Source organism: Netta rufina, assembly GCF_964035555.1.
Source record: "Netta rufina genome assembly, chromosome: 13".
NCBI lineage: Eukaryota > Metazoa > Chordata > Aves > Anseriformes > Anatidae > Netta > Netta rufina.
Genome location: NC_140136.1, coordinates 5073746 through 5217924, shown reverse-complemented (window position 1 = coordinate 5217924; position 144179 = coordinate 5073746). Strand labels below are relative to the sequence as shown.

Here is a 144179-nt window from a genome sequence, read left to right as displayed (position 1 = left end):
CAGAAGAGAACCCACAAGCACCAAGGAGTTCCACTGCAAAGGGACTGAAATGAAAAAATTAACGCACAGTGGCAGTGATGCCAGCAGCTCTTCTGCACAGTCATAATGAAAAACCCCCAAGGAAACAAGGAAGAGCTTGTCAGGAAGCCCGTGTGCTGAACAGGCAGCGGGTGACACAGCAGAAACCTGCTCCCAACACGACTCTGCAAAGGGTAAGGCATTCAAGGCAAGAGTGAACTTAGTAGCAGAGGCACCAAAACGCTTTGCTAAGGCTAGATACGGTTAGGAGGCAGAAGTCTGTGTGTAAGCAAAAAATGCAGTAAGGAAAAGAAATTCAGCACAGCCAGGATTAATTAGAACCACAAGAAATTGCTAATATTTAAAACTGAAAACTATGTTAATGAAGATAAAAGGGTCAGGGGAATAAAAAGTGTAAGTCGAAATGCAGTCCACAAAACTGCAATCGTAGCAGAAACGAAATAAAATCTACTGGAGTGAAAACTGTTGATAACGTACTTACATTATTATCTTTAGAAGATAACAACCCATGACACCAAGTACAGAGACATTTTGATTTTCTAACAGCTCCTGTTTCTGCTGACAGGAGTTCTTTATTTGTGGTATAAATGCAGTAACTACCTGACACCCTAACATGTCCCAGAGCTGCTCGCAGAACCTCAATACCCCACAGTAACAGCCCGTGGTGTCTTTAAGACTAATTAACAATAGGCTGCGGTGAACATGGGCCCAGAAAAGGTGCTGCTTGTTCTTAAATCTAAGCTTAAGTAACATTCATACATCACTGTGATGACAGATACTTTATACTTGCACACGGAAATTTGAATTTTTATTTTCAATCTGTGTTAAATGAAAGCTCGCCAGGCCACTGCAGCCTAAATTATTGTATGATTTGCAAACCAACACGGCACATTCCTGCACCATCAAAACCCTCAGATTTCTTGAGGCCACTGTTTCACATGTTTTTAAGACCACCGTTATGATTACATTGAGGGGCTCCTGCCAAGTCAAAGGAAATGAGGCCTCTCCTCATGGCATTTATTCAAAATTTGCATTATTGGAAATTACGTTCCAAATTCACACAACTGCTTTGGAGAACCCGTCTTCTGTGTCTGCACTGGCATTTTTTTCTGCGTGTTCAGGCAAACTCTGTTGATTTAGAATTATGCCAACCTTTTAAAAACCCAAACCGCCCGCTTTTCTGAGCTGAGGCAGCATTTTGAGCATGTGTGCGGTGACACAGCTACCAGCCAGTCATGTTTTTCTCATGTGTAACTTCTACATGTTTAAAAACACGAAATTAAGAACCTTTTGTTGAAATTAAGTCCTCAAATCACCTTACAAAACAGAGCCAGACTGAGATATTAGAGGTGAGGAGACTTGGATTAGTTTTGCCTCTGCTCTACCTGCATATGGTCTATGAGACATAACATCACGGATTGCTTCTGTTTGTAATGAAAGCAGCAGACCGCGGGTTATATGCATAGAAATAGCTACCTTTTTTAAAACAGGAGGAAGGTCTCTTTCACTTGACAAGAAGAATGGTACATTTTTTAGATTCAAATCTGACCTGAAACACTGCAAAAATAGGTCATCTTCAACTGCTATGAAAGGATTTATAACCAACAAAGTACAGAAAGCAAACCCCGCATGCTTGCAGTGAGGTTCTCAACCTGTAACTCAATTAATGCTCTGAAATCAGAACATTTTTATTCTGTGAGAATTCCCGGTTTTCACTCTGTAAAATCCACACTTTGAACATTAAGGAAGATGGCATTTATGTTATAGGAGGATGATTTGCAGCAGGTTCATGTTCTACCTTGTGAACAGATTACCAGGGAAGAGCCTCCCCGTGTCATCAAAGCGGCTTTTTTCCTTGGGATTCAGCAGGCTGATTTCACCGGGTAACTGAGTCAGCCAGGAGACCGCTGAGCAGCAGTGCCAGCCAAGAAATAAAGATTAGGTTGCATCTGCTGCTGCTCAGTTCTGTGCCTTGCTTTTCCCCAAATCCACCTCTAGTTAGTCACCACGCTGCCCAGGATTCACCTGCCCAATGTGCCCAGCAGCCTGTTTTCCAGCTGTGCTGATGCATAATGCCGTGCTGCTGGAGCAGAGCTGGAAGCTCACTCCCACTGTCCCAGGCAAATGCCCCAATCCCTCAGCCACAGCCATAGGATCCCTCTCTCCCTGGCCTACTGACCATCTACCAGCAATTTGCAGAGAAAAACTTTTTAACAGGAGGCTCAGAGAAAGCCTTTCATCACTGGTAAGTGTGCTGTTCACTGTCTGGGGTGTACCTTTGGATGTTGCAGGAGGTAGATTCATTCACCGAGCAGGTCAGGGCACTACAGCTACAGCTTCCACATTCTGTGTTCTAGGGAAAAAAAAAAAAGAAAAAAGAAAAAAAAAAAAAGAAAAAGCTATGATAATGAAGAGCTACTACCTACTGTTCTCCAGTGAGCTTTTCACAATTGTATCGAGTTTTCCTGCTTGGTTACAGATCCCCTGCTCAGCCATCTAACCTGTGCAGCCACCTCAGCACCTAACCTGCTGTGGGTCCTTAACCTCAAGGCATTGCAGCGCTGCCCAGTGTAAGACCTAAATTCCCTACATGGATTTAGCTCACAGACTCAGGTCTTCAAGTTTCCAACAGGAATTAGGGATTTTAAACCAGAGGCTACTGCAGCGCAAGAGGAGGGCTGCCCACTCACCTCTAGCCAACAGCTCCTTTTAAATATACTCAAAGCAATTTTAAAACCCCAAGGAATGATGGAGTTTAAATGATCTGTGAGAGTGGAAGACTGAGAGGCTTTTATACACAACCAGTCATTTACCAAACAAATATTAGATTCTCTATTATAATCTTTAATCATATTTATGACAAATTTTTCCCCAAATTAAACGCCAGCCAATAGAGCTGAACTCAGCCACATCCCAGCAGCTGCAATTTGCTCTCCCTTGTTTACAATATACATTAGTTACAATCTAGTATTTATTTTTCTTGTGGGCATAGGTGCATTTCTAAATGCATCAGTACCATTGTATTTGGAAGCCAGCTGACAGAGAGAAACCAAGTAAATGTGTTAAGGTGGTGGTATGCCTGCTGTACAAAATGCAGGTTCAATTCCCTGCTCCAGCAAAACCTGCAGTGTGACATCTGAACTGGCTCTGGTCTCAAACTGCAAAGATATTTAGGTATGGTCACTGAAACTGCCTACACCAGACTGGATCAATGAAGCACCTTCCTCCACCACCATTTTCCTCTTCCTGTGCTAAGCTCCAAAAAATAGTCAACTGGTTAAGGCAAAAGAGAGACAATAAAAAGATATATTTTTAAAAAACCCTCAGATACCAGAGGGGAATGAAGCTGTGTTTTTGTTCCATACAAGCATACCACTCCACATTTGCATGACTATATTTTTCTGAGGTATGAAGGTTCCTCTGAAAAAAAGAAAAACAAACATCTCACAGACTAACCATTCATCCACACGAGATAAGTTTGGACCTAGAAATTTAATAAAATGCAAAATAAAGTGACTGAGAAATTAGGCACTGAACAATTACATTTGCAAATAAATAATGCAGATTGTACAAATGGTGCCTACAAATCCCTCCTAGAGGCATACCCCTATCTGGATTGAGACCAGTGATAAAGCTTAGGCTGACTTCCACATGAGAAATGTCAGGATTAGAGCTTGGGATCTCCTGCTGAAAACCAAGACACTTTAACTTGCACTGGACAACACCTTCAGCAGGTATCAGTCATGTAATCTCTATGGAAAATCTACCAAGGATATATGGGAAGAAAAAAAAAAAAATGAAAAAAGTCCCCAAAGTCCTTCACTGTAAAGTCAGATACTGCCTGAGGATGGTGGGTGAACCTCAGCATTCAGCTCCAGCACAAGACAGATAGCTGCAAGGCAGTACATATTTCCATCTGGGCACAATTCCAATTTTATATTAATAAACTGGTTCTTTTTTTGTAAACAGAATCAATATCCTGTTAAAAGTGATTCTCAGAAGAGCAGGAGATTAGGAAACATTAGTATTAAATTAATCAAACTTCTCTTTATGAAAGATGGTTAGTTTTCTTTTTGGTTTTCAGCATAAGAACTACGAACTATGAGCTTATTTGAGATATACAAAAGCTACATAGATTTTCCTTATTAAATGGTGATTCCATGATTTCTAAAGGAGTGCAACTTCTATTACCAGGGATTATGAATTTAAAATATGATGCAATTTTTTTGGTTGAATCGCACATCAAAATAAGTTTCTTTTTGCTCTTTGGTATTTCTCAGAAATACTGGACATCTCTCTAACCTTAAGGAAAAAAACATACAGGGAAGCAGAGATTTCCTAAAACATTTTATTATAGGCATGCCAAGTCCTGATTTCCCTGTTTTTTTTCAGGAAACCTCAGAAAATCAAACAACATCAGTTGCATCACCGAAGTCTTTCTAGACCTTGGCTTTATTTTTAACACTGCTGTGGAATTTCTAAGCTCTCCATGTTTTTTCTTTTGCAGAAGAGCAAAACCAGTTCCCGGTTCAGAAGAAATGTATCCAAGGCAGAGAGAGGCCTCCCTGGGAAACAGCTACGAAAGCAGGGACAAGGAGGGAGGCCACAAGAATGAAAGGGGGTGAAGCTTTGGGGAACAAAATGTCCAAAGAGATCAGTAATGTGGTTTGGCTCGTGACCCTGATGAATATGAAAAACACTCACAAAATATTATTTGGGCTGAATGTAGATAAGAAGCTTGGACAGAATAGAGGAAAGATTTTGCAGTCTTGCTCGAAATCTAAAGTCATACAAAATCATCTCCTAGGAAGATAAAAAATGTCTGCTGAATAGAAATGAGTTTATAAAACAGGCTTACCATGCAAGTCTCAATTTAACTATAGCATTCATTACCAAACACGCTTTAAAATACATCACACCCAGGGAAAGTTACTTTTAGAAGAAATTACGTACTCCATCCAGCCTGTCATTGTAAACCTGAAAACTTTGCTTCTTTGCTGATTGAGCTATTTTAATGCTCGTACTGAAGAACTCCAGCTCTTTTGGTATGACCTATGATGGAAGTTACACTTGAGAGAAATACACCTGAAAATATCAACTGCATAAATCAACGGCTGAATATCTCTAGAACTACTTGCAGGACTCAAGTGCAGTTTTATTTACCGAGCCTTTTCCCTTTTGCGTTCGCAATTCACAAACTGTGACTTTTTATGAGGTCTACTGGAATCCTCGTGTGAGAGCTCACAGCGATGCCTTTGAAGCAAGGAGCAAACATTTTTAACTGTGAGTGTGCTAGATGAGCTGTGAACTTCACATCTACTGCCCCGCAGCTGAGATCACCGCTAACGGTCCCTAGCTGGATCCCACAAGCTGGTGAGTGGGAAGGAGATATGACAGTTCATTCAATTACTCATTCTTCCCAACATACACTTGGTCTTTTATTACAACATACATAATTCACATGGGGGAAGGAAAGTAAAGCTCTTAACAGCCTTCACCATTTCTCCCCTTCCAGTAACACGTTTCAGCAATGTCAAGTCACCCCTCTTCCTCCTGTTACCTGTCAGAGGTACCACGGGTGCTCAGACCACCAAAACTGCGTTACGTGTCTGTGCAACTGGGCACACGGATCTCTGGGCTTTCCTCTGCAGCTCCCAGCTTACACACACGAACAGGAACATCCACAAATTAAAACCTAAGGACTGCAGATGCTCAACTGTACTTGCACATTCTGCAAGCGCGCAAGTCGAGGCAATCTGCTCTGGAAAAGGGAAATACAAGCTACAGACTGTCTGCTGCGTGCACAGCAAATGAAACCACACAGCGTGGACACGTTTCTCTTCTACTGTGCTCTATCTTGCATAAGACTTTTAAAACAAACACCAAATATTTTGGGTTTAATGCGCCCTAAATATGCCTTTGGGATGCTCTGTGGACAACTGCAAAATTTCACTACAATATACTCGATGTGTTTGAAATATTGACCTCCATTAAAATATCATCATTTCCTATTGTCACCTCTGTCAGCAGGAATTGCCAAAGGGTATTTGTACAAAAAAAATTCCCTCCTCTGTGTCACCGAGTAAGGCTGCAGTACAGCTCCTAGACCAGAGGCCAGATACACCCAGCGTTTGTTTCTCCAGTTAAAATGTTGATCTAAATGACACAGTAAAATCTCTGAATAGGTGGAGAACTTGCTGCTAAAAAACAAAAAGACAGGATGCCTGGTTATTCTTATGCACTGAAGAAAATAGAGGGCTATAAATATAGCCAAAGCTCCCACTAAGCAGCCTTGTTTTACAGGCATATGCAGAGTCAACACGGTAGCATGTTTTATGTATGAGCCTATGTACAACATATAACCACACAGGCACAGCAGCAAGGATGAGGTTTTGCACATCTTGAGACAAAAAACCAAACATGTCTTCCACACTGTGAGCTAGGAGCAGCTTTGCTTAAGCAGTTAAATGTTCTTGTTGCAGGGCCAGCCGCTAGAACGAGGTATGAGCTCACGGAGCCTGTCTGCTACAGGGGTTTTATCACAGAAAGTACTAAGAGGTTACACAGGGTTACTCCGGTTCCATTTAGGAGCAGTACTCAGCCTGATTATTTGCTTTATGCTGTAAGTCAACAAATCATTACACAGGAAACCCAACAAAGCCTCTCACGAAAACACGCTCGGGTATTGCACGGCAGCAGCTCAGCTACAGCTCTGCTACAGAAATCCTCCCGGCTTTGCAGCCCTACCAAGGCAGGGCACAGCACTGCCACTCTGTTCTCGGGTGATAATGTCTTTGCCAGACTTAAAACGTTCGTGCCAGTAGTCTGTCTAGATGGGGGAGAACAGGAGATAAATAGGGAATGGAACTAAAACGCAATTTGGCAGGATAAGACTTTGCAGGGGAAAGGGAAAGCAAAGGACTTGGAAGTGCTGTGCAAGGCGCCAGCAGAACTGGTGCTTGCGGCAACATCCCATGGAGTGTGCAGCATATTATGGCCCTCGGTGGGGGATGTCCATACTGTTCTTTCCATACTCCCTGCTGCTCAGGACGGCTACACGCTGGGCTCGGTCCGTTAGGAGAAAAAGGCTGGTTCCCCCCACGTTGTCACTGAAGCCCACAAGCACATCTGAAACAACAGGGGTGGTCGTGGGAAGAGAAAGGCAAGAGAAAAGGGGACAGCCTCGTTTTAGGACACCTGAACATCACATCTAGGGAACTGATTTCATCCCCATCTCTGCTCTGCTTCCTCACAGCTGGAAAATCTTTTGCATCAGGCTGTCCCACAGTTGCAGAGCTTCTGACTGGAGGTCCTTGGGTAGGGCGGTTCTGCATGCTGCCTGCCTGCCATGGAAGCTGTTCCCTGATCACAACATGCACCATTCAGTGGCTGAAAAACATGACTTAGGTCCCCAATGTCCCTATATAGGCAACCAGTGTTAGTATAAACTGTCATTAGCTTTGTTTGCTTCAGCTTAGTACCTGTAGAAGGCGAATAGCACTCACACATTGCTCAGACTGTTTTGAAAAAAACTAATTACAAGACAAATATGTTAGAGCAGAAAGCCTCTGAAGGAATTAGTCAGCTTGTCTACATGGCTGAGTCTGAATGTTGTACACAAGCCACTGGGAAAAAAAAAAAACAAACAAACAACATAAAAGACCAAAATACCAAGCTGCCGGCCATTTAGTGTACAGGAAGTTCATTCTCAAATTTCAGTCCTGTAATTGCAACTTTTCTAGCAAATTTGGCAATATTTTTTTCAACATTTTATAGACTCATTCTGGTCGGAATGACTCTAAGGTCACCCAGTCCAACCTTTAACCTCGCACTAAGCCCGCCACTACCCCATGCTACAGCTCCTACATCTCCACATTTCCTGAAGCCCTCCAGGGACAGTGACACAGCCACCTGCCCGGGCAGCCTGTCCCAATGCCCCACAACCCTTTCCGTAAAGACATTTCTCCTAATATCCAACCTAAAATTTGCATAAAAGATCTACGGAAGGGATACCACGCTCAACATTCAACTCAGCCATACAACCCTACAGTAAACTGGAAAGCAGCAACCAAAGCTTCAGCTTTTTAATGGGGCAGGCGCAAACTCAGACTCATGCATCTACGGAGCACAGCAACACAGGTTGCAGAGTATTTTACCGAGCAGATCTTCCCTACGACACCACCTTTCTTAACAGAGCGTATCTTACTATCCTCCTCTTTCAGGTACACATGGAGCAAGAGCTTGGGATGAATTCTTGCTGTTACAGAAAAGGAATTAACCACAAAGCAACGCTGAGAACTCCCAAAATAACTTACTCTTTTTGAACTCTAAGTACTTCGGAAAACACACAGGCTACCGGATACGCGTGCCTTTATTGCTCAAAGCCCTGGCTTCCTTGCTTCAGTCTCCACACGTGGTTGTTGCCAGCATCTGCAGGAACAGTTTTCACTACTGCTGAGAGGAGGAGGAGGAAGCATAGTGCAGAATGGAAAAGTATGTGTAGTGCTTATGTACATCTAAAGGCGGCTGTGAATGCATGCATTCATGTGCAAGAATCACTGTAACAAATCCTATAACCACAAGAAAAAACTCAGCTTTTTTTTCTTTTTTTTTTAAGCCTCCTTAGTCCTCACGTACTATAGCCTTCCTTCTTTCTCCTTCTGACATGCCCTGAAGTTTCCTGTACTCTGATCTTGTGGTCTTTTCGGCAGCACTTTGAATCCAAAGCCTGATGACACAGCCAGTTGCCCATTGCTGGATCTGCTGGGAGGCACAAATATTCAGACAGGTACACTGAGAAGAAGCTGAGCTGTTTACAGCATTTATGAGATCACAAATGCAGCTCAGTTGACACATTTACTTACTTTTTCTTCAGAATTTGAGAGGCGGGGTAGATCAGAATGACACTACAGAGACAGTTTCCATGAGAGTCACTGCAGTATTCTCAACATTTTTATACAATTATAGGCAAAAGTACATCCTGTGAAAATTGCTCACCCAACTTCTTACTGATCTGTAAGAAACGATACCAGATTTTTATGTCTGTATCATCTGCCCAAAAGAACTGATGTACCCAAGCATATCGACGCTCAATATTCTGTTACAGGTGTGAGTGAACCCAGCAGGAGGCTGAGATCACATCAATTTCTCAAACTAGCTTTCTCTATTTTAAAACCGACACATGATCCAAGCTAAGGGTTCTGTTATGTTCACTGCAGTACAATGCAGAAGCTTCAATACAATACTTGGTTATTCCTCCTCTCACAAACTGCTCAAACAAAATCCTTCTGGTGGGATTTTTTTTTAACATAGATATTTGCTTTCTTTTTAGTTAAGCTGCAAGTAAAATAGACAGAAATACACATGGCATTAAATATTGTAAAGAACATTATTCTGAACCAGATCCCTCAATTGCATGTCACATAGCATGATCTGATAAAAGAAACAGAGCTGCAGTAATTTACATTGGTGGAGAATCTTGCTTATTATGTACTTATACTGAAATATATTTTCTCCCATGGGTACGACACAAATATCAAAACCAGGGTGTTTTCATTTCCAAGGTCCTCTAGTGTGCACTACTCTGTAGAAGGTGCTGAACCCTAAGAAAAATGAAACAGCCAGAAGAAATAACTTTGCTAATTTCAGAACGTGCAGCTGATTTTTACCATATTTCAATAATGCTTCTGATCTTCCATCACGCAGTATCACCAGGTCTCCAAAAGCTTAAATAACCAACTTCAGCTGCTGTGATCTGCCCAGAAGACCCCACTTCAGCAAAAAACCACTTGTTTCTGTAATATTTTAATGTCAGTTTCTGCTGCATTAGATAATCATTTATCCAAGTTTTACTTCCCACGTGCTGTGCTCTCGTCATTTTACAAACTTTTCAGAAAAAGAACATCATGAATGACAACAAAGAGGATGATGAAGATGAAGATCTAAGAAAATCTCCTTGGCAAATTTTTTACCTGTCATAAGTGTGTTTTCTTTTCTGTGTGTACTCATCTCTTGCAATGACAGTTTTGTAATAAGAACTTTCGTAGCAGACTGGGCTCCTGGCTGGCCTTCTAACAGGATGGAGAGCTCGAGGTGTAAGTACAAATCATACTCCCAGAGCCCATGCCCCATAAAGGAACCCACTCCATGTATTGCTGTTTAAGGACACTGTTCCCAACCTTTGAAAAGGAACAGGTTTTCTCTGCATCGAAATGGCCCAGACGGGTTGCCCAGACAGCACGGGGCAGCCGGGGATGTCCAACATCTCCCACGGCAGAGCGGAGGCGGAGGGCACCTTCACCCAGCTCCTGGCTGAACAGCTCGGCACTGCGGAGGGATTTAATAGTCATTCCTTATCCAGCTTTCCTCCAAAAATGAGAGGGGGGACTTGAGAAAAAGAATTTAGAGCTGATGGTTTGTTTTAATTTGAGTCCGCCCTTCTTGTTAAGACAATGCCACGCGTTCTCAGTCACTACTTAATTAGGAACTAAGGCCACGAGACTGGCAGTACCACCTCACACAGCCTCTGCTGCCAGCTCTCCTCTGCTCATCTTCCTGTGGATCCTCGGTGGCCTTGATGGTGAAATGGGAAGAGAAGGAAGATGTATCTATTAATTCCTGAAGAAATCAGTCATTCAGCCGATGGGAAAAAAGAAAATAAAGAGCAGTGTATTATCAAATTTGGCTTGCAACTATGAAATAAGATCTTTGCTAATCCTTTAACTGACAGTGCGCTCAAGAGCCAGTATATTTTCCTGAGACATATCATATTAACCCTTCCTCGTGCTTTCTATTCTGATAATCTAAGATTCTTACCTGCCAAACAGAAAAGAATGATAAATAATACAAGATAATAAAATATAAACATGTAAAGCTTTCAGCAGCACATATCTAAGGCCTTGTATGCAGGCATCTGTTTTATTAGATTCTTAGCTCAGCTCTGCAGAGGGAAGGACCCGGGGGTGTGGATAAACACCCACCTTGCACATCGCTGTGCTGGTGGAAGGCTTTCTCCCAGACACCGATCGACAGCTCAGCTGTGCAGGTTGCTGCCCCTTCGCTGCAGCTCCCAGCTGCTCGCTTCCAATGGCACCAAAACCACTTCAGCCAAACAGACCAGAGAAGCGCACAGAAAATTTTAGACTAATGAAAGTCGGAAATGTGGCCCCTGCCCTTCCCCCTCCGATCCACTCCTCCTCTCTGTCACGCACGGAGCAGCATTTCACTGACCCCCTTGGGCATCACAGGATGCTCAGCAGACAAATAATGACTTCGTATTGAACGAGGCAAAAACTGGGGAAGGGGAAAAGCAGGGGAAGGCCCTCTTCAGCTGGGGTCTTGCTGTATCCTGGAGGAAAGTCAGCAGGAAGCCATGGCTTCAGAGCTTCAGCGTATAAATGGCAGAGAGGAGAAGGGCTAATTTATCTCACTTGAGAAATATTATGCTTCCTCTCCAAAGGATAAAACACAGAAGTAATGGCTCAGGAAAGAGTAAACTAAGTATATTGCAAGACAGTTCTAAACCATCCCGGGTCTTCCTCTGTGTTAGGTTCATGATCTCCTATCCTTTTCCTTCTCATGCCAAGAAAATCTTTCACTGTGCAACAATTTAGAAAGACAATTCAGATTGTTTTACTTTACATCTTCCAACCCTAAAACACCAGAATGAGTAATTACAAGCATGTTCACCCTCGCTATTAGTTTTAAAGCCCTCTAGGGCAAGCTGTTCAATTCTTGCCTTTGAGGCTGAAAACTCTTTTTCCTTCTTGAGACGCAGTTCAGAGAATGGCATGGTTTTGATCAAGAAAGATTTGAAATACAGAATAAAAGAATCTGTCATTATGGGCAGATGCTGGGAATCTCTTCCCCCCACCTCTTCTCTCTGTCTTTAAGGAAGACAAATCACTAAAAGTTTAGACATATAAAAAATAACAGCAGCATCAATTCTGAGGCAATGTATATTTCAGCAGACAGCACATCAGTCAGTTTGGTTTATAGAACCTGAGAAATGATGTTTTAACTTTTCCTATTGCTTCTGTCAGGGCAGGAAAGATGTGACTTTTCTGCTTTGGAGCACAACAGATAATACTGTCATGTTCAAAATTACACTTACTGCTCATGCATATCATAATTATGATATTTGTCCTGCGTTTAGGTTTCATTGTTTGCTTGGTTTAAAAAAAAAAAAATCAAGTGTGAGAGTGCATGCATGTTAGTGTATGCGAGAGCTTTTTTTAATGCAGTGTCTTATTTGTGGACACAAAACAAAACAAAGAGGTAGAGCTGCTGCATATTTTCGGGAAGCTCATTCAAAAGCACTCTAATATTACCTTAAAAGCTAATTACACCTTAGCTATGGCAACTGCATTTCTGCAACACAATGGCAACAAGCTCAGCCGAAAACCTTCAGAGCTCTTCAATTTCCTCCTGCCCATTGCAGATACCAATCTCACCAAGTGACATTGTTCTTTAGTCAGAAAAACTAACTAAAGTTTTAATGCATTCTGGGGAAGTTTTCTGAGGACAAATTTAACTCATTCCCTCAAACTGCTCCATGCGAACCTGTCCAAGGTCAGCTTTTTTGTGCCACGCTCCCTGCACGTGCTCCTCAATGCTGAGAGCCCCACGGCACGCGGGCAGGTAGCAGGAGGTGGCCCAGGAGGTGTGGATCCTGCCAGCACGCAGGAGGGCACAAAGTGGAATCATTTCCTTCAGCAACACATAGACACACCCCAGCTAAATTCATGTTTAAATGCACAAGTCTCTCTCTTTTTTTTTAAGACCAGAAAATGAGGTTATTCCAGACAGCTCAGGTATCTTGTGTCTGCAGATGAAGCTGATGCTTCCGTGGGGTTTGCACTACCAATTAACTCGCCCAAATAATGAGGTATAATCCCCCCTGAGAAAGCCTGCTTCATCTGTGATATACTCCCCACAGAAATGCACCAATCTAGCTGCCTAAATTCAGATTCATGAGATTTTTTTTTTTTAAATAGTCTTTGAAAAGCTACAGGAATGAAAACTACATGGGAGCCCCTTCTGCTGTTTTCCTTTCTGGGACAAATACTATATAACCAGTGAAGAGTGTTTTAACACTAAGAAAAGTAACAAATTTTATAATCAGTGCTCATATAAATCCATGCGCATTAAAAACATTCAGCCAATCTTCGTAGAAAACAACGAAGATAAACGACTGTTGAGAATTAATTTGGGGCTGCTACTAGAAGATTTCTCAATTTCTCACCTATTATAGATAGTGAAATTTATGATTTACTCGGGCTTTTGTTCACTGCCACTGTAATGATAATAAATAAATAAAAAAGGGCTTGGCAGTAATGTAAATGGTTTCCCATCAACATGATTAGTGCCAGTCCACGGACCTGTATCTGCTTTCACTTGAGCTCACGTAAATCAGAAGTTAACCACTTTAGCCACTTACACATGAATTGCACTGATACAAGTTTCAGAATGAAGGAATCGGCCCCAGCCATTGATTCTGCGCGCCCTTTGCTAATGAAAGCAGCTCTGCTGTTGTTTATGCCCCAACTGAACGCTATCGCAATCATTTGGCTACAATGAATAGCTCTTGCAGATGGCTGACTGCTAAAGAGGAGAAAAAAAGAGGTGTATAATGGCCCCAGTAAGCAGCTTTGATAACAACACATTAACTTCATAAACTCGCGTCCTGCAGTAATACAAGCGAACATTCAGCAGACCACAAGCAACAAAGGAAAATGTGGATGACTTCACCAGCCATTAAGTCTGCTGTGCCTTGATCTAACAGCATGACTGAAAATTAAAATCAAGGAAATTTGTCAACAAGCATTTCCTCAGCTCAGAACAATCTTCAGTTGTTGCGGGTTTTCTCCGCACCCGTTTGGGAGTGTCAAACAGACCGCGAATGGGGAGAATACTGAGCAGGCTGGTTCTGTATTTTACCAAATCCAAATCAATAAAAACAGTCCTTCGAGGCAAAAGCTGTGCTCTTTGCTTTATGCTAGACTGGAACCGATACGTGCCATCACGCTCTAGGGTGGAAGGAAAATAAGTAGTTTCATCTTGTCCTGCACCAAGAACTTTCAGGTTCATAGAAAAGAGTAGGGCAAGGCCCCGAGGATCTGACTCACAGCGGTCCTGAAAAGGAGAGAAATCCAGCAAGCCTCTCTGTGGTGTCTGGTGGTGGGCATCACGTGGAGAACCAAGAACAGATTAGATGAATGTGCATTATGCAGAATTAGGATTCAGGACTGAATGATGGGTTGAGGATGTCCTTTAGGAGGCAGAATGACACGGTCCCATACCATTTACAGAGTGGCTTCTCCAGCTGCCCCCATACTTTCACACCCACTCTTTTTCCCTTCCTAAAACGTTAAAGAGCTGGGGAAGAGGCCTAGTGCACAGAAACTGTGTATGGTTACACACCCATTTTTCCATGGATTTGTGAAAACAATCTGAGCTCTTGAATACACAGAAAGAACCTGCACATGCAAAAACTTCAAGGCATATTCTACTTCTCTAGCCAGTAAGCATTTCTCAGTCATACACAAGACAACGTTTGACTTTTCTGATCTGGAGTTCTCATATAAATACAGTGCTATTTTTCAGTACTAGTAAGGGTAATTCACATACTGCTTTACTGGCTTCACGGTTTGCTTTGTCAACAAATTCAATCATTTTTCTATAATTTATCTGTGTTGAAGTGTTATTTTCAAAACTTCTGATTTTAATCTTACGAACTGCAACGTGTTCTGAGTTCTTTAGTCTACTTCCATCCGTACAAATCGACTCTCTGGCAGGTGTTCAAGGCAGCAAGTGTTTCTATAAAGCTGCAAGTGCAAAAATGTCTCATAAAACGGGTTGCAAACAGAGAATTGAGGAAACACTTAAGAAAACACAACTGAACAAAGCAGTAACATGGATTATAGGGGAGGTTTTTTTTGTGTTTTTTTTTTTTTTTTTTTTTTTTAACACACATCGGTATTTGAAAACACTCTGGCTCAAACATTTTTTCAGAGCTCTCTCATGAGCTGTCTAACAGGGAAGCATCTCTGTATTTCCAGTTTTCCGGATTAGGAGAGTCTCAGTTTAACACAAATTTTAAGGATTAAAATTAGCTATGTATCTACACACAAAGAAGGAAAGAAAGAAAGACACCAAAACAAGGTAAAGTAACTCAAAGCACTCTACCCATGGCTGGTAATAAACACTATGAAGAGATGGGAAAAGATGCAAAGAAATGGAGTCCACCTGCCTAAACTCACATCCGAAGTCAGTAGGTGTCAGAAACAGAACTTCATTTTTACCTCCTTGTCTAAGCACTGAGGTACAGTTCTTAGAAATGTAAAAAATATATATTCACAGTGACCATGGCTCCCTCAGAAAGAGGGTAAGAGAGAGCGGTCTCACTGAGGTAAATACTCGTTTGCAGGGATCGCTGCCTGTCTCACCAACACCCTGGTGAGCACCCTGTCTGCACTCATAATTAGGGCAAGCCCCTCTGTAACTGCATGAGGTCATGTTTTCCTTTCAAGCAGCAGTATATTACCATGCTTGTTATCACTCTTCTCCACAGATTCCCTCAAAAATTAGATTATCTCCAGGGCATCCTTTGCTATTCCATCATTTTCGGTATCACTCTCACCATAGCAGAAAAAAAAAGGCCAAAAAAAAAAAAACAACCAAACAGCATTTAGGGTTTGAGAAACAAAGATGCTCATGTATTAGGAAGGGAAAAAGGAGTGAAAGAAGTAGATCATCCTGGAACTGCCAATTTTCTGTATCCTTTGAGGATTAGATCCAAGCTTATAATTTCAGTGAGCAATTATCTAAATAGAAATGCTCTAATTGCACAAGGATTGTGTTTTCTCTGGAGTGTTATTTCTTTCAAGTATCCTGCTGTTTATTTATATTCAGCTAAATAAAAGGTATGCGAAGCTACCCAGCGATTTGCACTGCAGTAGGGATGCTGCCATTGGTACACAGGAGATTGCTGGTATAGCACCGAAAACCCTCCCGGCTCTTCTACCTTACTTGAACTAAGCCCACCCCAGTCTCTGTCTTATAAACTCAGTTTAATAAAGAAAACAACACAATTCTGCCAGGATGACTGTCAATGAGCTGCTTTGTTGCCTCTGGAATCACCACCAGCTCGAGCAAAAGTAGAGAAAAATCACACACAAGCACCCAAGGAAAACTGCTTGCCCCGCTCAGGGCCCCTCATGTCTGGAAGCAGCAGATGGGATGAGGACAGAGGTGAGCATGGCCACGTGCACTGCTCCTGCAGCAGCCACAGGGGTTTTGCTGACCGTACCAGCACGGCTCAGCACTGCTACGAGCTGCAGTACGCTGGGAGAGAGAGCAGCACCGAGACAAACAGCCAGGGCACAGAAGACCTAACACTTGTTAAAGTTTTGTACCTAATAAGAGCAGAGACATTATAAGGGTTGGCCTCTGTGGTTACGCACCATTGCACGAGAAAAGCTCTCTCTTACAGGTCAATAAGGCTGTGAGATGAGCACGCTTGGAGGGCAAGGCAGAAACTCCTTCATGGAAGTTGAGCTGATTGTCCGAAAAGGGCCCCTTTGTCCAGCACTTAGGAAAATGTCAAAAGGAAAAGCAGCAAGGAGGACCTCAAAGATCGTTAAATCTCCCTGAAAATCAAAAGAGATCGGACTAGTGTGGAAAGTCTTAGTTGTAACAGCATTAGGTGGCACTTACTGCTCAAACAGTCAGGCAACAGAGGGTTCCTATTGCAAATACTGGTATCAAAATCTAATTAATATCTTAATTTGTGTTTGATTATGTTTATATACAGTAATGGAGACACAGGAAAAAGGGGAAAAGGACACAACTAAGAGTTTAGAAAAGGATAAAATTCATGAGAACGCATACAAATTAGGCACTCAAGGTAGTAAATATCAAGTCATGAATAATTTCCTAGGAAAGTCACTGCTTTAAATACTAATCAAGAGTAACAGCTTCATGTTAGCAGTAAAGAAACAACAAATAAAGTGTTCGTTCTCTTCTTAGTGTGCCACCATTAACAGAGAATTTGACAGCAGTAGTGAAGAGGACCTTTATCTGCTTTAATTTTATTTCTCTGTAAAATAAATTGTATAAATTCAGTCTAACTGTTTTCAAACAGGGCAGCAACTGTTGGAATCAGTGCTCAGTTCTCACTTCAAACCAAAAGCATGACAAATAGGAGTTTGTGCACAGGTCTAACGCTCGTATTAATCTTTACCATGGAAAGCATACACAGAGCACTCGATGAGCCACAGGCATCTGTGACACAGGACTCAGGAATAAAAAGATCCCCAAATACGTTAACTAGCAACTAACACCATAACAGCCAACAAATTCCAACTCCTGACAAGGACTGAAAAACATACATTTCTACAACACACCTCCTTAATGCTAATTTTCTATGCTGTCATGAACACTAGCAGCAGAGAAACAGTATCTACTCACCTGTCCTTCAACAATGAGCAAGATTACTGGGAGGAAAATAAACATGAGAATTTCCTGTCCAAAGCTGTCACTCAAATTGATGGAGCAATTGGATTTTGCCACAGCTGAAGTACAGGAGGCACACACTTGTTAATTTTATCGCTTTTCTCTACTTATCCAGCTGAAGCAAAAACCTGCAGGGCTTGGGACATCCAGCATCAGAGCAGATAAATCCTCCTGACACAAATGCAAAACAGGAATTAGTGGCAAATGAAGGGTCCACGGAAAGACCAGAACTACTTTTGAGGGAAAAAGCCTGCTTACCCAACTAGAAGTTTTTCTGGAGCAGTGTTTTTTGACCCTATCAGCTCATGCTGAACTTCAATCACTTCAGAAATATTATTGTCCCAAAATATTACAAAAAATTCACATAGAGCTTGCTAAGCCTGCTGCATTTTAATGATTAATCATTTGGGACAAGAGAGACAAATACATCTGTGTTGCTGTCTCCTTCAAGTTTACTTCTCGAGAGAAATGAGCTCAGGGATGGAAAATCTTCATGCAGAAGCAGAAATCCACAATATGGATTAGACTTTTTTTTTTTCTCCCTAAGAGGGTTTAGAGATAGGGTGAGGGAATGCCATCCAGATGATGAAAACCAAGACTTAAAAAGTGTCCTGGACAGCAGAAAGCTCAGGAAGCCCAGGCCAGTCACCTATTTCATGCTCCATTTCAAGTGAAAGGGCAGCAGCATGCCAGAGAAGTCAGTGCTTAGAACATCACAGGGAAATTTGGGAGCAGTCTTTTGTAAGTCCTGCCTGTTCACCTCTGGTTTTGCCTCTTGGTTACAAAGGAGGTCCAAAACGGTGTTCAAAAACAAAGATCTTATGGCATTTTAATGACCTTAGGGTGCCCAGTCCTTTGAAGAAAAACAGATTCTGTACATGCTCAGAGGTCCGTGCAGGCCTTTCTTCACATGGTCCTCATGCTTTGTTTTTTATACACAGGTACAATGATGCTCAGTGGTGCCAAGAATGGCTGTCTGAAACATGTAAGCTCATACCTTGCTCTACCTTCCATGAAATTTTCTCAGCTAGTTCACAAAACACAATTGCACAATTGTTCTTGCAGATTACAATAATCATTCCCATTTCCAGAACCCAAGTCTCCTCAGGAAAACCAGATTTACAGTTGAAAACATAGGGGATACATAATAATAAAGCAGCACCCTCAATTCTACACATAGCTTTTAGCAAACCATAAAACTGTAGCATACATTTTTCATCAATCATTCCCAGTACACAATGAAGACAAAGGATCACTTGTACCTGATCCTAAAGGTGCCAGTACTTATTACTTATTTCCCACTGAGTTCAGTTATGTTGCTGTCCCTGCCAATAAGCCTTTCTTTGGCTTCTTTTCTATAGCTAGACCAACACAGGGCAGTATTTCAGCAATTGTTTCCCTGACCGTCTTCTACCAGACACTCAATTCGCTGCTGCTGCCCTTTGTCAGATTGCTTTGACGGGTCACTCTTCAACAGCCTTTGAAGGAAAAGTGACAGGGGAAGAGAGAGATCAAAGCAGGGATTGACCAGCTCCAAAAATTACTGGGTTCTGCATCACCACCAGGTTCGTTAGTACCTTCCTGGTGGAACTTCACCCGGAGTTTCATTTGATGTGCTGGTTAATACAACCCAACAGATGTGCACAAAACCAGTCTACTCCGTTAGCGTGCAAGAAACAGACAAGCTTGAGCACCACCATAAACAATTATTCACCATCTATTTTTGTAAATATTCTGCTTACGGACAAATATTTGAACCAAGCTCAGTGCACTGAGTGCCTTAAATCAAGGACACAGGGACACAAACTGTTTTCACACGTGGGTTTCATTGTCAGCCATGACCTCTCATTCACAGCAGGCAGAACACATGTGCAAAAGCAAGTCGTGTATTCCCATTTCATTGTCATAATTTGTGCTCTAGAACAGTACCTGTTTTTCACACAGTTCAAATCAAAGTTTGAAGCCACCACTGGCTCCACAGTGTCCTTCTCTAACATGAACGAAGGGCGTTAACTCATTACTCCTCCCCTGTCTTCAACCAGCCTCTAAATGCAGATGTTTAATCACAAATGCAGATGTAGCTATGCTAAGGTGGCTTTCATGGTGCCAGAAAGAAGTAATGCACCATGTCTACAAAATTCACCAGTTTGGAAATGTTTGCAAAGTTTATGAAAATAAAAAGATACTGAAATTAAGCACGCAGAAATTACTGAAAGGCTACACTGCATTTACACAGTGTACCACAAAGCCAAGAAGACAGCATCAAGTGGGTTTGCATTAGACAAAGGAAAAAAAACTTCAGGAAAAACGGAACAATGGCGTAATTTAACATATTTGTACTTGGGTCAGGTCCAACCAAATGCTTTGGAAAGGATTCTGCTCAAAGTGAAAGGTGAGGGGAGGATGGGAAATCAGGAAGGAGGCGGGTGTTTGTCTCTAAGAAATAACAATTTGGGAAAATGTTGGAGTAAACACTCCAAGTATTTGAAAAAATACCGTAGCAGTATCTTCGTTCCTTTCATTGTTACTAAGTAGAAAGCAAACAAATGTTTATTTGCAGAAACCCAGTTTGGAGCTCTGCCAGGAACGGTCACATCTAACACACATTATTTATGACTGTATAAAGTGCAAGAATATTAGTCATTTAATAAATAACTTGGATGTTTGCTACAAGACATGAAGTTATCAGAACTGATTAGAGGTAAAGAAGGTTAAAAATGGGAATTTCATCACCCAGGAAGCCGCTGTAAGCTCAGCACAGCCTCCACCTCAGGTCTGTAATACCAAATCTGACAACAGAATGACACGTTTATCTCACCTAACCTCCTCCCAGCCACCGTCCTTCTTTCCAAAAGGAGTCTTTTGCCCAACTACTGATGGAGATTTTGAGACAGGGCAGCAGTATGTACTTTTTCCTGTATTTGTACCTCTGTTATTTTCCATTAATCGGTGCTTCTGATATAAAAACATGCATATTAAAGAAGGAAAAAAAACTACTGAGCTCTCCGAGAAAGAGAAATTCCCTTTGGATCTGTCTTCGAATAAGGAGATGAAATGGGGAACACAGAAACAACAGCTTTGCTGTTGTTGTTCTGAAGATACCTGGAATTTCATGGCAATATGGAGCTATTTATAAAAGGAACTTACTTATAAAAAGTATTCTGTACCTCTAACACTGAATTTTGTGAAGGAGCATGGGCTACAGGGTTTGTAGCCCAATCTTTGAAGCTGTGGGCTTAAGTTGCTTTTGTCGTTTGAAAGTAGCCCCCATTTTCCCCAAGAACAGCCGTTTTGGCCATCAGGCTTTGCTCCCCGTTATAACAAGCCAGCCGTGCCTGGCAAAATGCTTGCTCCATCTATTCCAGCACAGTACATCTGGCATCACGTCTCATACATATTGTGCAAAGATTGCTCTCAAGCATAATGATGGCTCTTAAAACTCACACTTGGCCACACAATGACAAGGTCTTCACATTACCAGAATTGCATTCCCTCCTCCGCCGCCCCCGGCCAACTCCTCATCAGTCTCTAGCATGACTCAACCCGGCTGAAAAGCAGTAGGTTTACGAGTCATTTCCTTTCCTCCAATCAAGATACATCAGACAGAGGAAATAAATAAAATGGTTCTTAAAAGTTATTTTTGGTGCCTGGTCTCTGGTGATATAGGGTCTAACTAGGAGTTTTTCTGGATTAGCCTTGGCTTAACCCGAGCGATATTCCCATTTGCAGCCCACTCTGATGGCAGCAGAACAATGCCCAGTGGCACATCAACATTTCCTTGCAGCTCCCCAAGCTGACAAATGTATGTTGGAGCTATTCTTGTTGTTACAGCGGCTGCCTTATCTCCAAGATCATGGTCAGGGCAACGACTGCTTTTGCAAATGCATTTTTTCTCAGGTTGTGTGCTGAGAGCCATCTTTTACCTGCCAAAACACCAGCCTTCAGCTAGACTCCGAGGTTTTTAACACATTTTTACCAATTTCTCTTCCAAACAGTAGCCAGTTTGCTGGCTAACCATGAGATGTTTGTGTGCACGTTCCTCCTTCTCTCCCTCTCGCTGGTCTCTTGTTAATACGGTGAGCTGTGTAAGAGTTATACAAAACAAATGGGAAAAGAAGAAAATGACTGGCATGTATCATCCTGTGGAAAATGAAGTTAAAGGACCTTGTTTTCAGTAGTCATGAGGGATTGAAACCAGAAGGAAAAATTTATCTGGATGTTGCAGAGACTGATAACATCATTATGATTACAGCTTTTTTTTTTTTTTTTTCAAAATAAAATTCCACCGTGTTAAATTTTGAGGATCAATTATGCCAAATTTTGCGTATTGCCTGCTAGCTGCTACTTGCCCTTCCTTGGAGCTGAATCACTTGAATTGATAGCTGTCAGCACAGAGCCCTGCCGGAAAAGCATCCCCAAAAGGACAAAAATAGCTGCAAAAGAATCAAGTGGGGCAGGTATGAGAAAAAGAGCGATGAGGGCTAATGGAGGAGAGATGTTTCATTGAACCGAAAGGGGCCAGGTACTAGCTGAAATTTCAGCAATATAAATAGGACATTATGTAGCTGAACTAAAAATAGGAGTTTTATTTTTACTTAATGTTCCTCACTGCTGGCTGCTGACCTAGGGAAAGAGGACTCAGAATGGAGAATTAAACAATTCCCCACAACCATGCAAATTAAAACTACTAGCCAGGCTCCACTGTCTATTTGCAAACCAAAAAGAACAAAGAACACTTTTTAAAAACAATTTCAAAAGATACCTAATGGAAAGAACTCTTGAATGTTGCTGTGAAAATAATGTAATAGAATACAAGTTTCTGCAGAAAATCAGCTGCAATTTCAAATTCCATCTCCATACTTGCTTATAGCAGACAATCTCTGGTGTATCTAATCTGAGTCCTTCACGCGCTTTCTTTGTATCTGTTGTCCTGTGCTGTAAGCGGTCTCTGCCCAACAGGAATAATTTGTTATCATTCCAGTACCAGGCTTCAAGTCAAGATCAAGGAGTTAAGTTTTCAGGAAAATGCTACGTGAACTGCCACCTGCCAACTGTCTCAGGGCCGCATCTTGTGTTCTTCCCCTTCCTACGGACCAATTTTACATTTAGATTGAGAATCCTAATTTAGCTACGGTAAAACACTAAACAGCCAGCTGCTAAGGTGGCTTTCATATTTTGTTCCATTAAAAACATAAACAATTTATATATATATAAAATAAGAGTAGCAAATGTGTAAAACGCCAAATTTGGATTCCATTTCAAGCCCATAAATCTCATCCTCAGGAGGAGAAAGACTTGAAACCACGGTTTTGGTTCTGCTTACAGAGATAAGGGGAAGCTGTAAAATAAAAACAGATCTGAATCTGAAGTTAAGTTCACAGATGTTTAAGTCCATGTCATTGTTTTAGACCCATCACTCGCTAAAATCGAGGAGTCCTGATGGACTTGAGGTTTCCCTAGGCTATTTTTATCTGTATCTGCTAGATGCTGTCTCTCTGTAATACACCACAGACCCCAAGGGGCTATGTAGAAGCATTTATTCATCACCACTTTGATAGGAAGCTGAAAAGAAGATGATAACAACGTGATTTAACTTTGGACAGTGGGCTATAATTACTCACAGGAGTTTATGGCAACATCAAAAATAAGTTGCATTACTTGTCTTCGCTGGTCAAGTCAAAATACTGGTATTTTTTATAATAAATTGTTATTGGTTTAGGAAAATACTGAAATGGTTAAATTTGCCATTTCCTTTCTTTCGCTCTCGTACTTATTTTTATATATTTATGCATAAACATAGTAGCCATAAATATGCTTACACACACAACCCAACTTCAAATGTAGCTTTGGACCACTGCTACTAATTTCAATAAACCTACACTGCTGCCTTTAATTCTTCCTCTTCTCCCTTCCTAATAACTCACATAAAACCAGAATTGCTGTGTAGTCTCTGGAACCCTCTTGGCTACAAACAGACGGCAACACAACAACCAAGGAAAGGACACAGCAGGGACCAAGGTTTATATGACCTACACTTGCCAGGCACGACTTACATCACTAAGCACCATTTTTGGTGTTAGGGCTTAAGGAAACTTCAGCTGAAAAGCACAACAATATGCTAAAACTGCCCCCTGTTGATCTACAGCCACAAACAATGCCAGCCCCACCAAGCCATAAATAAAAGTAAAATAAAGATCCTCCCCAAGTTCTACCCCAGATACTCAACCCACTGCAACTGAGATATTTTCATAGCCGAGGCTCCCCGTCTGCTACTCTTCTTAGCGCAAATTCTCACATCACTTGCAGGTATGGACTCTCCTGTTTCCCAGTACAACGTGCAATGCACAACTCCTCTATGCAGTATCTTTTAACATGTGGTAAGACCCCAAAAGCAGACGCAGCATTAGAACACCTCCAGTGAGTACTGGCCATGTAAGTGTTTCCACTTGAATGCTTTGCTCTTGGTGGAGCTGGGAGATGATTTAAGAGTTTCCATTTGGAATACCAAGAAGCTCCAGAGGAGAGTTGGAGGTTTCTTTCTGTTGTTGGCCATCCTGCAAAACAGAACCCACAGCAACACAGCAGCATCACAGTTACAGCAAAGTTAAAATATGAGAACCCTCTTACCATGAAAATGTCTTGGATCTGAAAATCCATCCTCCAAGGGTGCTTCCTGCTAGCTGTGTGATAGCGAACAGCAGCCAGGTTCAGGACCGTTTGCTGTTGCATCCCACACACCTGTATACTCCCCTAAATGAAGACACTTTGGACCAATTACAAAAAATCTGTTATTCCATTTGGAATTACTAATTTGGGTATTTGATTTTTGATTTGTTTCACTCTGAGGTGTTTTGGAAGCACTAATGGGGTGAAGTTTAAATTAAATTGGGACCGTCAGCATCCCAAAGACAACTATTCAGGAGCACGCATTTAACATTGGCTGATTACATGGGCTGCTTGGAACCACAGCTGCCTAACCCCACGTACACCTGAAGTACTGTAAATGTTCATTACTAGCAACGTGAGAATATGAAGCAAACCAAAATACAGCAGAATAGCCTACACAGATATTTAGCTGTGAAAGCTGCAGAAAAATAAGAGAATTAAAAGGTAGAATCTTCACACAGACAGCTCTGCTGGATTACTTCATGAATCACACTTAAAGTCTTCGGTGCTATTCGATAAAACACTGTAGTACTACAGTACACAAAGCGAGTGACAAACTAACAGCTAGGCCATGATGCTACCCAAAATGAATCACGAATAAAATAAACGGCAGCACTGCCAGCTGTCTTTGAGAACGACCTTACGCTTCTGGCTGCTTTCGGAGCTGGGCGTGTCAGCCACTTCAAATACCGGGCGGAATTTTGGAAAAGAGGAGCACCTGCACCAGGCACCTCGGTGCTCTTTCCAAAATACCTGTTATAGCTCTAACTACAAATCTGAGGGTTGGGAGGGGACAAGGTGTAGTCTTCTAAAGCTACCAAACCAACCAGTGAGGATTATTTACATGGCTGGTGTGGTTCTCAGGGCTGTGCCAGGGCCCTGTGCAACACTGAAAACAACAAAGACCAACCAAGGCTGCTTATTTCAACAGTGATGTTCTGGGAGAAACATAATTAAAAAAAAAAAAAAAAAGTACTCTGAGAACTTGGGTGACCCCATGGTGGGCAAACCTCAATGTGGAGGACTGGGTGGCTTATCCATGTTCCTCTAACAGCAATATAACTTAGTCACATCTCTATTCTTTAAGATTTGACACTTTTGCCCAAGCCAAAACAAATCATCAGATTCTAGATGGCTGAGTGCTGCTCTGGGGATAAGTTTTGTAAATCCATTGGTGAGATCTTTTACAGGTAATGAATCCCCCAAAAGATCCTCCTGCATGCTTTTGTTTGAAAAAAAAGGGGAAAAAAAAAAAAAAACCAACAACACACAGACACAAAAAGGTCCCGTTGGTTCACATGACAGATCCATATTGAAACTCCCAGGCTCTGAAATGTCACCAATAGACCAAAGGAATAAAGCATGAGAGTTCCCAAGAACCATTTTTAGGCTAAAGATACTGTGATTGTAGTAATCACTTAAAAGTTTTTCTTAGTAGACCTTAATTTCCACAAGCAAGCTGTGCTGCTTAGCAAGCATGGCTACCATGGAGCGCCGTTAGACCAAATGCTTGTTTATCCTGAGTGACACAAACACCTCCAGCAAAGATGTTTCCTCCTACTTGTATCAGGCAAAGTAGAATTCACATCAGTGAATTACAAGTGCAAGTTTCTATAAAATAAGCAGAAGTTGTCATGGGACAATTAAGATTTGCCATGATATTTCACTCCAGTGAAAGTTACTAACATTGAATGTGTAAATCTACACTTCTAAAATCCATTGCTTTGTCCAAGTAGAGAATCCCTTTGCTTAAGCATAAGTATTAATAATTAATTTTCAATTAAATTGTCAGATTCTGAAATACTTTTCACGTTGTTTACATCATTTTAGGTATCATACCGTGTTTTCATTTATATCAAACAAATTTTACATTAGATGTCACACAACCTTTTAAAACATGGGCGTTGCCAGCACTAGGAAACCCCTGACTGTTTAAGTCACCATTCATGGGTAAAGCTTTAGCAAAGTGTATAAATAACATTAAAAATACTCATTACAATGATTCAGAATATACATAATTCTAACTTTTCAGCTGCATACTTCAGTTTTATAGTTACTCATACTAATCATTCCTGCGCAGTGAGTATCAAGACTACATTTCCTACAGGATTTTGAGTACACCCTCATTTTCAGGAAGTTATGCATAGCTATAAAATTCACTATCAACTTATCACTGTTTGTGAGCAATTACCCTAACTGCTTGACTAGCCAGTGGATCAGTTGGGAAAACGACAAGGGCTGGAACACTGGCAGGACTACAGTCCTCACCCAAACTGTAAAAATGGTCAGCTCAACTCAGTCTAGGTTTTCATGCAACATCTATAAACTTCAGATAGCCTTTATCTGCAACAAGTGGCTCTGCCATAATTACCTGAGGGTGTTGCCAACCAGAGTGAAACAAGGAAAAGACAAACACCATATTCATAATATATTAACGTGCACATAATGCTGCAGCTTAACAGTAAAACCAGGTTCAAATCCTGTTGTATATACAGGATATTTGAATATCTTGTCCTTTATACAAGAACCATGCAGGTACGGCACATTTTGGCCCTTCAATTTAAAAATCTAGAAGTCCAAAAAACTAGGCAAAAAGGACGGAGGTCATACATGGGATGAGGTTTAAAACAGTATAAATAATCACCTACATGAAAGCCAATATTACAGCTTACCAACTTAATTACTGAATTAGCTACAGGAAAGCACAGATCAAGGCTAAATTGGATAAACAGTGGTGTACCAAATTCTTAGCTCCGTATCAGCATGGAGCTCAGGAACACACATGCAATAGGTGCTACTTATGCTCCAGCATTGTTTGTGGGGCAAAACAAGTTGTGCTGCACAAGGGCAGTCGCTGCAGATCGTGTCCTAAGTTCATTTACAGCAAGCTGGCCGCTGAGCACTCACTGAAATATAACTCTCTTTAATTTCCCCTGACAGACAACTAATGTTTTAAACTATTCCCAGTAGAAATGATCGCCAGTACAGTGCTCTTTGCAGGCAGTTTAACACCAGAGCAGGAACCAGCCCTGCTGCACATACATTGTGCTGGTGCTGGTGAGCACACTTTCCTTCTGCTGAAAGAAAAGATGCCAGCATTTGATTTCCCAGCAAGACAAAGTCCACCCAGTTTGAGGAATTGACACACCAGTGCAATAGCATACTCTAAAAACATCTTTACCACTCTGCTGCTAGTGTCTTCTTTTACGGCTTCACACTAACTTCTTTTCTGGAGTAGTTGGAAACAAAGGTGAGAAATAGAGCAGCAGATTTTCACCGCTGGTAGCACAGTTACCAGGTGTCTCTGGTAGAGCTGAAAGGATTTTACTGGGTAGTGCCATCACTGTCTTGCTCTGTACTCCTCCCATCCTTGAATTCTGCAGACTTGTGCTGGCTCTTGGATCTGAAAACCTCCCTGCTCTGGCCAGGTCCGTATCATAGCTGCTGTTTGCCTTTTCTGCTTTTATTTCCCCCTTCTCCATTTTCCTACGTGAAGTGCCAAAGAGCTTCTCACACGACGCAACAGAAAGCTCCATCAAATTTCTTTTCTTCTCTCTTAAAAGTTACTCTTTCAGGAAGAACAACGGGGAGAAAACATCTCTATGGCACAACAGACATCACAAGTTGGCTTCAAAGTCCTTACAAATAAGGTTTATTTCACCTGACATGTCCCCTAATCACTACTCAGTTCACTTCAGGAAGCAAACAAAAACAACCACATTTACCATTTCACCCTTACTCTCCTTCTCCAGCAGATAAACTGTAACTATTACTACACTAGTACTTCTCAGCCTCATATTCAACTTTGCAATATAACCCCCCTCAAAAAAAGGCGGAAAACCACAGGAGTGTGGGGTGGTCCCAAATCACACTATTCACACAGAATTAGCAAAGAAAACCAGAAAGATGAATGTGATCATACTTTCATTAGACAAAGCTTATCTGTAAAATACATTTATTTTTAAGTGTAGTTTAAAGCATCGATATAAATTGTGCAAGAAACCTGGGCGTCCATTTGTTAAGCAGCCTGATCTTTGGCAATATGATTGTGACTAATGAGCTACATTATGCGGTTTACATTATTTTATTGCTATTTAGTGAAAGATTTGGACTCACAGAAGCTGATGTAAAAAGAAAGCTTCAGTGCTTTTGCACTTAGATACCAGCTTCTCAACCTAATCTTTAGGACAATTCCCTATTTATTTATAAATTACAGGCAACACCAAATCCAATTTAAGAATTTGCCTGAAGCAGATTTTTGTCATCACAAATGGAAGAAGGATCAAAAGATTCAGCGTTCCCAGTTTGGGAGCTTCACCATGAAGTCTTCAAGAGCAATCTTAGAACACCAACAAAAAGACTACATCACTTCCAACCACTCAAGTGTTTAATTCACATAATGCACATGTACTCGTTCTAACAGAGAGCACACCAAAACACACAGCAATAGTTGTTTCTGTTTTACTTGGAATTCTCACTCACATTCTACAAAGATACATTTGTGGTCAAGTTTTTACCAATTTAACCAGATCCATCCAGGTACTGAAAAATAAGTAAAATTCTTCTAATAAATCTTTCAAAGTAGAACACAAAATATAGCTTTGTTCCCCCCCCCAAAAAAAAAAAATAGATGCACGAATAACTTTGTGTATCAACAACAGTTCTTATAACAAACTGTAGAATTCATTGGAGAACAGGCACTCTTTCTTCAAAAGGGTTCAAGACACTTATATTTAGCTCAATAAAACTAATTTTTTTTTTTTTTTACAAGCCTTTTTTTTTTTTTTTTTGCTAGGTGAAAGAAGTGTCATTTAAAATAAATGAGACACCCAGAAAAGCAGCTCTATGACTGCAATGGCTGAGGTTGGAAGGGACCTCTGAAGATCATCTAGCCCAACCCTCCTGCCAAGCAGGATCACCTAGAGCACACTGCATAGAACTTGACTTCCCCTTTAGTACCAGCATATGTGGAAGAACAACATAGCTTGTATTTTTGGCAGCGTTCCTCTTCAAAATTACTCAGCATACACTGATTACACTCAGCATAAAATCAAGGCAAGGCTCTGTAAACCTTTGAAAAATGTTCGTTCTGAGTTTCTAAACACTTTTTAATGTTCTCAACAGAAGGTGGTCACTTCATGATTTGGGTTCCAATAAAAACACCAGAACTCCAATTATTGTTTGATAGGCCACTCCCAATTTCAAGCCATGTCCCTTTAAAATTTATTTGTAATAATTCATTTAAGCAGTGTTATCACAACATCCCAAAGAGTGAATGAAAAGTCATTCAGTGTTTTGTAGGAAAAAAAATGAAAGAAACTCCTAAACATGAAAGAATAAACGCAACTCAACACGAGGCTGGGAATACAGCAGCTCTGAATGCATAATACTCTACACACTGACTCATCATTACTTAACAGCTGCAACAAAATTACACCAGAACAAAGAATTGCCACAAAATATTTCTTTTCGAGGTCAAAAATTAAGCTATGGGTGATCATTTATTATTTTCACTTTTTTCCACATTCAGTTTGACTTCGTAGGAATAAGTACGTTTTAAGTACATTTATTTTTCCATCATGTCACAAACAATAGGTTGAATTGAACAGTGGTGATCTGAAAGATATTCTGTCAGCTTTCATGCGAGTGTCACTGTCAAGATGCAGCTGTCCAGCTACAGTGCAGCTCACTTCTCAGAGTTTTTATGAGCATTAATTATTCTCCGTCGCGTCTCCTGGTTCTTGACCCTGTTTGCTTCATACTGGAAGAAAGATAAGGTAAATAATAGATCAGCTATTATCGTTAAACAGATAAGTCAAATTTAAAAGTGTAGACTTATTACTCATGAACAGAAACAGTATCTTTGATATATTAGAAATGCAGTTCATATTAGTATCTATATATTAGTTTATTTTTACTTTGAAATTAACATTTGATTAAAAAACTTATTTCTAAGTTAAAGTTTATTAAGCTAAATAGTATTAGAACGTTCTAATAAAGAAGACTCAGTTAATCTTATGGAGGAAGTTAATTACATACCCATCTTAAGTATGACTGCTACACTTCCCATATGAACTAGGAAAAAAGTTGCATTGGTGCTATTCTAAAGCACTGGTCAGGCTTTTGCTTTTAAAAGATATGCACTAATGCAAGTGTCTGCCTTCTGAAAAATGAATTTGTTGTCAGACTATTTTTTTTAGTCTATTTTTTCCACTAACTTTTTTTTTAAATGGAATGAGAACAATGGATCTTCAGAAATTTCATTTGTAGCTATTCTATGCTTGTGAACAACCTTTCAGGTTCTTTATAATAATACCATACTAATGTATATTTTAAGAAGGCAGACAAACATAGCCTTCAAGAAGGCTTTTTAATATAATGGCTTCAATGGAATAAAAAAACATAAGGTCACAAGGAAAGAAACTGTGTTTTTCAAATCCATGCTACAGTTTTTACATGGTAAAAAAATGGTATTTGGCACAAGTATGGATGAAATTAATTCCCACAGACCAATTGAGGGGGGAGCAGTAAGAGAGGGGCCCAAGCTGTTCTGGCTAGAAGGAACCTCTGAAGTGTCAGTTTCTATCTGCAGTATTTGCTTGGTTAAAATTGTGTATTTGGTTATTTTTGGATCTCCAAAAATAGTCCATGCCATTTGTTAAAGCCAGATACCCACTCAAACTGCACAACATGTAATGATGCATCTGAGACCCACCCAAGCTGCACTACGTGTTAATGATGTATCTGAGACTTCCACCCAGTTTCACAAAATACAAGAAGTGATTATTGCACAAAGTTTTGTGCAAGAAGCAATCATTCTGAACTGTACTCTGCAATTATTTCAAGATTTTTAATCTGACAAGAAAAACACTGAAATAGTAAAACATGTAAGGAAAACTCATCAGCACATATATTTATATCTTCACAGGAAAATACTGACTCTAACAGCATCCTCTGTGATCCCAATTGTTACTTCCAGTGTCTAATCTTGCTAAAAGTAGCAAGCAAAGACAGAGCTGCATCTCCTAACTCGCATGGATCTTAAAACCATTTTGGGGCTTGTTCATGCAATATTTTTTTTTTTTAAGGTAAATTTGTCAGGTCAAAGTATAATTGAGGTTTCAAGAGCTCACTCCAGAATGTGCTTACATATTAAGGCTTCTTTATTGCTCTGTACTACTTAGTAAAACACAATTTCTATTGAATGGACTTTTAATTTTCTTGTATTAAATATTTAGCTTTTATTAACTTGTTTATTTCTTACCTCTTTCTTTAGGCACTTCCGCATCTCACGGTCAATATCATTGCAATGGCCAAAAAATTTCAAAATGTTGTGCTAATAATTTAGGGAGAAGAAAAAAAAAATACAATTCAAAGGTTTCTTCCTCTGAAGCTCTAAACTTCTTAAAAGTCACTTGGGTTTTGCAACATATCCTGGCTGTCTTTTCCACCTCTCTTTTCCTGAAAAATGATGCTCTGTAATTTTTTTTTTACTGAGTAGCTAGATGTTTGTTAGTTCTAAACATCATTTGAAGCATCCCTATCTTGCTGAAAGTTTAAGGTACTCACCATGTTGTGTTATCAGACTGAAATGTGATACCTATGCTGGAGCCATTAAGTCTAAATGTAGAGCATACATTTTATTGATCTAGGAATCAGTCTTACAATTAGCACTGGCTTCATTAACATACAGAAACTTTGTGTTCTGAACTCATTTGTGATTTAGAAAGACGTAGGAAGATCTCCAGGCATCAGAGGCAAAGAACTCGGTGCTTCATTATCCCTACTATGTGAAGAATGTGTTGTGGGTCCAAAAGATGCAGCCACTAAACTTAAGTGACTGAAACATTAAAAGTAGTATAAAAACAGGATGGTTAATGTTTCCCCAAATATCAAAGTTGAAAAGGATGCATTTATCATCTTTATGACACAGCTCAACTATAGGCCTTGAGCATACTTAAGCGTTACCTAGTTTTCATTAGGGAAACTGATGCACATTTCTGCAGCTGATGAGAGGTTAGATGGATTTATAGAAACACGCCGAACACTATTAAGAGTTCAAATAGTGGGCAAAGATAGATGTCAGCCAATAGAACATGACTGAATTTAGGAGTGGGTTAATAAAGTTTATGACAGACACTTAACTATGGCAGTGCTATAATTAGCTTGTTTATACCTCTCTGCTTTATAAAGGGCATCAGATGACACCGAAGCAGTTGCATGTGATAAATGGTCACTTTACTTCAAGCTGATCTTGCTTTTAAAACATTTATATTTTATCCAATGCAGATTTAATATTTTATTCTATTCTCACACCAGTATGCCTAATTTCAAGGTGAGCACTCCACATTTCAACTCCAGTCTTACTAGTACACACACCGAGTGGAATCTACATTTATTTAGGCAGACTCCTAAACTGTCAACTCATTTTGGCTCAGATTATGAGGGGGGGAAATTGTTTTTCCAAAATAGTTATTACTCCCATTACAGCGATATGAGTGCAAGACAATATGCATTTCTTTCAGCTGCCATCTATAAAAATAAGTCTTTTTAAGGCACACATTTGGCATAAGAGCAGAGTTGTTAAAAAAATAATCAAAATAATGACATCGAATAGGAATGCCATTAACCTCTTCCCACTAGATCTAAGACTTGATATAATGGGGAGGTCCTAGATTAGGAATAAAATAAATCAAACTGACTTTTGTGAAAATGCAAATACAGTACATACAATTCCAGATAAGGCTTTTCACCCCTCAGGAACATTAATTTAAATTATATATGAAGGATCTTCATATATAATGAATGCCGAAGGCCATTTCAGCATTTTGACAAAACAGCAGGTAGTCACTGATAACTATAATTAAGATCACAGACTCTTCAGATTTCAGTGACTTCAATTTCAAAACACTATTTCAGTACATTTCCTTTCAATTTAAAACAAAAACTTATTGCTTCCTTTTAAATGGATGTGAAAGAAGCCATCTTCACTCTCTGTTTTGAGAGCCCTAGCACAAGTATGTTCTCATAGGCAAGAACAAGACTGACAAAAGCAATTCCTCTTCATGTAAAAAGATGAGCTTCAAACCAAAACAAGAGAATATAATCGTGTGCCTGACTGTATTATTGCTGTTCTTAATACCTTGCTAAGACAAATTGGCCACAGAATCCTTTGAATCACTTGCTGCCATTGAATTGAAGTACAACTTTCAGTTCCAGCTCTCTATTAAACCCAAGGTAGTCTAATAAGCTACATTATTTAAAATACATGTATATTAACACTCATTTTTTAAAAAAAAAGTCAGCCATTACTTTCAAATAGTAAATGATTATTTGTAGATTCAGGTCAATGTATAGGAAGCCCAGCTATGTACGTACCAAAAAGCAGGACAAATCTGAGTGTAGTTTCTTTCCTGATTGGCTGTGTTTTCACAATTATGAAAATTCAAGACATTTTAATTATATATTGCCTATCAGTTTTATTGTCCTCTTAACTGAGGGTGGCAGTCGTTCAAATTGGCAATCCTTTTGATACCATAATAGTTAATGTACAAAGAGTCTTCTAGCTTAATTCTAGCTACTAAGCACCTGTACAACATTCATGTTGCTTTAAAAAAAAAAATCAACTAAGAAAAGATTAATAAAGTCGCTACAATCTCTCAAGCTGCCTAAAACAACATTTTAGGAAGACAAACTATAGAACTCAAGAAAAACAAACCTTACACTTAATACACCTTTTGACTTTAAAGTCTGGAGATGTTCTACCCAAGAACTCTATCTTAGGTTTAAAATATCTACACAGAGCATAGGAACAGAAAGACAATTGTGTAAGAAATGTCATGTATGAGATGTCATTAACAGATTCAAGGTTGCTTACACCTCAAAATATTGCAGTAACAAAAAAATCAGCAAAATAAAATTGCTGAACAAACCCAGTACAGTATATTCACTAAAACTGAATTTTGCAATTAGAAGTCTGTTCTCTGTACTGTCTTCATGTAGAAATCATTAAAAAAAAAAAAAAAAAAGAATCAGGTACTACTACAGTTTTTTCTACATTATTTTAGCTACTTTAAAATCAGATCTTCAAAAATGTTATCCCTCTTTCACCCAAACTTTTTCACTCATATTTCATGTACTGTCAGCCTTGTTTTTCTTTCTGTAATGACTTTGGGAAAGATAAATTTAGAATTTTGATCAAAACAGTTAACCACATTATCAAAAAATCATAAACGTATCTGAACATGGAGGTGAAAATACTGTAGACTGCATGTGACCTCATAAGCCATTGTACATTGTCTTCGTATCCAACATTTAAATATACTTTTGTACACATGGAAACTAAAATTAGACTAACTTTTCATGTACGAATACATAAATATATCTGCACAGAACATCTATTTATAGTAACTCAGAGAACTGGGTATTATAAATAATAATGCAACAATGCTGCAGATAGCTTTCATTGCCGGGGCCGACTTCTACATCTGAAGTTTACTACTGATCAAATTTTTTAAATGGCTGCTAAATGAGAGAGAGGAGGTTTCCATCTTGAACCAGTGACGAAGCTGCAGTTGCCTCAAGACAACTTGGTATTTTACATCCTAGTAGGTGCCCACTAAGAAGGGAAGTACCCATTCACATTTAGCTTTCCAAGCATTGAACGTAAGGCATGCTGCATGCCCTGATCCCCGTCGACACATCTGCTTATAAATAGACTAACACATCTGGCCTGCGGACAGCTGGAATACAGAAATGCTGCAAGCATACAAAAAGACAGCATTTGAAGTTGCCTATTTTGAGAGAGAAACACGCATGCACAGAGTACTAAAAGGCACAGAAATTTAAATTTTTTAGATAGGTCCACAGTTGTCAAGCACTAGCACAGAAAATTTAAAGATTTCTTTTATTTCCTTAGGACATCACAACCAAAGTTTTACACACAGTTGTCAGATACCTCTTCAGTGAAAGTATACTAGTTACGTTTCCTGGCTGATCTGCCTAAAGGAGGTTTTTTCTCTCTATGATCATATGACACTAATTTATCTGACGCTCGTTTCCCATCCCACCCACTCTTTTCTCTGCTCAGAACTCCTTACCTCCTTGTGACATTTCTTGAGCAGACTGATAACTAGGTTACATTCTTCAGTGTGCAGATGAGGAGACAGGTCTGGATGCATCTTAGGTAGCAATGATGTTAGTAGTTCAAGGCCAAGAATCTGAGAAGATTAAACAATATTAAAATATATACATTAAAAGTATAAAAAAGTATAAATAAGAGTTCAAGTTGACCACTTAAAAAATTATCACATATTATACAAAAAAATAAAAAATGATGCTTAACATACAAAGTTCATATTATACAGGTAAGGCAAGTAAAACCAGCACACGCCTTTTGTTTATCTGCAGAGCCCAAACATTAAAGTTTAACTGAGAGTTTATATTCTTTGTGATCAAAAGAGGTGAACGCAGTATTTCAGATGTGGCCTCAAGAACGCCAAGAAGAAGGAAACAGTAACTACCCTTGATCTGCTAGGTACACATAATAATGCAGCCCAATATGCTGTTAGCTTTTATTGCCGCAAGGGTGCACTGCTAAATCATGTTTAACTTCGTGTCAGCCAGGACCCCCAGGCCCTCTTCTGAAGGGCTCTGTGAGGCAGGAGCCAATTTGAGATGCATTATTTTTTTAAATATTACTTTAAAATTATATATATTCCGTTTAAAAATATATATATTCCCAGAAGTAATTTTCAAGATCTTTTGTTGCAAGGGACGATAATGTGATATAACAACGGTTAAAATAATGACAACTTTGTTTCAGAAGATCACTGTACCAGGGAGGGAAGTAAAAATGTCCAGTTGTACTAGGACAAGTAGACATCTTCACAAAATTCTCCTTATATTAACCATACTGCCCCTGAGTTAAATAGATCTCTTGTGGCTTGTTTATTTAGTATTTTTTTGTTATCCTCCCTCCTCCCAAAGAGAGCAGCTTACTAGCTGCAAGCATCAGGCAAATACCACTACACCTTGTACTAAAGCTGTTGTCACCATCTTAACATTCCAGCTAAACAATCTAAACATGAGTAGTCAAAGGTCAGATTTTACAACTGCAAACTTTCAATGTTCAGCTGCAGTGCTGGCAGCTATGAGCTACTCTTCTATTCCTAGAATACTCAAGTAATAGCTCCTCAAGCCAAATATATCCACACTAATTTACCCAGTATTTCCCATCATGTGTTCTGCTTAACAAGAATTATATTCCCACAAGCAAACAAAATTTTTAAAATCCAAACAAGTTTACAAGGCTCTGGAGACCAACGAGAATACATTCGGCATCATGTCGCAGAGACTTCCAGTCATTTATTTCAAGACTCTCCCCCATGCTATCAGGAAGTCTAACATTACACTACACACACTCCTAGCACAGAAGCTGGAAACCACGCGAGTTGCTTAAGCATTCGATTCAATAAATTAACAAATGAGCCTTTAGAAATATGACAGCAAGCGCATGACTGTAACAGCAAAGTGATTAAGAACCCTGCTGTGTTATTGCTACCAGCTTTTGATTGCACACCACAAAGTCAATATGTTTTAAATTTATCAGTAGAATTTTTGAGAGCACCAAAGTTAGCATTCCCTTGAGAGGGTGACCTGCTCGATGTCTGCACATTACTTTAGCACACGGGAACCCGGTTGATTATTAAACCTCTTCATCATTCAGCCTCTGATCGCTCTTCCCGAAACTGTCAGCTGAGCTGGCTGTCTCAGAAGAAAGCAATGGTAACACTCTGGAGAAACAGGCAGCGTGCACATCACCGCGTGCCAGAAAGTCAAAGGGAGTATTTCAAGGAAAGAATCATTCTTTCGAAACTAACATTGGCAATCACTGCCATGTGCACAGTTTTCTCAGAAAAGCTATCAATGGCACAAAGAGGTAACAATTATCACAATTGTATTTCATCAATTAAAAGCCTTCTAATGACACCTGACTCAAAGGAATCCCCAATGGCACCTCTTGCAGGTCACAAGACCAAGAAGCCACACCAGTTCACACATAGGTCAGTGCTCCTTACATTAATTTTCATATAATATTCAAATATTAAAATATTTCTAGTTGTTACCAGATATAGCATGCAGTTCATGTAGGCTACAAGAGATTAAAATAACAAGACATCTTACAGAGGTCATGCAAGGCTTACCTGGAGCCTTCAAGTACTTTTGAAGTTCACGACTGAACAGCGTTATCAGAGCTAAATATTATATTTATGTTCAGGAGTGTCAGGTGAGCCAGAGATCTACAAATGATCACATAAGGCTAAAATATTTTTGCCAGAGGGGAATGACTAAAAGAGAAAGAGTTTCAAGGGTAACAAAAATACGTATGATAAAAGAGAGTATGAGCTGCTGGTTTCTTTAGCTGCTTTTTAATAATGCTGAAGGCAGCAAGTTGCCATCTTACTAAAATTTAAGTCCACATGGACAGAATTTTATATAATTGATAGCTCATAAGGACACTAAGCATGAAAAAGTACTAAAAAAAAAAATAAGCAGAAAGATTGGGAAAAAGCCATATAAACCACTCTGAGGAAACTATTAACCGAAATGCTGGATAAAGAATGTCAGCATAAACATGAAATTGCTGTAGAAGAAATATTAGCAGTAAAGTAGAGGAAAAATATTAGGAAAATACAGCAATTATATTAAGAAGAAAATGGACTGTAGAATGCTAAGCAAACATTAATATCTGAAGCAAATATTTGGAGAGAAGTATTTAGATGACTTTCTACACAAACACATAGACATACTTCATCATATCGTGAGAAAGTATTCTGCCCTTCAATGTGTTTTATACGAGATTCTGAATTCTGCAGTTTGTCCTTCCTTGTTAAAAATTACAGTGTAAGTTTAGCTAAATGATTTGGTTCAAGTGCCATAAAGAACTAAGAACTAACTGAAAATTCCTATAAACTATTAGCTTCTGAAGGTGGAAGACATGGATAAAGACAATTGTTTTTGTCAACTTCCTTAACCAGTTTCTAAATCTACACTATCCTTAAGGGAAAAAAAAAAAAAGAATTAAAAGTGCAGTTCATCTTAAAGTCAGGAAAATAAAGGATGTTCTAGCTTTATGGTTTCCAATATAAAACAGATTTTTAAAGAATCAAAAGCCTTAACATCTCTGACACCGATACTTAATTTCCAGCGATGACATTTTTTTCTTAGAAAAATAATACCTGGAAGATAATCCACACATAAGCCATCTTGAGCACTATGTATATCAAATTGCTAAAGACTTCCTAACAGGAACCAACATATAAATTGAGAATTGACACTCATCCCTAATCTTAAAACCTATCTACACACTTGTTCAATACAACAAATATTTATTTTTAATGCATAGAAGGAATATGCAAGTATTATAGAATTACAGATACCTAGCCAGTAGTCAGGAACCAAAAGGCTGTCCCAGAAGAGGCCAAGAACACTGCATGCACTTCACTCACACGCCTGTTAAGACAAGATCGAGGATGAAGTGCTTGTTGCTTTCCAGTCGCAAGCTTCTCCTCCTGATCTCCTTATGGGAAATATCTAGACCTGGGGAGAAGGAAGGGGCTTTGTACATTCCCTCTTCTTCCCCAAATGAAGCGTAAGACCAGCATGTCAGGAATCCAGGTAAAAAAAAAGAATATAGCTCCTTTCTCCTTTTTCCAGAATCTCCTATAAAAGAAGAACCAATCAGGTTCTTCTACCCCAAAGCAGAAAGGAAAGTAGATGAGGTTGCCTTTTTAGGCTCACTGATTAGCTTAATGCTTAATATTTCCATGTTTGGGAGAAATCTATTGAAGTTTCAATTTAGGTAAATGTTTTTCTCAGATTTTTTTCCATATTTTATTAGAATGTGTTAAAAGGCTATTTTTTAAACCAAATTTTGCAATTTTTTCCATTTAAAAAGTTGCACATGTAAGTCATTTATTTACTTTTTCCAAGTTTCCAAAGACAATAGTAAAGAAAAAAAGAAGAAGGAATTCACATAGTGATCAGAAAAAAAAAAAGACTATTTAGAGTAAAACACAAATCCTTGTTTGTCAACACTGAAGATGAAAAATTGCAGCTAACTGCATCCTCATTGTTATTCACTAAGATCCTTATCCCGAAGCACTGAGCTTTCTACAGCACCACAAAACGCTTACATTTGCTGCACACACTCAAATAACACCCACAGGGCAGCAGTGCAACCAAGAATATGCTAACAGAGGAGGGAAAGGCAGGCAGACCTACAAACCCCTAGAAAACCACTGTATCCCATGGGTAACATTCATTTTGCACTTTATTTCACTGTACAAGTTGAGTAAGGCCACACATTTTGGTCTGAAGTTCTCAGTTACACAGTATCGTCCAGTTTGACTTTGGACAAAAATACTTACACTCATCAGCTGTTTGTTTACTAAAATCATTGCCATTTTTCTGTAAGCTTATGTGAAGTTTCAGCATAAAAAAGGATTCAGCTGCAGACCTAGCCAGCCTAGGTTACCTGAAGATACTAGCCAAATCATTTGATCACAATTTCTGCATTCCTAGTATTATCAGTCTTTGACATTAACTTATGAATGTTTCTGATGATAGCTCAGAGTACTCTAAAAATTCAATGAAGAGAGAAATTACAATTGATTAACAGGAGTTCAAAAGCCTGGGAAACTGAACTAAGGACCCTGTTTTCAGCTTTCATTAACAGGGTTAACATCTTCCAGATCAGGATATTCTGGTGTCATTCTATGCTGCTGTTCTTCCATTGCCATTAAGCACGCTGAGAATGACCCTTAGCTTGCCCACTCTTCCAACAAATTAAATGGTGAATAAACACCTTCACTTTAATAAATAACATTTGGCTGAATCTTATTAAAAAGTAGTCACAATCTCTTAAACTTCAGTCTTCGTTTTCCAATATCACATATTAGAATGGAAGGGGATTAATAATTTAGATATGTGTTTTTGAAAACTTGTAAGCAGCAAGGAAACACAAGAAGCAGTGTGGGGGAATGATGCCACTTTAAAATTTTCTTTATAGATTCTATTTACTTTCTCTGAGCCTAAAGAATAAGAAAATAGCCCGGCAAATAAGATTCAAATTCATTTTAATTTTTTCATGACTGCTGTCTGCCCACAGTTCAACATCCTTCCCATTAGAATGACTGCTCACCTGTTACTCTCAGCAGTAAATACCCGTTAAAGTGAGATGGTAGCCAATTTCACACTTAACAAAGCAAGTAAAGAAGGCATTAGTCCTAATGAATGAAGCAAGCTGAACGCTAATTTGAATATTAAGTAATTTCCACAGTTTCATTTCTGACTAAAATAATAGACCAACTAAAGCACAATCAGGCATTTTCTCCTCTTATTGATTACTTAAGGACATATTCATACAACAAGCATCAGTGTAAAGGGACAACTAATGGTATATTTTTATTACAATTTGCAGTAAGTTACACTGTACAATACATCACAAGATATTATTGATGTAATCTCCTTCTACTCCTGCTGCCTTCCTACTATGACGGATCACATTTTACTCTTAGATACTCAAAAGCTACTGATTGCGATCAGCTTGGCTGTCCTGTATTCATAAACCCCATGTTCTCCCTATCCAATCCAAGCATCCTTAGAAAAAAGCGACCAAGTGGATAGTTACAGATCATGTTCCTTGGCAGACTAATGGCAGCACTATCTTAGTACTACAGCTCCAACCATGCAAATGCACATTTTCTTGGAAGAGGCGCATTCATCCATAGTTTTCAGGCATTTAGGTAAACTAGATTGCACGATTGTGCAATTAACAGACCTATTATATTAGATCACACAAGGAAAATGGAAAATAAGACTATTCAGTCAAGAATGACAAGACACAGTGAGTATAAAGTTAAAGCATGCCAAAGATGAGGTGCTGTAGACAAATTCCTGGTTTGTGCAAGCTGCTCTTGTGCTTCAGTTGCATCCACCAGGCCATGCTTCACTTCATTGCTATTTCATTTCTTGATTAAACAGGTAAGAAGACCAGAATTTAATAACTAGGAGAATTTCCTTGTCTACTGTACACGGATTTTCCTGCTTTTGAGAGAAACAGACACAGAGGACCACGCTCCCATCAGAGCACAACGCCTCACCCCTCGAGCACCAGGAGCTGCTCAAGGAAGCTGCACAGCACTTGGCAGGAGGCTGCCAGCGTTACACCTCCGCTGGAAGGAGATGGGCGCTGCTGCCCCCAATTATCAGAACTTACACAGAGGAGGCCACACCACACACTGCTCTCTGCCCCCAGCTCTCAGCACTTCCAATAGTCTTTAAAGCCCTGAGGGGACACGGGAGGAAGAGCTCGGGGAGCTGTAACGGGCAGTCCCCTGCTCCCTGACAGAACAAGGGGGCTGCGGGGAGCCCTCCTCGAGCCGGGACTGAAGGCGTGAGGCGAGCAGGGGCACCCAGAGGGCAGCCCCAGCACAGGCCAGGATAAGAACACGGCTCCTCAGGCCAGGCTGCACAAAGACGGCTCCCCTCAAGCCCTCCCTTTATAGCCCCTCTCTCCCTATAGAGGAGCCTCCCCTCGCAGCCTGTCCCCTCGGGGCCACCCCGCACTTACTCCGCTCCCCAAGGCCGAGCCCCCGCAGCACCGCCCTACGGCGCCGCCCCCGCCTCAGTCCCGGCCGGAAGCCGCCTCAGCGCGCCCGGCGGGAAGGGGCCGCGCGCGGAGCGGGGCTCGCTGCCATTGGCCCGCCCGAGCACGGCGCGGCGTCTGATTGGGCGCTTCGAAAGGCGGGCGGCGGTTGGCGGGGCGCGAGGCGGGCGCGCTGCTGCCGCCGCTGCTGCTGCTGAGGCGGGCGGCACCGCGCGCCCCCCTTGCGCCCCCCGCCTGAGGTGTTTTTGAGGTGTTTTTGAGGTGTTTTTGAGGTGTTTCTCGTCATGGATGAGGTCGTCGCCGAGTACATCCGCAGGACCGTGCTGAAAATCCCCCGCGATGAAATCTTGGCCGTGCTGCGACGGTGGGGCTTCCTGTCCGACACCCAGCTGGGCGCTATAAACCTCCGGCAGACCAAGGAAAGCATTTCGCAGGAGGTGGTGCAGCTCTGCGAGGTGAGCCTGCCCCTCGGGGCTGCCCGCCAGCGGCCGGCAGGGCACTTATTGGATCGCCAGTGGCTACAATGGATTTTATTTGGCCATAATCTAGCATTAAGTGATAGGTTGTAGGCTGGGAGATGTCAAGGCAGGCTAGTAACAGCCTTTGTTATGCACGGTTGGTAGGAGTGCAGGGTTAGTTCTTATTGAACATGGAAGTACCGTGTTTGGAGCCCTGAGGTGTTTGAGGCAGTTAAAGCTCAGGGTGTCAGCTCATTACAAAATGAGGGTGTTTCTAAACTACAAAATGAAGGCATTAATTGAGATGTCTACTCTTTATGTAGTGCTGGTGAAAAGCTCTTTCATGCAGGTAATGACAGCACTAGTTTGTCTGCTGAAGCCTCCTGTATAACATATGTAGTGCTGTAGGAATGATCAAGCATGCTATAACATCCTTATTTTGCTGTGTAAGCATATACTCACTGCTGGCTCACATAAATGTAAAATTTTGAGGATTTCCGCAGTTTTGTATATTCAGTGGTTCTGTCTAGAGCTCTCCGGGGCTATATATACCTGGGCTGACACCTGAGTGCTCTAAATTTCCATGCTGCTCCTTGTGAGTTAAACATAGATTTGTGGGATTTCTTCTGGTTTTTGCTTGTTTGTTGTTTGTTTTTGTTTTGATTTCCTTCCCATTTTAATATCACTTGCTTAGTTTTTGGAGGAGACTTTTCATAAGTTCAAGTTTTTGAAAAATTTCCTTGTCTAGAACTACTTCCATTCTGCGCACTGCAAGCAGAAAAGTTTTCTGATCTGCTACTTCTGTTGTACTCTGCCTCTGGTGTATCAGGACTATATATAGTATCATAACCCAGATGTGACAAATACAGTTAGTATTGATACATCTTATGTTCTGTAGCTTTTGTAGTTCTCTTTGAATTTCATACTCAGAGATAATTTGCCACAAAAGGACCAAATTAATTACTAAGTTATTCTTAGGATCAGAATTTTAAAATTGTATGTTTTTGAAATACTTGTCTATAACATGAAGTGTCATGGTTTCTTATATCTTTTTATGTAAACATAATATGTTTATGTAATGTTTATGTAAACATTAAATAAAGAACCAAACATGTTAAAGTTCCCAACAGTGAAATACTAGTCAACATTGCATATTGTCACTAATACCCCTTAATTTTACTTTCTAATTGCTTTTACATCACACTACGTTCTTGCTATTGCTGCAGAAGGAACTTAACCCTGCTGAAATAGCTTTCATTACTGATATCTCTAAACCATATTGTATGTATTGGGACCATTTTTGGTTTCTTAGAGGAGAGCATGGATGCTGTGGACCTGAGTGCAATGTGATTTAAACTACCTGTCCTGAGATTTTTCCCATCAAATAGCACAATAGAGCATTCTGGAAATGCAGGTCAGTCACCATGCTCTGTCATTTTTCATTCCAGGAAAATTCTGCAGACCTAAAGCAAGCAGCCATTCTGGACATAATTTGTAAGTAAAAATAACTTCCTTTTTTCTTTTTTTTCTGAGTAACTTGCTAAGTCCTTTAATTACATAGCAAGTGCCTTAATAAGGCATGGATGCATTTGTTGGAAAAAGATTACATTTTAGATTAATCCTATTGAATCTGGCCTTTTTTTTTAATTTCCAAAGTTCTAAATCACCAATAGCATGTTTGTTTCTCCTAAATTCTAAAGAGATGTCAACCCAGAACACAGCTGTAAATGTAGAGACTTCCCCAGCTTGCGCTGAACCTTAAACTTGTTTGTTTTTAGGTCAAGCACTTCTTTAAAACGTTAAATACCCTTTATTAGTTGCTTAACTAAATTACAAGTGATCTACCTATCTCTATTAATTAAAAAAGTGTTTGGCTATTAGGTTTGCTATTGATGGTAGTTAAGAATGCTGAATAAATTATATTGCCTTATCAGAAGTAATGACCTGGTCATTAAAGTATAAAATGATATAAAATGATTTGTTCTTTTAATTACTTTTGGATGATATGTTATTGAGCAGTTCCTATTTTTCCTAGACAACAACATCTATCCAAACAAAAGAATGTGGAGTGTTTACCAGATGAAAAAAACAGGTAAAGTACCTTTCCTTGCTGTTACTGTCCTTAGCAGCTTACTGCAGTGCTGCCTCATAGCATATATTTTAAATACAAAGTCTGTTAAGGATTTATCTTTAATGTTTTTCAAATACTTTTAATTTTAAATTTTCTAGCAATTATTGGAAATTATTGGAAAAAATATTGGAAAGTAATGACTAATCAAATAGTAACTTTCATATATATATATATAATTATATATCAATAATGAGGCTCATTTAATATACAGCTCTTCTTAGAAGGCTATGCAACATCAGCATTTTTCTCCTTAATATTTTTTCAGCAAAACTGTGAAAATCTCTCTTAACTAGTTCTTATAAACAGAATTCTGTTTATTTTTTTTTATAAACGGAATTTATTTTCTTGTTTAACAGGGGAAGAAACGGACTTGTTTGACTTTTCAAATTTCAAAAAGAAGTTTAAGGGACGACTTCAGTCAGCTTTGAAAAATGTAAGAAAAAAATCCATTCTAAATTTGTTGCACAGGTTGGGTGTCAGTGGATTGTTTCCATAAGATTAGCAAGATACTTTTTTTTTCTTACAATCTGCATCAAAATGAAATGGAATTATTCACGGTAAGAATGATAATAAGTGTATGAAAAATAGGAAAAATTTATTGCATATTTGTTCTATTAACTTTACAGTTATGCTGGAGTTAAATAAAATATGAGCTTGACTTGAAATATGGCATTAAAAATAGTTTCTGGTTTTAAAGTGACATTTTTTGATGGTTGTGAGAACTTAGCCGTAACTTTTTACATTACAATGACTGAAACATCTCTGTCAATAGCAAGAAGTAGTTTCTAGTCTACAAAAAGGAGCATGGTAAGAAAAGTCTTGGAAGGAGGTGCTGTCATCTTATTGCTTTTACTGAGCAATTTGTAGAAGTCTTTCCTTTAGCTTAATTGCTTTGTTAAAGCCAGGGAGCAGAAAAATGCCTCTGAATAATTAGTTATCGCTTCTTGACACAAAGTATTCCCACTGACAAACAGTAGAGGGCAACAAATACAAATCAGACTAACAAGTAATCATATTTCATTCATAAAGCTCAAATAGATTTGCAGTAACTTCATTTAAAGAAAGGGGGGGAAAAGGCTTATAAAAACTTTGAGAGGTGATATTGGTCCACATATTCAAACAGTTTCCAACCTACTTGTACGAAGAGCTTGACTGTGTGCCTCAGTCAAAGCAATTTTTTTGTCAAGGGAGTTTTCCCACTCTTGTCTCCCAGACTGAGTCAATGTAGAAAGCAGCTGAACATAACAGTAACTGAGGTGCAGTTCTACAAGAACAGAAAAGGGAATATTCTGCAAAATTCTGACTGTGCATTCTTGAACAGTGTTAAGTAATATGTTCAGGTCTAAAATAGCTAAGTTGATCAAAAGTTTAGTTTTTCAAATGTCTGATTTTTGAAATATTATCACTTGTCCTCCATTTAAATAGACACGTTTTTGTTGTGTTGGTCTTTTCCCAAAAGAGAGAATTGGGATTTTTGTAATAAATTATTTCAGTTCCCACTGATATACGTGTTCTTCTGAACAAGGAAAATAAAAATCATACTACAGTTTGAAAAGTGACTTTTTTCTCTTTGTGAGATTATCATTTTCCTGTGAAAATTTGATTTAAATACAATCCTTACCATGCTAGTGAGATTTGTTTCTTATTCAAGCAGTGGTATAGTATATTGTAGTGGGTCTTGTGATTGCGGGTTTAATACCTTAATTTTTCTGGACACCTGAATGTCGATTTTGCATTTCAAGTAAAACTTTTCTTTTTTTTATACAGGTCACCATCAGTTTTCGAGAATATGAGGACAATGCAATCTGGATTAGAATTGCCTGGGGAACACCATATACAAAACCAAACCAGTACAAAACCAGCTATGTTGTATACCATTCACAGACTCCCTACGTCTTCATTTCTGTCTCTGTGCTTAAGAGCAACTTACCTCTGCTATGTCAGGTATAGAACAAAACTGTGTATACCCTGACTCCACCACAGTCTTGTGGATCTATAATTCTGTTAGCTTCTAAGAGGAAGGGTAAAGATTGGTCACTTAATGAAATATTTTAATTTGCGTGAGTTTTTTTCCCCCTTAGGTCTTGATTTAAAAAAAAAAAAAAGAAGGTGGGGGGACACAACTCTCATCTTTGTGACTTTGTGACCTTTAGAATATGCATCATGAATAAACTCAATTTATTGTGATTTGCTGACCTTAAATTATTCTACTTTAACCAAATGTTAGGCAATATTGAGTTAAATTATCTTACAGAAGTTGAAGTTAAATCGACGTACTTAACGGTTCTTAAAGTTAACAATGTCAAGAATTAAATGCACAAGCTCATCAGGCAATGTTATCTTTTTCCATAAAATCGTCATGTTCAGTGTTTGTATTCTTCTTTATCTGTTCATCAGATGTTCATACTAGTGATTTAATTATTTTATTAATCTGCTTTATTTATGTATTTTTAGCTGATAAGGCTATCTGATTATTTGGTTAATCTACTGAATGCTTTGTAGATTACCCTATACTTTGTAAACATCTATGCAGCATCTTTAAGACATGAGTCCTGCTAATTAAAGAGCAGTTTTTCCCCTTGAAACAAAAACATCTCAATGTCTAGAAATTCTCTCTTTTTCTATACTATAAACACAGTGATGATTAAAGCTGATGTTAAAACGATTTCAATTTTTATTTAAAGGCACTGGTTGTTGCTTCCAATTACCATGACATCCGTGAAATGGAGCTTCGAAGTCATTGTTTAAACTCCCTTAAAGATATTGTGTTTAAGAGATATAGCCAGGTGAGCCGCTTCACAAGTACATCCTAAGATGAGTCTTGCTTTTTGTTTCAGGCCTAGTTCTCACCCCCTAGCAGGGGAAAAATTCACCTCTTCCAAGAGATCATCAAGTTACAATAATATTGAACTACTGAGGTGGACAGCTTTTCATTAAGGTAACATTACAGTGGTGATGTAATTACTTGGTAGCCCACTTATTTTTTATTATTCCTGATGGTTAAACTTAGTCTGTGTACCTGACCAATTCAATCCTAGGACTTTTTAGCATTGTTTCATTAAGCTTCTTAGAGTAATGATTTGGAAGCTGTTAGAATGGACACTTACTCTGCTCACCCATGTAACGCTTGTAATTAGGGAAATGTTCACAAATATCATAGGATGGGGATCGTTTACTCAAAATAAAGCTGGGCTTTGTACTCTTGTAGTTGTCAAAAATTGAAATACTCACTTTCAGAACAAGAAGTGAAAAGAAATCTGGAAAGTTCTTTTAAGCTAAAGCCTCTAAAAGTAGAAGTGAACTAAATTTTTTTTTTTTTTCCTTTTAATTTTTTCCCAGAATTTCCAGACCCACTATCCAAAGCAACAAAAGAACGTACCCACGGAAAATGGTATGTGTGTTTGAAATGAAATAGAAGTTTGAATGTCATTACTTGTAAGGTTTGCACTTTAAAATACCTGGCTTACTGAATGAGGTTCATAATAGGGAATGTGCTTGTGTTACATTGACATATTATCCATCCCTGGATAATATGGGTATCACTAGGAGAGGTAAATATTTTCCCCATGACTGTCACTGGACACATGTTTATGAAAGCAAGAATATACAATGACCTGTATCTCCTTTCCTATTAGCTTGTTTTCTTTCTTGGTAATGAATGAGAATACATGTGATGCAAACAACTACCGTATGAAACAATGATGAATTCTTTAAAATTGTTACTTCCAATTTTTTGTTTGAGCATTCACGCAATCTGAAAAATAATATTTATATCAGCTGAAATGGTTGTCTTTTTATTGGTTTGTTTCTGATTATAATTTTTTTCTTCTTTGCTTCCCTGCTTTTTCCCCTGCAGTGGATGTAAGGATAATTCAAGAAGATAAAAGTGAGAAAGAAAGAATACAGAGAGTGAATCAGGAAGTTTTTGGTGATGGTCCCCAACCCAAACTTGAATTTGCACAATATAAGGTAGTGAAGTCAATAAATTTTGTTTTGTTTTTCTGTAATTTTAACATAGTTATAGCTATGTTAAATTGCAAATAATAAATGCAGTATTTATTCAAACTTCAAGGAAGACATTTTAAAATAAATCATTTAAAACTAGCATTGGAAACAGATTTGCATTGAGACTTGGTCAAAACGCTAGATCATGTTTCAGTCTTTCAACCTTGTTAATTATGCATTTTGACTTGGTTTTGTAACAAAGCTAGACTTAAACCTGCTGTGTTTTGAGGCATGAGGAATGACGGTTACTTGAAGTACATTTAAAGCTCACATGACATATAACACCGTCATTTAACTTCATGGATAATGCTGATTTCTGCTGGAAACTCTGAGAGATTCCTAATCATTTATTGTGTTATTGAACTGGCTGTCACTTCCACCAGAGAACTGTTTACCACAGGGTGGCACCCTCTGATTTTATTAACAAAATATTTCTCCAACTATAATCATGTTACCATTAAGAAATATATATATATTTTTTTAAGTTGATTCTTCTCCTACCTCATTGTTAACCTGTTCAGACTGTACTTGACTCAAAAAGTTTGAAAAAATTAAATATGTCCATTGAAAGTGAGTTGAAATATTACTTACAGCTGTACCTACTCACACTGATGTACAAGCTATTGGGCATACAGCTGTACAGTTTTTGACTCTGAGTGTATCCTGTCATACAGACAACGCAATTTCTGTTCCAAAATAAATGATTCTATGATTCCCCAAATATTACACTGTTTGGATAATAAACGCATAAAATGCATGCATTTCTTATACTGCCTGGAAATTTTGTGTTAACAGCTTGAGACAATGTTTAAAAGTGATCCTAACATGGATGTTTTGGAGAGAAGAGAGCCATTCAGATGTCTGGTCAAGTTTTCTAGCCCAGATCTATTAGAATCACTGAAATCCTTGGCGCCAGCAGGTGAGTGTTCCAACTCTGTAAAATGCAGGAAAAATATTTTAATCGTTTCAAGTTTAACTATTCTAATCATTTTACTTGCTTCTTATACCTTGCATAAGAGAGAGTCTGCATGGTTTAGAAATGCATAGAAATTTGGTACAATAAAAATGTTACCACTATAAAAACCTCACATCTAAACACATACCTGTTTATTCTTAAGTTGGCATGTAGATACTCAAGCTGTGTTTTCAATTATGTGACAATTATGAAAGGTGAATATTGGCTGAGGTAAGCTATAATTATCTGTTTCTCTCTGCAGGTATGGCTGATGCCCCTCTTTCGCCACTACTCACGTGCATACCACAAAAAGCTAGGAATTATTTTAAAATTAGAGAGAGGAAAGATGTCCTTCCAGGAAGCTTTGTAAGCCCTTAATTTAAAGAGATTTTTTTTCATATCGAAATACACATTTTGTTTGCTACTGATATTAATCTATATAATAATAAACATTTAAGATTTTAAAATCTTAATTTATTCTTTGCTATTCCCTTAAAAGCTGTTTGTTTTTGGCTTTAGGCTAGCCATTAAAAAACAAAAAGGCGGTGTTTGTGAAGTTCAAATCATGATTATTTTAAATTTAAATGTGATGAATGCTCTTACCTGTACTTGCTGTTAGAAGCTAAAGCCTAATAGAGATACAGTAAGACGTGTGTAGTTGTTCAGTTTACTGTTGCAGGTATAGATGGCTATGGTAGTGTAGGTGGCCTTCTTATTTCTGCTGCAGTACAGTGATGAAACTGAACATATGTGCCATTTTAAATATGTGAACAATCCCATTGGAATAAGTGGCTGCTTCGGGCCAGGCATGTTTTTGTCTTAGTAAATTAAAATTATGTTTATAGACCATTGCAGGGCATTGGTAGAAGAGACTCTGGGAATTAAGAACTCAGTATGAAGTTTCCATCTAGCTTTACTGCATTTTAATTCAAATTCAGTGTTTTTATTCACCAAGGGCAATAGCTAATAATAAATATTTAATTTAAAAATTCTAGCTATTGGTATTAATCTTATGAAATATTATCTTAGAGGAATACAGTGGAATTGGCAGTAATTTTCTTTTGAGATATTCCGTGTTTAAGAGTGTGTTTTTCATTCAAGACTTGATCCTTCTGCAATCTTTGCACGCTCTTTGAGCATGGGGCCATAAGGATTGCAGAACGGAGATGGCCACATTCAGTGATGCAACCAATGGCTTTACAGCGGAGTTCTTTAGCTCTGATAAACAGTAATTTGTTATATATAGATCTTTGTATGTAACCTGCTGTAGTATTTCTAAAATAAGATATAGCTTTGGTCTGAAGATTCAGTAACAGTGTATGAATGTTTGTTTCTTAATTCTGTTACCTGGAGGCTGATTGTGCGGGTACTTTGTATACATGGATTTCCAATGCCCTTCAGATCTGTTGATACGAAGAGACAGTCTCTCGAAAAACCTTCATGGCAGAGTGTGACTGTTTTCAGACTGCATGGAAATGTTGTGTTTTTTGTTTTGTTTTGTTTTGTTTTCATTTTAAATTGTAAATAAATGTGTAAACTAAGTCCTCTCCTAAAAGCTTGTTTGGCGTGGCTTACTGCAACATGACTTAGCACAGACCACATTTCTGATTTTGCCATCTTTCTATAGTGTGTCAGAAGTTAGGACTAGCTGCTAGTGACCGATTTTTTTGGCACTTCCACCTGCGATTTCAACGTCAGCTTGACCAAACCCTTAGCACAGCATTAGCTGTCTGAAACAAGTCCAGGTTTTGTGTGACACAGAAGCCCACACCCATTATGCGTTGGCTCTGAGTGTCTCACCCTTACCTCCCCAAACTCCACTCCAGGAGTCAGACCCATGGGGCTTCTGCTGTGCATTTCAGGCTTGCCTCTTGCCATGCGCTTTCCCAAATAAATTAAAACCTGAGATAACGATTTACTGGAAGGTTTCACAGCTCCCTAAAGCACCTCGCCTGCAGCCTGTTTCTGGAAAACCCACCCTGCGCTGCCTCTTGGGGACAATATAAAAATCTCTCTCTCATTTTCAGGCGCCTTTCCTGTAACCAGGGCTGCCACACAACCACACCGCACTGCAGGCAAGCAGCTCGTTAATTACTAATTACAGGAACTGCACGACGAGGCTGGCAGGGCAGAAAGGCAGCGGGGCCGGCCGAGCCCAGGCGCAGCATCGTCCCCGTTCGGCCCCAGCCGCGTGACGTAACGGCAGCGGGCGTGACGTCACACCGAGGGGGCGGTGACGTCGCGGCGGGGCGGCGCCGCGCGGCGGAAGCGCCGGCCGAGCACCTGACACCAAGATGGCGGCGGCGGCGCGGCGGGGCGCGGGGCCGGGGCAGGCGGCGCTGCCGCCGGGTGCTGGCGGAGGAGGAGGGGTGGGGGGGGAGGCGGCTCCCGCCCGCGAGCTGGTGCGGCCGTCGGTGACGGAGCTGTGCCAGGTGCGCACCAACATCCTGTGCACCGTGCCCGGCTGCGCCAAGGTGCTGCCCAACAGCCCCGCGCTCAGCATGCACCTCAGCAAGGCGCACCGCATGCAGGTACCGCCCGCCACGGGGGGGTGAGGGGAGGGGGGGAGCGGGGCCGCCAGCGCCTCACGGCCCGGCCCGGCGCTGAGGGGAGAAGGGGAAGGGGAAGGGGAAGGGGAAGGGGAAGGGGAGGGGAGGGAGGCTCCGGGTCCTGCCGCCGCCCCCTCCTTTAAATCCTCTCCTTGTGGAGAAAGCGTGTGAGAGGGGGGTGTGAGAGCGCTGTGGGGGGGATGCTGCTCAGTAACCGCTGTGGGGCCGCCCCCCGAACCTGAGGGGCTCGGGGCTTGGATCACCTTTATCGCCTTTATCACCTCCATCACCTCCCTGCGGTGAGGCGGGGTCCCGCCTGTCAGCTGCCACACCGCGGCCCCCACCCTTACCAGTCAGCCTCACTGCCCAAACGCCCAGTGTTACAGTTGGGCTGACTGTATTCGTATTTATTTTTATTGCCTCGATAAGAGCGATATTTATTTTTTAATGCCTCAGTAGCAGCAGCAGCACAATCCCAATGCTGACTCTTATAACTGCCCTGGGACATGGTTTTGTGGGTGATGTTGGCAGTAAGGGGATGGCTGGTCCAGATGATCGTGGAGGGCTTTTCCAACCATAATGATTCTAAGACTTACTTTTTTAACACTTGAATAACAGCAGCACCATAATCCAAACACTGAGTGTTATAGTTGGGCTGATCTTTATTTATTTATTTATTTTCATGTCTGAATAACAGCACCAAAACCCCATGGATGCCATTGGGGAGGAACGCCCTCGTTGCTGTTGTACTGCTGAGAGCATGTACAGTGTGTCTGCGGGGAGGAGGGCAGGGGCCCCAGCTGAGCCAGCGTGTTTCTGAGTGTGGGCATTTCATAACGATGCCCTTATTTTTCTCCAAATGACAATGCGGGATGTGTGAGGGTGCATGCTGTTCCCAGACAACTTCAAGAGAAGCATTCCCAGCTGCTTTCTGAAAATGCAGCCATGGCCTGTAAACAACAAACATTTGTGTAGTGAAATGGCAAACTAGCGTCAACAATGTGTTTGAGCTCATGATAACAAAATGAGATAGTCTCAAGGACTCTTGCAATCTCCTCTCTGCAGTCGCTCTATTTCCATATTCACATCAGATTTCCTCAGTAATGTTTGCTGTCAATTTTACTATTTCAGTTTCCACTTGAAAGTGGTGGGGAAAAAGACAGTAGAAATGTGATATTCGCTGACAATGTTTGTCTTATTTATTCATTGTGTCTTGCATGTAAGTATGAGCAGAGGCACAAAGGAAGCAGTCGTTCAGGTTCAGCAGAAGTCCTTTAAGTTTTGAGCTCGTACTCTGAGCATGTGCAGCAGACACCAAGTACAGTTTAGGGAAGACCTGCTTGCCAAGAGTAAAGAATGTGGTAGTTATATTTGTCAGTGATACACAAGGTATTAGTGAAAATAGGGCTTAGCAAATGAGCTAGTAAGGAAGTGCTGGGGAAGAAGAGGATGTCAGAGTGCTGAAGGTTGACGTGGTTAATTGTCATTAGTAGAGTTAGTACCAATAAGATCTTGCAATAACAAAAACGATGAGGTATTGCGACTGCAGCAGATGACATTTATGTAAGAAAGCAAGATGACCATGTGAAAGGTCCTAGTCCTGTGAACTAATAACAGAATTGACCAGTCCTCATTTGTAACAGATGTAACTGAAATGGGAAACACACGAATTACCTGGTCACAGGCATAGGAGCCTTTAGGGAAATGCTGCTGTGAGAAGGACAAGCCTGAAATGTTTCAGAAGGACATCCTCTGTCTCTGCTGCCAGGCAGGAATCTGATTCAAATAAGCTAAAACAAACCCCAGAGAGGTGTAGAAAAGAGCAGCTAAGGATGATGAATGGCAAGGGTGTCTGACAAAGGGAAATTAGAAGAATTTGGTTTGTTTGGCCTAACAAAGAAGAAGATATGATGAAGTGTTGATTCCTAACTGTTTGTTTTCTGGCTCCTTAGCTTAAGTAAGCCAGTGAACAGATGAGGACAATGGCTAGAAGCTGGACTTTAATGTATTAGGCTTGAAAAGTTTTTGAATCGTTCTGTCTTTTGTCTATATTATTGTAGGGAGAGAAGGGGAAGACATCTGTGTGCTTTAAAAATGCAGCTAGAGGAATTGATGCGAAGGAGAGCGTTCTGTGGGTTGCAGTGATAGCAAGCAGACTGGCCAGTGGTGGACTGGAGAGGGCAGCTTAAGCTTTGGGTCAGTTACCCAAATGCAAATGTTACACTACCACACTAGGTTTTAATAGTAAGGCTAAATGCCCTTCTCTTTACTGAAGAAATGCATCACTTGTGTCTACATGGCCTTTAAACGCTTGGCTTTACTCTCTGTGTTAGTATTGGGTAGTTTTTAAAAATCTGACACCGGTTTACCTGCTAAGTGCCTGAACATATTGCTGTGTTATTTACTGAACTGTAACGTTAAATATAACACACTTCTAAGCAACTCAAATTGCTGCTTACTGAGCTTGGTGATTTCATCAGCAGCAGGAGAGACCAAATGTAGTTTTGAATTAAAGGTAAACCTTTTATTCCTCCTGTATACTTTGGCTTGCATCTGGTAAAATTGTTTCTGGGTAAATCTGGGGTTAACAAGAGTAATTGCAGGCAGTGTGGCTGGAACAACTAAATTTCACAGGAATTACTCAGCAGAGATAAAAACCTGCCTGTTTGTGAAAGGCTCATCCATGGGAAAAGCTGCTGCACATACAGAAAATGCTTAAAATATTAAAACATTACATGAAAACTCAGTTTTTAGAGAGTTCATCTGCTGCTGGGTTTTTGTGCCTGTGTGAACTGGCAGCTGATCATTTTGATCAAGAGACTCTATAAACTTTCCTTTCTTGAGTACAGTAAGTCATTAATCCAAATGAACTCGTAGCAATGTTGAGCATGTGGAAGTGTAAGTGACATTTCAGGTATCTTAGATTCAGCTGAAATAGAATCTTGGTGTCCCACTAATTCGTGATATTCCTGAAGTGCAGGTGAAGTCAATGCTTCAATAACGAGCTTCCAGTTGCTCAGCACCCAGAGCTGTTGGGTTATGGCTGTAGCTGGGTAAGAAGAGCAGGTGAAGCAGTGAGCCCTCTGCTCTGGCAGCTGTTGTGAGTACTCCATGTTTACTTCACCTGATCCTGCTGCTGCATGACATGGATTCCTTGCGGATGGTCTATACCTGTGCGAGCAGGAGCAGCTGGAGATCTGCCCAGAGAACATAGTTAGGGAGTCGGTGGTACAAAATCAACATTTCAACACTTCCCGTGTGTGCTCCGATTGTTATCTCACTGAGGAAAAGCAGACACAGAGCTCAATTAGGGCATGCTCCAGTAACTCGCACCTGAATAATGATCGTGGAGATGTATCATGGCCTGCTGGCCTGCTTTAACTAGCTCTGGGGACTTGGTCGGCCTCTACTCAGTCTCATGGTGTAAAGAGACTCTCAGCTACTCAGAGCATCAGTTTTTTGCTAATTGTTTGCTTTTATTTTTATTTTTTTTTGCTAGGACACTTGTTTGATGCTTCTACTGAGACTCTTCCAGTTAGGTTATGTCTAGAGGGATGTGTCTTGCCTGGTTTCCAGGGCTGTGTCCTCAATAGGATTGATTCTTTGTTGAGCAATCCGGATAATCCCATCAGCGTGGCCTTTGTATATGTATTTTTGAGGTCCTTTTTGGGTCAGTTATGTCCTTATGTTTTATGCATATGATAAAGTCAGTGAGGTATATTATATATAGTATTGGAATACACGGGTGTATCAGTTGCTTCATATTTGGAGGTTCAGAATTAGCATACCAGTTACAAGTTTCATAGAATAAGTGAATTTTGGTTTATGATCTGGATTAAGTGGCAGTGTGTACTTGCATTCTTCATTTCTTCATTCTTCAGGTCAACTCTAAATAGTGCCAGCAAAATTCTAGTGTCAGAAAGCTGTTATACAATATATGGCTTATTTTAACAGAGCTTCAAGTAGACTGTGCTACACACAAATAAAACCACATTGAATTGGCAGTGTAGTGTAGTACCTGTAGGGAAAGTTTTTTGGCTCAAATAGCACAAAAGATGGGTATAACTTGCAACCTCAAGCAAATATCTTGGTAGAAGTAGAACAGTACAGTACCAGCGCTCTGTAGAGCTTGTTGTGATTTCACTTGGTAATTCTGATGTATTTCTGGTAAATTTGCAAGGTAGCATCCACATAGGGGGAAAATTCTGTTAGAACTTTCCACTGCATAAACTAATTAAGTTGATGTATATCCTGGGTAGTGCCTTTAGTATGCAGACCTATAGAATTGTTGTCAATTTATTCTTTTTCAGGATGGAAAATTTAATGCACCCATAAGGAAAGGGTTGAAAACTCCACAGAAATTCTACTGCTGTCCTATCGAAGGCTGCCCTAGAGGACCAAACAGACCATTTTCCCAATTTTCTCTTGTGAAACAGGTAATTCTTTTTCCTAAAGTATTATTCTTATATTGTTTTGATACTGACCATCTCGTCTCCAGAGAGTGTATGCTTTTGCATTTGGATACGAGCACCCAGCATATATAAGTATATGCAGAAACTCTACATGGGTAGAGTTCTACGTGACTTGTTTCATTGTGTGGGATTAAAAACCCCACTCTTCTCTGGTCACCTGTGGTAGCCTGGTTCCTAGGAGAATGGGTATCTGGCACTTGGTGCCATAAATGAAAAGTTCTGATGTTTGCTCTGAAGTTGACTTGTTTGACTTGAAACTCTTTGCTCAGCTGTAGATCCTCAGGAGTGTCTCCATGTTACAACATGTACTTGCCACACTCTTTGGCAAGATTCATCTGTAGTTCATTAATGTCAGTAAGAAAATTCCAGTGGCATTAGGGCACATACATTTTTATCTGCATTTTGAAGTGATGAAAGCTGCTGATAAAGAGCTAATATGATCGGGCACCTCCCAAGAGACCATTCTCACAGCTTAGCTGAAAATAGGATGATTTTTGTGTATACACAGCATACATGCAAATAAAAACTTGTTAATTGTTACATTTCACTAGTCACCTGTACTCCAGCTTGGGCAAGGAAACTTTTCTATTCAATCCCAAGTTTTCTTAACTTGAAGGTAGTATGTATTGTAAGATGCACGTAGTACAAGATTTGCAAACTTTAATGGTTTCTGTTGAATTCTTGAAGCTTGTAAGTCTTCCTAATGGGACTCGAAAGATTCTAATTCTACTCTTCAGTACTATTTAAAAAATAAAGTAAAAATGTAAATATTAATGTTTCCTCTAATTCATCTTTAGCTTACCTGAAGGCTAATGTTTGCTTTTCATTGTGTATTGTAGCACTTTATGAAGATGCATGCTGAAAAGAAGCACAAATGTGATAAATGTAGTAACTCCTACGGTACAGAATGGTATTTGAAACGGCACATAGAGGACTGTGGCAAGACTTTCCGGTGTACTTGCGGGTGCCCGTATGCCAGCAGGCCAGCATTACTGTCTCATATTTACAGAACTGGCCACGAAATTCCTGCAGAGCACAGGTAAAAGTGAATCAATTAAACTCATGCTATTTGTATTCATCCCTGAGTCCTCGGTGTCCCATATACTGTCTTTTTGTCTCCTTTCTGTTGATTACTTTTGAGATTGGCTCACATTGTTTTAACTATCCAGCAGTTTCTTTGTTTTGTTGCTTTTAGCAGTTTGTTTTGTTTCAGGCAGTGATGATTGTCTAATCAATAAGATCAATTTTCAGTTTTCATTGTATATAAAACAGTGAGTTACTGCTAACACTTGTTGGAAGTGCTTTTACAGTTCCGTGAAAGTAGAGATGATTTGGAAATGTTTACAGCTGGTAACTGGTGTGCAATGCAGTTGAGTTTTTCCTGTATAGTCTAGTCACCCTTGCAAGTTTTAGTGGATTCTTTAAAAAAAAAAAAAAAAAAAAAAAAAGCCTATATATACATATTTTGATTTATAGTTGTCTTAAAGTGTGTATGTATATTTCATAAAGGACAATCTGTTTCCTGAGGCCTTGCCTGTATTCCTTGGAGATTGAACTGCTGCAAAATTTTGTGTGAGGGAGTGCTAATTGTATCCTGTTTCCATGAGAGACCTTTACCTGTGTGCTAATTTTATAAACTCTGTTTCATCAATACTCAGTCTGAGTTCACATCAAAATAACAGAGTAAACATCTTCAAATCAGAGTGCTTAACATACAAAGGGGAAAAAAGCTTCTCAACCTCCTTTTAGAACATAGGTCTTCATAAAAAATGTATTTTTTTTTTCATAAATGGGAGAGTAAGGAATGAAATTTTACAACACTAAGGTGCATGGAGATTTTTTGGTATGTTAATCAGGATTGGTTGTCCTGTCATCTCCAGCCTCCTCTGGGACCTGAGTTTGTTTTCAATGTCTTGACTCAAAACATGGAAGGCAGATGTTTTATGCTTGAAGAGAATATAAATTATTGATCTCGTATTCACAGGGATCCTCCTAGTAAGAAAAGGAAAATGGAAACCTCCGTACATAATCAGCAGTTGGCAGAGAAAGCAAATAAAGCACTCATCGATACACATAATAGTAATCCTGGCACTCAGGAATTGGAGTCATCTGAAGTGAAACTAGTGGCCTCTTTTGAAGGTTCCTGCAATTCTAACCTCACGAAGCAAGTACAGCCAAAATGTACACCGAAGATGCTTTTGCCAAAGCCCAAGGTGGCTTTGGTTAAACTTCCAGTGATGCAGCTCGCTCACTTGCCTGTGTATGTGTCTGCAACAGATTCTTCTGTCAAACCTGTTGTAGTGGCTGTTGATAATCAAGGTTCAGTTTTAAGTACCGTTCACTTATTGCCTCAGTCTGTAGGAATTCTGATTCCAGCACTGGAGGCAGAAACTCTTGTATTTAAAGACACTATGCCTGTCTCAAAAGTAACAAATTCTGGTGATAAGGAACCAGTAAGCACTGGTGTGCAAGTTGACTTGGACAAGGTTGCACCAAATAGCCCAGGTCAAGAACCGGGGAATGTTTGTCATAAGAGTAACATTTCTTCAATAAATGTACAGACTGACTTATCTTATATTTCACAGAACTTTGTGCCGGCTGCAGCCTGGACTCCCGATTCTTCTGTGTCTTCTTGCTCTCAGACAGATCTGTCATTTAGTTCACAGGTTTCACTACCCATCAGTGTACAAACGCAGACGCTGCTGCCTGCTTCCAAACTGACTTCATCCATAGCTGCTCAGACTGATGATTTCAGTCAGGCTTGTTTCCCTACATGTGGCATTTCTAGAGAGACCCAAACCAGTAGAACACAGGACTCCATTGATGGAAGGGTGCAAATGGACCAGGCTGTCATGTGCAGTGACATCTTTGACAACGTTCATTCATCATACAATGTTTCTACTCAGATTGAGCTTCCAGAAAACAACTTAATGACTGCAAATATTGATCAAGCCTTGCTGCAGAGGAGTAATTGCAAGAGCCTCAATCAAGATACAGTCAAGTCTGAATCCCTTATCGGCTTTAATACCCAGACTAATATACTTCCACCTCAAAATACGATGGATAATCAAACGCAGACAATGGACTTGCTAAGTGATCTGGAAAATATCTTTTCAGGAAACATGTCTGGCCAGACCCTGGATAATCGTGGCCTTTTGTCCGAGACTAGCTCTAATGCTGACACACATCTGCCATCTGGTCCATCACAGAGCACAGGAATAGATTTTGACATTGAGGAGTTCTTTTCAGCATCCAATATCCAAACTCAGACTGAAGAGAGCGAGCTTGGTACCCTAAACTCTGAGCCAGTTTTGGAGTCGCTGGACATTGAAACTCAGACTGATTTCTTATTTTCAGATAGTGCCACTCAATCGTATAGCTGCAGAGGGAATTCTAACTTCTTAGGTTTGGAGATGTTTGACACGCAGACACAGACAGACTTGAATTTCTTCTTGGACAGTAATACCCACCTGCCTTTAGGAAGCATTCTGAAGCAGTCTAGTTTCTCCATGAGTACTGACTCATCGGATACAGAAACCCAGACAGAAGTGTATCCTGCCACTAAAAACATACCTAGTCAGAGCATAGAAAGCAAAGTCCAGCTCAGTAGTGCTGAAACACAGACTATGGACAGCTGCTTTGAGAATCTGGGGAATTTATTCCTTACCAGCAACGAGACACAGACAGCAATGGATGACTTTCTTCTGGCTGACTTAGCCTGGAATACAATGGAGTCCCAGTTCAGTTCGGTAGAAACACAGACCTGTGAAGAGCTGTGCTCCTTGTTTCAGAGCTCTGACAAGCCCAGCCATTGAGTACTGTGTCACAAAACTGTTTTGTGTGGTTTGAAATTAAATTATTGGGGTGGGAGAGAGAGAGATTGACCAAGTCACCCATTTTGCATTGTTGAATGTAGTTACTGCGTGCAGTTGGCCTAAGAGACTTCTCGTGCTGAAGGTACTTCATTGAGTATGTAACTTCAACATACACCGTGTGTGCGTAAAGAGGGCTGGGGGAGGGCAGAACATTAATGTATGGTTGAACCTTAAACAAAAGTTTGTGGTGCCTATGTTTTTTGCTCAGACTTCTTTACAAAGCTGATACTGCTTCACTTAAATGGAAGAACTTTCCAAGGTGTCCCATATATATCTATTTCTGGCTTATATATAGGGTTCCGTTGTGCTGGACCAAAACCTGACCTGTCCAATTCAGATGCTTCCCTGAACTTACGGGGGAGGATTCTCTTAGTGTAAGCTACTTCTGTTTACTTTTTTTTTTTAGTAGCTTGTATTTTAAATCTGGCATGGACATAATAAGCTGTATTGTTGTCTTTTACTTTATGCCTTCACAGTTTTCTCTCCTGTATAAGTCAATATTTTCCAAACACCTGTCCAACAGGTTTAGATACATGTAGACTCTTGAATTATTGAACATTGAGTTTTTTTAAAAGAAAAAATGTAGAAAGCAGTAGGTTTTTTCCCCCAGGTGGCACTGATGCCCTTTGAATGGTAGGAAAATAACTTAGAATACATAATTACAGAGAACAATATGTTGTCCTTTTAGCTAGTGTAATAAATGGGACTTAAAATATTTTTAGAGTCTTCAGGAGAGATCTGCTTAAATTATTGCTGAGTGTTAGATGCAAATGTTATAATGCTTGTGCCTCAAAAACTGGAATAATTTGTTTTTGCTGAAGTTCCCCTAGCCTCTACCAAGATACAAGCTGGGAAATGTTATAAGGGTTTATATTTCCATTACCTTAACAGAAACCTTTAAAGGTGAGAAATTAAATTCTCTAAGATACTCCTGCACCTACTTTCCTGGTTTTGGACTTCGGACTTCTGCTTCCAGAAACAAAGCAGCCTGAGCTCTGTACAACAGAGCTGCCAGATCAGCTCACCAAAGCCCTTTGGAAGAGGTGTGTTTTCCTTTTGCACATTGATCTGCAGCTCATGGTGCCTGCTGCTTTTGGAGGGTTTGCTGAGTGTAATCAAAAACTCAGACTGATTTGTCAAAGAGAAATATGTCACCCCTCAATTTTACGTTTAGTTTACCCCTGGTACCATACTTGCAGTAGATGCATTTACATGAAAAATGTAAGCCAGTTGTGAATGTATGCTGGAATTCGGCCTTAACTGATTTTTGTCTTCTTACAATACCTGCGAAATGTAGGCCTCTGGTTTTGTCCTGGGCAGGTTTTAGTTTCTGTTACCTTAAATGAAAAGCAAAATATCTTTGTGTCAAATTCCTGGGCCTGTAATAGATTTTACTCCTCTATTATGAGAGGAGAGCTATTGGCTGTGTATTTACTAGGCAGCCCTCCAGTAGATGTTTGTCCAAGCCTTAGTTTTTGAAGGCTCACTACACTTTGTGCAGCTCCTTATCCTCAGCTGAAGGATGTGGGAGTTCAGTTACTCATCCAATGCAGCTAGCTTGTTTTGTTGAAAATGAGCAATACCTTTCCATTTTATTCTCTCTTCCCACTACTCTTTAAATTGCCATGGTTAAGTCAACACACTACTAAGTATCTCAATTGATGCTGGAGATAATCTCCTCAACCCTGAAACTTTCATTTTCCTCCTGAGGAGAGGGAAAAAAAAAAAAGGCCTGAAACCACGAATGCGTTGCCTTTTTAGTTTTTCAGCACTTCTAGGTGGGTGTTCAGACACTTTCAGGAGCTGGCTGAAGAAACTGCATAAATAAATCTTGTACTCTCCCTCAGGAGTACAGCAATTTTGCTTTAGGGGAAGTCCCACCAGTTCTCACAAGGTCTAGAGTTCTAATCTTGAGGGTGGGATATACTGGAAAAGGAAGACATAGCTTGTAATTCTTTATTTTGTAAGTTGTGACCGATTTCTGTTTGCCTACCTACTTTGAGAAATAAGGTGAATGACAAAATTGAGTTAATTTATTGCATTGCAGTGTTTATCTACTCGTGTTACATCTTTGGGCTTTAAAAATGTTTTTTCTTCTCCTTTCTTCCCCCGGCTGGAATACCAGAGAACGCTTCTGCTTGCAGAGGCTTCTCCATTGTCAGTGTGTGAGTTGTCTAGAGTGACACAAGCTGCTATGAATCTGATTCCTAGATTACTGAGATAAAGGGAATTGAGAGTTGGGGAAAACTATTTCTCACAGCTGTGGAAGGCAGAAGTGAGAAACTGTTACCTCTGAATATAGCAAGCTGGTCTGTTTCTGCAAGAGAAGAACTCTCAAGTGGTGAGGAACAGAATTACGGAAGGCTTTGAGTTTCAGCCTTCTGAGAGACCAGCTGGCATTTCAAGGACTTCTAAGCTAATTTACAAATCCAAATGAGAATCACCATGTTGTTAAGGTGTAAGCCAACCCTTAACAACAGTGACTCTCAGGAGAGAAAAAAAAAAAAAGGAAGGTTTGTGTGGACAGTCTTACAATACAGCTGTTACTCATTTATTGTGTTTTGTAATTAAAAGTATTTATAAGTGTGTTCTGTTAGAACGTGCAAATACCATTTCCTTTCCTCATCAGTTTAAAAGTTTGAACTTTAATTAGCTGAGCACAATACTACAACGTGAAGTTACTTATTGGAAGTATTAAAAAAATCACTAAATGCACACGCATTGTCTTTTGTCGGTGAGCTGCTTCCCTAAATTAATGTATTTTTTTCAGAAGTTTGGTTCCCCATAAAAGAAAGAAGTTTGGATCCTATGTTAGTGGTATACATCCCTTATTTTGGATACATTAAGTATTTTTGTGCAAATACAAAGACTACAACAGACTGTTCAGAGTTCCTGAATCCCTCAGGAAACCTGTTGAAACCTGATCCGAAAAAAATCGTGATCAATACTACTTACTCTTAAAAATTAAACAGATTCGTTTAAATGGTTAATTTTCTGTTTTGGCCATTGTTTTCAAAATAAATTTCAATCAGAACTATTTCTTGGTAGTACTGAAATGATACTTATCTCCCTTTTTCTGCAGTTTGTCTCTGATTTGATTTTCGAGGCACTGTTTCTGTTGTAAGTATTGATCAGTAGCAACTTTCTATTTTGCTAATTCTCTCTTGTATCCTCTACTGCCATTTGAACCGCTATGCAGAAAGTAACATCAGATTCTCCACAGCCTCTGAGCACAAATTTTTATCTGGAAGTGATACTAATATTACTTGTGCTTACTCTTCGCATTTCCTGCTTAATTAAGTTATGCTGCAATTACTGGATCTCAATCTGGATGTCTGTGTAATACTACTCTAAAACTGAATTAGTCACTAGTTTGGTAGTTTGGCTTGAGCTTTTCTTTATTTTTTAAGGAGAAAGTTAGCCTGAGATTTACCGTTGTGTATCAACTGCTGCTTCTGCAAGTTCAGTCTTCTGTCTCTGGGAAGGATAGTCAGAGCTTCAGAAAACAAGTGCAAATGCCCATAGAGCCTGACAAATGACTAGTGGTAACACTATTTCCAAAGACTTCACAGGACTTCTGGATCATCAGTTTAACAGAAAAAAAACTTTCATCTTGCATTCAGTTTACTGTAATTTCAGCCTCACTGATTCTTAACAGAACATTGTAGTCCTGGTCAGAAAAGGTGTGTTTGTTAGCTGTGCTGTCTAATGGATCCAACTTGTTCCAAGCAATTTCAAAATAAACATAACAGTGTCTTGCACTTCTTCAGATAGCTGGAGATACTCGTAAGTCACAGATATGTTTTAGCAGAACATAGTTTTGTGCTGTTTAATAGAATTGTGTACACATGTAGGCAAAACTGAGTGGTTCTGCTTGAAATTTTTGGCTTCTGAGAGAACACTGACTTATAAAAGTTAAATACATCCCACTTTCAAGGCATATAAAAAATCAGAAATGAAACATAAGCAAATTTGGGACATGAATTCTATGAGAAGCACAAAGCAGCCAAAACATAAGTCTTGTCTTGTTGCCTTCCATGTTTGTTTGTGTGTTGTTTTTGTTGTTTTTTTGTCATTTGATGCTGAAAGCTTGTATGAGAGTAGATAAGCTGCTTCTGCTTTAGGAGTTAGGGTTACATCTATTTCCCCTAACACACTTGTAAATACTTGCTTCTGCTCTGAGTAGGGAGCGAATCTTACCCCTAGCTCTTCATGTCAGCTTAAAAGACAACGCTAGTTTAAAGTCAGAGTTTATTAATTACACATGTTCTTAGCTATGCAAAGCTTTTTGTGTCTAGAAACTTCTCACTTCCAAATAATATGAAATCGTAAAATAATAGTAATAGTAATACATGCAGCTATTTAACTTAAAGCTGTAAAGACAGCCTTCGGAGACCTTGTCTTGTTAACCATGTCAGCGCCTGTAACATGTATGTAATTAACACTCCTTTCAAAATTTTATTCCAGGGCACGCTCTCAGTCATGTTTTCTGTTGAAAACAAAAGGTTAAATTTCCCTGTTAGCCATACGTACCCTGAGAGTGTAGAGGCAACAGAACAAAGAAAGGTGACGACCTTCCACTGTTTGAAATCTTTATCCTGGTAACATGCTCACATGTTTGGTCAGATGTAAATTGATCTTTCTGTGAGGCTTGGAAAAGAGATGTATGCATTGATCTTAGAGATCTTGAGGGTTTCTTGTTTGTTTTTAAATAACTTTTTCAAATATGGCATAAGTAAAACCAATAAAATACCCAGTGAATCAACGTAAGGTGCTCAACTTGCAAAATAGTATCTGTTACTGAAGTGACAGTTCATAGGTGAATCAAACTTACTTGCCTTTATCATGAAGGTTGTATAGATAGCTTCCTCTAAGTTATTTTTGAAATGTTTTGTGTTTTTTTTTTTTTTTTTAAACATGACCTTAATGTACAACTTACTCTTCCAAATACATTCACACCAAAATGTTTTTAATGCTGTGGGCCTTGCAAGCATTTTCATTCATGTTTGTTTTAAGGTGCTGCTATACTTGAGTTCCTAATAGAATAGATCTACTGTAAACAGACCTCCGTTGATGATTTCGTATGAACACTATGAGGATAGGGTTGCTCAGTGGTAGCAAGCTGCTTCCATGCATGGTGCAGACCTGCATCTTCTGTTCCTTTTGTTACTGTCTTTTTTGTTTGTTTTCACGGTTGATGTGAATCAAAATGAGTGCTAGAAGGATTTGCTGCTTAGAGCATGATTGCATTTTCTTGTTTCAATTGCCATTGCTATGCAATGAACAGCATCGAGGAACTACGTCGTTCAACTCTGCATTGCCTCGCAGTCAGGGTGATGTTTTGTTTGTCTCATGTGCGACTCTTCTGCTTCATCAAAAATGTAATCCGACAGCCTGAAACAGTGGAAATTCCCAAAGGAGCTGCTGATCTCTAGTCAAACAACAAAAATCCTTTACATCTGATTCTTTTTCATATACTGGCTTTTCAGGAGTATCTTCAACATAACTAGCGATGGAATATAATAGATGGCTTGTGATGATGTAAACCGTGCAGCATCCATTTTACAACAAGTAATGCTTTACATGCATGCTTCAAGCACTCGCATGCAGAGCTAGACTGATAATATTCTATTTTACAGATATTTGCAAGTACATCTATGATAAAAATAAAGCTAGATATGAAAAATAGCCTTTATTTGCAGCTTACAGAACTCAAGATTTGATTATGATCTAATTTAAACTTGTAACTATTTGGAATGGATGAGTAATAAGTCTCACGGGTGAGCCTTTCCCAAAGCATGTGTGAGTTAATACGTCTGGAAAATGACCTTAAAATGTGTTTTCTCATCACTGGTGGGATTTTGATCTAGTGGACAAGTTTAGTTTTCAAAGGATGTTGATGTATGATTCTTGCTATGTAAGCCAACAAACTTGCAACAAGCAGAGAAAAGCAAGTTTTCATTTCCTATACCTGTTTTTCAAGTGACAATCCCAAAGAAGGAATGTTGTCCTAACAGTTGTGAAACATTTAAGTATATTAATGCATGCAGAGAAAATCCTGTGCCAAAATACTGTTTCATATTTCCTGATGTTGGAAACTGAAGTGTTACACAAAGCTACTAGTAAGTTATTCACAAGTATTGAAACATTTTGTTCACAAATGAAGCACTTATTTAGTCCTGTAAATTATACATATTTTGGAATAAAGTTAACTTCAACCAATTATTGTCTTCTGTTGTAATGGCTGTGATCTCCTCTAGAGGCCTGGGCAGGGCATACAGTGCCTGTTAGGAAGTACCACCCATTCCTCCTTAACATCTTACCTCTTGAAAGCTGGGTATCTTTTGGATTTGTAGAGGTTTTGTAACTTACAGTGATCTTATAGCATCAGTCCTTGATCTTCAGAGGCTGCAAAAAACTTGAGTTTTGCTATGTACTCCTACTTCCCAGTGAATCCTAGGAAGTTTAAACTTAAAACACTAACGTAATCAGAATAACAAGGTGCTACATTTTATGAACCTGGAACATCCATTGGAGAGGTTCTCTCCTTTAACTGAGCCTGTGCATAGACTTTTGTGCTGACTTGGATGCCTGTAGCTGGGGCTGGGTTCTTCCAACCAGCAGCATCCAGGCTGGCAGCAGTAGTGGTGCTCCACCTCAAACTTCTTAGAAATTAATGCAAAATTTAAATTATCTTGCATGTGCCATGGAATACCTTTACAGTTTCAGCTCACTGATGTGCCTTCTACAACAGACCATCAGGACAGAACAATTACTTTGAGTTCTTCTCTGCACTCTCATCTACTTGTGTAATTTTCAAAATCTGGAGTCCTAAGCAGAAATTAACTGCTTTGTGATTAATAGCTTTCAAAGTACCTGGCTAGAAAATCGCAATCTTTTCTAATAGCTCATATTATTTTGCAAGATATTGTATGTTATTGTGAAAATAATTTTTAATTGAGAAAATAATTTTTAATGATATTTTAATACTATTATACTAGGTTGAATTGGAGCATGGATGATACTTGTCCCGGTCTGTATAGTCCCCATGCTTAATAATAATGATCCCACCATCCTCTGTTGGAGAATATAAAATGCTTTTATTATTACTTTTGTATCTTGTCAACTTCCATATTAATTCAGAATAGGTGAACAAGCAGATGCCCTGTCACTGAAAGTTCATCTGTGCTATTACAGCAGCTATAGTCACAACAAACTCTGTCTGTGGTGTGTACCAGGCTGCTGGTTTCGGTGCCATCAGAGGCTGAGGTAAGTGCATGAGGCAGCATTCAGCCACAGTGGTAGCAAAATATAGAAGGTATTTCCAGGGGGCAGTATGTGGGAAGTATCTAGAAAGCAAATTCCCATTCAGAGCATTTAAAGTTAGCTCTGAAAGAGTCAAATGTGTTAGGAACTGACTACCCTTGCAGGAATAACAGGCTATTCCTGCTGTAGCAATATTCTGCTTAGTTTGGGTTGAGTTATTTCAGGCTTGTTATTCAGATTGAGCAGATTTCACCTGTGGACAAAAGTCAGCTACTTTGAACAGATTGTCCTCGTGAAACTTGCAAAGATGGCTAGGCAGCCGAAAAGGCAGGACAAATTGACTCTTGATTAAGAGCAGATCAAGAAGAAGCCGATGGCTGTTCAGAGATCAGCCCCATGTGTTTTTGAACTACTTTCTTGCTTGGTGTTGCTGAGACTTTACTGTTATTTCTGTTGGCAGTGAAAGCATCCCTGATCAGTTTGTGTTTAGATTCTGAATTTCCTTCACTTAACGAAATTGCTTGTTGGCAAGCTGATTGATTGCATTCTGTCAAAACAATTGAATTTAAGAGAGGCAGACTTTCTTTCTGGCTCCAGGATTTGACAAAGTGTTCTCTGGAACCAGTCCTCTGGAAGTCTGGACCTAAAACAAAAAGACAGAAGCATTGATTTAGCTTTCAGGTGTTCTCTCTTTGTATTTTTACACTGTTGTTACCAATTCCCTTTCGCGTGTTTTGTTTTGGCACTTTGAATGCAGGAAACACTCCCAGTTGATCTAGCACTTAAGTTTATTTCCTTTCCCTGAGCGGGAATGGTTTTATTCTTGAGAGAGTCTGCATGTAAACAAGAAGCTGCTGTTTCCTGGGGTAGAAGAACCCGGTGTCTTCAAGGTCACATAACTTCATCACGTTTATCATGACTTAAGTGTTGTGAATTTGTATCTTTCTGTTCCAATCCTTTACTTAGCTGCTTTGCTGGATGACTTTTGCTACACCCCTTTCTTGGCAAATCCTTCTGTTTGTCCTGAGAAGTGTGAGCAGCACAAAATTGGCCAGTATCCCTTTCTTTAAAGCCATTTGTTAAGGGAGCACAATGGAAAGGTTTGCTACGGTAGGCTAGAAATGTTCCCCTCCTGGAAATACCATTTCTTGCAGGAGATTTGCTGGCAATTAAATAGCAATTAATTTTTAATTGAATCTCCTGTAATCTTGGTTGACTGGGCCAAGCCTCCATGAGCTACTACAACCGTACTCGTAAGTAACAATTTTGCTTACTGATACTTGGGGGAGTGGGGGCTTGTTTTGTACCTGATGGCAATGAAAGGAGCATCTCTGCTCAAGCCTTTTACCTGTGAAACAAAGTACAGAAGTTCTGTATTAGTTACTAGTGGAAATAGAATTTTTAGCTTCAACTTGGAACTTTTTTTCTATAAAGAATGGGTTAGCTGTCTGCAGTGGCTGCAACTTATAAGCACTGTAATGAACGCTTGGCTTTACTCACTGATAACGCAGTTCGTTTTTCCGAAGCAACAATATTTTCTGTTCTCTGAGTGGGAGAGACTCTTTCCTTCCTCACTGTTATTAATGTTATTCATTTCACAGTTGCATGTACATTTGAGTTTTCTATGTAGTGCAAAACAGAGGACTTGAAACAAGTATAAATGGACTCAGTTACTTATCTTGGGACTGTTTGTGAAGGATCCTTCCACTATATAGCTTATATTTTATATTTAAATATGAAGCACAGGACTGGAACAGACACTGCCAAAAGAGAAGTGAGAGGGAAGGGGACAAAGAAGTGAAGACTGTGGTTTGTTAGAGGATGTCTCTGTTCTGTCAGAACGAGTAATTGTAGCACTATGATTGAATAGCAGGTAAGACAAAAGTTACTACTACTACTACTACTACAAAATACATGTTTCCTGGAAATTAATGACTAAGAGCTTGACTGCAAAAAATCATTGGTGGATTTTCAGTTATCCAGAGTTTTGAAAGAGATGAAAGATGCATATAGATCTTAGTAGCAGCTATAAGGATAATTCTGCATCAAAATATGAATGGAAATTAATATTCCCACTTACTCTATTTCCGTATTTTAAAATCACTGGCTGCTCAGTTTCTTTAATATCACAAAAGCATCACATTGAAACAAAACCTTACTGATACATTCCTCCCTAAGGTATGTATAAATTGACTTTGCAACATAAAAGCAACATAATGTTTGATATAGGCACTTCTTGAAATCCACGTAATTTATTAAGTAGAGGTAATAAAACGCATTGATACTTACTGTCCTGTATGAATGTATGTAGAGTGAATTTCTCCTGATGTTTCATTTTCCATATCCTAAGCTGATGTATCGTTGTGCATGCTTATCAAAGATCTGTTACATGACTGCTATAAATGTAACTATGCTAAAACTTTTGAGGGAAGTACTGTACTGGGGAGATAGTAAATTTTTGTAGCTATTTGTTGGGCAAAACCAGATGAAATAGGTCACTGACAAGAACACTGAGAAACTGTGTACCACTACATTGTCAAGATTTGAACAGTGATGTCTTGTTCCGTTTATGAACAATTATCATATGTTTGTCCAAAGCAACACCTTGAGAATTTTTAGAATGTTTAGCTTTTCTTCTTCAAGAAGGGCGAAGGAATGCAGAAGACAGTAAGCTTGAAAGCAACTATGTGCAATTTCTGGTAGAAGTGCTTATTTTGTTAGCCATTCAGTAGGTGGCACTCCCTTCTCCAATACAGAGGTGCTATAGCTTGAAAAATCGAGTTTATTGCCCCCCAAATTGTGGCCCTGTTCTAACCTCCAGTGCAAGGGCTCTGCACCTTAAGCTGATATGCCGCTGTACATACTTCAAGAATTGTTACACACCTGCTGTACAAATTACAGTTCTAAAAGGTTTCTAGATTTCCCTAAGCAATTCCCAGAAGAATAATATTAGGAGACAAAGCAAACAGCTTGGAACTGTTACTTAACACTAGCACTCAACTCCTGTGTTCTCTGGAGGTCATGTCACTTCAGTACTGTGGGAAGAGAGAAAACCACATCGTCCTTCCCTTTTTTAAAGGAATAAACACAATAGTTTATTTAGGTATACAGAATATTTGTCATCTTTTTTTTCTTTTCTTCCTCTGAAACTACACGTCTGGAAGGTGATTATTCTCTTAGCTGTGATGTTCAGATACCTGAACGCAATTAACAAGCTGAGGCTAGAAAACTGCTAAAAACTTAACATTTTATGCACATGCTGAATTAGTAAAGATATAAATCTAAAAGATACAGAATTCCTCAGTCTAAAGCTGTTTTAAACTATATCTTATTGGGAGCCTTGCACTGACATTATCTTTCCCCATTCAAAATCTCCATCAAAGCGTCAGAAGAGGGGAAGGGTAAGTTGCAGTGAATCTGTCCTGAATGCAAAGGAACATGGTCTTTGTGGGGGAGAAGCTGCTACAATTGAAGTGCAGTTACTGCTGTCTCTATGGAAAGACTGCTGTTTCTTAATTTGCTTTTTGTTTAACACAAAACCAAAACAGAACTTGATCTGGAAGCCCTATTTGGTATGATGAGGTAAAACAAGAATACACATCTATTAAAAAGAAACAAGCAAAGAAAACGTTAACAGGATTAAAAAACAAATCTACTTTAAACAAGAACAAACCTTGTAAACGACTGCCAATCTCACCACTGTCTGCTTTCCAGATCATTTCTGTTTCTCCTAGGTGCCAAATTAGCAAGGAATGTATGCAAATGTTTGTCTGTGAAGCTCAGTAGGATTTAGCACTGTTTTAAGGGTATTATTAAAGGCCTTGCAGAGCAGAATATTCTTAAAGTTAGATGTTGTTTCAGTGATCAGCAGTATCAAACACCTAATTATCACAGTAGGCTACAGAACTCATTCAGAGTGAATCTAAATTAAGAGGGTGCACTTCATCCCCAGAATAAGCTGTTAAGACTAATGGATCTATCTTGTGGTCAGGAAGAAACTAAACCTATGTGAAAGTAATTGGCATTCATCAGTTTATGCTATTAATAGCATTTAAAAAAAACTACAAATATCCCAGTGGCTCACAAGGAAATTTTATTTTTTCCCCATAAGTTAACAAGAAAAAAAAAGGCATGAGATTGCAACCTAGAAGTGTTAGTTCAGTCTAGGCAGCAGTTCAGCTCTTGCAGTGTGACTGGCCTTTAGGGAAGGTAATAGTCCAGAGACCAGGGGAACCGCCTGCATTTCTGATTTGTTTCCTTCCTTGACCTCGGCATACCTGTTCCTGGCATTGTAGGTTAAAGAGTCTCGGATGTCATGTTTTGTGTATTGTATTCCTTTTGTGTGTGGAACCTGCATACAGGCCTGATGAATGTTCTTTTTGGAAGCAGTAGGATTAGGAATGGTTGCAATGCTTCTGTCAGATGTAAGAGCACAGTGCCAGGATAACTGTTCAGGATCTTCCTGCAGGAGGGAGACCTCTGAATGACTTGAGAAAAATGCTGATGGTTCATGAATTTCTCCTTTTTCCTTCATTTTATCATTCATGGTGTCAGCTCCTTTTTTACCCTTTTGCTCTGTTCCTTTAGCGTCACGACTGCAGGAAGCAATCTCAACTGAAGTACCATTGAGCGTATTCTGAAGGATAATGGCTTGCTTGTTCTTCCAGGAAGGGTCTGAAGTATCCTTGGGAGTGGCATATTTCACGGGTGGAAGTACTTGTGAAGATTTTGAAGTCAAAGAGTCACAGCCATTCGGATCAAGCACATCAAGTGCCTGGGGTTTTATCGCTTTATGCTTTACAGCATCTGGATTTTTCACGTCTTCTAGGTTCCACATACAGTATTCTTTTATTGGCAGGTTCTTCTTTTCACCCTGGCATGTTCTGAAAGAGTGTACCTTTTTGTGACGTATTTCTGTTTTACTGCCATATGTTGTAGAACAGTTAGACTTACTAGAATGGGCTGAAATCTCTTCTGGAGCAGTATCAGCTGCAGCCTCTGTGTTTAACTTGCTTTCTGCTTTTGATTGATTTCTTGTAGTCTTGACTTCTTGGCCTGAACATTTGTCAGTAGCTTGCACCATGTCTAAGCAAAGCAGGCAATTGTTGGAGGTTTCACTTGCCTTTGATTTCTTGATTTGTTTTTGCAGCTGAAAGCAAGCAAGTGGATCGGTGGTACCCCAGCCTTGCACCTGGTAATAGAGAAACACGTTAAATTTAAGACAAGCTAGAGCATTGTAAGGAAAATGTAGGAGGAATAGTCTTGGCTGATGTAAATGAACACAATAATGCTATTTCTGAGTACAAAACAAGGAGTTTAATTCCTAAGAAGGCCTGGTATGTTGTGTCATGTACTCCTGAACTGAAAGAAGGAACTGGGAGTTATCATAATCCCTCTGCACAGACTTTCAGTTTCTCCATCAGGGAGAAGAGACGAGTGTGACCTCTGACGCGTTTCTGTGTCACAGGCCGGCACTGGTCACTCCCTCAGCACCTCAGAGAAGCTCACGCCTTTTTTTCTCCTCTCTGCGTGTAAAAACGAGCATAAAAAGCCCCAAACTCCTCTAAAATAACATCAAAGAATCCCTCTGCCTTAAAACTCACGGCCTCCTCCCAGCCGCAGCCCGGGGCCCGGCTCTCCGGGGCGGCGTCGCGGTCGCTGAGGCGCAGCAGGGCCCGCGCCGCCCACCGCCCCCCGCCGCCACAGCCGTGCGCCGCGCCCCGCATCCCGGGCCCGCCACCGCCGCCCCAGGGGCCGTCGCCACGGCAACGCCCCGGGCGGGAAAATGGCGCCGGGGCGCTGAGGGAAGGGCCCCGGGGGGAGCTGTCTGTGAGGAAACCAGGAGGGGGCGGCGGCTGTCCCGAGCTCCCGGCCTCCCTGCTTCTCCCGTGGGTGCTGGTGGGGGTGTGAATGGGTACCTGAAGCTGAGGGGGCTGGTGATGCCAAGTGGGAATGGGCTCTGAAGCCCTTCAGGGGGCTTGGACGGGTAGCCGAGAACTGCAAATGTGAGAAACGACAGAGCCGGGCAGCTTGAAAGGGGGAAAAACCAAAGTGCTGGATGCACGCCGAGGAAGGAGGGAGTCTATATAAAGCCTGAAAAATGTGAATAGGGAAGAGTTGTGTGCCGGAGGAAAATGGATGTGAAAGGGCCAAATAGAGGAAATGAAAGAAAAAGTGATGAAGAAACAAATAGAAAAGGAGGAGACAAACTGATCTTACAATACAATGAATCTAAATAATCTATTACAATTAATCACTTTACAATGAATTGCTGCCTGACCAACAGACCTTTAAATTTGAAAGATGTAAAAATTAAAATCAAGGATGTGAGGTGCATGTTTTAATTCCTAAAATCATTAGCAAGCACTACTAAGACCATTTGCAGTTGCTAGAAACAGTCCTGTGTTTATTTTATAGCACAGCATTAAGACTGAGTTGCCAATACTCTTAGCAGAAAATGGGATTTGGGGACGTCCCGAAGTGCATTTATTCAGGTATTTTCATGAAAATCTACATTAAAAGTTTTAGGACCAAAAGAGTCCCAGCACTGCTGTTACTTATCCTTGTTGAAAACAAACACTCTGTTTAAAAAGAGTACAACTATTCATATGAGAAAAAATACTTTAAGTAGAATGCTCTTTATCATCTTCTCTGAAAAATGACAGATCCTTTTTTTTTTTTTAAATTTGCTTTTTCCATTGCAGTCTTAATGTGGGGCTCTTTACAGCTTACACACTTTCCTGAAGTCTTAAGCCAATCACTTAAGTCAACAGAGGTGGTTAATGCTTAACTAATAAAATTGTGTGTGAGCTTCAAGACGTACAGAAGGCAGATTCACAAGGTCATGAACTGAGGTAAACTCTTAGTATTCTATTTTCTTGTTATTACTATAGGTTTCTTTGGATCTTGATATTTAAAGTAGAAAGGAAAAAAAGCAACCCACAAACCAGCCACAAAGTTACCCTTCAAAGTGTCAGAGCTCTGTTGGTCAGAACATGCAGTCCTTTGGAAAACATTCACCGATCTCCCAGACCAAACATCCTGGATACAACTCCATGAATCACACAGCTTGCATCCTCATAGTTAAAGACTGCATGCACATCCTGGTTAAGAGAAGGTAATATTTGCTATTAAAGATCAATATCATTGTTCTTTAACAGGATACTTAAGTGTTTTTGTGCCTTACTCAGGTGTATTACCCAGTTCTGATCTGGCATTTCTCTGAGATTTGACTAAGATATTTTCTCAGGGAAAATTAGAGGTCTGAGTTACTCACTAACATTAAATGGTGTAGGGGGATCTTTTTTTTAAATATATGCATGCAGAACAAATGGAGCATTCAAGGCTTGCAAACTGTCAATGTAAATATCAGTGCCAGATTCATGTAGTCACAAAATTATTAAATTCTTGGGTGATATTTGAGTGTAACACCTACATAGTTCATCAGCATCAGAAGAGCTGCACAGATGTAAATGAGAGTAGAAGCTGACCTTCTGAATTCACGTACTGAGTCACAACTTCATCTCAAAAGCTGATGTAATCATAATGCACTTCGCCTTTACATCCATTTTATCTCCCTACAATTCTCATTACTAAAAATAAACCTGTTCTGGAAAGTTGGAGCAGACATGTGACAGTGGCCACTTTGGATAAGCCCCAGCACTCAGACTCTCCTCCCCTATTAATGGTTCCATCGTGGTTCTGCTTAATGCTCCCCAGCACCAGCATCTGCTTTCTCCTAGATTACCTGGAGTCAAGACAATAAATAAATGCAACAGAAGAAAGCTCCCAGTTCATTGCCTTCAGTGATTTGAATCAGTTTTGCTTTCCACATCATTTGAATTGTAATAAAAGTGAGGACCGGGTTCTGTTTGGTTAGCTGGAAATTCTCAGGCATCGGGCTGATTTTAAATGCAGTTTGGCACTGCGGAAATGTCAGGATCACTCAGTGCTACACAGGCGGAACAAGAGGCTGTCTTTAAAATTTTTGATGCCTGCTGGAAGATGCAGAGATTGGTCTACCAAAAGTTAGTAGGACAATGTTATTATGACAAAATGTTATTCTACAGTTATGCTATTTAAATCTGCAAAAGGAGAGGAGGCAGTAGGAGTAAAAACAACACCTGATTGCCATTTTCTAAGTCAATGGAGACTAATTTTAATGTAAGACCTTTTGCTTTTCTTACGCTATAATGGAGCAACACTGCAGAGCTCTACGATTTACATGACAACTGATCTACTCCTGCTGGAACCTTCAAAATAGGCTTGTCATAAAAATACTATTTTCCAGTGAAAAGTAGAGGGTATTGCTTTGGAAGGGCTAGCTATGTCAGAACTAATTATTTCATTATCAAATTGCTGCTGACGTTAATACTTAGAAAAGCAACCAGGATACTTAATGTAGCTAGCAATGTAAAACAACAGACTTTTAAACTTACATGTTTGTAATTCTGTGAACTAAATTGAGATAGAGAGGGGGTGGTGTACGGGTGCCTACCACTGCATATATTAAGCCATAGTTTTTGCATATGCGGTAGTGCTTGCTCACTTCTAAGAATGTTAGCATTTGTTGTGTACAATTATTTACAGTAGGCAAAGCTGAAAGAATTTCCTGTTAGAAGCGAAGGTGTCTGACGCTTCCCATTACAAACTCTTGCCACACTTTCCACATAACAGCACAAGCCTATGGACTATCTGAGGGAATTTCTGTGTATGTTTGTTAAATTTCAGTGCCTGAAACTGTTTAATTTACCACATCTTTCTTAAATTCATAGAAGAGCAAGGCCAGCCTAGTAATAAAGACATCTTCAGAAGTGAAAGATGTGGTGCATGTCCCCACAGCTTCACTGTTTGGAAATGAGCAAATGCATAAAAAAACAGCAGCACAACCCGTATGGTACATTCAGAACAACATGAGCAGAATGTTTAGATCGAGAAAATTACAGTGAGAAATACTTCTGCTGTAGATCCTGGTGGAGTTTTTGTGGTGACAGTGCTCAAGAGAGACAAGGCTGAGGTGCCTGTGTGTGCCAGAGCTTCAGGTCACTGGGGGAAATCACAGGTGAAAATTTGAGCATCTCCAGGATTAGCTGGCAAATTGATGTTTTAATGATTTAGCTACCATTTAATTCCCATTTCCTGTAAAAGGGTTTCTTTAACTCTACTCCACAAGGATATTCTGTGATTTTTTTCTACAGTGGGCATTCATTTCTATGAAGTCTCCCTCTCCTTCTTTTGCAAAAAAAAAGAAAAAAAAGAGACAGGAAAAAAAAAAAAAAAGATGAACTGAAATTTCTGAAGTATTCTCATGACATGAATCAGTTTATGTGGTTATCCATCTGCATCTCATGGTGCTATGACCTGGCTAGTCCAAAGCTTACCATATTATTTTTTTGTATTCTTACCACAGGATTTTCTCACTTTTTATGCCAGTCTTTGGTTTAGTAACTTTGGGGAATCTACATTTTCAACTCAGTTACATGAGCTACACAACTAACAATCACCTGTGAAGAAAGGAGTTGGTTGTTGTGTTTTGTTTTGTTTTGTTTTTCCACGAAATATTACCAAGATTGTGGGCTGCAACAAGTGGCTTGAAAAAGCCACAAAACCAGGAGTATTACACAAGTTTATGATAAGAAGAAGTTAGGCAACTAAAGTTACCAGAAGAGGGGAAGCTGAACACTGCTAAGGCATCCCTGTTGTGTAAAATACAGCAGAAACCAGCTTACCCCAGTCTTGTTGCCAGTATATACCACAGACATGTCCAAAACCGACTGAAAACCCTTCCTATACAAAATCAGGTTTAAGCCACTTTAGCTTATTAGTTCTGATAGTTTCACAAGAGTTTAAAAACACACAGACTTTACACATTAATGGAAGAAGCAAAGTTCTCACTGTCCAGTGGTTTAAAAGTGAAGTTAACATTAGCAAAAAAAAAAGTGTCAAGTGTTTTCATTGTGACAGATAAATTACTAAAAAACATTTCAAAGGATGCAGCCTTAAAGCCTGTTTCAACAGCTATTCGGGTCAGTTCCTTTTCTCCCCTAAATTAATGTAAGCAGATGAAAACCAAGCATGAATTCACGTTTTCTTGAAATGCTCATTTTTGTGAGGGAAGCATGGAAACGTGGCCTAATGAATCCTTCCTATAGTATGAGTTAAAGGACACATAAGACAGTTTTAAGATCCTGAGCTAGTGAATTCAGAGGTAATTCTTTATGTTGCTACTGTTTGACTTTTCAAAAATTGTGATCATCCTGTGAATTTAAGAAAATGCCACCACAAATCATCGGGAAGTATAATGGTGTCAAATCTAACACTGCTGGGCATACTTTTTGATTCCCTACTTATGAACCATGTGTCCTTAAAAAGATTTGGGACTCAGTGGAAATAACATAGGAATTATTTTCTTACTTACTAAGAAAGGAATTAAAGCCGATAGCTTTAATATGAGACAACAGGAAGCTTTTCCCTGTGTCCTGGTGGCTTTTTTTAAACTCTTGGTCCTTATCGGGCTCACTTGTCCCATTGGTAATCCCATCAGCCGCATTTCCACTGCCTAGACTTGCAAAGGGACAGCAAGTGCTGCAGATAAAATGACGAAGGTGTAAAAGCTCCTGCTCAGAAGTTAAATGAGAATCAGACGTCGAGACAGTTCAGGCTCAGCCTTTGGCAGGATCATTGCTTTTAATGCAATTTACTAATTAAAAATGAGCACCAGATTACGGAAAGACTGGAATGAAGCGGCTTGCTAAACTAGTCTTTTAGCTCCTTGAACTGCCTGCAGCAGCTCTGGTTTTCATTACATCTAATTCATTTGAATATTGCCTGGCAATTATTAAATAACCTCCTGAAAAGAACAAACGCTGCTTGTGTTTTCAGCAGCAGCTCTCCGCGTCTAGACCGGAGCTGTTCCTCCTACAGATGGCAATCAGCAGCCGGGCTCTGGCAGGTGTATTTTATTCGGCAGATGCACCCTAATCGCATTGTAGCGGATTAGCCGGATTTCTTCCTTTAAATGTACACTGCGGGCTCCGGCTCGCGAGCCAGCCGTGTCTTATCGCCCCCTTCTAATCTGCCAGAGCCTTTTGCCTCTTCCTTTCAGCAGCTATTTCTGTAACGGGTCGGACGGGGAAGAGCGCCGCAATGAACCGTAAGCGGGGAATCCTGCCCGCCTCCTGCTGCCGCCTGACAGCCGCCGGGAAAGACCCAGAACGCAGCGCGGAGGCGGAGGAGGAGGAGGAGGAAGAAGAAGACGAGGAAGAAGAAGACGAGGAGGAGGAGGAGGAGAGCGAGGGCAGCCGCAGGGCGGTGGCAGCAGCCGGGGCTGCGCTGCGAGGCCGGGGAGCGATGGGGGCCGGAGGATGACGAGCGGCGGCGCATCCCGCACCCACCGGCGGGCCCCGGGGCCGGCCGCAGCGGGGAGGCCGCCGGGCTGAGGCGGCGAGCAGGGCGCTAGCCCCCCGAGCCACCCGCCCCGATGGATAAAGCCGGCTCCCTGCACAGCGCCGTGCCCGCCCCGCCGCCCCGGCTCTACCTGCCGCGCAACTTCAGCTGCAGCGCCTGCCTCTATGGCAGCCTGGCCGAGCAGTGCAAGGGCGGCTGCAGCCCCGACGGCGACCCCCCCCCCCCCCTCCTCCTCATCCTCCTCCACCTCCACCTCCCCTTCCTCCACCGCCGCCCGCGGTGCGGGAAGCGGCGGGCGAGAAGCCCCCGGCGGCGCCCCGGGGCCGGGAGCCGTCGGTGCCCGCCGTGCCGCCCAGCCCCACGCAGCGCCGCCGGGCCAAGTCGCTGCCCACGCCCGGCGACCGCAGCCTGCGGCCGGCGCTGCAGCAGAGCCCGGCCCGCCGCAAGACGGTTCGCTTCGCCGACTCGCTCGGCCTGGAGCTCACCTCCGTGCGCCACTTCTGCCAGGCCGACCTGCCGCGGGTGCCGCCGCCGCCGCCCCCCTCTCGCCCCGCCGACCTGCTCAAGACCAGGAAGCCCCCGGCGCTGGGCGAGCTGGAGCCGGTGCTCTTCGGGCCGCCGCCGCCGCTGCTGGAGCCGCTCTTCCCTCCGCAGCCCGGCGCCAGCCCCGGCTTCGCCGAGCGGGTCCGGCAGCACAAGGTGAGGCTGGAGTGGGTGCGGCCGGAGCCGGCGGGGCTGCGCGGCGCCGTGCGCGTCCTCAACCTGGCCTACGAGAAGGCCGTGTCGGTGCGCTACACGCTCAACCGCTGGGCCAGCTGCGCCGAGGTGCCCGCCGCCTACCAGCCCCACGGGCCCCCCGACGGCGGCACCGACCGCTTCGCCTTCCACCTGCCCCTCGGCGCCGCCGTGGCCGCCGACGCCACGCTGGAGTTCGCCGTCCGCTACCGCGTGGCCGGCGCCGAGTACTGGGACAACAACGGCGGCAGCAACTACCGCCTGCGGGGCCGCCCGCCCTCCCCGGCCGCCCTCTGCCCGCCGCAGGACCCCGACAGCACCGCCTGGATCCACTTCATCTGACGGGGACCCCGCTCCCTCCGGCCTCGCCTCACCGGGCGGCCGCGGCGCCCGGGTTCACCTCACAGAGACACCCCAGCACCCTCCGGCCTCACCTCACCTCACCTCACCTCGCCTCACCTCACCCTTCCCGCCGTCCCACCCAGCCCACCCTTCCAGAAGCTTCTTCGTAAGCCACCAGAAGATATTTTTTTCGATTCCGTTTACAGATAAATTGTTTCTCTTTTCTATCATGGTAGCACCACATGGGGATAAGGGTTCAGGCGCCGGTCAGGGCGAAGGCTGGGTGCGAGATGTTCGGTCCCATGGCAGCAGCATGGCCGGCACACTGCCGGGTTTTGCACCTCGAGCTCCTGACCAAAGCTGCTGCATGGTGAGGGGCCGGAATGAGGGGAGGGAGGCCATCAATATTTGTGGGACTTATCAGTGAAAATCAGGATCCACAGGTGCAAACAAATCTTCGTGGGTGCTGTGCCCACAGCACTGGGTTCTGGAAACACCGGCAGCGCTGCCCTGGGCACCCATCCTCTTTCCTCAGCCGCTGAGGTGCTGCATCCCTTCCCAGAGCCCCCCAGACCCCAGTGTCCACGTGGACGCGGTCACTCGTGTTAATTGTTAATTGCAGGGGACAGATGGTGGTGTTGAACCCCAAAGCAGATGCCCCCAGGTATGGCTGTATTTCTCATGCTGAAAAAACGGCTGATGGGTTTGTAGCAAAGATTCAAGTTTTAAAATTTTGAACCCTGTTTCATACATTCATGCATATTTAGAAAAAGGCTAAGAGAAATAGTGTCACGTATTAATGGAAATACAGCCTACTAACAGGTTTTATAAAGCAAGCATTTTGTGTTAAAATCCACATGATACCTTGTAAAGGTCTGTCATGGTGGTTTCAGTAGGATTGTTCCCATAAAGCTGCTCGTGGCCAGGTTGGCAGGGTAGTCCTGAAGTTGCACCAAAGAATTAGAGGTGACAGGAACTGAATCCATAATTGTGGTTTGCATCCCAAAACATTTCCAGTTTTATTTCTGTTAACAGGCTAATTGGAGTTGTTACGCTAAGGTATCAGGGCAGGAGCTTGCCTTTTGCAAAACAAAACGTCCTAGATTTTTCAGAATAATTCCGGAAAGTGGCAGATTTCACAAAGCTAGCTATGTTTAGTCAGTCAGATTGAGGAAAAGTAGTATCTTTGCATAGAAGTAGAGAGGTATCAAAAAAAAACATTGAAATTGCAGAGTATGTTGACTTCTGCCTTCAAAGATCTATTTTGGATGTTAGTAGCAGGGAACAGCATTTTCCTTTTTTAACTTTCTTTTTCAGGAGTTTGGCTGAATACAGGTTGTGCTGGTGCCAAATCTGGGTGCTGGCTTTCCAGGATTTAGGCACGTTTGTGTTTGCAGGTGAGGGACTTCTACAAAGATGACTTCTGAGAGTGGCAGAACGAACGCTGGTATCATCTTCCTGTTATGAAGGGTTGTAGGATCAGGCCTTCAACATTTTGGACCTTTTGTAGATTGTTTAGGAATGAAATGTAATTCTGTATTCTTCGTGTTCCTCGTGAGGGTTAAGTATCCCAAACAGCTTGATTAATGCCAGGTTCTTATGGAACCTTTCAACTTCAGTGGAAATTGAGGGCACTTTTGTCTCCTGAGGGTCTGGTTGAGTCAGAATAATTAAACCTGTGAATTCTGGATAAAATGGTCTGGCAAGTTGATGGGAAAAGATAATTTCATTTTATTTCTCTCTACTGCTTTTTCTGCTTTAATAGAAATCATACCAACTGTAACCTTCCTGTAGTATTGGTTGCTTCGTTTTAATTCCCCAACAAGTTTTCTCATCAATGTGATCTTTATAGAAATAGAATATAAAAGAAACATACTGTCAGCACCTGCTGAGTATTTCACATTTTAGAATATTAAGGCCCTGATCTTATATTGAAGTAACCCTATGTATCGCTAGCACACATCTATAAAGATAGAACTGCAGAACTCGGGTCCTAAACTGTTCATGATTAAAGCAAATTAAGTAGCATGTTTGATAAAGAAAGCCCAAGTGTCTTCTAGTTAAACCTAGTTTGTTATGAGAGCCTTAATACTGGAGAGAAGGAAGAGAACTTGTCTCCATTTGAAAGCACTTTGAAATACGGTGGAAATGCAGCCAAACTTCTTCTTACGTACGTGTTACAGCTTTCCAAAACATCTTTTTGCTTGGCCTGAACGCCAAACGTTCATAAACTTTGTTTATGAACGTTTAACCCCTCAGTCCAATATACATCTGAATATGAAACCTTTTGAAGATGTGGCACACCGGAAGAATGTTTCGGAAAGCAGACTCCTGAGCTTTTGAGCAGTTAAGCCAATGTTTAGTTCAACACTCGATTTCGTGGGTAAATTTATGGGCTTGAGCTTGATCACAGATTATCAGCGATATACGTTCAACTCCAGTAGAAGACTTAGTCTTCTGGAGCACTTAAAAACACCTACATTGAAAGCCTTGAAAGGTGAGATTGGCCCGGCCAGCTTTGACTGGAGAATGCTACTGATGATGTCTGTGGAAGAAGTGTGAGTTATTTTAACAGAAACCTATCAGTGATATGTGCTGAAGCTGCACTGCTTTGATTACACGGTTTCACTTCTATCACATTAATTTCTTCTCAAGATTTCCAAAAACATGTCTAGGTGCACTGACTGCGAGTACTTGTTCCACTGGCAGCATCCATGTATGGTTTCCAGTCCTTTAGTTTTCACTCTGATGCTATTTAGGTGGGGTTTGCTAGAAGCATTGTGATAAATGGAAATGAAATAAAATTAAAATCCCAAATAGAATTTACAATCTACATAAGTGATAACTTTGAGGAGAAAAACCTGTGCTGAACAGGGTCCTTCTCAAGTTGGCAGGACATCAGTCATTTTAATGGAAGGAGGAGCAAGACAATTTTTTTTTAAACACATTTCTAAAGAACATCGTTCCACGAAGTTAACTTTAAAAGGCAAAGTAAAATATTTGAATTATGTTTCAGGATACAATTTTTTCAAGCCAATCTTTTTTTTCTGGAAAAAATGACAGCTCAGTTGTTTCTATTTGCATGGAGAAAGCCCATGCAACCTTCCTTTCCAAGTGATGCTAGAAGGTGTAGGCAAGGCAATAACCCTTAGGCAGCGTACTTCACTTTTAAGTGAATTATTCATAATCACATTCATTATGTCTTTGGAGGTGTAAAAACCTGTCTTGTCATTTATTGTGCAGAGTCATAGCTTTATGAAACGTGCCATCTTATGTTATGTGCAGCAGTGATACTTCCTGCAGTAAGTCAAATCGTACTGTGTGTCTGCTACACATTCATGTTGGCTGTTGCACATTTAAGCTGATAGAGTTTTTGCATGTGATTCCATGCCTCTTAGGGCAATATTTGTGAAATCTACCCTAAACAACAGAAGTCCTAGCAGGGATCAAAACAGTTAAGTGACTGTAAACTGAATTTCAGCTAGCTAACCACATTACTATTCACTAGCCTAAAAATAATTGAAATGTTATACTCATTTCCAATAAATGTACATTACTTCAGGTTAATTAATTATTTTCTCCTTTTACCATTTGCAAATAACTTTTTGTTGTGAATGTGTGTGCCTCGGTATCATGTTAAATAGCAGAGCAAGTGCACACTTTTTGTTACTGCAGCATGTGTGAGGGGAAGATGCATCACTTGAACGAACAGCTGTCTGTTCATGCACGTGTGTGATCTCTACAGATACATGAAATGTTTTTCTGAAGCGCCAACAGGCAAACCATCTGCTAATTCTATATTTTAAACATAAAGTAACCGACGGAAATACTCAGAATCTGCTTTTTAGCATATTATTAAATATATATTGAAATCTTTATGTGCCTTTCAACATTTCCTAGGAAGAAATCTCATTTGTTCCTTCACGCTCCCACCAAAAGTCCGGCAATGGCTTTCTCATTAAAATGAAATTTATACTAAAAACCTAATAATCAGTTCTGATACCTGACACTCTTTCAACTGTGCCAGAAATCCTGCACCTCTAACAGCCAGAAGAATTTGATCATATTTTCCCATACTACAGTGAAAGGAGTTACTGTCAGAACCGCGTCTTCCTGGTACACCTCTGAAATTATTTAGCTAGGTAAAAAAAACTGTGACTATAGTTAATATAACAGAATATATTTATTGTATATATTCACCACTTACACAGATACTCTAAATATATATTCTATCTGAAACCAGAAGTTCTAGTTTTTTATTAAATTTATTTGTGTAGACATGATCGTCTTTACAGCTTTACTGTTATTTACCTGATGCTGCATAATGCATATAGCTGAAACTTATAGATGGACTCAATCTCGCTGCACAGTTTGTATCATGGGATTAAAGTGTTCACTATAGAGAATATCTACAGAGAATGACATCTACCTTCCAATTATATACTGCATGGCCTTTTGGCAAGTCATCTGTAATTCTGTTTCCTGTATGCACTTCATGTGTACATGTTCTGAATATACGGAAGGATTACCTACTGAAATTAAAAACTTTTTCAACACTGAAATTAACATTTTACGAGCATATGTAGTTTAACATAGGAAGTAAACTTAGTCAATTTTGCTGTAAAGTGGAAAAAAAAAAAGCCTTATGTAGAGCGGATCAGGATTTCTTAATGAAAGATGGTGACATTTTTCAAAATGGACCGTGTTCAGGGAAACGTATGTGTTTCAATAGGAAGGATTTCTCAGGTTCAGCTTATATGAGAGGATTGTCCTAAAATAGGTAGGTGGTAAGAGTACTTCTTTAATCAGTGTATGGACTTGAATGTAGGTCTTCCATAATCAAAGTGAATTAAACTACTGGTTATTCCTGAGGTTCTACTCTGTCTGTATCCAGCTTTTGAATACTGCTTTTAAATTATTTTACAGAGAGGTTTTTTAACCCAGGAGTTTCCTATCTTGTGTGGATATTCTCTTCATTCAGTTACTGAGTTTTGTTTGAGCTTTCTGTTTTTGAGAAAGGTCTGATTGTATTGTTACGCAACATTAGACAATAATTTTACATTTTACATTTCATTTTTAGGGGGAGGTAAGCAAACAGCTTTCCTTTCGGTTTTGTTTGTTTTTGTTTTTAATATTAAACAATAGCATGCAGAATAAAACTGTGCTTGAAATAACATATGCACTAGTAATTCCAAAGAATATAGCCAAGAAAAATGTCAAATGTGAGATGTGCTTTTTAAAAACTTATGTCCATTGATTTAAGTAAGGCAGGAAAAAAAGTCCTAGTCTCCCGTGCGAGTGTATTTATACCAGGGATTTCTTTCTATGCAATATTATGGTGCACCTGTTTTTTTTAGGGATTGACTTGATTGCTGTGGTTGCTGTATCATTGTGTTGTGTGTAGAATATTCTGTTAAAGTGTCATTAAGGAAACTATGTCTTAAATGGTGTTATATTTTTAGGCTCTTTTTTGTGCAATCTGACTTCACTAAATCATAAGCATTCTCTGAGTAACAGTAGCAAGACAATATTTCATACAATTATGCAAGTCTCGTGCGTTATACTTTTCTCTAGTCACCTTCCAGGAGAAAACACTGTGTTAGTGTTGTGAGTTTTAAAATTTTATATTCCTGTATCTTAGAAATAAACCAAATTGTATTATACTTTTAAACTCAGAAAGCTAATATATATATGTTTTTAAAGTTGATCAGGACTGGGATCCATGTTGCAGTGCAGGAAAGCTAACTGCTGTGACAAAAAAATTAAGGATCTTGAAGAGGTTTAAACAAACCTAACTCCTCCCACACAGTGGTAAATTATTTCTCTTGGTAATGGAGATGCTGTCTGTTCAAGAGTGGGCTCCTTAAGCGCAAGCTTTTGTTGTTGTTTCTTCAATTTACCTTGACTTTGTTGGAAAAAAAAAATAAGAATTTGTTTCTTAACTGTAAACTTTACGAGTAAGTTACTTTTGGTTGCAGTTTCTTCTGCAATGTTTGTATTTCACTAAGTAATGTTTGTTTCTAATATTTGTAACAATACTGTGATATCACCAAAAGTTCAAAATTGACGTTTTCTAATAATGCCTTGTAACTTACCTAGCCTTACAGTATTTCGGATTATTTTCCACCAAAACTGCATTTAGTCACTGGTTGTCACAATTATGAAAAAATATATATTTATAAACCTGTAGCTTCTTGCTGTCATTAAAGATTAATGATACAAATTGTGAGCATATATAAACCTCTTTTTTAACCGACAAACTGTTATGTTCTGATTCATCCATAGTGCACAGAGGAATGCTTTGGGTGATGTGCCTGCACATCCAATGACAAATATTCAGCATTTCAGGCCAGTTTTCAAGCCTGCATGTCTTCAAGCAGTCTCTGTTGAGAATATCTCTATGGAAGTTGCTGTATGCTGAGTTGGGTTGGAAGTCTGGTCTCCTAAAGTACAATCAGCTCTCAGAAAGATAAGATGGGATTAATCAGTTGGCATAAACGTCGGTAGCTATCTTTATAGTCTGATGTCTCGGCACAGTTTCAAAGATAGCCAGTGTAGCAGTCTGTAGTTCAGATGGGGATGCCTGTACTTCAGTTGCTTGTGGCTTTAATCCTTCCCAGTTCTGCATTGCCATGCTCACCAGCAACAATTGGACCAGTCTGTGCAATTCAGCATTCAGCTGCCAAAAGCCTGTGCTAGGTAGTAGGTAGTGCAGAAACAGCAGTATTCAGATGAGGAGAGAGTGGCTCCCACAGAGGGAAGGTATGAGATATATTAATAGAATTGTGATTTATTTTTTTAAATAACAGTTTTGATTTTCCACTGCTGAAGGACCACTTGTTCTAGGAGGAAGGTTTCTAGGCCCCATATATGCTGAGTACTAGCTGTAATAGAGCTGTTTCTTTAATGGGCACATACTTTTTCGTTCAGTGGTGATGCAGAGTTGAGACTATCCAGGTATGAGCTAAATGAATCTCGAGGACTCATCCAAATTTGTCCTTCAGTTACCTCTTTAAACATATGGAAAACATGGGAAGTAGACAAATCCTTCCAAGGTTTTGAACATCTGAATTCTCTTTGTTGGCTAACGTATTTACCAGGCAAACTGGTTGAAGAAATGCCTCTCAGGCTAATAGAAAGTTGACAAAAATGTTTCAGTTGTAGCTGAGCTGATTTCACTTACCAGCTGTGGCACAACTGGGGGAGGTCAGAACAGGCAGGAGCTGCCAACAAGACTTAATTCTCTGTCATTTTCTCTTGATCCAGACCCCTGCAATGAGGAAGGGAGGGGGTGATGGCTGAAGAACAGAAGTACAGATGCAGACTCATCCTCCTATCTTGTGGATTGACTTTCATGGTTAGAGAAAGGTAGAAGTACTGCACCTCCATTAAAATACATCTCTGAGCAAAACACATTCAATAGCATAAATAATTAATCAGTATAAACAAATGACAAATAAAACAGCCTAATAGCAGAGGATGTACGACACTTGTACTGCATTAAAATAGATCAGGTCTGATGTGTTTGAATTATGCTTTGTCAGGAAGAGAGGGGTATCAATATTGTAAGGGTAACTATCCAATACAGACAGCACAGACTATGTTCCTTTGCCAAGGGCTGTCCTTCTAGGACTGTGTCTCAAACAGTTAGGGGAAAGTGAAGAATTACACTGAGGATGCTCCTAGGCTGCTCTCATGGTTTGTCTCAGGCTCATGCCAACTAGAGCATATCTTGCTAGTAATTTACACTAATTGGCACTGCCTGCTCAATATTCTTTCCATGTTGCCTTACATCCATAAGGTCAAATTCCCCAGGAATGGCTTTCCCAAAGGTGTTCAGTTTTCCATCAGCCCAGTTTCTTTTCACCACATAAAACCACGTCTCTTCTCTGTACAAGGGGCATGTATTATGTATTATGTAGGTGAATTTTGCATTCTCTCTAAGACTGATACAGCTTCATTAATGTTAAAAGCTGTTTTGCCTGTGGCGTTGATGGAAGAACATTGTTCTTTGCCAAAGCTACCAGTCAGACTTTGCTAGGTTATTTGAAAGGCTCCCAATGACTTAGTGGATGGCATCATACTTAGAACTCAGTAACATTTTAGACTGTGCACATACAGCCTTCTCCCTGGCCAAATGCCTCATCTTAACAGCCTGATGAGATGCTGCTGGAATGAGGAACTGTGGGAGACGGAAGGTGGTAAGATGAGGGATACGATATAATGGGGTCCGAGTGAATTCTTGTTATGTACAGTTCTGTGAGGAGTGGTTTATGAAGATTTTCGATATTAGTATTCTTTCTGATCACGAAGTTGACCTAGGGAATTAAATGGCACTAAAGCTGAGTCACTGCTGTCTCTCAGACAAGCAGCTGAGCTAGAAAAACAGGCTGACCTCACTTCCATGTCCTTACCTTTCCACGGTACCATCTCTAACATTTTGAGTGCCACCGTGTGGTGAAATTGTACAATTACTTCTTTTTTTAACTTCAAATGATGTAAATCTGCACCTCATCGTTTGACAGCCTGGAACGTTCTGCCCACTGGTGAACTTTTGTTATTAGTGAATTAGGCACTATTCTTTTTCCTTCTCTTTTCCAAAATAAGCCGTGCATGTGGTGAAACTTCCGTTGTCCCTTGCTGTGTGATGTCTCCCAGCACCACAACAGAAAAACCTCACACTCAGTTGAAGACCTGAGTGTCATTCTGGATTGATTTATTGGTGCAGCTCTGTTTGTTCATATGACCAGTGTGACAAGAAGATAGATGGTATGTCCTTTAAATGTCCACTTGGCATATTAAAATTCTGTGATGGGAGCCATTACCTACAGCACACAAATTCCCAATCTGTCAGTACAAAGAAAAAGCAAAGAGGTACCTGTCCGCTCCCTGGAGACACCAGTTAAAGGGAGCATTAGAAACAGATCTGCCACACTCCTAATCTAATCATCAGGGCTGCTTAGGTAATTGTCTTACAGCTAATTTAATGACAGTGAAGTTGACATTGTCCTTATTTTATGTTCATGACAGTCTCCTGGCGAATTAGAATAATATTTTCATAGAAACATATTTCCAATGCTTACTGTGCTAGATATGATACTAACTTATTTGATGTAACATCTTTATTACTAAAATTAGCTGATGGCTCACTAGCTGTGTACAATGGTAGTTTGATACATCTGTGTAATGTTGCCTGAATTCATGATGTACAACCTACACAGCCATAGCAGTAGTGGGATGGCACCACTTCAAAACACCAAGTGTTATGATTAATGTGGTTTTGTTCTTTCAGCTTGATACCATTGATTCGCTTTTCCCCTCTGATCAGAATAACAATTACATGATTTGCATTTACATTCACGATAGGTCATGATTCACTGGGAGAGGCAACAATTCGCAGTTCCAAAAAGGCAAAGTTTTAGGTAAGCAGTCTTTTTAGGACTGCTGTTGATAAAAATCTTCAAAACTAACCATGGATTTAATAAAAGCTTGTATTATTCAGTTAGATAATCTGAGAGATAAAGGGGTTGGTGTCTGTGAAACAGAAATGACGTGCTGGCAAGAGGAAAAGTGTTGATATTATTAACCTTGATGTTATACAGAGTCAAGATTATTGATTGTGGGAGAAGTATGGAAATTATGATTACCCTAGAAGTAATCTCTCTACCGAGTTGTAGTGGGTTTACGTGGCAAGGTTTTGGTAGCAGGGAGCCATAGGGGTGGTTTCTGTGAGAAAGATCTAGAAGCTGCCCCATGTTTGGGAAGGGCCCCATTGTTTTCCAGATCTGAGCCAATAAGCGATGTTGTTTTTCGCCTCTGTGAGAGCATATTTAAGACAGGGAAAAAATGCTGCGCCACACAGCAGCTGGGAGAGTGAGAGGAGTGAGGAACAGCCTTGCGCCAAGGTCAGTGTAGAAGGAGGGGGAGAGGTGCTCCAGGCGCCGGAGCAGAAGTCCCCTGCGGCCTGTGGTGAGGACCATGGTGAAGCAGGATGTCCCCCTGCAGCCCATGGAGTACCACGGTGGAGCAGGGTTCCACGCTGCAGCCCGTGGAGGAGACCACGGTGGAGCAGGTGGCCCTGTACCGACGGAGGCTGCCGCCTGTGGAAGACCCCTGCCGGAGCAGATTCTGGGCCGGACCTGTAGCCCGTGGAGAGGAGCCCACGCAGGAGCAGGTGATCTGGCAGGAGCTGCTGCCCGTAGGGGAGCCAGGTTGGAGCAGTTTTCTCCTGAGGGATGGACCCCGTGGTACGGACCCATATCTGGAGCAGTTCTGGAAGAGCTGCTGCCTGTGGGAAGCCCACGCCGGATCAGTTCATCAAGGACTGCATCCCGTGGGTGGGACCCCACAGCACAGGGGACGAGAGTGACCGAGAAGGAGCGGCAGAGAAGAAGTGCTGTAGACTGACCATAACCCCCATTCCCCGTTCCCCTGCGCCGCTCGGGGGGAGGAGGTGGAAGAGGGTGGATGGGGGGAAGGTGCTTTTGTTTTTTTTTCCTTTGTTTTCTCACTTCTCTTGCTTGTTAGTTGTAGGCAATAAATCTTACTATCTCCTTATGCCGAGTCTGTTTTGCCCGTTACAATAATTATTGCGTGATTTTTCTCGTCCTTATCTCAATCCTTGAGCCCTTTTCACATATTTTCTCCCCATTCCTCTTTGAGGAGGGGGAGTGAGAGAGCGGCTGTGGTGGAGCTCGGCTGCCCACTCGAGCGGAACCACGACAGTCTTTTTTGGCGCCCAACGTGGGGCCCGAGGAATTTGAGATAAGGATGATAGTTAGTAGAAGTAACGGGCAAAAATATGTGCAGGATGATTGTTAGGAATGTACAAGTTGTGAAGAATTTAAGAAAGCAGTAACTGTGATATGTTAGTGTGGTGAAGGGACGAGGGGTGGTGTGTGTGTAAAATGTCCACCTTGTCGGTGCTGTGATGATGTTATGTTTATTTTGGTGTGGTGAATTCTTTTTCGTTTTGATTTAAGTGAATTTTGTGAAGGTTGTTGTGATAATTGTAAAGTAAGAGCATGTTGTGAGTAGTCTTAAATATGCTTTTAACAGAGGCGAGGGGTGGAATGTAGTGGGTTTACGTGGCAAGGTTTTGGTAGCAGGGAGCCATAGGGGTGGTTTCTGTGAGAAAGATCTAGAAGCTGCCCCATGTTTGGGAAGGGCCCCATTGTTTTCCAGATCCGAGCCAATAAGCGATGTTGTTTTGCGCCTCTGTGAGAGCATATTTAAGACAGGGAAAAAACGCTGCGCCACACAGCAGCCGGGAGAGTGAGAGGAGCGAGGAACAGCCTTGCGCCAAGGTCAGTGTAGAAGGAGGGGGAGAGGTGCTCCAGGCGCCGGAGCAGAAGTCCCCTGCGGCCTGTGGTGAGGACCATGGTGAAGCAGGATGTCCCCCTGCAGCCCATGGAGTACCACGGTGGAGCAGGTGGCCCTGCACCGATGGAGGCTGCCGCCTGTGGAAGACCCCTGCCGGAGCAGATTCTGGGCCGGACCTGTAGCCCGTGGAGAGGAGCCCACGCAGGAGCAGGTGATCTGGCAGGAGCTGCTGCCCGTAGGGGAGCCAGGTTGGAGCAGTTTTCTCCTGAGGGATGGACCCCGTGGTACGGACCCATATCTGGAGCAGTTCTGGAAGAGCTGCTGCCTGTGGGAAGCCCACACCGGATCAGTTCATCAAGGACTGCATCCCGTGGGTGGGACCCCACAGCACAGGGGACGAGAGTGACCGAGAAGGAGCGGCAGAGAAGAAGTGCTGTAGACTGACCATAACCCCCATTCCCCGTTCCCCTGCGCCGCTCGGGGGGAGGAGGTGGAAGAGGGTGGATGGGGGGAAGGTGCTTTTGTTTTTTTTTCCTTTGTTTTCTCACTTCTCTTGCTTGTTAGTTGTAGGCAATAAATCTTACTATCTCCTTATGCCGAGTCTGTTTTGCCCGTTACAATAATTATTGCGTGATTTTTCTCGTCCTTATCTCAATCCTTGAGCCCTTTTCACATATTTTCTCCCCATTCCTCTTTGAGGAGGGGGAGTGAGAGAGCGGCTGTGGTGGAGCTCGGCTGCCCACTCGAGCGGAACCACGACACGAGTCTGTAACGTTTAGCATCCAGTCATTATTAGCATTATGTCCTCAAGCTCAGGATCAAGATTTAAGAGGGCACAGATGAAGTGGTTATTTTGTAAAAAAAAAAAAAAAAAAAAAAATCATCTCCTTTATTCATTTTACATAGGAACACATTGGTAAGCATGTTTATTTTTTTCCCAGTTTATACAGCATTTAGAATTGTGTCATAGTTCAAAACTAAAACACTCGTTTTCCTTCATTTTATTTTGATGAAAGGCATTCATTACAGGTTGAGGTTGCAAACTCGCATTTATGGCATTGCAGTCTGGCTCCAACCCAGGCACGCTGGTCTGGCTGAAGGTTCCTCCTGATGATGAATGTAGCAAGGCTGTAGGATTATTTGAAAACTGGGAGTACTGCTTGTGTAGTACGCATCAAACAAGAGACAACACATCACTTTGGCACTATAATTCAGGTAGTTGAGTGGATTATAGAAAGATACAAAATTATTTGCTTCAGTGGATTTGCTTAGCCTAAATAGCTGCAGAATACCCAAACACTCAGTATTAAACCACCCAAGAAAAGTGCCTAGGTGTCATTGCTCATCTCTTTAGAGGAGCTGGGAGAAGAAACGTTATCAAATTGGAAGTTCCATGCATTCCTACCTTTGTTTGTCTGCACTCCAATTTGAAATAAACCTTCCCTCCAGAAAGCATACAGGGAGGTTGCAGCCCTAACCTGACATCAGGGAGTCTACTACAGGCAAGGGTCAAGCTCTTAGCCCTATGGCTCTGACTGTGTGACTGCCATGAATACTGCATGATACTGTGAAAAATTGATAAGTTTTTTAGTCTTTTTAGATCTTAAAAGAAAGCCCTATAACTTTATGCACTAGGAATTTTGACAAAGAGTTTTTTGTATAACTTACTGTCTGTTTCAGTCATTTAGAAGGGCTGTGCTTTTGAAAGTAACTTCCAAAGGGATAGGAATTCTACCTTTGTCACCTTAGATGGATTAAACATCTACCTACTTCCTGTTAGATTGACTTAAAGGTACTTGGTTTTCTCTCCCATTTTGTGCTTAGCTTCTAACAACCATTTTAAAATTGTAGGAAACACTTGTAGTCCAAACCTCTGCTGTACAATTATACTTTCCTAAGATACAGGTCTGTACAACTCAAACTTACCTTTAGATGTCACATCAACTTTGCATTAGACTTAATATTCAATGAATCTGCAAATGTGCACTCAATCAGCTGCTTTAGTTTATGGTTTGCAAAAGGAAAGCTTGAGTCTCATTCCTTTTACATCCTCATTGCAGCAGCATGCCTACTTGACCCTCACGATATACATTTCTACATTGTATGTCAAACTACTACTATAACACCATTTTCAAAAAGTATTTATTCTTGTGAAATCACCACAATTGTTAGGCACAGGATGTAGAATGCCTTAATTGCTTGTGACATATGTAGTGCTTACTTAGTCCAGACAAAAAAAAAAATAACAACAACAACAAAAAAAACAAACAATCCACTCAAGAACCTTGCTAAATGGTCAGTGCATGAGTTCTGCATTGTAAGAAAGCACAGTAAATCAGAAAACAAGGACTACACCTTTGGAAAGGCAGAACTACTTGATTACAGAATTTATTAATCCTTTGTGTTTTCCTTCTTTATTTCACTACTCAAAGAAGTAAACAAAAATCATGCAAAGAGGTAGTTGATATAGCTTCTCTTTTGGTATCATCTCTGCAGCTATAATTAGTACAAAACACTAGAAGGTTAGAGAGGCACTGTTGTGGTTTTTTTTTTACATCCTGAAGTTACACAAATCAGACAATCTAGAATAAAAATCCTTTGCAGGTATGCACATGTTAAACATTTTATCACTGCAGTTATTTATGGTCTGCATCTGTGAACATAAGTGGTATTTCTCAGGCTGCCAAAATTGGATATTCTCTACTTCATTAATTGATGACAAACTACGTTGAAATATTTTATATGGGTTTATTTGATTATTCCAGCTCAGTCCTCGATGGATTTTATGTATTTCTCATAGGCATCTTCATTCATCAGTTCATCAAGTTCAGCAGGGTTTTCCACAGTCATCTTGATAAGCCAACCTGTAGTTAGGAAATTTAAAAGAAAAAACAGTTGCTAATATCCTATAATGAAAGATTCATTCATGTTACTTCCTTAGAAAGATACTCCTACAAGGCATAAGAGCTCTGTAACAGTAACAGTTAGAATCAACAGGACTTCCTGTGCAGCAAAACAGTGTTTCAATACTTTTAAAAACAAACAGCCTGAAGTGGCCTTTTAAGTCAAATCAGTTATCTAATTTGGTACTGTCTCTGACACTGGTGCTAAAGAGAGGCTGTCTAGAAAGAGTAAAAGAGTCTGACCACCCAGGATCATGAGTCAGTATCAAAAAGAGAGAAATGCAATCAAGGGAAAGACATTTAAATGAAACCAGTCTATACCTGAAAAGAACACTTTGCAAACAAATTACCAACAAGACAAGACCAGAATGGTAATTTTTATGCTATAAATTTTATTGTGCTTAAACTACATTCAATATATTCCATTTTAAGCCTCCATACCATTGAACTGGAAGAACTAGGAACCACAGACCTATTTGTGATAGCAATCAACACTGCCAGGATCCAGGTGGTATTCTTTATTGAAAGATAAAAACCATGACATCTTACCATCTTGATAACAAGATTTATTGACGAGCCCTGGATTATCAGCAAGGGCAGCATTAATGTCAGTCACTTCTCCTGTGAGAGGAGAGTAGAGTTCACTAGCAGCTTTCACACTTTCCAGAGCTCCAAACTCATCTGAAACACAGAACACGATTTGATGCTTTTAAGGGGAATACACAAAGCAATTTTGTTTCACTCAGACATTCTAGTGATGGCCTAGCAGTAAAGGGCCTTTATGTTGAGCAAGGAAAACTATCAAAGAAGTTGAAGTCACCAACATCACGACAGTGATCAGCAGTACTAAATTCGATGTTTATGCTGCTCAGTTATTGTGGGGGACTTGTGTAACACTGGCTAGCTGGCTGTTACAAAAGGAGTGGAAATTTCTTACGTTTGGCTAATCCTCTGGCTAAAGCCCTACAGCATGATATGACGCAGAGTTAGAAGGAACTACATCCAACTATTGCTGCAAGATGTCTAAATAAACTGCCTATCTACAATTTAGACCTTTTTATGCATAGCTTGGTTACAAAACAGCCACAATTTCAGGAGCTTGCCTTGTTCTTCAGAAACCACATCAAATGGTACACTTGCACTCACTGGAAAACACTCATTAGTATTCAGAAGTGCCACACTGGAACCACCCAGCTGCTCTTCCCTTTTTTTCTGTTTCATATGGAAACAGTGCCTGGAGCAACGTTAGCCAGAGTAGCTCTAAACCATAAACAAATAAGGCTGAGGCCAGAGGAACATGGAGCTGTCCGAAAAGCAGATAGGCATCAGCACAGGGACTCAGAGAACAGCATGTTCTGGGAAAACTTGGAGTTAGAATAACGCCAGAATGGGCAAAAAAGAGAAGTAAATGGAAATGAAATACCTTCAGATAAATCAAAACTACAAGTTTGTTAATTAAAACCCTAAACAGAAAGAGCTTCTGTCAAACATTCACCATTCAATGTGATGTAACAGATTTGGCCTGAACAGCTTGATACTGACCTGTTACACAAGAAGGATGGCAAAATAAATGCCTGCTACTTCAGCTCGGTAAATTTACACTTTTCTTCAACGCTGTAGTTAACAACAACCTTTTCATACACTAGCGAGGCAGTGCTCTGTGCACTGCAGGGATGGGCTTCTCCTTTCTACCTGTTAATGCTCGCTCTTAACACTGAAACACTCTTTAACACTGAAACCTGCAAAACTGAATGATTAAGAATGTAACAATTTGCAAGTTGCTAGTGACACTACTGATAAGCATAAATTATTGTGTATATTCACAGAAAAATTAGAGCTTGCTATCAGTTAAATCTGAGTGTTTCACAAGTAACTCATGAAATGCACAACTGCAAAATCACAAATAAGCCAGCCTAAACACAAGCAAGTCCAAATCAAAGCCTGTGTTTTAAAAGCAGAGTATAGACAGAATTATTACAAAAAATATAGCTAAAATAGTTGATTTTTAAGTAAAGGTCTTCACAGTTTTAAAAATAAATACTTTCTACTATCACATGTGGTATGCCAATGAGCATCTGAAAACTGTTGTCTCTAGTCATAGAAATACCTGAATTTATTTTGCATCCAGAAGATGTGTAATGATATTAACGAACGTAAAGATTACTTGATAAAATTTGACTTTGGAAAGGAAAAGTGGGATAAGTAGAATAATTATATTATTAGAAACTAGAGCTAAAACTTACCATCTTTACTCAATTTTGTCCCAATTTCTGGAAGACTACAGTAAACAACGTCTCCTAGTGCTTCCTTAAAAGAAAAACAAATGCATCAAGGCACAGGATAAGGAAACTACAGGTAGCAGAGATCTGATACAGTAACTCTAGAACCAATGCAAACAGGTCATCTCTCTCTCTAAGCACATATCATTTAAGTATTGTGTATTTGTCACTTTGTCTTTTTAAACATTTCACTTGAAAAAATGTTAGGTGACCCAAATGCCTAATTAATTATCTATTACAGTGTTAAAAGCCCTCAGGTTGAGTTACAAGGCTTATATACAGATTTCATCATGCAGAACGAGAAAGAACATCTGCTTATCTTCCCAACGCCAGCTAGTGCAACAACAGTTCTAAAGGACGAAGTTGCCAGTGATTTTAGGGAATTAGGCTTTTGGCAGAAAGCACAAAGAATTTTCTTCCAGTGTAATTTGAAAGCAAAAGCAGTGATTTCTCCCCAGGAAAAGGGACAGCTAGACAGCTGGAAGCATACAGTTTGTCCTTACCAAGTGAATAAGGAGCCTTATCACCATAAGAATCAGCTCAACCGGAACAGGCTTGTGCCTCTACAGCGAGCAATGTGCCCTGCCTCACAAAAGCCTAGGGACCTTACAGAGCAGTGGTCTTATTTGCAGAAAACATGACCGGAAATGCTGTTTGTCCTAAAAATCACCAATTCCAATTCACTGATAGCTTCTCATGCTAGATTTTTTGAAGTTTCACATACAGTAAATCTCTGTCCTGAATTTGCCTGTGACTATTCCAAATCAAGTACTTGCACCAAAGCAAAACAAAAAAAAAAATCCAAAGGGATCCCTCCCATCCCCACTATTTTAAAATGAGAAATATATGCCATGTTATACTTCTATTCACAATTGTTCTTTAGCCAAAAGAATTGCACCACATTCATGTTCAAGTGGAGTTTGACCTAAAAAGTCCATGGTAGCCTCTTAACAGAGTCGCTTACTTCTAAGGCCTAAGAACTGAAGTAATAAAAGAGCTTTTAAATTCAGCTGAACCAGTAAGTTTCTCCTCACATTCAGCTCTCTATAGGCTTGATCTACAGCGATTAAGAATTTATCAGAATGCTGAAGCAGCATTCACTTTTCAAATAATGTGACAGCTCCAAGTCCAAAAATCTCGTTCTGTGGGTATAGCATATGCAATTATAACAATAAAAAAAAACCAACAGTAACTATCCAAAGAGCAAGGGCAAGAGCAGGTATGTAAGTAAATATTACACACTTGGGTAGGAAAAGAAAGGGGGGTGATCGATACCTGTGCAAAATTGCTGATTCCTACTGTTCCAATGCCATTTTCAACTGATATCCATTCGTGCTTGTCTGTGAATTTGCGGGCTAAAATGAAACAAACTTGATATTTCAGAAATAAGTGGCATGCTGCTTGCTTAAATACAATACACTAAAGGTATTAAACCATTTGTTTTATTTTCCCCCCAAGGTTAGCTTGTGTTTTCCCCCCACCCCCTCCCAGAAAATATTCAAAGCAGCAACTAAAATTTACAGATTTTATTCTGCTCATGCCATGCTTAGTGACACAGTAGAAGCTCACTGGGGAGGATTATGCCTGAAACTATTACTAATTCCTTCACAATCATCTAGGGAATGATGAACTACAGGAATAAAAGGAATAGTTTAGTTCAAATGTAAAATATAACTCCAAAGCATATACGTGTACTTTGCTCACACTTATGCTATCCTATGATAGCTTAGGGTCTTCTCAAGCATAGTGCTTTTTTCTGCCAACAACTTTATTACTCCTGAAAAGGCCAGTGTAAAAGACATGGTAGAAACAGTGTCAGCATTACAGCATCTCACGCAATGTGCTTAGAGCTGCCAGCTGAAATGAAGTTGCAACCTTTAAGTTTAACCTTTACATTTTAACCTTGCAAAGTTTAAGTGGCTGATTCCCTTCCTCTACAGTCTATTTCTCCTATGTAATGTTCCCACAGATCTGTGTGAAATTAAGCACAATTAGTACAGGTCAAATTAATACAGCCATTCAAACAGATAACTGTTACTTCAGAGAATTTGCTGTTTTTACTATTAGAACAACACAGAAGTTATTCTGAATAGTTTTAAATATGCACATTTAAGACCCTGTTAAATCTCCTCACAGCAATCTTACAATTCTGGATATATTTTAGATCTGTTAGATTAAGGGCTGCTCATATTAACTTTTGCTAGAGCCAGTTCTTTTTATAAAGACATATGGAAAATCTTCAAAAGTAGTAATTGAAAGTTATTTTTCTTCCTAATAGTTCTTATTCTGAGGGTGCTTTCAGCCTGCATCATCCTTTTTCTCAGACCTTCCCCAGATATTTTTTCTTTCCTTTCTCTTTAATGACCACTTATAGCACTTTTATAGTGTCCACCTGTCCAATCACACAGGGGATGTTCCAGAAGTTGAAGAAGATAACTTCTTAAACAGAGTTCCTGTGACATTAGTGCCTGAGCGGTGCAGCTGGACCTGCCCTCAGAGTCCAAAATTCTCTTCTTGGGCCTTTCTTCTAGCTTGACCTCCTTGTAACCCCTAAAGAAATTCAGCTTCCACAAAGCCTCGTTTCTTTTCTAAGCCTGCACATGAAGGAAAGCAGTTTTCTTTAGATCTGATAAAATCCTTAATCTAAGTCAGTAATGTTTCAAGCTGTTTCACTTGTAGTGAGAAAATGGTTTGTTTTTTAGGATGGCTCAAGATTGATATGCGTTTATATTGACGGTGGTGGTAAAACGTGCTTTTTTGTAAGTACAGCAAACAAAGTTCTTTGAGTAAAAAGATAAGCAAAGATAAGGATTTTTCCATTCAATACCACTAAAAAAAAAAAAAAGCTACAATTTCAGCTAGCATTATTTGTATCTGCATTAATCTCTCAGGACATGTTCTAATGAATGAAAGAAACTAAATATCTTTCAAATCAATTTAGGTCAATACATTTACCCATGGGTAATAGGGATTTCATTGGAAATGAGCAATGAACCATGAGAACAGACAAAAATGCAGAACCTCAAGCACGAGCTGAACATGAAATGTTATAAATGACATGAAGAAACCAGCCAGGATCTTTCTATATAGGACAAAAATACTGTATAAGATTTGTGTACAAGGCAAGATTAAAAAAAAAAAAAAAAAAAGCAGACACCCATGATCGATTTGAAACAAAGCAGTAAAATGTTTTTAAACAGCTAGAAGAGCACATATGTTTCTCATAGGACATTTTTAAAAAAAAAAGAAAAATGAAAAATTCTAATCACGTAGCAAAAGCCCCTGCAAATAAAGTCCAGGTCAAATTAGAAAGAGTTAATAAGTAATCTCAAAAACTGAACTTTGAGCTTATGCCATCAGCACATTAAATAAATCAACATAACGGACAAGAGATGTCAAAAGCACGCCAAATCTCTTCTGTGAGTATTCTTTTTCAGAAGAGGAGCTAAATTTACTCTAGCTTCACTCATTTCAACATGACTTCAGTTTCAGCTTAACTAGCACGTTCTAAGTTCAGACCTTCATTTCGATTATCCTGCCTCTATTAAATATTTCATAAATATATACCTGAAGAGTGAAGGAAAACTCACACCTCCACAAACAGGCATACAAAATTTTTCCTCTCTGCCTAAAACAAAAGCATAATTTATGTTATTTCTTCAGGTTATATCTATAGAAAGCAATAGGTATATTAAACAGCTGGAATAGTGAAAAAAGCTTAGCTCTTGTCTCATCTACTTTGCAAATAACGACTAATAAATGCTATTTCTTTCACTTAGAGTAGGCAGCAGTTAAACAGCTGGGTTATAAGGCTATATAGAAGAGAAATTATGGCCCGTTCTTAGTGGCAGTCATTGCTTCTGCAGCCTATTCTCCTGTTCTCCTACTGGTTCTGCAATTCTGTTGCCAGAGTCCCACAGTCTGTGCTCAGACTTCTGTCGCAAACTTCCATTCAAAGGCAGTTTCGACAGGAGCAACGAGGTAAATCCACATGCAAAAGGGCAGCAGCCCCCCGTGATGCCCCTGTAGCCGCACTGCGCGGGCACTGGTGAGGCCAATCCCAATTCTTCAGCATGCACAGGCCCCAGGCCCTGAAATTTGGCTCAGATTTTCTGTCGGCCCGCACTGGTCTAACCGCAGGGCTGCTGCAGCCCTGTCCTCCCTGCCCATGCCTTTTTTGCCTCTTCTTCCTTTTGCTGCTGGTGCCGTTTGGATGCTCCAGTGTGACACATTGAGGAGCGCCCCGTGCCTTCGCCAGGCCTGCTGCCCGCTCCGCAAAGCCCCCAGCTGGGCCAGGAGGGGACGAGGCCACTGCAGGACTGTGGCACGGCGAGGAGCTCGCCCGGCTCCTTGCCAGCTAAGGGCACCAAACCTGCTCCCTGTGGGGCAAGGAATTGGAGCAGCACCAGAAACCTGTGCTGCAAGAACCCAGGCAGAGCAGCAGCTGTCCCCTAACCCCTTGCAGGGCAAGAAACCAGAGCAGCACCAGAAACCTTTTGCTGTCACACACCCGCAGCTGCCCCCAGCCCCTGTGGGCTCCAGCCATCTTGCGGGGCACAGCAGCAGAGCCAGCAGCAGGCTACCATGTATGCCCCACACCATGCCCGGGGCAGACGGCTCCCCCCAGCCCTCAGCTCCCGCCTCAAGCAGGTGCAGCGAGCGAGCAGCCCCCGGCACGTCCCACCCGCACCGGGACCCCCGGGGCAGCCCCACACCGGCGGCGTCCCCGCTCCGCAGCCCCGGGGGAAGGGACAAGGGGCAGCGGGCCGCCCTAAAACCCCCCCGGAGCCGCTCGCCCAGCCCGGCGGCCTCTACCGCCAGCTCCCTCTCGCCACTCACCGGACAGCGCCAGCGAGCTGGTGGCCAGGCTCCGCGCCGCGGGCGGCCGCAGCGTGAGGCGAGGGCAGCGGGGCGCCAGGGCCGGCCCGAGCCGCCGCACCGCCAGCCACGCCATCTTTGCCCGGCGCCCTGAGGCGGGGCGGTGCCGCGCCGAGCTCCCGCCTCACGGCGGCGGGCGGGGCCGCCATTTCCTCACGGCTCCCTCACGGCTCAGCGCTTGGGGTGGGCAACGGGGCTGCCTCGGGATCTTAGCTGAGGGAGGGAGGCAGGGAAGCTCCAGGGATGTGCGGTAAAGCCCCAGTGGCCGCTGCCTCCCAGGGGAAGTAGGGGGTGACCTGGTCGCCATCTGCCGGGGCTGCGCGCTTGGCAAAAAGTGAGCGGTTTGAGCCAGCGGTGCAACAAACACTCGGTGTTTATTAAATACAGGTGCCAGGCCCGCTGTGAGTACGCATAGGATGCTTTATCTTACGTTTCACACAACTTCTAACACTTTGTTACAATATCAGTCGACAACAGTTTGTGTTGGAGGCTACGGCGTTCCAGTCAGAAGCGCGATGACCTATGTCTAGCCGCTGCAGCTGATAGTTAAAAAGTAAAACCGCTTGCCCACAAACAAAGCAGCTCTTCATTATGGTTATCGGTGAATTGCTGACAGATTACTTCAGTTGATCATTGCTGGCAGGCTTTTCCTCCTTCTTGCATTTAATCCCGAAGAAACTGAAAAGTTTCATTACCATTAGATCCACGATCTCCTCCTCTTCTGAAGCCTGAAATAATGACAAGAAATAAAGTTACTAGGATGGGCAGACTAGAATCAAATACAGCCTCTGCTAAAGCTAGAGAAAACTGCAAGAGAAAAACTACTTGATGCCAAATAACTCAATTCTCACTTTAAACAGAGCACAAATAACTGCCGAAGCAAAGCATCGTGCAAACATATTTTATCAAAGACAAACATCCCAGGTAGCCTGAGGGTGTCTGCATTACAGAAGGAACTTTGGCTCTGTCAAAGCCGATGGAGATCTTGCTTACTGGAGCCTGGAGTTCACTACCTGGCTACCACGCAGCTACTGGTATGCGCGTCTGGCCACCCACTATTTCTAGATGAAGTAAATGAGAAAAACTAAATAGATCTTGTTTCTGTTAACCACACTTTTTTCTTCTCCACTGAATTTATATACAATATAGAGGAATTTTGGACAGTACTGTAGTACTCGCCTGGATTTCACACCATGCTACCAAAAAATCTCAAAAGATCAGGCACTCAGTGACATTGCTAATGGGCTCTGTAAAGTCTTGGTCAGGTCAGTAGCTGTTTTGGTACTGATTTCAGTGGAGCTGGGACAGAAGTCTAAAACTTCATTACTGGGTTTAATATGTGAACAGAAGGCTACAGATCTTATACTAAATCTGAACAGAGACTCGCCTGAACAGGAATGGATGGTGTAATTCTGGAAAATCTGAAGCGTACTTTATGAGTAAATGTTGACTTCTTAAATGTAGGACTGAGTTTACATGGGTATCAGGTGGTGGAATACCTAAATTGTGAGTAAGCACTACACGATAAATGTTAAATAACAGCAGAAGAGCTTGATGAACACACCTGGTAGTGCTTCTGCTCCTCACTGAAAGCAACCAGAATCACTGAAATGAAGAGATTCAGCACCACAAACGTCATGAAAATGATGCAGGATCCGATCAAGAAGGAGCCTAAAATTGGATTGTAGTCCAAGATCTGTAGTATTAATAAGGTAAGACATCACATTTTGGTTTTTAAAAAGAGAATACATATAAGCAGTTAACGCAGCGGTTTATCTCTTTGAAAATCATTGTATATACGTTATATATAAAAAAAATACATTTTCTCCTTTAGTCACTTTTGTACTTTGATACAATATAGTACAAAGATAATGGGATATTTTATATACATGATATGTGAATATGGGAATTTATTTATTTAATTTTTTAAGTTTGCATTTGATTGTAATGGTATGAAAGTTTCATGTGATTTGAAACTTGACAAGTGTGGAGATTTGTTTATCCAAATAACAGCTGAAGCTCCATCATGACCTAGCTAGCAAAGCATAGATAAACTATGTGTGTTTCTCTGTGTTTTTATTTAGCAGCATCTTTACACAGAAGCCCAGTCAGACTGTCATGAACATATATCAAATAAGGGTTGTATAGAAATTCAAAAACCTCATTTTGATGTAGGCTATAACATAGGAATATATTTTGTGTGATTAACAACTTGGGTGAGATGTAGAGCTGAAAACATTATGCCCAGTTACTGATCTTCAAAGCTACCCATACCCTCTTGGATTCATGGTCTAAAAACACCCACCATGGACCTCACAGTCAGATGTCTGAGCTTAACCCACAGAGTCATTCTGAGGATACTGTAATATTTGAAAGAACTTAATGAGAAAGTCAGGAATAATAAAAATATATGCAACAAAGTTTGCTTGTGGTAGGCTTTGCCTTTCTTGAGAAGCTGATGGGTATGTGTTCAGAACAAATGCAAGGGCATCGCTGACATTTCCTTCTGTGGCTTTCTAAGAAAATTATCTCAAAAGTTTTCCTGTAGTCAATAAGTAACATATCTAGTTAAAATGTAAGCAGCTTGCTCAATGAAACGTTCATTATGAATCTACTGACATTCAGAATGGGATGTAAGATGTATTTCACTCTTTTTCTTAATTTAATGAGTAAATGTGGCTGCTTTAGGAGGCTGTGGCGCTTGCAAAATTAGATTCATGTCTAGCACTAGCTGAAAATCCTTCTGTTTGCTGGTTCAAAGCACATTTGATAGCTGAGACGCTAATTGCACAGCAATAAACTTCTCCAAATCAGAGGGGGTACCTCCTCATAGTTGAAGATTCCCAGCTGAAGACTGACCATGGTCTCTGCTGAATCAAAGAGAGTTTTGTAAGAGTAGAGCTTCCAGCCAAATATCAGGTTTGTCTGCAGAGGAAACAAGGCACATCTTACATTACAATCAGAGCGCATGCTGCAAGATCAGCTAATGAATGCTATGATGATGAGAAATTGGGCAGGATGAAGCTGCCTCAGGTCCTGTTTGTTACAGGACTGCCTTTCACATTACATTTTTCCTTTGGTCCAGATGGTTTTCACTTAAGCTTTTCAGTGGTTTAGCAATTGAGGTATGCCAAATTTCCCACAGCCCTCTGCCAGAAATTTTACACAAAACATTTTAAATAAAACAGTGAATGCACATACATAATTGTGGTCCAATAATTCACTGATCTCATTAGAATTAAAAGAACATTTTGTTTGCATAATAATGATTATTCCTCAAATAAAGGAAAATAATCAGAAAAATAATTATTTCCCACCTAACGAGCAGACAAACAGCAAATGGCACTCTGTGTACCCTCCCCAGTTTGAGCTTTATCCAGAAAATGATTTTTCCTGTACTTTGCTCTGTTACTCCTCTTGCACACAGAGGATCTTTTTTTTTTTTTTTTTTTTTTTTTTTTGTTCCAGTGTTCCATTTTTGTACTAAAATTCAGTTTGCAAGGAAACAGGCAAGTGGATATTGTCACTTCTTTCGCTTATGCAAAGAATTAGGCTCCAGGCTTCTACCCTAAGATTTAGATAGGCAGCTTTATTCAGTTTTACATTTCAAAGCCGTGTCACTGTCACCATTCAGAAATAATTGATTTAACCTGGCAATACCTAGATGCAGACTGTGGACAACAGAACCCACAGTCACACTCACAGCGATGGAATAGGCGAGGAATATGATTGCGATAACAGTGATGAATCCAGAGATGTCACCCCAAGCCCTCCGTAGAGTCGAAGTGATCATGTTTAGTTTAGGGTTGAGCCGCAGCAGATGCCACAGTTTCACTGTGGAGAGGAGCACTAGGAAAGCAATCAGGTAGCCAAGAACTGCATCAGCTCTCGCTGTTTCATTAAAGCTTACGCAGCTGTTAGAAATAAAGAAAAGAAGTATTAGACCATGCACACAGGAGCCTTTAAATACATAAAATCAGGAAAAGCCACTCACTCTGAACTAATTTTCAGTGGAGAACTAAGCTGAGTTTTTGCTTGAGTTCCTGTCTGAGCTTCCTGCTGCGTGCACACAAAAGGATCAGTTGCATAGGATAGTATGTTTTTTATTTATTTATTATTATTATTATTTTTAAGAGCATTAGCTAAAACTGATAGAGGCTCCAGGCTGTAACCCACAAACTGCTCATTTTTAGGAAGTCATAGGTTAAAGGTAGCTGGTACAAACTTGCTATCAAATTTCTGGCTCAGAAAGGAGCATGTGAATGTTGAAGGGGATGGGGTTACTGGTGCTATGCTAGACCAGTTTTTAGCAAATGTTATTATTTTCCATTCTGTATAAAATAAGCCATTACTGTCCTCTACCCAATGCTTCTTCACAGCAGATAACCTATGCACTAGCTGGCTGGATGTCCTGTAGCAGCAGGGTTTGTTGATTCAGAAGAGGGCGCTGCAGGTAGGGAGCTAGGAGCTAGCTTAGTAGCTGCTAGCATTAGTACTTACTCCTCTTTGTGCTCCTGGTAGTAGCTGATGTCTCGGGTCCCAAGGATTGTCCGCTTCACAAACACTGACAGGGCACTCCAGCTAATCAATATAATGGCCATCTCCAGGAGATTCCACTTGCTGTGGAAGTATCTCCATTTCAGAGTCTTCATCAGTTTTCCCTGTGGAAACAGGAGTTTTGACTGTTTCAGCCTGACTCTATATCATCTAATACACTTCTAAAGGTTAGGGCTGTGCCCTCCACAATAAAGCAGGCTAGTGCACATCAGTGAAACTACATCTTGTACTAATTTCACACTGTCTTCTCAAAAGAAGCATTCCAGCCAAATAAAATGTCACATTCCCATTATTTAATAGAGTATCCGATTCAGTCTTCCATTGGTGCAAGCCAGCAGCAGCACTACTGAAGTCAAGTACAGTCCTAAAGTCTTTGCAAATGAAATCAATGCCAGGTGATGCTGTCAAGAGAATTTTCCATTGCATCTCACCTGTACTATCATGTAGTACACAATAAAGAGGAAATAAATGACTTCTGCTGCAACAACAAAGATGTGGAGGCTGTTGGTGTATGGGTAGAGACGGACACTTTGCAGCTCTGCACTTGTGAAGAAGGCCCCTAAAAAATAACAATGCTCACCTCAGTGCTATAGTAATTACAGCTTTCTGATTTCATTCAAACAATTAAGTTCACTAAAAAGACCTCTGTACTCGCATTCATGTCAACGTGAGTCTGAATCCAACTATCAAACTGAGATTTAGACTTGACTACATGTGGTTTGGATTAGACTACATTTGAAAAATGTAACAGGAGGGCTTGGAGATATGAATCTGAATCTTATTCTAAAAAGAAAATGAACTCAGTTTTGTGGTTTGACTTGGGCGTTTTCCAGTGCTGGGACAAACCTGAGGGAGGCTACTGCTCAGATCAAATGTTTTTGTACGGTATTCAGACCAGAATCTAGTTTCACTGTTGTATCCAGTTTAAGCATTATGATTACATGGCTGTATTTTATGTCTTCTGTAACAGCATAATAACAGAGATTCTGTTATTTGCACTTTTTGTCTTAGTATTGTATTGATCAACTTAAATGATTCGGAAACATATTTTTTCTTGTTCCTGTTGTGTAATTCTAGACTAAGTGCCAGTAGTGTGTTTTCTTCATCATCAGATGAACAAGCATGAGCAAAGACGATACATGCCATTACGGTCTGTATGACTGTGGTGCTCAGCAAGTACTACTTACATTTATTCCTAAATGGTTTGTAATTCTTTGCATTGATTTTGCTATGAGGAGATTTATTGAAATCTTCTGTTTACTTGACTAAATCAAGAACTGGGTAAGCACTGTCAGTACGTAAATATGCAGTCTGTAGATATATTGCTTGCTGTCTTGAGAGCTAGGTAACTTAAAAGGTTCTCACCTAAAGCATTGGTTTCAAACATCAGGCTTATAATGCAGAACAGGTTCACATTGGCATTGTAGACTGTAAATTCAACAAACACTGCTCTTGTGAAGGTGTCCAGCCAGACGTTGTTGAAAAGGTACTGGAGAATTCTGCCAAAAAATTTATAGACAGTGATCTAACGCACACGGTATCACATGGAGAACAGGAGTTTTCTCATTTTCATAGAGAAAGAGCAAACCAGAGCTAAGATGTCTGGGAGGAAATCTGTCCTGTTGAGTCTGGAGATAGGGGATCTTTACTCCAGGTGATAAGTTTCTTTTTGGCTCCTCTGGAGAATCAGGTACCAGAAGCTGGCCAGTGCTAAACCTGAGATGCCTCAGGTCCCTTACCTCACAGGAGTTCCTGTACAAACACAGGTATCTCTGATAACTTGTAAGAGATAAGATGTTTGGAACTCCACCCCTGCGGGTACAACTTCCTGCTTATTTATCTCATGTCTCTTGTCTGCCAAATTCTGCCAAGGCCTGTATTTAAAGGCCTCATTTCCCATTATTTCACTTTTAAAAGTATTCCCTGTTCCTATTCATATTCACACACATTGCACTAATTCTCCCCCCTCTAGGTAAAAATTCAATTGTCTGTAAGGATCAGGAGAGTGTAAACAACAGAGAGATGAAGGAGCTTCACAGATCTTACGGTGATAGGAAAACAAGCAGAGGCTTATAACGAGATAACAGAACACTAACATAAAAAGATTTAGGCTAAATTATTTTCTCACAATCTTTGACATACCCTTAGAAAATGCAGTATTTAAGAAGTTAAAGGCCAGCCTAGATGCAATGATGGATTAGCACTACATTGATGGGATTGTTTTTCTAGTTTTTCAACATCATGTATTTCCACAGCTATGTAAATCTGGAATCTGTGTGTGTAAGTTAGGATAAACAGATTATAATTTGTGATCCTGGTTGTTACCTAACATGGAGAAATATGACAAGAATATAAATTACACTGAAGGCAGCACAGTCAAACCTACACTATTCAGCATAATCCACACCAGCAAACTTCAGGATGGAATCTGAAATGAATCCTAAACAGAGGATTCAGTAATAATTTAGCAGGTGGTACCTGGAGGCATTGTCAGGATCGGTTCCCAGGTGAATCACGTATCCCCCTCCCCTGTAGACAGCAAGTTTGCCCCAGACAGGCTGCCCTCTCAGCTCGGACTGACTCTGGTACTGCCATGCTGAGCTCAAGTCAGAGGAGTTAGCAGAGACCGAAGTGTTCCAGTGCTCCCCGTAGTCCGATGTGTCTTCTGTCTGTAGGGAGTACGGGGCGTGGCATTCCCGAATCACACTCTGGAGTTTGGGAGAAAGAGGGCAGGTGTCTCCTTTCACTCGTACTTGGCGGATTCGAGCACTACCCACCAGCTTGGAGTTGCCGTCTGTGATGAATCCTGAACGGGAGAGGGAAAAGAGCAGCGCTGGCAATATGACAGAACCACTGATAATACCGCTTCATTTCATTTATGAGTCACTGATACATTAATATTTTGCTACAGATTCCTTTTCAAAAAACACTGTAAGCGAAACAGTCCTGAAAATTAAGTCCTTGTGTTGATTTTAACTCAATCCTTAGATAACATCCACGGATAACAGTGTTTAGCATCATTAGCTGTCTACATTTTATAGAGAAGGAAAGAGAGGCCAGCAGAAGAGCAGCCTGCCTGGAGGCACACAGCAAAGTACCCGTGTGCACTGCTCCTTGCCCACAGTTGGCTGCTGCCCATCCTGTCCAGGCAGCAGCTCTGCCAATGTATTTTCATAGTTACTCTGAGATGGGAGCTGGAACACAGCTCTCATCTGTTGCTAGATAAGGCTAGATGGAAACATGCTGATAGCGCCTAATTGTCCTTCCCATTGACCTGAGCCATCATGCAGACACAGCTCTCCCGAGGAAAAGCTTACTAGTGCCATCTATCTGTCGTTCCGTTGTGGTTTTTTAATTGTGGGAAGAAGCTTGTGCAAAGCTGTGAGTACCTGAGATGAGTAATGCAAAATATGAAAAATGGAAAATTGCAGTGCAAAACTTGTGGATTATATTAAAGATAATGAAAACTTCAGGCCACATGGAACTTGGAGTCAGGCTGTGGGGCTTTTGTTATCCACGAGTATTTAGATTATGAATCCTAGTTTTTTGCACTCATAGTCTCCTCCTCCAGTCAAATATGCGTGTACAAGTTGGGGATATGTATAAAAGATAACGTTTCAGCATCTGTCAAGCTGAAGTGAAACAACGTGTTACCAAAGCAGTCTCTGCACCTGTATATGATCCATAAAGATTTTTGAGTAAGGTGGTTTTTGCCCATGTGAAAAAATCCTGGTAACTGTAGACATCGTGGAATCCATCTGTAAAGCTGCTCTCGATGTGCTTGTTTAGGTAGTAGGAGTTGGGATCTCTCTGCCCATAGGCAACCAGTAAGAGCATCCATAAAAACCCCACATAGGCTGGAAAAAAAAAAAAAAAAAAAAAGAGAGAGACAGCAGGTGAGCTCAGAATGAACACTGCTGTTCAAAATAGATTGCAGGACTGATTAGTGCTGCCATCGCTTATTAGGTTAAGGAGATGCTTTGTGAGAATCTGGCTGACCAGTGCTAATGAATTTACACCAGCTACGTCAAAGTGCTGCAGTTTAAGCATATCACATTTGGAATACAAGTAGGAATCTGAGTAGTAGTCAAGAAAATAAGTGGGAAGGTTGGCTGAACACACACAGTGATGACAGCTTTTAAGGGAATGAGTAGTTTTAACTTCATTCCAAGTAATATCGAGGTAATATTTGCTATTGTTTTCAGAGGCACTAAAACATAATGCTATCTGTAGATACACCTCTTAGAAAAGTGGCCAGCAAAAATGTCCCTCATTTACTTTTGATTCCAGCTGCATTTAACTGTTGACCTACTTCCACCCTTCCTAACTTTTGTTTAGCTTTTGTGTCTGTAATGTGTCTCTTTAGCATAAAATCCAACCTTAGCCACACTTTCATCTCGAGCTGCTCCTAAGCAGCCAGTCTATACGCTGTAGTGGCTGCCAGAAAGCTAAAGACACAGCGAAATGTTTTCACCCAAGAGAACAATATTTTCACTGATGTAAAAGTACTACTGAATAAAATGAGGTAATCTTCATATGGGAAATACCCAGGATTTCCCTGATGAGGGCAAATGCTTTCTGCTCCTTCATGCAGCTGATTTTCATTTTCTCAACATCAGCTGCAGGAGGTGGCCGATAAATATTGCTTCTGCTGTCCCGGCGGGCTCCCAGGAGAGGATTTGAGTCACCTGTGGGTGAGAGCAGTAAAACCTGGCATCAGTCAACAAGTTATCTGTGTCCTGCTTTTCACTTCTGTGAATATTACAAGGAAATATTTATATTTAAAGGATGATGTGCTCAGAGTGACCAAGTGAGGAAGGAAGCTGTTGAACAGTATTCTTTGCTGTGCCCTAGGACTCCTGTCTGCTGCTGTCGGCTTTTTCTAGATGGGATTGTGATTGCAGAAGGTACTCTTTGGTAACAAGGACATGTGGTGGGTGTGGAAAACAATGTAAACTGAGGGCTTTCATATCATAGGACTTCAATATTTTTGACCTTGTGGACTCTTTCATTAGGTGTTATTCAAAATGTATCTGCCTATCATATAGCAGTCTTTGTATTTTCTGTGGTTGACACAAAATCAGTTACTAGGCTTTGTCCCCACCTCTAGCTTGATCTTGTGAGTGCTAATGGCTGGGCATGTAGGCACAGCACCTTTGCATTCTACTGACTTCTGCTAACTTTCTCAGCTGAGATTCGGGTGTATAAAAATAACCAGCGAAGTCCTCACCGTGAGTCATGTATTGGTGCAAAAAACATTCAAAACTCTTGGGGAGCACTTCATGTTTTGAAATAATTTCTTACTTTACAGACAGTTACCTGGTGCAGACAAAGGCCCATCAATGGCCATGTTTTCTTCATCCTCGTGTTCCACCTTCTTCAGAACCAGAGCAAAAAAGGCAGCAAATCCCAGCACCTGCAAGAATTAGCTACAGACTCACTACAAGCCCATTTCACATAAAAAAAAAAAAAAGAAAAAAAAAAAAAAAAGAAAAAAAAAAAAAGCTCAGACTTTGACCTGGCCTCCTTTGGATGTAGATACTGCAGGAGAATAACTGTGCTTTGGCTTTGTGGAAGTCTTATAAACATGAGAATAGTTGACAAGCCCTAGAGACTGTCTAACTAAACTGTTTTTACCATATGTCCCATTTTCTTTGGTCAGAAGCCTTATCACCTATTAAACTCTGACAAAACAGGGGAGATGAAACTAATGCAGTTAGTGCCAACAAATGACAACAGAAATCTGTGGTCTATGTGTTAGCTCTAGTTTTAAAGGGAAAGACTAACTTTTATATGTTAAATCCTGTGGTTCTTTAAAACATATCTTCCCCTTTTCCTGGAAAGACAGCAGAATGAGTTCATGTTGGCAGGTGGTTGTACTTCTGAGGATCTCACCTTTAAAGGCTGCGTGATGAAAAGACTTTCAAAGAAGGAGATAGCCATGGAGATCAGCCACTTGATGGAGTTCTCCTTCCCATAATGCAGCCCATAGAGCATGGTAAAGAACCCAGACACGCCACTAGTGGCTGCCACAAGGAACCAGGCAATGAACACAAACCACCAGGGCAGCCCTTTGGAAGAGGAACTTTTCTTTCCATCACCAGAGGAGCTTGGAGTAAGAGACCACCTTTAGAGTCAACCAGAAGAGAAAAAATCATTCAGCACTGGAATAGAAGCCAAAATCACAGTCTTCAGGTTCATTGGGGTTTGGCAACACCTTATGATTTAAAATCTCTACCAAAATATATATTTTATTTTTTTTAACTAATGCGGTTATATAGATATATTGATAGCAAAAATACAAGAAAATGTGCTGCCACCAGCTGAAATCAAAACAAATATGATGGGCTTATTTGCTCCTCAGTCTATGCATTATTGAACCTCCAGTAGAAATGTTGATGAAAAAAATAAACATGAGTGCATTTTAGCTGCTGGATACCTCTCCTGTGAGATCACCAGAAACACCAGAGAGATAATTAGTGGTATTGTTTTCAATACTTCCAACTTAATTATCAGCTTTTCCTGCAATATTTTTGTCCACTTATTCATTTTTCTTCATGCATTTTTAGACACCAATGAGACTTTGGAGCTCAGTGATTATGTTCAGCGCCGTACAGTCATGTGGCACTGTGCTGTAACGTTCAGTTTTGGAGGCAAAATTGACAGAGAGTAATGATCTGTCATTATTCCTTTTATGTGCAGTTATGCATTGAGATTTCTTTGTTGCTCCTACGGTAGTATAATAGTATGACAGGTTTCTACAGCTGTTGTAACAGTTATCTGGCACTTGTTAAGCAGTACTTATTTTCGTCTCTGTCATCCTGGACAGTTTTGAATTCATGACCTGAATTTACTTATACTGAAAATGTGAAGAGTATTAGGTTACCTCTCACTGATGGACACTGATGGGCAAATCTGGTTCTCCAGGAGGTTCTTCATGTGCTGAACCTGACGAACAGCTTGTGTATAACTCTGAGGCATCTGAAATTTGTGGGGCCCCAGTAATTCCAACTCCATCTCTACATGCTGGAGTTGCATGTACAAGCAACGGTTGTAATCGTTGTGTTTCAGTCGTTCACACATTCCCTTCTCTGGAGTCGGGCTTCTTGCCTTTTCTATAGGTAAAGAGTTTAAGAAAAAAAAAAAAAAAAAAAAAGAGAGAGAGAGAAAATCAGCATGGCTATCCCTAGATTAAAATACTGTTCGGTACAAAGGCTAGAAAAATTAGGGCCCCAGATTATAAATGTGACAAAGCAACATTTAAAAGGACACGTAATGCAGCTTTGTTACTAAAGCCTTAGCATTCTTCTGCTGGAATGGACTGGAACTGTTGCCAGTAGGCAACTTCACAAAACAGAAGTCCTAAAACCTCAGTAGCAAAGTCAGATAAGATCAAGTGTTAATTTGTTCATAATTTACCTTTGCATTTGGTAGCTTCAAATACTCATTGGAAAAGCTAAATATATGTCTTTGTGAAATCAGTGGGACTGTTCACTGTTCATATATTATTTATTATATTGTTCACATCTTATTTATATTATTGTTTAATTGCAAATAAATCAATGCCTAAGTTAAGAGTCAGACTGAAAGGAGCAACAGCACGAAGCCAATAATAGAAAAAACAGGCAGGACAAAATGACTGTGAAACAACTCGTATTTGTGAGTCTTGATGCTACTAGATACCGATCCATCTCTGAAGCCAGGCTGATAGTTAGATTTCATTCTACAGCAAAAGAAAAAGATTTCAGTGTCTTCACTCAGCTGGATGGTAAATGGTGCACAGTGAAAGGATGAGACAATGGGCACAAATTAAAACACAGGAGATTCCATCTAAACCTAAGAAAAGCTTTTTTATCGCACAGGCAGTTGAACACTGGGACAGGTTGCTCAGAGAAGTTGTGGAGTTTCCATCCTGGGAGATACTTGACATCCAGCTGGACGTGATCTTGGGCAACCTGCTCCAGCTGTGCTCTGAGCAGCGTGGTGGACTAGAGGACCTGCAGAGGTCCCTTCCAGCCTCAGCTGTTCTACAATTGTGTAATTGCCTTTGAGTCAGAACATAAAAGCTTGGGTCCTCACATCCAGTGTCACCATCAATTTCACTACAAAGGTTTCAGCAGATGTGTCACCTTGTGTTGTTTACCTGGTATATCCGTAGCACCTAGTGTGACAATGATGGGGTCATCCTTCTTTTTGCTCTCATCGTAAAACTCTTGGCCAGCTCTGTTCTGGTGGCAGATGATGTCCTCAACCAATGCCAAAAGCGTGTTGATATTAGTTGATTTTCCAAGATCTGATACTGAAGTGAGTGATGGAGTCTTCAAGGCTTTAAAGAGTGAGTTGGCAATTCTTCTTATGTCCTAGAAAAGACAGCAGCAACATGGCAGTGACTCAGGCTGCAGTGGCTTAAGCTGATGTTTTCAGAAGGCACCACTAGCTGGGAGCTGCATCGGTTGCTAAAATCCCCAGAATGGATAAGGATGGCACATCTGCAGGGCTGGAAGTGGCAGGCAGATTTCAACGAATTCAGCAAGACAGTTTTCAGGAGTCAGAAATGCAGCTTACCTGCCTGAGGACCTACACTGAGGAAGACTGGGTCTATGATATGCTTTATCTTCACTGCCTTGCTTGATGTTTGCTGTTAACCCCTGAACACAGTGATTTTGAACACACATCTTAATTGTGCAAGAGTCGGGGATGTACAGAGGCAGATCTTGCTAAAGATGAGGATTCCCTACACATGGAATACACTCTGAAGGTGGATGTCTCGTGTGCTCACCCATGGCTGTGTAGATGGGTAACTGAGTGCTTTGCACCAAAGCATGTTTGGCTTGTCACCTCAGGCAATTTGAAAGTCATCTGACAGGGAAGATTTCTGCTGTTCAGCTGGAGATGTGGAGTCGTGCGTGGCAGCAGAGGGCAGTGCAGGACTCGGTGGGGAGCTGCCACAGGGACTTACCTTCATCACAGCCTCTGGAGTGAGCGAGACGGCCTGGGTGAGCTGTGGGGTGGGAGGAAGGCTGGGAGACACCCGGCCGTTCTTTCCCGGCTTCTTCTCTCTGCCCGGCGTGGCTGGCCGGGATCGTATGTTCCTGAAGATCTGCACGATGAGCAGGTTGATGGGGAACATGAGGAGGGAGCTCTCAAAGCCAATCATCACCTCCTGCCATGTGAACTCAATCTTCCCTGTCAAGATCAAACAGAGGGAAAGAGTGAAAATAACCTCAGGAACCATCAGGTCTGCATCTTGTGAAAAAGCCCATTTGTTCAAGTGCCCTGCTTCTAGATTTTGCTGTCTCTTTACTTTCCTGCCCAAGCAATGATAATGGTTGTTACCCAGATCCATTTTCTGCTCGGCTGGATCCTTTGGCACCCCCCAGAACATGATACTGGTCAGCATGGTGCAGAGCAGCAGCGAGAAGCAGCACGACACACGCTGGGCTCGTGTGAAGGAGCTTCGTGGGGAGCGGCTGAAAACTGAGTACCAGATGTGCCCATCCTGGAAACCTTTGGAGGTCTTCATGAAAAACAGATTGCTGGGAAGACAAAGGGAAAATCAAGAGTGCCTAGAAAGAACAGGGAAAAATAAAGCCATAGTTCAGCGTCCTGACCTGTTCATGTCTGTAGGCACTGTCAGAAGAAATGCTAACTATGAGAAATTATCAAATATCATGGCCTGGTTTACATGGAGTGGTCATAGCTACTTTATGGCCTTTCCTCCTGCCCATACTATGGTGGTTAAAGCTAGTCATGAAGCTCGTTGGCTTCTGTAATATATTTGTAGGCAAATTACACTTAAGATAAGATGCTTGGGTTTCCGTATGTCCATCAGGCTATCCTTTAATGCCAGCATTTCCAGTGTGCTGTAACTGCTAGAGTAACAGTCAGGCTGTGTTAACCAGTGTGTTCCTCGTCTTGTTCAGAGCCCTTTGAGAGCAATGGAAAGCTCTCCCTGATTTCATTTTTGTCTAGGGGCTTATCTTTGCATACTTGTTTTTCTAGACTGATTGAGAGAAAAAGGCCATAAAACAGCAGTTACCTGAACTGCTTCATGTCCTGTTCTGTAGCTACTGGGAACACTTTATCTAGGACGCAGTCTCCGATATCAATGGCTAGCCAGGAGTTACAGAGGAAGTACCACTTCTGGTCCCATGCAAGGTCCTGGACCACTACTCGATTCACATACCTGTAGGGAAAACATGCAGGTCACATTCACGTGTAACTGAGTGCTCCGAAATTCAGGACTCAACAGGACGATGGAGGACAACCTCTGGCCTTTGACTTGTTAGGCTGTGTGTAAGCTGTAAGGCACAGAGCACACAGCACTGTGCAAAAAAAGAAACTAACACTTCCTTTGTAGAAAGGATAATCTATAAGCACTAGGAAAGGAAAACTGCTGTCATTATAAAAATATTTTCAAGTCTTTATTATTTCCCTGCATCCACTTACCAGGATGGATTGTCCCCTGAATTATCGTGCCACAGTCGAATACTCTGCAATTCCCCAAGAGGGAAAAGGGTACAGAGCAGGAAAACATCCACTCCTCCACGTTCAAAGACTGGTGTATCAGGATCAGTCAGATGGTGTGGCTCACTCTCTCCTTCGAGTCCATAGAGGGTGAGAGTCACCTGGAGAGTAAGATGGCAAAATGAAGACTTGCACATCTCAGAATCCTGTGTATGATTATTCCTCTGACATACTCCCCCTGCTTTCTAAGGACTTTCTGGCTTAGAAACTGCATTTGGGTGCTCCTTTATGTCTCCAGTTCTCTAAATGAGTGCACGAGCTCTCCCTGCACAGTGCCATTGGTACCTTGGAGGTTGTGGCTGCCCCACGGCGGTGTCCTGTGAAAACTGTCACAAGATAACGGTACTGAGCAAAGGGGTCATTGTCTTCCAGTACTGTGATTTTCACCTGCAGAGTGACACAATACAGCGTTAGCAGTTTGATGAGTATGGCTGCATTAAAGCTGGGGATAAGAATTGGTTATCTTGTGAGCTATGCAAAGGGAAGGGAGTAGGGCTGGTTGAAAAATTCTGTTAAAATAGACTGGGCAAAGCGGGATTTGGGAATCGTTATTAGCTGAAGACTTACTTTGGCATCATCCTGGATGTCTTTCCTTCGAGCCCAAATAACTACGAGCACGTATATCAGAAAGATGCATCCTACAGTGGTCACCACCACAGGGTTGTCCACAAAGGTACCAAATAGCTGTGCGGTTTTGCTAACATCAATGGCATTGGGTATGACAAAGAAGGAGCTCCCGAAAAAGGTCAGATGGTTGCAGAGGCACTGTGTGCTTCTAGGACTTGTTTTTGGTCCTACCTAAAAACCAGAAAAAAATATAGATAAAACATTTGGCTTCAAAGTATAAGAAAACTTACCAAGCAAATGAAAAGACAGTGCTGAGACGGGTAAGTTATTAAGGACACATTAATAAGGGACACATCCCAAGAAGTTGAATGAAAATGTCATTTAAAATTTAGCCATCCTGGACTAACCTTCTTGATTTTATTAAAACATCTCAAAATGATGTTATTTTATGGTGTGAGTTCAATGCCATCATTTTACTCTAAGATGAGGGTTATAAGGGCTGGCTTTGAAGTAAATATAATATAAGCATTGCTGTGTTTCTCTCTGCTTACCTGACATCCATAGCTGTTCCAGTTCCCCTGGTGCTCATCCCAAAACACACAGCGGGATGCGAAGCAAGTAACAGCTATCGTTAACTTGTCATGGGCTGTGGAATCCACTCCCATATCTTGTAAAACCGTGAAGTAGTAAGTTCCCTCTCCAAAAATGAGTTCTGCTGGGCTAAGAACCCAGCTGTTTGTCTCACCTTGAACATAAATATTTTAGTTTCAATGTTAATTCAGAATACAGCTGTGTTGCATATAATAAACAAACAGAACAAAATGAAAGAAACAGGTATCAAATAATCCCTAGCATTTCACTGTTCAAAGCATCCCACTCTTTGTTCCCGTAGCATGAGATTGGAACTCCTTTGAGACCTTTCTTTCAAGAAAGATGTCTGAACTTATGGCTGGGGCTCATTCTGCAATTATATAGATGTGCTGACATTGTAAAGCTGTGGATGAGCTCTCCACGTTGTCCATGCCGGGTGCTCTTAACTTGCCGTGGGTAGTGACCACGCACAGAGCTCTGTCTTGGTTACACAAGCCCATAATACCCAAGCTATGGGTCACTAGCAAGTTGTCTTACCTCCAGTAGTTTTCTTACAGAACAGATGATTTTTCAGGTCATAATTAGTTTCATTAGGGCGATAACCATACCCTGAGTAAAGTATTAATGGAACGTCTTCTTCACATTCCAGGTAAATCACTACAGATGTGTTTTCTGAGGTGACGTTGACTTGGAAAGTGCTAAAATTGCCCAGATTCAACAGAATCCTATCTTCCTGAGTTGCTGAATGCCTTGGTAACATGATCTGGTTTTAAACAGAAAGACATAGCTTCAAATACAGCAAAGCATGTTTTATTTTTATCTATAAGCACAATACAGCCACACACTAGAAAATCTTTTTTAATAACATGAGGAAAGTATGGCCAACAGAAATACTGTCTTCAAAGTGATTGTCTTGATACTGTCAGCTAACCTCTGAAAAAGTCCCTTTCAAATCCACATAGGATTGTCTCAAGATCTGTGATCCTTGGTGCATTTTGTAAGTGAGAGCTGAGATTACAACTGAAATGCTGGCTACATGAATTGCATATCTCAACTATTTAAATGTCAGCTTATACATGGGCTAGGAAGCCCAAACAGGAGTAATATGTGTGCACTGCCTTGTTGGATGTTGACATCCATGACATTGTGTTTTGGGATGACTGTAGTCTGGAGTAATTTTTCCTGACCCTTTTTTTTATTTTATTCTTTAAATCACACAAATCCCTCCATCGCAAATGCAGGCACCCATGATCCCATGATATGTTGTAGCAAACACAGTGTCACAGTTTATAGTCACCTTACAGAGGATGGTAGCACAAATGACTGTAAATGGAAAAAGAGAAAAGAGGAATAGGGATAGAAACCAGTGGGTTTACCTCTATGTTTTCTTTGAGATTGCTGACTGGTATGATCAAGCCATCCAGACCAGTAAGGCTTAAACCTCCCACTGTTCCACTGATGTCAAAACTGGAGTCGCCGGAGAAAAAGGGATTCACGGCAAAGCTCACCATCTATTAGCAAGACATTAAGAATCAGCTTTGAGCTATTGGTAATATTTCATTATATTCAAAGTCTAAATTGCTGAAAAAAGGTGCCTTGAAATCAGACCCAAACAGTAGTCAAAAGAAGCCTGCATCCGGATTTAAATACCTGCCTTAGCTCTGTGAGAGGCCAGACACAAACCTTGAAAGTGATTTGGATTCTGAAATGTGTACAAAAATATTTATGGGTTTCCATTCACTGTGACCATCTTGTCTTTTAGATACCAGATATCAAAATGCAATTGCATAAGCCTCTTTGAAAGTGACTCTGTGAGAGCTGTGGCACTCCTCTTGGCATTAGGAACAAGAAATCTATTTCTCCTGTGACAGCAATGCACAAAAGAGTGTGTCAGAGTCATCATCACAATGAGAGGGTTCAGGAGCCTCTCCTAATGCTCAGGTAAGACACTTTCAGTATTCCACTGATATAAGGGGGTTCTGGACATGTTTAAACAGAGCTGCAAAAGACAGAATGAGAAAAGTGTATGTTTTACAGGTATTGTAGGAGTGTCCTCAGAGTGTCAAATCAATCAGAGGCCTTTAGAAAATCTATTAGAAAAACATCACAATAATATGCAATCCCTTGTTCTGAGGGAAAAAAAAAAAAAAAAAAAAAGTCTCCTAATTCAGATCAGGGATGTGCTATCGTCAGGACATGCACAGACCTCGTCTCCTGCAGGGTCTGAGTGCCTCAGACTCGTTTGTTTCTACCTGGGATGAAAGAGGATAGCTGCCTGTTGGTTTTAATGGCGATATTGACTCTGAGCTGTTGCATCCTCCTCAGAGCACTGGTTGTAAACAAAGAGAACACATAAGTATGCAGCATTGATTCTATCACCTTCTCTAAGCATCCAGGTAGGAATCAGGAGTGTATGTGAGGGGATAATGGGACGGGGAGTTTAAGCTTTCAATCCTCCTCAGCTTGCTCAACCAACTTCATGCAATTAAGATAAGAGAAGGCTTCTTTGACAAGAAAAATATTTCAAATAATTTTCTTGTTATGACTGGAGGGATGATTTGTGTACTTGTATGCTCACTGTAAAAGGAGTCTAAAACCACTAGACCAAGAAAGTAAGTTGTAGATCAGATTGAGTCAGATAAAAGCTGTTTACTTGCCCTTATATCCACTGTTTCATCATCAATTCCTGAAACACTGAGAGAGGAAGCTGTTGGAAGAACAAAGCTGGCAGAGCTGGAATTGGAGATATTAATGGCTGTACCATCCAGGCTTTCTGTCTGTAATCTGTCCAGTCCAGTTAGGGTTGAACACAAGCAGAACAGAATGAAAGAAAAAAAAATCATGTATGGATTTCATATCTAGAAAAAACTTTTCTCACTTCATTAGTATAACATACCTGGAAAACTGTTTCTAACTCAGCCAGTAACTACTTAGTGCATTTTCCCTGATGTTGTACTCCATGTAACACTACCATATATCACCCCAAAAAGGGGTGGAATTGGCATATCTGGATGCGGAGGTGTACACACTTAGGTGTACTTATGCAAAAGATACACCTGGTCTTTGTGTGAACATGTTCTTGATTTTTATGCAGAGTTAAATGTGGACGAAAAACAGGCTCTCAAGGAACAATTTGGGGATAATTATAGGCAATGGAGAATGCTTATCAGGCTCCTCATGATTGTATTTGTTCCTGCCAGGCTGGTTAAAGTTCTGTATAACATGTCATTATTGGCAACATGGAAAAGAAGAAAAGAACTTAACTGAGATTTCCACAGACTTTCAAAGGTAAGCAGCAACTGCCTGACCCAGGAGGTAGCAGTAGTTTGTCCCTTGGTCAGAGAAGGCACAGCATGAGAATTTCTAAGCTGGTTTACTGAAGTTAATTGGGGTCCAAGCTGTTCTTCCTATCAGTCAGCAATGGCAGCCTCATCACACTGTTGAAGCTGTCATTATGCTATAATACTTTTTTAGGTGGTTTCATTGAAGGATAATGTAATGGATATTCGGGGAAAATTTGGGTAACTATCAGGATTTAGGAGGCGTTGTTACAGTTACCTGTTTATATACATGGTGGCAGAATGAGTGGTAAGGACCATGGGTTCATCGTCTGGTTCCTTCCCAAACAGAAGGGCACTCTGTAGATTTTCAACTGTGTTCAGGAGCTGGTGTGACACTGAACTCTGGAAAAGGATTAGAGGAGAGGGGACTTGTAACACCGCTGCTCAGAATCAGCAACTTGGATGTTATTTGCCCTTACTTCTTTTTATGAGGAAATACCGGTTTTACTGTGTCTTATAAAGCTGGCAAACTTGATGATGAGCTTCTTAATCTCAGATACAATTATTCTTGTCAGCAATTCAACTTCTGTAATTCTCAAGAAAACACTGCATACAGCAAACAAATATCTTACAGTAAATGGAATTCTAATATTTAGAATTTCTACAAATTGAAGTTTGAAGGACAACAAAAATTGCATCAATTTCATGCACGATGTTTGTGCACTTGTGTACATTAATGCTCTTTCACCGCACATTTTAGTGTTTAGTCACTTGAAAAACAAGCCCTAATTACCTATTAGTTAGGTGTTATTAGTGTGTTATGCTGGGGGAGTTTGAACAGTTCATAACCTTTTCACTCAGGTTAGATTTATATCATGCCCTCCTCTCTTGCAGTGATGAAACCTGAAGTATATTCAGTCCAGGAAGCACACAAAGGCAACTGTGGCAGTTTACATATAAATAGGAAGGGCTAGGACAAAATAAACACGTTACATAATTCTGAATAGAAAATCAGAGTGGACTTTCTGAAGAAGTGTAAGCAGCAACCAGAGCTGATTCCAGCTTTGAAGTAGTGGAGCCAATCACAAATACAGAATAGCTGTGGCTTCCTTGAATTGTGGGGCAAAAGGAGGGAAAAGAATCAAATCTAGAAAAAAAAATCTTACTGCAGTCAGTCTGCTTGTCCTCTGTTAGAGGTCTTACACTGATCCTGTGTTCTCCAGCGCTCTGTCCTGTTCAGCTTTAAATGTAACAAAGCTTAAGAGGCTCCTATCATTCCCATTAGCAGACTGTTCTAACAGGCCCAACTGGGCAGAAGATTACTTTGATATTCAAGTCCACCATGTCGTTGTAATAAACCCTACCCAATACCAACTGAAAAATATGAAGCAGCAAAACTCTTAAAAACCTTCTAAAGCAAGTAAATATTCTGCTACAGGACCCTACAAACTGGACCAAACCAAAATTACCTGTTCTGCCTCTGGCACTGAAGTGTTCACAGCTCTGGTGTGTACAGAAGCTTGTAGGACATTGCTCACTGCATTAAATAGGTAGGTGGCTGCATCCTTTAGCTTCTGATCATCTCTGCTGTCCTCTGTGTTTACAGTGAGCAAGGAAGCACTTACATCTTTTAGTGTGTTGCTAGCTTCCACCTGCAGGGGAAATAAAGGGAGAAGTTTCAATGTTTTGGTGCTACAGATGACAGAAGTGACGTGTCATTGAGGCTTTTACTGAGTATTGCAATACAAGTAATCCCGTGGGACTGTTTGTGGCTATACCTGTTCTGCTGTAATAATTTGTGCTGGGGTAATACCTGAAACACCAATAATGATGATGTACTAGATGGCATACTAACATGTAACACAGCTAACGTGAAAAATGCAGCACGCTTCCACAGATTCAATCCGTAGAAAAGATGGATAACATCTGAAGAAAATATGTCTTTCAAACACAGGGACAGGGAAGAGTTTAGATGCACAATGACACAGTAAATCAGGTTGTACTTTCATGTGGTGACTCCAAAGATCCAGCCCTATTGTCAACTGCTAGTACATTTCAATCTTAGCTTCCATAAAACCTATTGGATTACCAGCAAGTGACACCTTTGGCCTTGTGCTGTGTGAAATGTCAAAGAATGAGTCTTACAGCATTTATTTTGTGCCAAAACACAGCCCCTGACTGACGATTGGTTGTGAAAGCACTGGCCAGCACTTAGCCCAGGGTGAGGAAGCCAAATGCAATCACTGCAAGCTTGGACGTGTCCATTCCCACAGTCTGCAAGTGCTTAGCAGCCTCGCGTGGAGTGAATGCTGAAACTGAGCTATGCTCTTGTCTCACCAAAGTTAACCACATACTGCTGACATGCTCCCAAGCCATTGTCTGGCTGCAACTGTACAATACATCAGAATTCACGACAGCTCTTCTTGTTGCCAGTGTATTTGTGAATCTTCCCCAGTGACAGTTTGTTCTGTCCTCCCATGTGCTCACTCCTTACACATAAATAGCATCGTCTACTAACGGTGTCATATTGCCAGATAAGATTCAATAAATACTTCTGCAAGGGCAATCTGAACATTTGTGCCTGATTCCTTTAGGTACCGTTTTGTTCCTGCCTCACTGGCAGCTTGTTTATGTGCATTTTGTGACACTGCATGGATCAGGGACCAAAGGATCTCAGCAAATTTCTAGGAAAAAAAACAACCAAACAAAAAAAAAACCTCCCAGGTTTCTCTTCTTCAGGATTCTAAGAATGCTTTAGAAGACAAAATATACATCCTAGCATGTCTTCTGCTAAAAGTTAAGGTTTTCACCCTAAAGATGTATCACAGAATGTAACTGGCCAGCCACTTATCCCCTGGATTGTGGTGGCTGTTGAGACAACCCCTGTGGGTCCACATTTGTTTACTCAAAACAGCAAAATGCATTCCTTCTGGTCGAGGCATACATGCTGGTACAGTCAAAAAAAATGAGCAAAGAACAGGTACCTGTAAGGCACCAAAACTCTTCCAAGGTTAGTGGGGTGCAACAGTGTCTGTACTGTTGGTGTAAGGAGACAGAAGGTGAGATGCTGCTTACCTGCGCAGAGGCAGACAGCTCCTCACTCCTGTGAGTGATTTCTTTCAACACTTCTGACATCTGAAGAGCAGTCTGCACTGATGTTACGTTAACAGCAGAGAGAGTTGTCAGCATCAGCCCTCGGAGCTTGGGATGGAAAGGGATAATTAGGCAAAGGAATAAGATGCTAATGAAGACTAAGCAAGTAGTGCTTTATATTGACAGCCAGGCTTGCTGGAAACTGTGGTAGAATAAAGCTCCACAACAAGGATCATTTGAACTGAGATTAGGTCTCCTGACAAGATGCCACTTGCCTTAATAAGTGTGTAATCACATGAGTTTTGTTACCTCCCGACACAGAGAATTTATACACTTAACATCCATTAATAGCAAGGGGAGTTACTTCTTAGACTTTGTACTAAAGTCTGCGAATTATTATGTAAATGTCACTTCCAGAGAGAGCAGAGCCATGTATAATTGATGTTAGTCAAATAATGAATCACAATTGAAGGATTATATGGCATTTCTCTAGATCTTTACATCTGAGGCATGCAAAGCACCATACAAATATCAACTTAAAAGTGAAACTAGCTTGTAGCTGAAAGAAACAAACTAAAATTACCTGCCATCTACTACTCTTAGGGAAATTGTCATAGGATATTTCTCCTGCAGGAGAGGCAATTTTATTAACATTTAAATTTTGTGCAAAATCGGGTTACCTCTAAGCTTAAAATGACCATCCAAATTAATTTAAATTATTGCATTAACAATTGAGAATGAATTATTTTCCTCATGGATGATATTTTTTATTCATTTATTTTTTGCTTGGGCAAGTAGTACAAAATAGCTGAAACCTGTGCCAAACGCAGAGGCGGATACCAGAAACTTGAAATCTCCATTGATTTGAGGAGGTGATATATGAGCTTTTTATTACTTAAGAGCTGCCAAAGAATACAAAGAGTCAATTATATCACATTGTACTGCAAGAAAACAAGTGTCTGGCTGACCTCTTTTCGTGTGTCCGTCTGTAAAGATATGTTAAAGTTTTCCTCTTGGGTCTCGTGATTAAGGACTGAGGTTACTGACTTAAACAGCTGGAAAAGACTCATGCTGTTGTTCCCATCTTTTAGGATGCTGTTTGCCTTCTCAGATACAATGGCCTGTAGGGTCAGGTTCCCATCGATCATATCTGTGTGTCCAACCTGTTAAAGAAATCAGAAATGCTCTTAACTTTGCTAACACTGTTATAGTTATCTTTGAACAGTTCCCACAGCTATCTCATTGGCAACCTAGCTGGAGTAGACAGAAAACTCTGTTACCATTTTTTCATGTTTTATTTTCAATTAAATTCTCCAGGCAGTTCTGCCATCCTCTTGGGTCTCCTGACTAAGTACTGGAGTCATTGACTTGTACAGCTGGAACAGACTCGTGCTGCTGTTACCACCCTTTAGAATGATGTTTGCTCTTTAAGATCCTATGGGCCATCTTTAGAAATGCCCAAATGTAAGAAAAGAGCCCAATTCCATCTCAATCTGTGAAAAACTACTTTCTTTTTAAGACATCTGACACCCGCTTGGCTGAGAAATTTGTGCAGAAGCAGAAGCAGACTCTAATTCAACCCCAAGTTTTCCAAGCCTCACCCTGTGCATTGCACAAAAAAGCACACTGACACGAACATCTGCTGAGTGTGAGGCATGGAGAAACACATGGAGTTTTAGTGGCCTGATAAGGATCTCTACTGGCACAAAAGCAGGAGTTTTCAGGGCCCTACAGAGAGTAACTCCAGACTCACTACCCAATGTCCACGTAGGTCATCTTTTAAAATCCTGTCCTAGAACAAAAACAGGAGAAGTGCCTTCTGACTATTTTGAGTCCACAGAGATTAGTCTCTGTTAGATACAGAAATGATCATTGCACAGTCACAGGCATGTAGTAAGTACAAAATGGGAAGAAGTTCCAAAAGTGAATCACAGATTAAATATCAACTTGAGAGAACTTGTATTGTGTACCTTCACTGAAGCATTAGTTTGAACTGTATCGCCAAAGTTGTTGCTAATGGTAATTGTCACGTGTAAAATGAAATTATTTTCCTCTTCTCCAAGTGGAAGATAAACTGGGAAGAGCTCAGGATCTGGGCCACAGTGCAAGAGAGAATCTGAAATAGGAAAGATGGGATTACCTACCAGACATCACACAGACACCTCCTGTTCTCTGAGAAGAGAGGGCTGTAGGCTTGCTCTGTGCAGGCCTGATCAACTCATGTTTAGACTCTCTGAGAAGCAGAAGCAGGCTGTGCCTTTGCTCTTGGTGGCATCAGTAAAAGTGCTTGTCAGAAACATGGGGAAGCAGCCAAACCATCCATCTCGGGACTTACTTGAGTTCAGGTAGAAGCAGTATGTGAGCTGCTGGGATTGGCATGAATCCACTGAGCATGGAGGGCTGCAGGAGACTGTGAAAGCAGTGAGCACGGATCCCTCCCTGGGAGACACAGTGCAGCTGGGGACCTGGGGCGGAGGCACTGTGCTCACGAGGTAGGTGTCCTCCCCGTAGCCACGCTGAGTCACTGCTGGGAGTGGAGGGAGCAGAACGTCAGCGATCATGCCATGGCAGCAGTGAGCTGCAGACATTACTCTAACCTATTCTAGCAGTGATGTGGTTTGATCAGGCACCAGAAGCATCACTGTGTACCTAATCAGAAGGGAAATCCCACTACTGATTAAGCCATAAGAGGAAAAGAAGTATTAAAAATGTGGTAGTGTTTGCATTGTAAAGCAAAGCTGGGTCATTTAATCAGGTATTTAATATAACATCATTGCCAAATGAGCCTTAACAAAGTCATTAACAGCTTGGAGTCAGATAACTGAATTTGTCCTGTTGTGCAACAGCCCAGAACAAAGATAGTTCTTAATTATTTCAAAGAACACATATGTAAAGTAACAGCTCTCAACTTGCGGAATAATTTAACTTCTTGCTTGTCAGCGAGGCTCTGTGCATGTAACGTCAGTATGATGTCAGGATGGCAGAGGCTATCTCAAAGGAGTCTAAAAAACCCTGCTTGCCCATACCTGTTACTTTAATCTGAAAAGCTTCTCCGTGTGTCTGCAAGAAGGAGCTGTTCATTATCAACATGGATGCGTTGCTTTGAAGCAAATTCAAAGAGTCCTGCCGGAAACCAGTCAGGCTACAGGCTGGAGGGAGGGGCGCAGACTGGAAATCAGACAGAAAAGAAAACATGACAGTAGACGCTCTTTGCTGTGATTTCTGTTGCAATTTATCAGGAGCAGAGTGGCAATTTGGTGCCCTCCATTATAACCACTGTCAAACGTAGCTCCCCCGTACCTCAATCCTCAAGCTGTTTGCAAAGCCCCCCACGTGCCCCCTCTGAGACCACATGGCTTTCCCTCACGATAGATGTTTATTTTTTGTGTGTGCAGTATTTCTGACAAATCTGATGCTCTCACCTTGTCTTGGAATGTGTTATCCAAGTACCAGTTATACGAAATGGCCTGGGAGTCCTTCTGTCCAGAGACACTCAAAACAACTTCCTCGCTAGCGTTCACTGGCTTGCAGTTTGCCTCACACCTGTAAGGAAGTAAGACAGTGGTTACAGGCAGTAACTCTGTGAGATGTCATAGTCCTTGATGTTGGTTGTTTTAATCTTGTTTAATGAAAATCTGCAAAAGTCCTGTGATATATGTCCAGGTGACGTGACTCACAAATAGTGAAATACTCCATTTTAAAGCAAGAGGTTTAGGAACTTTCATCTCCATTTTCAACAATGACTAAGGCGCAGAATCCAGACGCTATTTATGTTCAAAAACTCATTCAGGCTCTCAAGTGAAGCCTACCTAATCTCCTAAAATTATTATATTAACAGACCATCGAAATGCCGGTGATGTTCCAGCTTCCCGAGAACCAGATTTTTAAAGCAGTAATGTGTATCTGGGTGTCTAGTAGGAATTTCAGACATATCTTACAACTTTTATTCCCGTCATTTCAATGAGGTTTGCATATGGAAATCTCCAGCACTGAAAGGAGGTAGTGGGAGTCAAAATGCCTAAGTGGTTTGGGAGAAATATTATGCAATTTATAAAAGGATTATGTTCAGAAATGTGAACTGGAAAATGCTGCAAGACCCATTGTCTTTAATTCCTTTGATGGTAATAAATAAATGGATTTACAACAATTAGTAAACTATTACTACTGTTATTATTAATGATAATTGTGGCCTTGCCCTAGATTTGTGTAGTAGTAATATTAAATAGTGAACATCAAGGTTTGAAAACAGACCTGATTTCTAGCTGTAGTTCTTGTTTTGCAGTCACATAGAGACATTGCTCATCCTGTTTCTCTTCATTCCCACGGTTTTGCACTGTAACCTTCACAGTCACTGCTGACTTCGGAGGAGGAAGGCAGGAAGGTGGGATCTGCACCTCTCGTTGGTTGGTTAAGATTATCTGGTGCTGCACGCATTCATTCCACTCAGGCCAGCAAGCTCCTGCATGAAATTTCTTTTATAATTAGAGTAATTGTAGCATCCCATGTCCCTCATAAAGGGCTTGCCTGGCAGCAGCTCCGAAGAGCTTTATAAAGTAAACGAGTTTCCTTAACCCAATTTACAGAGTGGGTAACCAGAGTTCAAACTGATTTCTTCAAAATAATATATGAGGTCAGGGATAAATATGAGGACAGGACACAGATGTTCTGAATCTCAGTCCTGTTTTCAGCCATAAATATTCTTGCATTAGGTTTGATGCTAATTATTGCAATTTTATTGACACATACCTTTCAAATGCCTAACTATGTAAGTCACTTGCAATTAGGTCTTCACTGGGGCGGGGTGAAGGCTTAGGATGGACAGATCTTGAAAACTAAAACCTAGGAGCTGCCTTTGGGAAAAGACAGAACTGTGTACTGTGCATTATTACAGACCGTGGTTAGATGGGTGTTAAAACCAGAATAAGGCAGAGGGATGTTCTTCGTATACAGTGAGTGGCAAACTTTTATAAAGCCAGGCAGGGGACTAAACCGTCCCCTAGTCAGATTTTCACAGCTTGGTCTAACATGACAATGAGTTTGACGCTGATGAAATAGAAATTGGTGGAAAAGCTTCAGGAAATGCACATACCGCAGGACCAGAGGAAACTAGAATTAGTGCTGTTATCTGGCCAGCCAAGAGTAACGGTTGTGAAAGGATCCACATGGCGACTTGGTTTAATATATATTTTGTTTTTTCTTTTGTGATCCTAAATAATAAGGAAATGTACCAGTTAGAAGAGTAGCATGTATAAACACACACGCATCTTGTTTCATATAGAAATTAAAAATGTGTGTAAGGTTAGACCCCAGATGCAGATCTGTAGTTTAGACGATCTTTCCCTAAGCAGTGTTTGTATGGGAGTAGAAGCTACGGGAATAGAAACACATAACACAGAGAAATGATGCGTGGCAAGATATTCCCAAACTCACACCCGTTTAGGAGCCCAGCTCCTATTTTAAAAATTAATCCAAGTACTTAGGAAACTAATTTCCATTACTTTTCCTTTTTTGGACCAAGACTTTTAAGTCTTGGACAATCATTTGTCTTCTAGCGTGTTTTCTGGTACATCTCTTTTCTATCAGAAATGGATACATTACAGCTGTAGATAAAGAGAAGAAGAAAGTAGCTGAATTTGTCTTTCTGTGCAACGAACTGTGATAAACTTACTTTTAAATTAGTTTAATATTCCTCTGGTGCAATATATTCTTACAGCTGATTTGTAAAGCGTGATGCCTCCTTGTGAAGCAGCGTCTCCCATAGCAGACGTCTGTCTGCTAGGGTTATAGTTAAAAACTCTATCTTTGAGATGATAACAAAATATTATATCTAGCAATTCTCAATTTAACTTTGTGCAGCTGCTGGCAATTAGTGTTTCATTAGTTTCTCAGCTTGCCATGAGCTGGAAATTTCTTTTTCACAAAGTAACTTAAACATCCCAATACAGAAGCAGAAAGCACTTGGAAATAATATAAAAAGGTATTAAACTCTGCTTGCAAGATAGCCCCTCAAAGGAAAGTTCACATTAGTCACATAGATAATTTTAAAATTTATCTAATTTTAAAATTTATCTAATCACATTTCAACTTCCAAAACTGGATCACGGAGAAAAGTTCATTTTCTCTAATATTGGAATTGTTATTTGCAGGCTTTTACGAGCTGTAGGTTGAATGCCTGCGAACACATTTGTCTTGGAGATGCTTGGTGTAGATTCTATGTTAAACTATTTGGGGCACAGAAAATCTAGTCCATAATCTAATATGTTGCTAATACCTCTTTTTAATATCTTCTGCAGCACTTTTACTAGCGAGAGGAATTTCTAAGCATGTCAATTTTAAAGAAAGATCTTTAAATAGTACTTACGTTTGTCTTTTGGGTATTTGTTTTGGAGCTGCCTTTTTCCTTAGCAGAATCTGTTCAATACAGAACAAAACAAATAAAAAAAAAAATAAAAAAAAGAATATTTTATTGCTACCTATAAAGCTTTCAGACAGTCCTCAGTGAATTTACCTTAAATATTTGACTACAGGCACTCTGAAAGATAGGGCTGTAAGACTCAGACTCCTGAATTGGGATAAACAATGTATTTTCAGGAGGTAAAACAGTAACAAACTGTCACTATAAATAAGATCATTGTAATTCTTCAAACATAATGGTGTAAATCAAAATCAGTTCACAGAAGTTAAGAAGTTCAGTTGATGTACACAGAAAAAATGAGGGAAAGTACTGGAAAAGTCTCAATACTAAAGTCAGTTTATTCATGGTAAAATCTGCTTTTGTAAATGTAAGCAAGTGCCATCTAGAAGTGTTTACTGACAGCATTTTATATGATTGCTGTGATGCAGATATTTCCTAGTTTTAGAGCTACATCCCAGGACATAAACTTCACTACTTAATTTTGAGGACAAGCAGCAAATGTGCAATATGTAATATAGAGAGAGATGCTAATTTATGACCACTTCAAAGCCAGAGAATCTGCCTTCATCAGGAAGAAGCTTCCACAAAAGTTTTCAGCACTATTGCTGGAAAGAAAGCAATTACTAGATGCAAACCATAAACACGCCATAAAATGCTCTGATTGCAAAAAGACATTTATATGGTAAAAACCAGCACTGCCAGATAAATGCAATTACCTTCTTTATGGGAAGTGTTTGCCAGCACATTGATGAGCCCGATATCCAGACTCATGTTTGAGAAGGCATTCGTGGCCACCACTTTCACTAGGAAAGTACCTAGAGAAGACAAAAGACCAATTTAGAATAGCAGCAGACCAGTCCATGTTTGTGACATAAAATCCAATACATTAAGAAAATCCTGTTCTTTTCTCTTGGTTGGTTTTGTTTGTTTGTTTTTATGAGTTTGAGGGAATGGTCTTCCTGTTTATCTCAGGTTTTAACTACTCAGCTGTCCTTGTTCTAGCACTTGCAATGCTGTTCTTTGTCAGCTGGCTTTGATACTACAACAAAGAAATCTAGAGATGTGCTAGTATTGGAGTCCAAATGAATTTAGACATCTTGAGAGAGCAGCTGTCTTGTTTTGCTAGAAGGGAAGGGATGTTCAAATGGGTATAGGGAGGCCCATTGCAATTTCTAATATTGAATATTCTTAAAACATAAAATGAAATCATAATTAGCTTCTGGTGTTCCAGCTTTGGCATGGGATTTGAATAGTTCATTAGAGGAGAAAACTTTTTTATCTTCTGAAACTAAATTAACTCTTAAGGACAGTCTCCCTAATCCCATGTTTTAAAGGCTTTGAATTCTTAATAATGAAAAGAAAAAAAATGCTAAAAAGCTTATTCATAAGTCCCAACCAAAGCTACATGTTGGAGACTGATGTGCAGATGAGGATGGAGCTCCCTTTTTTCTTTGTCATCCATACTGAGAACTTTTTGTTTTGTTTTGTTTTTGTTTTTTTATTACCATAGTGTGAAAAGGAGTATAAAGTTGAAAAAGTTATACGTATGGACAAACTGGAGGAAAATGCATTGTGAGTCAGGAAAATGTCTTCATTTATACTTGAATCAGGTACAGTCATGAAAAAATGACTAGTTCACTACGTCTTTTTAATTGCAAAATTCGGGTGAAACCTCACTTTCCGTCTCCTTATGGATACCCATTTGCCAGTTCTGTTTTTTTTAGCTCACTTAAAGGCCAGTGCTGTTCATACACTTCTGCAGGACAAGTTTAAATGGTTAGAAAAGTTATCAAACTCAGCTGTAAGTTACTGTCCCCTAGCCCAGTTGCTGTGCCTGTTTATGTGAACTCCCCCACTCAGTTGTGAGCGTCTCAGAAGCAGAAATGTCAATGTGCTGTACCTTCAGAGTGCATGGGAATGAAGTATGTTCGAGGTTCCCCTGCAGGGCTGTTTTCCTCATGAGAGTGAGTTTCATTAGATCCAACCACCTCAAACTTCAGCTTATCTGGGGCACCATGAGGAACAGAGACGTTTATCTCCAGATTCTCCCCCAGCTGCACAGCATGAGAAGCTAACACAGCCTGAAGACCAGAGACTGGCTCAATTAAGTGAACGGCAATGCTCCCAGAGATCTCTGATGCAGTGGTGTTGCTGGATGCTCGGATTTCCAGCCGATGCATCCCAGGGCCCAGCAGTTCCTGAGCAGCACTGTCAAGTGTCAGATTGTGCGGGACGATTCCTTCCTTTGCACTGGATTCAGCGAGCGTCACGTTACCTGCTAGTATAACGTAGGTCACTCTGTTACCTGCAGAAAGACAAAATTTCTCACAGCCTATGTAATAGGCAATCCACTTCTAGCTGCTTTGTGCAGCATTCAGGTGCTTATAAAGGAGCCATAAGCGTACTGCAGCAAGGCAGTTTGAATAAAGTCCCTTTTGGTGCCTTTGTGCCCATTTGGCTCCCTATGGAAATCTGACTCGTTTCTGCAGGGAGTGCTAAGGCAGTCAAGAGAGTTCAAACCCATGCTTCTGAATTTCACTTTTTAAGCATGTGGATCCCAGGAGCTTGAAGTGAGCACAAAGTACACAGTAGCAAATATGACCTGCTCAGTGGGGAATCCTCTTACCCTCTGCTAGAGAGGCATTTCTGTGCATTCCTAACTTCAAATACATAAATACTGCTACTGGCTTCATGTGGATTCACGTGACTGAAGCTGTGGTCATGCTTCGTCAGATTTGTGAAGGGGGAAAAAAGGTTTGTGTTCATGTTCAAAATACCCCTGAGAAAGAACCCCCCCAATGGAGCCGAGAGCATTCAGTTGCAGAAATGCAATGATTAGACGAAAATCATTCACTAAAAAGAAGGATTGTTTTGTGTAATGAAAATCCTGCTTCTGTCCCATGGGTAGGATCAGATTTAGCCTACAATTTAATGCATGCAGAGTAATGAAGCTCACCTCCGTTGAGTTCAACTTGGATCCATAACACCTCCCTGTAGAGCGTTCGGCAGGGAGAGCCGTTCCCAGATTCGTACTGGCTGTAGCACCCGGTAAGGCTTAGTTCATCCAGCTTGTCTTGAACAGTCACCCGCCTCTGTGCTGTCACATGCCACTCGCTGGTAGTGCACTCCACGAAAACTGTGAACTCCCCAGGAGATGAATATCTGTATGTGACATTGCTGACCAGTCTAGAACAGAAGGAGAACAGCTGCCTGTGGAAAACTGTCCTGGAAAGTCTTGAGTCTTACCTGCTAACGGTGGTCACAGTTCACAAATTTCTGACCTGATCACCTCTGCTATACTCAGGAGATTGGAAATGAACATGACTGTTCACACAAGAGTATGTAGCAGTGCCCTCGATTTCTCTTTTCTTATTTCGCTCCTGATTTACCTACTTTAGGATACATCAGTGGAAGCTGAGGCTGCTCAGCGTTTTGTCAGATCTCAAACCTTGCTCTTTTATTTTGCTCTATGTATGTGCAACTGCCATGCTGGAAAAATGTCTCTTCACTTCCTGGGACTGATGCAGCTCCAGTAGTGGTAGCAGCAGGAGATGAATGGATACAAGGAAGTCTGCAGTAGCTGCTATTACTGCTAATAAGCATTGGGAGATGGTAAAAAGAACCTAAGGATACCCTTCCTGAGTGACACGCACCACGGAAAGCAAAGAGGTATTACTCCCAACACTATTCTCTCTGAACTATCACTGTGACACCTAGTAAATGAAAAATAAAAGAAAATCCAGACATCATCACTGACAATGCGTATTTTTCATTCTCTGCTTAAATGAAGTAAAATGTTTCTTTCTAACTGGATTTCAGAAACATGGCAACGACAAGACAGGAACAGAAAAAGCAGTCCCTGCAAGAGTGGGTATCAAACTGCATGCAGAAAACAGATAAGCATGACTGCTGGCCATAGGTGAAGTAAAAGGGCCTCCCATAACACCAGCAAGCCTCTGCTTAAAGCTAGCAAGTATATTTCACCTAAAGGCTCTCTACTAAAGATTTTTTTTCATGTTCTTTACAGCTACAGGCTTGTGTCTGTACCTCTGAAGGAATGTTTTCTATTTCTAGTATATTATGACTTTTTGGTTTTCATTCTTTCTGCTCTTATTTTTCTAGTTGGCTCAAGTGGGATTCTATCAGTAGAGAAATAAATTTCTAGATTCATATTATGTCATTCCTAGCACTAGGACAATACAAAATCTGACTTTTAAATCAAGTAGAAAAGTGTTTGATCTTTCAAAGACAATTTTTTTTGCAATTAAAATAAAAGAAAAATTCCAGAATTCCATTGTATTCTTTTTAAATGTTATCAAAAATACTATTTAAAAATACTCTTAAAAAATAACACTTGCCTATTTCTTCGGTAATTAATTACATTTTTTTCAGTTATTTTGTGTGCTAGAGATCTGTATTCAATTCCATTAGTAAGAAATAGGAATCACTTGTCATAATAAGCAGAGGAAAGATTGTGGTTGGCAGCTTGACATAATATTTTGTATTTATTTCAAAACAAGTTTCTGCAGAATCCAAGTATCTTGCATGTGTGGTCTGTTACCAGTCTGATTAATTTTTGACATCTCATCTTGAAGCATTCAATGAAATGCAAGCAGTGAAATTTGCTCTTTGTCTGATGATGTGTAAAGGACTCATCTTACGTTAGAGGGTAGTAAGGATCAACCGTGTGGCCATCTCCAGTGCTGATGACACAGGAAAGGTTGCCAGTGTATGGGGAGAGCAGCCAGTTCAAAGTGACTGTGATGTTTTCAAAGATAAAGCATCTATCTGTTACAACCAGCTGCAGACCTGTAAAACATAATGACAGCATTCAGTGCCTTTGTTTGTCTGTGGTTCTTACATAACTCAATTGTTTTTCATGTATTGTTGAGAGCAGGACTTCTCCAAAGCAGAGCTGATACTGCTGCCAATTTGAGTGCATTAGTGGCATGACCGGGAGCTGATTCTTTTCCGTATCTACTGGTCAAGATTCATGTTGGAACATAATTTTATTTGTTTGTTTTATGTGTCTGAATTTCCTGGCTTTGTGTCCTATCAAAAACCCTCTGGAGCTGTCAGTTAAGAGGAAAGATACATTTTGGTTCCTTCAATACTTGGGAGTGGTCTCCACTCTTCCAGATTCTTCTTTGAGGATGGAACAAGGATTTCAAGATAAATCGTATGCTCACAATGTTACAGCAAAGTGCAGAACAGGCTTTTGGTGCTGACAGCCCTCTCCCACTCACCTTCCTTGCAGTGGTATTGAACAGACAAATAGCTTCCTGAAGCTGGGCAAGGGTCTCCAAAGAAAGCTCCATCTGCTGCCACCTGGCAGGCCTGAAGACCGTGACACTGTCCTGGAAAGAAGTTTTACATGAATTTGTGTTTTTTGTCTTTGACTGTCATAACAGCTCAGGTGAGAGGTGATTACTGAAACGAGAACACCAGCGAGGGGAGCAATATTTTGTCACTGATCTCTAGACAAAAAACTCCTACAGCACTTTGACTTTAGTGTGTTTCTTATTGCCTGGTACTTAGCACTGTTCCCTCCTTCCCATTTAGCCTCCTGTGGGACCCTCCTCCATCTCAGAAGTTCTTTGTGATCCTTTTCATTTTAGGAATAATATACTGTTCCATTCACTAAAGCTACTCAAGTACAAGACGAAATACTTCAGGGACCAGGAATTATATGACTCTGACAAACAATGCCATAAGATATTACCTGCTACTTCATCTTTGACACTGATCCAGCTACAGTCTTCATCTGTATCATACTGGAGAGGGGTTTCCAATACACAGTAGTGAGGGGTCTTCCGTCCATAGAAGGTCTCTCCAATTTGGATAACTTCTCCTGACCCACACTGCACAGTGGCATTGGAACTATCACAAGCAATGCTTTGGCCAGATTCTATTGGGGGAAAAAATCAGAATTAAATTTTTGAATTTCTGAAAAGTCCTGCTACAGTTCTCCATATCCTTCTTTTTGCTATTATTATTTTTGTTTTATTTTTCTTCCTTTTAAGCTAAACAATACTGAAAATGAAAAAATGAACAAAGCATCAAATATTTTTCCATTTTGGAAATCCAAAAAAATAGATTTATGTTCTTTACCATCTTGAGCAAAAATTTGAGAACATTTTTAGTAAAAGAAAACATTTTAAATAAAAAAATAAACATATTTTGTGGGAAACACTTAGCATTTATTTGACCTGTAGTACTGGAAGGTTTAAAGTTACTTTCTACTTCAGAAACCCTTGTGGCAGTGTGAGATTTGCATGATTCTCAGATAATGGCGCTGGAGAAGATCGTGCATATTAAGTACAGGACCTGATCCCATTGCTGCTACAGAGACACCTTTGTTCCTGTGCAATATTCGACTGACTTCATTTAGCAGGACTGTTAAAATGAGTAAGGTCATATCTCTAAAAGCATACACCTTATTCCTTGATTAATCTGGGACAGTTAATTATCTTACAGAATTCTTGGTATCCTGTAGTAATCAGGATACATAATACCCCCAAGAAGTGTATGCAAAAGGCTGTTCTCATAGGGGAGTGTTGCAAAAGAATGTTTCTGTTTCAGCTGTCTCAGCTTTAACTACATTGTCCTCCAATGGCTGTTTTGATCATTCCCCTTAAGCACGTTGATTAACAGAGCCAATGTGTGCACACTGCAGTAATTGTGTGCTATTGTTATTTAAAGCTAAATCTAAGCCTGGCTGTAGCTATAGCAACATGATCAGTTTATACGTTAGAGCTCTCTAAATAAGCTTGAAAAATAACTTGCTGTTATATTCTAATACGGGCTATTATCTCATGCATTTATCTGTTCTTTACTTTACATAAAGCGTTCCTGTAGTATTTGCTGTCTCAGCAACTTTTACCTGTAAAACTGTCCAGAACTGGGTTTGTGTTCTTATGGACAGTCCCTGGTCAACCTGTATATTTTTGCTGCATCAAATTCCTAGCTTACGGAGCACCAAATGCCAGGATAGAAGTAGGAAGAAGAATGAACTGAACTAAGGAAAATTTTCACTTGAGTTGAGAAATGTGATTCTAGGACAGAGAGACAAAGAACGGATGAAGGCCAAAAGCTATCTGTCTGCTTAGTTGTTTGGTTGTTTTTACACACATAAACATCTCAGGTGATCAAGTAAACGAGGTTATCAGGAATCAGAGAGGTTCACTTCAACTAGTGATCCCATTCGGAGCTACCTGTACATTTCATGTGAGGTTTTGAAGTCGGTATCACTGTGAACCAAGCCTTGCAGTAGCTGAGTGTGAGGGAGTCAAACACCACCGTGCCCATTTTACAGAAACAAACTGAAGCACTGTCAGGCTGCACAAACCTCCAACCATTCAGCACCCAGAGGAATGAATGAAAAGAATGTCCCTGTTTCTTTCAGATATTAGATCAAATTCCTTACATGCAAAGCTAGTAAAAGAGGAGTCTATTATTGAAATATGCATGTGTGTTAATGAATATGGGCTGTAGATAAGGAAACCAAGGCTGTAATTGCTTTAATCTGTTTGCAGTTTCCTGGGTAATGGAATAATGGTCAGGCATTGTTCAATAATGCAGACTTCTTTGAATTTAATGGGCTTTAAGTCAGATCCTATAGTAACAGATGGTAGCTTTCTTACAGACAGTTGTCTACCATGTTGTAATGGCAAAATAATGTTAGTCTGGTTTTGCATGGAAAATAAGCTTAAGGCATCGTGCTGTCTGCCAGTTTCCTCTGCCCCAGTCACTTTTAAGGTTTGTCATCTTCAGCCAAATTTGATATATAGACATAAACCTCAAAACACCCTAAAATTTCATGAAAATCAATAGGGAAGTGGAAGAGAAGGAGCTGTATCAGTGCCCCTACTAGGAGTAGAGATCATAACCCAACAGTTGTCTGTTCCATGATGGGATTCAGCTGCCAGCAGGTACAGCTGGAGCTCTGAAGCTGCTGCAGAACTGTGGGGACAGAGGGAAAAGGATTTGGAGAGGCAGAAAGTGCTGGGCATATGGGAGTGAACGGGGAGAGCTGAGGAAGAGGATAAGGGGGGGATGTGGAACAGGAGATCAGGACAGGAATCAAGTCGTTGTTAGTTTTGCTGATTGTGGAATGATTTGTTAATTATGTCAGAGGTAGTGCCGGACTGGACCAGGGCAGTAGCACCACTATGGCTTGTGATAACCTGGATTTGCATACTGGATTTGCAGACTATTTATGTTAGTGAGCCTACAGCCACACCTGCCTTCAGGTGCTTGTGACCTTAGTTCCAGTTTTAAATGCCTGGTTTACGTGCAAAGTGCAAGGAACACAAATTCCCCTCATATCTATGTGTCGGATAGGATCATGCTGCCAGCATTCCTTCCCAGGACTGTTCCAAGCCACAGTTCCAGGGACATGATGTCTGTACCTTTTTCTGTCTGAACACTAAAATGCCACCAGGAGGGACAAGCTCCTGTCTGCTTCCTTGTCCTGGGGAAGCCCTCAAACCTGATAGGAGGGTCTGAACAAGAAAAACTTGCTCTCACTTTTGCTTGCTCCAGGCTGCTAGAAAAGTTATCTCTGGAAGCCTGGCTGTATTTTTGCTTCCGTGACAAATTATTTTGATGGTCTTGCCTTGGCCCATGTTTATGATTACAAGTTTAGATACAGGGCAGTCATACTGGTTCCACCTCGCTCAGGTGGAAAAAGAGCCCCTGATGGGGTTTACTGGTTTTTTTTTTTGCTTGTTCATTTTTAATAAGCTTTAGGTTATTGCACAGCCGCTTTGAAAGAAACAAGACAACTTATGCACAGTTGTGAATACAGTATGCTCACTTCTTAGATCCAGCTGTTGTGTATCTTACCAAACTCACAAATGAAGTCAAACTCCTGGCTGCAATTTTCAGTCACACCCCACCGATACTTGGCATTCTTTAGGATGTAGCCACATGTGGATGAGAAAGAAGATGGCTGATCCTCGTACCAGTTACTGTAGCTTATATCTGAGGTGTCCAGCCAAACCATTGACCCTGTGAACAAAGTAATCATTTCCTGTTTATTTTCCACAGTAACACAACTAAGGAGTCAGAGCCTACAGAGCGAGACTGTATCCCTGCTCCTACTCAAGCAAAGATGGTTTTGTCTGAATAGAGATCTTCAGTTTCATTTTACATGTAATCTGATACAGCCACTAAAAAAGACACCACTGCTTCCCCCTGCTCCCAGCCTCCAAATTCCACCATTCCCTTGCATCAGATCTCGCAGCATCTCCTAGCGTGATGAGTTAGCTCAGCTGGCTTGTCCACTGGAGAACCAACCCAGCATATCTTTTTAACTGGGTTAACTGATCTAATTCACCATGTGTTTGCACAAGCACAAGATCCAATGGAAAGGATGACAACATGCAACTGAGAAGTGAAGCACACAGCTAGAACATCATAATAGAAAACTAAATTACAGCTACAAAAGACGTTGTTTTTTCTGCAGCTGTCTATAAAGGGATTGACTGCACTTGCTGTCATGGTAGGTAAGCATCACAGGCTGGTACAGTTTCAAAGAAGACATGATTTCAAAATCACCTACCGTCAGTAGTTTCATTCAGCAAGGAGTTTGAGATCAGTCCTATCCACCATTCCTGATCCTCGGCAATATGCTTCTGCAAGAACTCTTGAGTTTCCTCGTTTTCAATAAAGACAAGGTGCCCCCCTCCTCTCTCACACCATCTCTGGGCACTTCTGAAGGATCGCTGGAGTCTCACAAACTCATAGCATGAGTGGTTGAAAGCTAGCTGATACTTTGAGCAAGGGATTCCTTCCTCAGCTGGTGTCTCCTCCACAGCCAAACATATAGCAAGAAAAATTAGAACTGTGATCCCAAGCCACATTTTCAGCTCGGTGCCCTGCATGGCACTGGTGTTGCTTATCACATCACCACTCTTTTTGCTGCCTTCTTCAAAAGCGTGAGTTGTCATCCTTGTCATGTCATCAGTATTCCTCCTTCCTCTTTGCTGTTTGCAAAAGCAGCAATAGGACGTGGAACAGATTGCTTCTAATACATAATGGTGATTGCATCTGAGGATGCACACAGCTGGTGTTGATGCTAAGTCACTGCAATGGCCATTGTGAGGCCCATTGTATAAAGGTGTCACTCCGCATGAAGTCAGGTTGAAGGGAAGCCATTATGGGATTGCTTTCCTCGTGAGCAGAGAAGATAAGGTTGATGTATGCTGTTACTGGACACATGCGAAAGTGAGATAAAGCTCCTCCATCAAAGGAGTCATTGTGTGAGCATTAAAGCTGGATGTCTTTACAACAACAAAGAGATACAACAGTAAGAATGAGAGAAGGATGAGGGAAATCAGAAACACAAGGAATCATGATATGGGAAAACACATGATGTTCCTCTAGATACATTTAATTGTTTTGGATTACTTTGTTTCTAATAATTATTATTGTTTCAGTGTGATTATTTGAGGTGCTTCTCAATGTGATGCCTGTAATTATTGTATCATTCATCCTGGCCACCTGTTTACACATCCTGAGGTTAATCTCAGCTGTTCCAAGGAGGATGTATTTTGAAGTGTTGTGTCTGTTTAGAATTACCCACCCCATGTGAAATGCTCCCATCTTCCCTTAAGAGCTAAGCTGCTTAACTCTACAGAGCTATTTCACTTATTCCTGCTTGGAGGTAGAAGACAAAGCTAGAAGTTAATACAGTGATTTGGAAATGGTGGAAGTACTGCCTTCATCACCAGAGCTAGTTGGAAGCCATATGCGGGCATTGCAAAGTTCTGCTGATGGACTTCGTGAAGCCAGTCCAGCAGCATTTTGGAGCTGAAATCCCTAAGTACTTCTGAACTTTCTTACAGAAGATACCTGCCAGGCTTACAAGGCCACTGGATTAGCAGAAGCACAGTACAAATAAGGATCTGTAGCTGTTGTGATCCTCATGCCCTTGGCATTACCTCCACTGAATTTGATGCAACTATTATTAATTTACATCACCACAACTTGACACTGAATGAACATGCATTTATATTTGGACGTGGCTCAGTGAGCCAGGAGCTGCATCACAGAGATGCAGTGATCCTTGCTTGAATTCCCGCACTGCAGAAATGCCAGCAGCATTGCACTATTGACCTGAAGGTAATGCACTTAGCTCAGAGTATGCCAGCCCTGCTCTAACTATCTAAAGCTTTCTGACAGGGTAAAGTATGTGCACTCCATCCAGTAAACATTTAAGAATTGTCTTCAGTCCCAAGCCTTTCTTGACCTCCACTTCATAGTCAGTCACCTTGCTCAGCTGGATAAAGCAGAATTATGATCACATGTTCAAGAAAAAATTCATGGGTAATTATTTAATGGGCAGGACAATTGCAGAGGAGTAGAGGAAAGGGGAAGAAAATGCCCTGTGATGGAAGGACAGTAACTGTGCTAGATGTCCCCCCTCCCACTGAACTTGATAATAGACTTATCTCAGCTATGGAACCCTTGGACCAGATCCCACAGCAATTTCTGTCTGATTAATAGCGAGGGCTGATGCAGCAGCTGAGATATGAACATTCAGCCTGGATTTGCCACCTCTGAGGATGGCCGGTCCGTACTCTGATTATCTGATGGATCTGGCCCAGGCAGTGCCCAGGCACCCCTCCCTTTCCTGGAAGAGACCCTGTAACTATGGTTATCAGCTGGTTCTGCTGAAACAGTTGATAACCTGTTGTGGATTTTGCCCACAGATTAACAGTCCCTTTCGGGCTGCATACAGAACCTCAGAGGTGTCATTCTGGGACCTCCCACAGTATTGCAAAAGTCAGAGCTGAGGACAGCTGTTGGTCAGAGTTTACCACTGCATATTTTCATGATGTTTCCTTCAGATTGCTTGCTTCTTCTTGGGCCATGCTGACTTGCCTGGCTTTGGAGAAGCCAGTAGAAAGCCCTTCTGTTTTGGCTTCTTATATATGAGAAACACAGCCTGTTTCTGAAAGCATAGGTATGAAGAAGGAGACTGTACATAAAAGTATCTGACTCAGTGATACTGAGTATTTCCAGTAAGTGCCATTGACTTGTGTGATGGATTGATTCTGTAACATTATCCAGTTCTCTCTCTTCAGCTGGAAATCTGAATCCATGAACATACTGCTAAAAGTGCCAGAGCTGGAGGTGCCACAGGCTGTCCTCTGTGGATCTGCTCCAAAGCCGTTGAAGTTAATGGAAGCCTTGTCTCTGGCTTTGATGGATTTTGAAACAGGCCCCCAGAAGGACAACAAATGTTTGGAACTGTCTACAAATGAAGCCAAGCTCTCCAAGTGAGCCTACAGTTAGCAATTTCTAGAGCACTGTGATTTCTTTTTTCCTAATCTACAGTTGCTCCATGTAACTCTTCAACTGCCTGCAGCAGATGGGGAATGAAATAGTTTTCCTCTTTCAGTTTGTTGACTTCATACCTTTTAGTGTCACTAAAGCAGGCTGTCAGTTTATTCTGTTTACCACAAGGAAAAGAAAAGCATTTACAGAAAAGAAAATACTGCTTTTAAACCATCAAAATTAGCAACCAGGGTCCTCAGGAAGAGAGAAAATTCCTGAAAGCCCTTTTCACTCAGAACTGAAAAATGGCTTGATTTCAAATAGTGCTGCTTGAATTTACCATTTTATAGGAAACTTTTTTCTTTTTTTTTTTTTTTATTCTTCTTCAACAGAAGCACATTTTTAATTAGTTTTCTTATGCCAGAAGTCCACATGGGAGCTTCACTGGATAACGGTTTATTTATTATCATTATTTTTTGCTGCTTGCCTTTGTGTAACTGGCTATTAAATTTAAGAATTTAAAGAGTTTAAATAGTTTAAGATGTTACTTAAAGTGTTTTGCTTTGTTTTGCTTTGTTTTGTTTTGTTTTTAAGAAACTTTGAGCCCCTCACATATATCCAAGACTAGTTCATTTCTGTTCAGCTATAGCTGGCTGCCTGAACAGCTGATGTAGCAACCACCCTTAAAGCACGTGTTATGTACCAGTGACTTAAACTAAAACATATTCACCAGCAGAAATAGGGCTTGCAAGGCAATTGTGCTTTGCAAAGCAATTGTGCTTTGCAAGCTTTGACTAGAAATTAGTGACAAAGGTTTCTCAATATTTTCACACCCTCACTCCAAGCTGTGATAAAGCTATGAATAAGTCCTTTGTTTGTGAACTCTGGTGCGCCTGTTGGAATAAGTCTTTCGTTTTTCCCAGAAATGTTACAGGGGGCCCTGCAGATTTCTCAGAGTCCTAACTTGCCCTTATGAGTTACACCAGATGGTGGCCATAAAGAGAAAGTTTCTTTGGCAAAGCATTGCGCTACATAAAACATCACAAAAGGCAATGATGAATGATTTATTCCTAGTTTTCAAAGGACGCTTTAAGGTTTATTAATTTGTTGTTGTTGCTGTTGGAAATAGAAGCTGTTGAGGTAAAAGAAAACAGAAGCATATTTTATTAATGACACAAACACACACAAATAGATGTTAATAATAATAAAAAAAAATGGCTTGCATTGAGATTCTGTAAGGAAATCTTCTAGGTGGTCTTCACTACTCCTAAGAATTGAACCCTTGAAGACTGTCTCAGGTTTGGTAGCCAAATCTCAAAGTACTCATAATCTTTGATTTAAAGAGTTAAAGAATTGAAGAGTTGCCAATAGGAAGGAATAAATCACACCCCTGTTCA

At 40.7% G+C, this 144179-nt stretch overlaps 7 protein-coding genes across 13 annotated transcripts; 3 read left to right on the top strand and 4 right to left on the bottom strand.

Moving 5' to 3' along the window:
* Window positions 1-28588: 28588 nt before the first annotated feature.
* CMC2 (C-X9-C motif containing 2) lies at window positions 28589-41936 on the bottom strand. Of its 4 annotated transcripts, XM_084294555.1 has the most exons (7): window positions 41855-41879; window positions 40424-40477; window positions 38661-38733; window positions 37425-37568; window positions 35319-35438; window positions 31484-31555; window positions 28589-29980 (listed from the first exon to the last, which is right to left on the bottom strand). In XM_084294555.1, exons 5-7 carry the CDS (start codon window positions 35397-35399, stop codon window positions 29906-29908), a joined length of 228 nt encoding a protein of 75 aa, XP_084150681.1. In that variant the 5' UTR covers window positions 35400-35438; window positions 37425-37568; window positions 38661-38733; window positions 40424-40477; window positions 41855-41879; the 3' UTR covers window positions 28589-29905. The 4 variants fall into 4 exon arrangements, with proteins under 4 accessions (XP_084150681.1, XP_084150679.1, XP_084150680.1 ...); XM_084294553.1 differs by lacking the exon at window positions 40424-40477 and having other exon boundaries at window positions 37425-37520; window positions 41855-41936; XM_084294554.1 differs by lacking the exon at window positions 40424-40477 and having other exon boundaries at window positions 41855-41898.
* Window positions 41937-42165: 229 nt separating this feature from the next.
* Window positions 42166-49817, top strand: CENPN (centromere protein N; the record flags this gene model as incomplete). Its single annotated transcript, XM_084294917.1, has 10 exons — window positions 42166-42345; window positions 43797-43842; window positions 44384-44440; window positions 44836-44912; window positions 46247-46423; window positions 47164-47265; window positions 47819-47870; window positions 48336-48448; window positions 49280-49403; window positions 49702-49817. The coding sequence occupies exons 1-10, from the start codon at window positions 42175-42177 to the stop codon at window positions 49815-49817; spliced, it is 1035 nt and encodes a 344-aa protein (XP_084151043.1). The 5' UTR covers window positions 42166-42174.
* A 2008-nt stretch (window positions 49818-51825) lies between these two features.
* On the top strand, window positions 51826-66531 carry ATMIN (ATM interactor). 4 transcript variants are annotated; one of them, XM_084294698.1, is made up of 7 exons: window positions 51826-51970; window positions 56299-56424; window positions 57300-57499; window positions 58445-60417; window positions 60631-60709; window positions 63418-63455; window positions 65623-66531. In XM_084294698.1, exons 1-4 carry the CDS (start codon window positions 51941-51943, stop codon window positions 60273-60275), a joined length of 2187 nt encoding a protein of 728 aa, XP_084150824.1. In that variant the 5' UTR covers window positions 51826-51940; the 3' UTR covers window positions 60276-60417; window positions 60631-60709; window positions 63418-63455; window positions 65623-66531. The 4 variants fall into 4 exon arrangements, with proteins under 4 accessions (XP_084150824.1, XP_084150825.1, XP_084150823.1 ...); XM_084294699.1 differs by lacking the exon at window positions 60631-60709; XM_084294697.1 differs by having other exon boundaries at window positions 63418-66531.
* A 5223-nt stretch (window positions 66532-71754) lies between these two features.
* Window positions 71755-73327, bottom strand: LOC311214307 (uncharacterized protein C16orf46 homolog; the record flags this gene model as incomplete). Its single annotated transcript, XM_084294818.1, has 2 exons — window positions 71755-72792; window positions 73205-73327. The coding sequence occupies 2 exons, from the start codon at window positions 73325-73327 to the stop codon at window positions 71755-71757; spliced, it is 1161 nt and encodes a 386-aa protein (XP_084150944.1).
* Window positions 73328-78889: 5562 nt separating this feature from the next.
* Window positions 78890-86279, top strand: LOC311214367 (protein phosphatase 1 regulatory subunit 3E-like). Its single transcript, XM_084294907.1, is given in 2 exon segments — window positions 78890-79228; window positions 79231-86279. Coding segments are annotated over 2 exon segments (1002 nt in total). The 5' UTR covers window positions 78890-79080; the 3' UTR covers window positions 80085-86279.
* A 7252-nt stretch (window positions 86280-93531) lies between these two features.
* On the bottom strand, window positions 93532-101561 carry GCSH (glycine cleavage system protein H). The gene is made up of 5 exons (XM_084294943.1): window positions 101428-101561; window positions 97864-97943; window positions 96553-96616; window positions 94859-94990; window positions 93532-94270 (listed from the first exon to the last, which is right to left on the bottom strand). Exons 1-5 carry the CDS (start codon window positions 101540-101542, stop codon window positions 94173-94175), a joined length of 489 nt encoding a protein of 162 aa, XP_084151069.1. The 5' UTR covers window positions 101543-101561; the 3' UTR covers window positions 93532-94172.
* Window positions 101562-102083: 522 nt separating this feature from the next.
* Window positions 102084-140450, bottom strand: LOC311214306 (polycystin-1-like protein 2; the record flags this gene model as incomplete). The annotated part of the gene is made up of 39 exons (XM_084294817.1): window positions 102084-102194; window positions 103031-103162; window positions 104290-104391; window positions 105170-105380; window positions 105967-106127; window positions 106455-106582; window positions 107389-107522; window positions 108502-108829; window positions 109695-109880; window positions 110571-110711; window positions 111343-111439; window positions 111919-112150; window positions 112910-113138; window positions 114167-114383; window positions 114983-115209; window positions 115360-115559; window positions 116063-116209; window positions 116473-116651; window positions 116836-116937; window positions 117118-117348; window positions 117669-117862; window positions 118246-118471; window positions 119085-119219; window positions 122459-122641; window positions 124065-124190; window positions 125051-125245; window positions 126053-126198; window positions 126418-126609; window positions 127109-127250; window positions 127505-127625; window positions 128334-128541; window positions 131214-131312; window positions 132398-132802; window positions 133454-133674; window positions 135159-135306; window positions 135744-135854; window positions 136220-136405; window positions 139345-139509; window positions 140063-140450. 39 exons carry the CDS (start codon window positions 140448-140450, stop codon window positions 102084-102086), a joined length of 7086 nt encoding a protein of 2361 aa, XP_084150943.1.
* Window positions 140451-144179: the final 3729 nt, after the last annotated feature.

Bases quoted from the DNA above. Each gene is read 5' to 3' on its own strand.
- CMC2 (XM_084294553.1), bottom strand. From the start codon at position 35,399: ATGCATCCAGACCTGTCTCCTCATCTGCACACTGAAGAATGTAACCTA. The intron at 31,556-35,318 runs GTAAGGAGTTCT...CTAAATTATTAG, and splicing joins TCAAGAAATGTCACAAGGAG to CACAACATTTTGAAATTTTT. The intron at 29,981-31,483 runs GTAAGAAATAAA...TCTTTCTTCCAG, and splicing joins GGAAGTGCCTAAAGAAAGAG to TATGAAGCAAACAGGGTCAA.
- ATMIN (XM_084294699.1), top strand. From the start codon at position 51,941: ATGCACCTCAGCAAGGCGCACCGCATGCAG. The intron at 51,971-56,298 runs GTACCGCCCGCC...ATTCTTTTTCAG, and splicing joins GCAAGGCGCACCGCATGCAG to GATGGAAAATTTAATGCACC. The intron at 56,425-57,299 runs GTAATTCTTTTT...TGTGTATTGTAG, and splicing joins AATTTTCTCTTGTGAAACAG to CACTTTATGAAGATGCATGC.
- GCSH (XM_084294943.1), bottom strand. From the start codon at position 101,542: ATGGCGTGGCTGGCGGTGCGGCGGCTCGGGCCGGCCCTGGCGCCCCGC. The intron at 97,944-101,427 runs GTGAGTGGCGAG...GTTTCATTTTAG, and splicing joins CAGCTCGCTGGCGCTGTCCG to CCCGCAAATTCACAGACAAG. The intron at 96,617-97,863 runs GTATCGATCACC...TTTTCTTTTAAG, and splicing joins GAATCAGCAATTTTGCACAG to GAAGCACTAGGAGACGTTGT.